Genomic DNA, 144,179 nt, shown 5'->3' with positions numbered 1-144,179 from the left:
GAAAGCTGCAGAGGGGTCCTGCTCATGCACGGGCACCCTCTCACATGAAACTAAGCACTCTGCCTTCAGGATTGATAAGGCCTGCCATGGGAGTGACTGATAGGTTTATATGTGCAGTGATATGGAGAGATATAGGTAACCTATATCTTAGTAAGGGGTGCATGCACCACCTTACCCAGGCTGCAGTAGCAGTCCTGTGGTGTCATTTTGGAAGGCTTCCCAGGGGTGGCACATTACATGCTGCTGCCCCTGGTAGGTCTCTGGAGTAGCTATGACATTGGTACCTAAGGTACCATATACTAGGGACTCATAAGGGTACCCCAGTAACCAAACTGGAGTGTACCTAAAGTTCATGGAATAATTTTAGAAGAGAAAGCAAATAGGTTGGGGTCCTGAATAGCAGGATCCCAGCCAAACTAAGTCAAAAACCATCAAAACACCAGAAAAAAAGTGGGGGCAACCATGTAGTCAGATTCCACCTTCCTACAGAAACCCCCCTAAACTAAAGGAGATGAGGATAACCTTGTCCAGGTGAGCCTTTATTGACTAAGTGGCCATATACGGAATTAACTGCACTAGCATGGTTACCTCCTGTCTTATGGTCCACTAAGATATTCCTCACCCTAAGGGAATGAGATGGTCTCCACCATGGGGAATTACTACCTGTGGTGTGTTTTGGTAAAGTAAAAGGCTGGTGAGGTGCCTGAGTGGGGAAGTGAGGCCCTAATAAAGTTGCTCTCAGCTTCCTCAGATCACTGGTCACCATGGATGCCTTTCTTTCCATGACTGAGTTGCACTTTGCTCTAAGGATCAACCTCTGGCTGCATACAGCTGGGGGTTGGGTCCCTTTGGGTGGAACACTGGAGGGACAGGGCAGGTTTGGAACCACTGGGTCCCAGATTTGCCTTTGCCCAACAGAGTCGGGCAAAGGCAAATCTGGGGGTGGTCCCTATTCAATGTCAAAAGGGATCCCTCAGGAGGGGGAGGAATGTTCACCTGGCTAGGGCTACCAGACTGGCTGCCCCTAATCTGCTGATGGGGGGTTCCTCTGGACAGGGGGCCCTGTAGGGTCCACTGGCCTCCCTGCCCTCTGCAGTCCTGGGCTGACTGAGGGAGGGTAGAGAGGGGCAGGTTACCTGCTCCAGACTGGGTACCACATTAGAAGGGTCCCCTGCCTTCAGAGGTGTTGCCAGGAAAGGCCTGACTACCTCTGGGGCAGTTCCTTCACTAGGGGTAGGATCAGTTCCCTGAGGAGTCTGGCCCCTACCTATAGTCTGGGGAAAGAAGACTGTTCTTCATCCCTTGTGATCTCTTGTGGAGGAGAGTGGGCCATTCTTTCAGGCTCCATCACTCCAAACTTTCTCTGGGGTTGGGCTGTGGCCCTCAAAGCCCCAGTAACTCTCTCAGGGATGCCCAGCATTCGCAGATGGGCTTGGTGTTCAACTTCAACCCAGGCTGACATTTACAGATCATTGCCCATCAGGCAATCTACAGGCAAGTTTGGGGACACAGCCACTCTTTTTGGGCCTATGACCCCTCCCCAACTGAGATTGACAATGGCCATGGGGTGATCTGTTCTGACACCATCAATGTTGGTTACCTGGTATTTAAACTCAGGTAAGAGCTGGTGAGGGGGGTTAGTTTCCCTGCCACCATGGAGACACTAGCCCCTGTGTCCCTGAATGCCTCAGCTTTCTGACCATTGATTATGGGCTCCTGTCTGTACCTGCCCAAAGGGTTGGGACCCATGGTAAAAGTGGCAAATCCCATGCCACCATCACAGACTAAGGAGGCTTGTGAGGGGGACCTGTCTAAACTAGGGCCCACCTCTGTTCCCCATGAGAATGCACTTAACTGTTTGGGTGCAACACTACCGCTTGGGGATTACTACTAGTAGTACCAGGAGGAGTGGTAGTGTTAGTTGGAGGAACATTTTCTTTATAGCCAATCCTGGGGCAACTGGGATCAGTTTTCCAGTGGCCAGGCTTTTTGCAAATATGGTAATATGGTTTCTTTTCAGGAGAGGAATGAGTTTGGGACCCACCCCCAGAAGTGGACTTTTGGGGCCCTGTAGTGGACTTGTCTTTCGATTTATCCCCACCTTTCTCTTGGGACTTGATAGCATCTTTCTTCTGGTCACCACCTTGATTCTTAGGCCTTACCCTTGTTCTGACCCATTTGTCTGCCTTCTTTCCCAATTCTTGAGGAGAGGTCAGATCAGAGTCCACCAGGTACTGGTGTAAAAGCTGGTTTTGACAGATACTAAGGATCTGATCTCTCATAATTAAGTTGTACAATCCTTTGAAATCACACACCTTACTGCCATGTATCCAACCTTCCAGGGCCGTGGTAGCACAATCTACAAAGTCCACCCAGTCCTCAGTCTGTGCCTTTTGGGTATCTCTGAACTTAATCCTGTATTGCTAAGTGGTTAAGCCAAACCCTTCAATCAGAGCACTCTTCAGGACTTTATAGTCATCTGCATCCTCTTCTCTGACAGTGAGGAGCTTGTCTCTTCCTTTGTCTGCAAAGGAGAGCCACAAGATTGCTGCCCACTGCTCCTGGGGGACCCTCTGAACACTACAGGCCTTTCCAGTGCAGTAATCCATTTGTGGATGTCATCCCCACTCTGGTAGGAAGGGACAATCTTGCTTAGGTTCCTATGGTCATGAGATCTCTCTCTACCACTAGGGAAGTTGCTGCCACCATGGAGCTCTAGCCCCAGCTTCTTTCTAGTTCTCTGACGCTCTAGGGACTCCCTTTCTAAGGCTACCTGCTGTCTTCTAATCCTCAGATGGACTTCCTCATACTTGATCTGCCTTTCCCTCTTCTCCTGGGAAGATTCCCTCCTGTAAGAAGAAACAGGGGTCCCTATAGATGTGTCAGAATGGATAGACTCCTGTGAAGGGGATATTGATCTTCTAGGCACACCTCCAACTCTTCCTGAGGGGACAAAGAGAGGACCATCTTGGCCTTCTTCCTCATATCCAGGAGGAGCTGCTTCTTCCAGGTCAAAGTCATTGTCACTTTTCTGGTCAGCTTCAGAGGGCTGGTCCTGGACATTTTCATCCCTGGGCCTTTCCTCTTCTGCTGCCCCACCCACACTGCCTACTCCTCCAGGCCCTGAAGCCTTTCTGAGATCATCCAACAGCAGTACCTCTATGAGGCGTTGGGTGATTGCACTTTTGCCTGTCTTCAATCTCCTAGTAGTACACAATGCTCTCAATTCTAAGAATGGGAATGTGTCATTCTTGGATGCCAGTACTTTACTGACATCTGGCAGGGACCCACTGGTTCCTGGCCTTGAAGACATCACTAGTGTGGTGGGGTGTATGCACCTACCTACTCTAGGGTGGCCTACTAAACTTTCTTGAGTTGTAGAAAGGGTGTGCTAAGCCCTTGACACACAACTCTAAGTTCAGGAGAACTTACTGTAATTTAAGCTTGAAATATGTACCTCAGGTACCTTTAGTGGTTTTCAGTTAGTCACTCACTTGAGATTATCTGGTAAAACAATGGCAAGCTTGAATCCCAACCGCTGCACACCAATGCGAGAAGTTGGCCTGGCATATGCTGTCCACTAGTTATAGTGGGTACCTTGCACCAGTCCAAACAACCCCTTAGCGGTGATAGGTTAAAGGCAGCCTTATTTGAAAGCTATCCTAGTGGTAGCTATGGAGAGCAGCCTTCAGGCTTAGTCTTGAAGGAATGTAAAGCAGCTTGTTTTACCAGTCTATAATCTCTTGAGTGACCAAATGAAAGGAGAACCACACCAGGTATATATATAAAATATATGTATTTATTCTATGAGGCTAGAGGTCAAAGCACATACGTTACACTTAATATCACACAGTAAATTAGCACAATCTACGTTGAGCCCTAGGGGCGTACCAAACCATATATTAAGAAAGTGGTATAAGAACCACGACTTGACTAGACACAAGGCCTAGAGCCTGTACAAGTGCTGGGGCCACAAGGAACCACCCAAGGTAGTGACACAGGGGACCCACGGGGGACGCGTGCAGTGTGAGAACACAGCCTTGAATCGCTGTTAACTTCAATGGGGTTAAACGCGGTTGGAAATGTAAAGATTAAGGACACTTAGGAGAGGACTTTGAAAAAACCCCTTTAGACTTAAGGGGTTCTAGGGCCAACACCCATGGGAGCACCAGAGTACTCGAGTTACCTCACCCAGGGAAGCCGGGTGCATAGGTGTCATTTGGTGTCAGGAATCGTCGTTGATTTCACTGGTGATCTGCTGCGAAGAGGAAAGTGTCCGGGTGGATCCAAGCCTGGATCAAAGATGAGAAGAATCTGAAAGCAGAGGGGACGGAGTCTGGATAACTTGCCGGTGACCAGGGGCACAATAGACGAATGCCCACCGATGTCGGGTGATTTCAGGTTAAAGAGGTGAAGCTTGACTCTGCAGCCACGAGGACCAAGAGGTGTCGACGATGACCAGGAGCTGGATTCGAGCTGTGCCACAAAGGATGTCAAGTGCTGCGGTGTTGGTGCCCAGATTGGACCCAACAAGCCTTGGCAACAGCAACCCACACAGGAAAAGAAAATTTGCTTTGGTGCAGACCAGCAAGGTCTGGGGGACTCACCAAGTGGTGGAGAGTCAGGGCACATCTGGAGCGACCAGGGAAAAACAATGAAAGTCAAAGTTGCCTTCTCAGGGACCCACCAGTCAACGGACCAGGGATTGCAAAGGTACCTCAAGCGAAAACACAAAGGGCCGGCTCACGGAACAATCGTGGAGTGTAGGCCAGCAATCTTCTGTGGAAAAGGTGCTTGGGGTCTGGGCTACAAGTATTCCAATGCACAGCCTCAAGGAACATCGAGAAGCTGATGCACTTGCAAATGTGCATGGCGTCCAGGGGTTCTGGTTCCACGGTACTCACAAGGGCTGCAGGTCTCAGCTTTCCTGGAGACTCTGAACGGCCTTGGAGAAGTCTGGAAATCTACCTCCTGGGCTGCAAATACTTCGGAGTCCGGCGGGAGCTTCAGAGAGGCAGACCGGTCAGATGTGTCTTTGGTGCCTGCCAAGCAGGGGAGTAACTGTTTACTCCAATGGAGATTCTTCAGTCATCTAGTCATGTAGATCATCGAAGTTCCAGGATATCTGTAGCAGAGTTTCATCCAGGTGTAATTTAAAGTCCTGGGGCCCGATTCACAGAACTAACTTAATACCAAATCCTAAACTTACTACCATTTTCGTATTCACAGAAGGCACTTACTCACTTCGGTATTCACAGAAGGATTTTTCTCAGTTTAGGAGTCCTAAAGTTAGGACTCATAACTTTACTACTACTAAACTGAGAAAAATCCTAATTTTAAGGCTTTCGGTATTCACAGAAGGCATTTAGGAGTCCTAAAGTTAGGAGTCCTAACTTTACTACTACTAAATTGAGGAAAATCCTAATTTTAAGACTTTCGGTATTCACAGAAGGCATTTAGGAGTCCTAAAGTTAGGAGTCCTAACTATACTACTAGTAAACTGAGAAAAATCCTAATTTTAAGACTTTCGGTATTCACAGAAGGCATTTAGGAGTCCTAAAGTTAGGAGTCCTAACTTCTGTGAATACCGAAATGAGTAAGTGCCTTCTGTGAATACCAAAACGGTAGTAAGTTTAGGATTTTGTCTTAAGTTAGTTCTGTGAATCGGGCCCCTGTAGTCAGGGGTTCCTTTCTTATACCCAAGGAAGGGGTTGGACTAACTCTGGGGACCTACTTATGGGAGGGTTTGGAAAGAGGGGTGGCTACACCCATTTCCTTTGTCCAGTTTCGCACCAGAGCAGGGGCTGGTAGCCCCTGCAACTCGTTTGAACTGGGTTATGCACAGGGACACCAAATGTGTCCCCAGTGCAGGCTTCAAAGCACTCTTGGAGTGCTCCCGTCCGGCCCCAATACACTAAAGCCTGTCTGGGAGGTGGTTACACCTCCCTGTGACAGGAAACCTATTGTTCAGGCCTTTCCTGCTGGAGTTTCGTCAAGCAGCAGGAGGCCAGACTCATGTCTGTGGCTGCAGCATCCATTTTGTGATGCCAGGGCTCTTTTAAACTGGTACCGGGTATACCGGTGTGGACATGTCTCTCCCTCTAGAAGGGTGGAATCATACCCCCGCCACTGGGATGGGCAGGGGGCATGATTCCAAAGTGTTTGACACCAACATCGACATGTTTCCGTGCAGCCATTCCAAAGTTAGCATTTACAGCGAGGTTATAATGCACATAAGAGTATATGGTCTGGCTGCATCACAGAACAGCCCCAGAGAATAGGTTTCGAAATGCTGCAGAGCAGCCCTGCTCATGCATGGGCACCCTCTCACACAAAACCCAGCACCCTGCCTTCAGGATTGATAAGGCCTGCCATAGGGCTGACTGATAGGTTTACAAGTTTAGTGATTTAAGGCAGATATAGGTAACCTATATCTAAGTAAGGGGTGCATGCACCACCTTACCCAGGCTGCAGTAGCAGTCCTGTGGTGTCATTTTGGAAGGCTTCCCAGGGGTGGCATATTACAGGCTGCAGCCCCTGGTAGGCCTCTGGGGTACCTATGCCCTTGGTACCTAAAGTACAATATACTTGGGACTCATAAGGGTACCCCAGCAACCAAACTGGAGTGTACCTAAAGTACATGGAATCATTTTAGAAGAGGAAGCAGACAGGTTGGGGCCCTGAATAGCAGGATCCCCGCCAAACTAAGTCAAAAACCATCAAAACACCAGAAAGAAAGTGGGGGCAACCATGTCGTCAGATTCCACCTTCCTACATCTTTACCAAAGAAGGACAAGCCTTCAGTGGTGGGGTGCTGTTTGCTTCAGAATCCCATTCAAAGGAGATAGGGGTGGGCTCAGTTGGATTTTGGACAAATAGTTACCGATACTTGTGGATCCGTGTTGTGGACTCCACCCAGGTTTGGAGGAGTTCTTCCTTCCTTTATATCGTGCAACATTTATGCTGTCCATCTCTAGTCCTAAGGAAGACCCTCCGTGATGTCTAACTACTAACACATACTCATGGGGTTGAAACGTCGATGGTAATTGCATTGGTTCATGTTCCTGTCAACCCTCCAAAAAAAGTGCCAATAATGATATTGGGTGTTTCCTGACCTTTGGAAACATGCATTTTTGTAAAACTTTCTTTAAATATATCATGTTATGATCAGTATGCGTTTGTCCTATGTAGTATTAAACTTATTTTCTTTACTTTGTGTCTCTTTATCACCAAGTCACGTCAAGTGAATATTTTGTTCGTGTTTTTGAAAGCTTTATATGAAAAAAGAAAATGTGTGAAGACTTTTTAGATATATTACTTTAAAGGTTCACTGACAGAATATTTACCACACAAAAATAGATGTAAAAAATATCAAGGTAAATCTATAGAATACAAAAATATTGACTCCCTATACTTAAAAGTATTGAAAATAATACCATTTTCAATAATATAGTTGTATTAAATATTGATTTTAAAATATATGTAATTTAAAATATTGAAATAAACATAAATTGAATGCTAACTTTAATTTATAAAAAAAAATAATTAAATGTATATTTTAACATTTACAACAGATAAACGCCCTTTTAAAAATTTTGCGGTACAAAAGGGGGTGGTGATGGACGGAGCATCAGAACCAATCAAACACTCACACCTAGTCAAGAGATCTTGGTTTAATCCATCACCGTTCTTCAGCCCACTCTGCCACTCCAGTTCAGACATGGCCATATGCAAATCAGTCTGACCCTGTGACTCATGGGAACAGTCCAGCCCGAACTGCCAAGCCATGCCTTCCCTGGACCGGAAACAAGCTTCCTGGGACCGGTTTCTGGCATTTCAGCCATCTTCAGCCAGGCTTGCTTAAATCCAGTGGCAAAGTGAACAAGGGACTCACGTCTGAGCATACCCTGCCAACCTATGGCGAACAAAGCGGTACAAAAGGGGGTGGTGATGGACGGAGCATCAGAACCAATCAAACACTCACACCCAGTCAAGAGATCTGGGTTTAATCCATCACCGTTCTTTAGCCCACTCTGCCACCCCAGTTCAGTCATGGCCATATGCAAATCAGTCTGACCCTGTGACTCATGGGAACACTCCAGCCCGAACTGCCAAGCCATGCCTTCCCTGGACCGGAAACAAGCTTCCTGGGACCGGTTTCTGGCATTTCAGCCGTCTTCAGCCAGGCTTGCTTGAATCCAGTGGCAAAGTGAGCAAGGGACTCAACGTCTGAGCATACCCTGCCAACTTATGGCGAACAAAGCGGTACAAAAGGGGGTGGTGATGGACGGAGCGTCAGAACCAATCAAACACTCACACCCAGTCAACAGATCTGGGTTTAATCCATCACCGTTTTTTAGCCCACTCTGCCACCCTAGTTCAGACATGGCCATATGCAAATCAGTCTGACCCTGTGACTCATGGGAACAGTCCAGACCGAACTGCCAAGCCATGCCTTCCCTGGACCGGAAACAAGCTTCCTGGGACCGGTTTCTGGCATTTCAGCCGTCTTTAACCAGGCTTGCTTGAATCCAGTGGCAAAATGAGAAAGGGATTCAACGTCTGAGCATATCCTGCCAACTTATGGCAAACAAAGCGGTACAAAAGGGGGTGGTGATGGACGGAGCATCAGAACCAATCAAACACTCACACCCAGTCAACAGATCTGGGTTTGATCCAATTTAGCCAACTCTGCCACCCCAGTTCAGAAATGGCCATATGCAAATCAGTCTGACCTTGTGACTCATGGGAACAGTCCAGCCCGAACTGCCAAGCCATGCCTTCCCTGAACTGGAAACAAGCTTCCTGGGACCGGTTTCTTGCATTTCAGCCGTCTTCAGCCAGGCTTGCTTGAATCCAGTGGCAAAGTGAGCAAGGGACTCAACGTCTGAGCATACCCTGCCAACTTATGGCAAACAAAGAGGTACAAAAGGGGGTGGTGATGGACGGAGCATCAGAACCAATCAAACACTCACACCCAGTCAACAGATCTGGGTTTGATCCATCACTGTTCTTTAGCCAACTCTGCCACCCCAGTTCAGAAATGGCCATATGCAAATCAGTCTGACCCTGTGCCTCATGGGAACAGTCCAGCCCAAACTGCCAAGCCATGCCTTCCCTGGACCGGAAATAAACTTCCTAGGACCGGTTTCTGGCATTTCAGCCGTCTTCAGCCAGGCTTGCTTGAATCCAGTGGCAAAATGAGCAAGGGACTCACGTCTGAGCATACTCTGCCAACTTATGGCGAACAAAGCGGTACAAAAGGTGGTGGTGATGGACGGAGCATCAGAACCAATCAAACACTCACACCCAGTCAACAGATCTGGGTTTGATCCATCACCGTTCTTTAGCCCACTCTGCCACCCCAGTTCAGACATGGCCATATGCAAATCAGTCTGACCCTGTGCCTCATGGGAACAGTCCAGCCCGAACTGCCAAGCCATGCCTTCCGTGGACCGGAAACAAGCTTCCTAGGACCGGTTTCTGGCATTTCAGCCGTCTTCAGCCAGGCTTGCTTGAATCCAGTGGCAAAGTGAGCAAGAGACTCACGTCTGAGCATACCCTGCCAACTTATGGCGAACAAAGCGGTACAAAAGGGGGTGGTGATGGACGGAGCATCAGAACCAATCAAACACTCACACCCAGTCAACAGATCTGGGTTTGATCCATCACCGTTCTTTAGCCCACTCTGCCACCCCAGTTCAGACATGGCCAAATACAAATCAGTCTGACCCTGTGCCTCATGGGAACAGTCCAGCCCGAAATGCCAAGCCATGCTTTCCCTGGACCGGAAACAGGCTTCCTAGGACCGGTTTCTGGCATTTCAGCCGTCTTCAGCCAGGCTTGCTTGAATACAGTGTCAAAGTGAGCAAGAGACTCACGTCTGAGCATACCCTGCCAACTTATGGCGAACAAAGCGGTACAAAAGGGGGTGGTGATGGCCGGAGCATCAGAACCAATCAAACACTCACACCCAGTCAACAGATCTGGGTTTGATCCATCACCGTTCTTTAGCCCACTCTGCCACCCCAGTTCAGACATGGCCATATGCAAATCAGTCTGACCCTGTGCCTCATGGGAACAGTCCAGCCCGAACTGCCAAGCCATGCCTTCCGTGGACCGGAAACAAGCTTCCTAGGACCGGTTTCTGGCACTTCAGCCGTCTTCAGCCAGGCTTGCTTGAATCCAGTGGCAAAGTGAGCAAGGGACTCACGTCTGAGCATACCCTGCCAACTTATGGCGAACAAAGCGGTACAAAAGGGGGTGGTGATGGACGGAGCATCAGAACCAATCAAACACTCACACCCAGTCAACAGATCTGGGTTTGATCCATCACCGTTCTTTAGCCCACTCTGCCACCCCAGTTCAGACATGGCCATATGCAAATCAGTCTGACCCTGTGCCTCATGGGAACAGTCCAGCCCGAACTGCCAAGACATGTCTTCCCTGGACCAGAAACAAGCTTCCTAGGACCGGTTTCTGGCATTTCAGCCGTCTTCAGCCAGGCTTGCTTGAATCCAGTGGCAAAGTGAGCAAGGGACTCACGTCTGAGCATACCCTTCCAACTTATGGCGAACAAAGCGGTACAAAAGGGGGTGGTGATGGCCGGAGCATCAGAACCAATCAAACACTCACACCCAGTCAACAGATCTGGGTTTGATCCATCACCGTTCTTTAGCCCACTCTGCCACCCCAGTTCAAACATGGCCATATGCAAATCAGTCTGACCCTGTGCCTCATGGGAACAGTCCAGCCCGAACTGCCAAGCCATGCCTTCCGTGGACCGGAAACAAGCTTCCTAGGACCGTTGTCTGGCATTTCAGCCGTCTTCAGCCAGGCTTGCTTGAATCCAGTGGCGTATGTACGCACCGTACATACGCGATGTTGGGGTACGCAATGTTGGGATATGCCATGTTGGGGTATGCGATGTTGTGGTACGCGATGTTGGGGGTACGCACAGTACATACGCGATGTTGGGGTACGCACCGTACATACACAACGCACGGGGGTGTATGCCTGTATGACTCGTACCCCTGGAACAACTTTTCCCGGGATACGAGTCGTACAAAGTTCGCTTCGTAGCGGGTAATGGCATTCCCCGTGTACGGGACGTTTTCCGTACAAATCGGAAATCGGAAAGCCGGTCCGGATCGTACTAGTACGGTTGGACTGCATTTTTACAATTTGTACGGAAAAGTGTCCGTGTCCGTCTGGTACAACTTTTCCCGATCCGATTTGTAAGCATCGGGCCGATCAATGACAACATTTAGGGGCCGATTCTGATCCTAGATGTTTATTTTCCATACAAATCGGATCCGTATTTTTTTCCATACAAATCGTACAAGTCCCTTACAACCTGTGTAGTACGATTTGTACGGGAAAAATACATACAGATTGGCCCGATCCTTTCAAATCGGATCGGGAAAAGCTGTCCGACACGGAATTGTAAAAAAGACCATACAATTTGTAAAAAGGCTGTCCAACCCGTCAAGTACGATTCGTACCGGGTTGTCAGCATACGATTTGTATGGAAAATGGCCTGTATACGGGGAACGACTCGTACCGGGCAATGAAGTGAACCCCTATACGCCTCGTACCGGGGTACGGGTCGTATAGGGGTATGAGGCGTACAGGGGTCCCCCCACATGCGAGTCGTGTGTATGGTGCGTACCCCAACATCACGCAAGTATGCACCGTACATACGCGATTTTGGGGTACGCACCGTACATACGCGACTTTGGGGTACGGTGCGTACACAAGCGATTGTGGGGTACGGTGCTTGTATGGTGCGTACACGACCAGTACCCCTACAGCACGTATATACGCACCATACCCCACTTTCCGTGTCATCTGTACACACCGTACATACGCACCGTACCCCTGTATTCATGGGGTCTACGACGTGTACATGGGGGGTCCGTCTCGTACTGTTATCGGGGCGTACAATGTTTTCCCGGCACTTTTTGGCTCCTGTAAAAAAGAGCCGTACGGAGTGCCGTTTGTACGAATCATACTTGACGGGTTGTAAACAGCTGCCGGGAATACATGTGAACGTCGCGTACAGGGCAATCCGAATCGGAATCACTTGTATATACGAGTTGTATGGTCTTTTTTACAATTTGTATGGAGAGCGTCTATTTGTACGGATCGTACTTCCTAGGTTGTAGGGGGTTCCTTACAAGTACGAGTTGTATGGGGAAAACGCTCCATACCACAATTTGTACAGCGTTTTTCCAGGATCGGAATCGGCCCCAAAATACATTATTAATTATTAAAATAAATACATATACATTTCCAAACACATTAAAAAGAAAACAATTTTCTACTAAATAAATATAAAAATAATTACTCTCACCTAACACAACACAACAGGAACAAAGTATTTTACACCATACAAAAAAAATGTACTATTCTAACTACAATAAATACAAAATCACATCAAATATAACATTAGAAAATACTACCATTTACTATTCCCACTACACTGAACACAACAATAAAATGTATAATTAACACAAAAACAAGCAATTCTCACTCCAGTCAGTGCAACAGTAGTGAAAATGCTGGATTGCGGAGTGGTAAAATTTACTATTCCTACTACAGTCAGTGCAACAGTAGGGAAAGTGCTGGATTGTGGAGTGGTAATATTTACTATTCCCACCCCGGTAAGTACAACAGTAGGGAAAGTATTGGATTGTGGAAGGGGAAAATTTACTATTCCCATTCCAGTGGGTGCAACAGTAGGGAAAGTGTTGGATTGCAGAGGGGTAAAAACTACTATTCCCACTCCAGCAAGTACACCACTAGGGAATGTGTTGGATTGCGGAGGAGTACAATTTAGTATTCCTTCTCCAGTCAGAACACCAGTAGGGAAAGTATTGGATTGCGGAGGGGTAAAATTACTATTCCCCCTCCAGTAAATGCAAAAGTAGGGAAAGTGTTGGATAGCAGGGGGGTAAAATGTACTATTCTCACTCCAGATAGTGCAACAGTAGGAAAAGAGTTGGATTGCGGAGTAGTTAAATGTGCTATTCCCACTCCAGTCAGTACAACAGTAGGGAAAGTATTGGATTGCAGAGGGATACAAATTACTATTCCCCCTCCAGTAAATGTAACAGTAGGGAAAGTGTTGGATAGCAGAGGGGTACAATTTACATTTCCCACTCCAGTCAGTACACCATTAGGGAAAGTATTGGATTGCGGAGGGGTAAAAATTACTAATCCCACTCCAGTAAATGCAACTGTAGGAAACGTTCTGGATATCGGAGGGATAACATTTATTATTCCCACTCCAGCCAGTAAAACAGTAGGGAAAGTGTTGGATTGCAGAGGGGTAACAATTACTATTCGCCTTCCAGTAAATGCAAATGTAGGGAAAGTGTTGGATAGCAGAGGGAGAAAATATACTATTCTCACTCCAGTCAGTGCAACAGTAGGGAAAGTGTTGGATTGTGGAGTGGAAAAATTTACTATTCCCACTCCAGTCAGTACAACAATAGGGAAAGTGTTGGATTGTGGAGGGGTATAATTTACTATTCCCACTCCAGTCAGTAAAACAGTAGAGAAAGTGTTGGATTGTGGATGGGTAAAAATTACTATTCCCCCTCCAGTAAATGCAACAATATGAAAAGTGTTGGATAGCAGAGGGATAACATTTACTTTTCCCACTCCAGTCAGTCCAACAGTAGGGAAAGTGTTGGATTGCGGAGGGGTAAAACTCACTATTCTCACTCCAGTGAGTGCAACAGTAGGAAAAGTGTTGGATAACAGAGGGAGAAAATGTGCTATTCCCACTCCAGTAAGTACAACAGTAGGGAAAGTGTTGGATTGCGGAGGGGTAAAACTCACTATTCTCACTCCAGTGAGTGCAACAGTAGGAAAAGTGTTGGATAACAGAGGGGGAAAATTTACTATTCCCACTCCAGTCAGTGTAACAGTAGGGAAAGCGTTGGATTACAGAGGGATAAAATGTACTATTCCTACTCCAAGAAGTGCAACTGTTGGGAAAGTGCTGGATTGCAGAGGGGTAAAAATTACTAATCCCAGTCCAGTAAATGCAACAGTAGGGGAAAATGTTGGATGCACAGGGATAAGATTTATTATTCCCATTCCAGTCAGTAAAACCGGAGGGAAAGTGTTGGATCGCGAAGGGGTAAACATTACTATTCCCCCTGCAGTAAATGCAAAAGAAGGGAAAGTGTTGGATAGCAGAGGGATACAATATACTATTCCACTCCAGTCAGTACACCATTAGGGAAAGAAAAAAGAATGGAATCAGCACCCATCAAATCACATACATTATTTTTCAATTAAATTAAACACAAATTGTACTCGACGACAAGTTGTTCTTTACAAAAATACTAGTCGTTTATATCGAAAGATAAGCTTGGAGGTGTTGATCTAAAGCAAAAGGAAAAATATGTACAAAACGTATTAAAAACTGCCAATATGGATGGCTCATGTACAGACTACTTTTCTTGATAAAGAGCTATCAGTGATACCAATAAGACAAATAAAGGTAAACTATAAGACCTTATGTATTGATGATCACAGTGGTAGTTATCAATAGAAAGATATTGAGAATTGTTTATTGATCAAGAAGAGTAGTCTGTACATGAGCCATCCATATTGGCAGTTTTTAATACGTTTTGTACATACTTTTCCTTTAGCTCAAAAATTAATAGCACAGCAATAGTGGGATGATTTGCTTTGGCCGGCAATCAGACATAGAAACTTTGAATAACTATGTGATATTGATGCTATATGTGCTTGGTCTTTCATTGTATTTTAAATTATATTTAAGTATGTCCTTGTTTTATCCCCGAAGAAGTCTCCTTGGAGACGAAACGCGTTGGCTAAATGGTGTAATAGATTTTATGAAAATTGGATTCAAATGATTTCGTCTATCTTTCAATAAAAACAACTAGTATTTTTGTAAAGAACAACTTGGACCAGACACGTTTCTTTGAAGTCGTTGAGTACAATTTGTGCTTAATTTAATTGAGAAATAATGTATGTAATTTGATGGGTGCTGATTCCATTATTTTTTCATATTATTTGGGATTTTTTCCCAATAGGAAGAGTAGAGGGGTGCACTTTCTGGTTTTGAAGCACCATCACCCAACCACGGAGCCACATTTAGGTGCAGATTCCGATCCGTTAAAAAAAATTACCGTCCGACTCGCATCCGTATTTTTTTACGTATGAATCGTACAAGCCCCGTACAAACGGCGAAGTACGATTCGTACGTGAAAAATCCATACGAATGACTTCAGGAAAAGTCTACGAGACATCCCCGGACATTTTTACATACAAATTGTAAAACTGAAGTCCGAGCGCGCAAGTACGATCCGTACCGGCTGTCCGAAAACAGAAGTGCATGGAAAAGGCTCCGTACGGAGCAAACGCCGTACCACTCGTATCCGGGTAAACTTGTGCCCAGGATACGAGTCGTACAGCCCCCCCTCCCCCTCACATGTCTGCATCGTACCCCCCATGTCCACACTGTACCCCAGCCCCGTACGTGTACGCACCGTACCCCAGCCCCGTACCCCAGCCCCTTACTTATACGCACCGTACCCCAACACCATCCCCCAGCCTCTTACTTGTACGCACCATACCCACCACCGTACCCCAGCCGCATACTTGGACGCACCGTACCCCACCACCGTACCCCACCACCGTACCCCAGCCCCGTACATGTATGCACCGTACCACACCACCGTCCCCCAGCCCCTTACTTGTACGCACCGTAGCCCACCACTGTACCCCAGCCGCGTACTTGGACGCACCGTACCCCACCACCGTACCCCACCACCTTACCCCAGCCACGTACATGTACGCACCGTACCGCACCACGCTACCCCAGCCCCTTACTTGTACGCACCGTACCCCAACACCGTCCCCCAGCCCCTTACTTGTACGCACCGTACCCCACCACCTTACCCCAGCCGAGTACTTGGACACACCGTACCCCACCACCATACCCCAGTATCCCGTATGTACGAACAATACAACAACATTGCATATGTGAGCACTGTACAACAACATCGCGTATGTACGCACGTTACATATGCTAAAACGACTCGTACAGAACCAGGACACTGCAAAACAGCACAAGGAGGGTCAATTCGAAACGCACAACACCACAAAACACATCTACAGTACTAAAAACATCTAAAAGACTGACCTGGCACATCCAAACAGGCAAACAGAGGCAAACAGAGGCCCAAACTCACAACCACCTCTTATAACACAGCCACCAAAATTTCAAACCCAGCCACACCCACAAATGGACCAATAAAAAGGGCCCACACTCACAAACCATGAGCCTTTGCAACAGACCCTCTGCTGACAGACACCACACACAAACAACAGCACCCATACACCTTAACTTACACACCATCACACAACCTCCTTCACACATACCCCCTCTACACATTCACACACACACCTACACATTCACACCCACAAACCCACAACCATCCACACCCACACCCCACACCATGCCCACAGACAAGAATCCAAAGTTCACAAGGGAGGAGCTGGACATCCTTGTCAACAAAGTCATCAGAGTCGAGCCACAGCTCTTTGGAACATTGGTCAGACAGACCAGCATAGCAGAAAAATCACACCTGTGGCAGAGGATCGTCGATCGGGTGAATGCTGTTGCGCCCATCAGAAGGACCAGGAATGAATGCCAAGCCAGGTGGTACGATCTGCGGAGGGCAGTCAAGCGCAAAATGAGCGAGGACTACACCCAGACCAACATCACTGGAGGTGGTCTGCCCCGCAGACCGGTACATTACCATCCCTGGGAGGAGAAGGTGATGGCCCTGCTTCCGCCGGTGGGAGTACACGGAGTCAAAGAAGTTGCCGAGCCTGGTGAGTACACAAACAACTTACGTAACATGGGGGTAATGGCATCCACACCCCAGATACAACAAATGCACTCGCCTACCCCCAAGCCCTCACCGGACACAACCACACTCAAAAAGAACGCTCATGCCACTAACATGTGTATGTCCCATTCACAAAGCAAGGCCATGCCATGTCCCAGTCTACACAAACCACAAACCCAAGACTGGATGTCCGGGATGCTGGGAGGGTGGCGATCACTAATCATATTGTACAACTCAGAAACAGACACCATTGCCCTCAGACCATATGGCCCAGGTACATACCCATGCACCATGCGCAATGCACAGGGACTGGCAAAGTACTGACAAGGTAGCTGACACTTGGCCCTGCTGTAGGCAGCACAAGGCCCTCCTGTGAAATCTAACACAAACACAACCAGCTCAGATATCTAGGACAGGAACTCACACTCACTGACATGGCAGCATGCTCCATGGGGGGACAAATACATTACCTGGGAGACCCACTGCCAAATCACACTACACCCACCAGCAGGCACCGTCAATCAATCAACAATCGATCAGGGTGCTTGTAAGGCGCGCTACTTACCTGTGAGGGTCTCAAGGTGCTGAGGGGGGGGTTCCACTACTGCTCGAAGAGCCAGGTCTTGAGGAGTCATCTGAAGGCAAGTAGGTCTTGGGTCAGTTGTAGGTGGGTTGGGAGGGTGTTCCAGGTCTTGGCGGCGAGGTAGGAGAAGGATCTCCCACAGGCAGTCGTACGTTGGATGGGGGGGATAGCTGCGAGGGCGAGGCTGCCGGAGCGGAGCTGGCGGGTGGGGGTGTAGAAGCTGAGTATGATGTTCAGGTAGGCTTGTCCAGCGTTGTGGAGTGCCTTGTGTGAGTGGGTGAGGAGCTTGAAGGTGATCCTCTTGTCGATGTGGAGCCAGTGCAGGTCACTCAGGAGGGGGGTGATGTGGCTGTGGCGGGGGGCGTTGACGATCAGTCATGCGGAGGCTTTTCGGAAGCGTTGTATCCGCCGTTGGTGTTTGGATGCGAGTCCTGTGTAGAGTGCATTGCCGTAGTCCAGTCAGCTGCTGACGAGGGCCTGTGTCACTGTTCTACTTGTTTTGGTCGGGATCCACCAGTAGATCCGGTTAGAGCGTGTGTAGGGTGTCGTAGCAGGAGGAGGAGACGGCTTTGACCTGCTTGGACATGGAGAGGGAGGATGCGAGGATCAATCCTAGGTTGCGTGCGTGGTGGGTGGGTGTCGGTGCTGTCCCCAGTGCTATCGGCCACCAGGAGTCGTCCCAGGCTGAGGGTGTGTGTCCCAGGATGAGGACCTCCATCTTGTCCGAGTTCTGTTTCAGATGGTCGCTCCACATCCAGTCGGCGATGGACCTCAGCCCTTGTGGATGTTTGTTTTGGTGGTGTGAGGGTCCTTGGTGAGGAAGAGGATGAGCTGGGTGTCGAGGGCGTAGGAGATGGTTTTGAGGTGGTGGGGGCAGGCCACTTGTGTGAGGGGGGCCATGTGGATGTTGAACAGCGTCGGGTTAAGGGATGATCACTCACCCCTTACACAAGCACACACCCCCGGGCAGCCAATGGAGTTACCCACTCTCACAATGGACATGTGACACAACAAGATCAAGCCACAGCCAAAGAATCATCCAAGCCCAAATTCGACATGTCAAACACCCTGGAGAACATTTCAATCAGTCCCCTGCAACATACCCATCCACAAGTGAACATTGATGTGAATGCTAGGCACATACAACTACCTGGAGGAACTGTGGCAAATAGAATATGTGTGAAACATGGATGTCGCATTAAACAACATTAACAGGGCAACGTCATGGATCTCCCCCCAACAATGGGGGAGAAGAACCACAGTCACAGGCTCGGGAGGAACCTGATCCCACCGGCAGCGACACCTCACAACACTCCGCGTATGACCCCAACCCACCTTGCCCCTCTGGTGTCCAAGCCCCTGCAGCACCTGCTTCAGGTACATCTGTGCCAACCACCACCCCCATTCCTGCCACATCCCAGGAGACACCCAGGAGCCCTGCCCACACTGAACAACTGAGCCAGTCTGACCTGGAGGGACAAGGTTTGCCGGGCACCCAGGAGGAGGCAGCCAACACCGACACTGCCATCCCTCAGGGGTCCCCTAGACCCGATGTGCCCACAACGGCAGGCCAGGCTCGTGTGGGCCGGGGTGGTGGGAGTGGAGGCAGGCGGAGGCGAGAACCTGACCAGACAGCTGAAGGGACCGGTATGTCACACGTCCGCAACATCATGGAGGCATACCGGCGTGACACCAGGGCCATCAGTCAGGTAGTGGCGACCCTCACAGACATTAAGAATCAGCAGGCCAAGCAACACGCCAGTCAACAACAACACCAAGGACGGATGGAGGCAAGACTGGCTGAGCTCATGGCGGTGCAAAGGGACATAAGCCATTCACTCCGTCAGATCGCCGACAACATGGGCAACCCTCCCTGTGACACCAGGCACAGACCAGCACCAGCCACAGGGAGGGAGGAGGAGGAGGAGGATTCGTCCGACGGAGCGTCCCAAACATCGTCAAGGCCTGCGTCTGAGGGTCCCCGGAGGAAGGTGGGTCGTCCACGGAAAAGACCGTGAGAGGCAGCGGACCATCCACATCTCCCAGGTCACCTGGCCTGGCACCTGGCCTTCATGCACAACAGCAGCACATCATTCACTGACATTCTCTGCCACATGGACTTGCTGGTCACAGTCTGACCAATGATGACCAACACTGTGGTCTGGACTCTGATGACTTCAAATGCCAAGGATAGCATCTCCCCCTCTGAACTTTGGATTCTATGCACCCGGTAGAGCACCTTATTTTACCTACCAAAACATGCACCCCACCGAGAATAAAACTATTTTTTTGTCATGAGGTGTTGCCGTAATTTTGCATTAGTCCACAACATACGTGTGTGTTAATGTCAAACTATGCCTGAGTGTTGAACTAACTCCAGCCATCCATACCCTGGGATGTGAGTCCGGTACAGGACACACATGGGTCACAATGTATCATCCAATACAGCCTGGGATCCCAATACTCACCCGTGATGGCCTGAAGCTGCTGAGGGGGGCTTGAAATACTGTGCGCACACACCAATCAGGAAGATGGTGATGAAGGCCTAGAGGTCATGGCTCATGTGGAGGTTCCCGGGGAGTGAGTCCCAGGTATGTTTGGCCAGGTGGGAGAACCATCTCCTTCATACTGGAATGTTGTGGATGTGAAGAATGGTGGCCAGGCCAAGCTCGGATGCATTGAGTTGGGCCAACGGGGTCTTGGATGACAGACGTACAAGGTTGGTTTTGGGGTCTGGGGTTGTTGACTGCATCCTGAGTGTGTGTGAGGAGTGTGAAGGTCATCCTGCAGCACACAGTGATCCCTTGCAGCTATCTCAGGTGGATGGTGATGTTTATGGGGTGCGGGATGTTGAAGCTGAGTTGTGCAGATGCACCCTGGATGTGGACAATTTTCCAGTGAGTTAGGATGTACTTGCTCCGTAGAGGGTGGGGCAGTAGTTGACACGGCTGGTGTTGTGGACCTGGGGGATGGTCTGTCTTTCCTTGGAGTGTATCTATCAGAGGATCATGTGCATCATGCGGAGGGTGCTGCAGCATGAGGTACAGATAATGGTGATTTGCATGGCAAATGTGAGTGACAAATCCATGAGGCACAACATCTTGTGTGCGTGGCCACTGGGTGCTTGTGTAGGGCCCCTGCGGGTGGGACACAAGGAGTTGAGCCAGCTGTAAGGGGACAATCCTCAGATGCTTACCTCAGTCCTGTACAAGTCCAGCCTCAGGTGACTGATGTTCAGCCATTCATCCATGGACCTCATGCCTTCTTGAATGTTGGAACCCCTTTGGTGAGGGGGAGGAGCACCTGGCTGTCAATGTCATACGACATGATGATGAGGTTGTGTGCGCATGTGATGGTAGAGAGGGGGGTCCTGGACACATTGAAGATTGACACGCTGAGAGATGATCCCTGGGCCATGTGCCAGATGACGCCACTATACCACATGCTGAAGGCCTGAGTCCCACTCCCATGGCCTTGCTGGTGTACGGAGCCAGTGTGGAGCAGGAGGGACATGATCTGGTTGGTGTAACAGGGCCTGGAAGGCGAGGCAGCGCTGTGTAGGCAGCTGGAGTTGCACACTCAGCATGCAAAGGTGTCATGTGCGCGCTTAGGGTATGGCTGAGAGCAGGCGGTTGAGCTTCGGATAGACATTGCTTGGAGGGTGGCTACAACATCAGACTGTAGTGTGATGTGGGTCATGCAAGGACATGAGGGTCGTGCAATGTGCACGTTGCATGTGCTGACGGTCCTGCCTTTGGCACCGCGTGTACCCAACAGTGGCACAGACAAGATGATGACAGCCAAATGAATGGCTGGAGGTAGGCAGGGAGGAGCATCTTTGAGGCGTGTGTGTTGCTGAATTCCGCCACTTTGTGGGCCCTTGCTGCAGGGGACGCAGCAGCAGGCGGCATGTCCTTGAAACTATGCCAAAAGTAGCACACAAAGACAAGGATGTCAGAAAGGACAAATGCAACAGGCGGAAGTAAAGGAAGGAGTGTCCGGTTACCCATGGAACACCCAGAGAAAATGGATGCACAATTACCAAAGATGACTGACACAGGATCAGGAAACAGAAGGCCGAGCCGCGCACAGGAGACACACCCTCAGCAGGCGTTGACGGCCCGTCGTGGGGACCAACATAACCAAATAAATACACAACCATGGACTTAATGCACAATCGAGATTCTGACCCATGAAGACCTGCATGCATGTAGCCAAACTACACAGAGACTCATATGCACAATCTTTGACAACTATGCCAGAGATGCTGCATGCAAAGTGGCAAGAGACCTGCATTGACAGAGATGAGGCACCTTGGAGGGTGAGGAACCCCTTTATTACTCAGGCTCACACTAAGGGAAAAGCATCAATATGAACAAACACACAGGTCATTTGGCTGAACATGTGGGACCTACACTGGACACCCCCTTCACAACACAGATGTAGTAAATCCTAATGGCCTGGCACACAAGTTAAGGGGATGAGCCAAACACCCCCTTCTGCACACGGAGAGGCTGCAATTCCCCATTGAGCCTGTTATGGGGATGTCCCACACCATGTCCGCCCGTAGCATCCCGTATGTTTCGGAGGGAAGTTATACACACATTGATGCCTTCATCAGAATCCACAAGCCATTACAGATGACTGTCACGAAGGTAGACTATCAATTCATGGGAGTCATGCTACATGTCATGTGCCCCATGGTGAGTCGACATGTATGCATGGTAATTTGGTAACCCAACATGCACAGGAGCAGTACCCACACATTCCAAACACCTAGCAACCCCAAAATGCCTTGCTGCAATCCTCACCCAAAATGACTTTTCCACATGTCCATGCATGGAACGCTGATTCAGCACACGTTGCAATTCTCATGAGGAATAGCAGGAGGCCAACGATGACACGACCAGACAACATGCGCAAGAACCTGGGGATGACAGACACACAAGCAGTCAGCTAAAAGATTGTTATCTGCATACATGGTCATTTACTCTACAGGAATAATGTTGTCACCATGCGATTAGAAAAATTAGGGTCACAGCTAAAATGATTGGAATGACATCATCACTCGAGTGACACATCAGAACACACATCTAAGTAACTTAGCATACAGTCAGCTGGACACACACATTGCAACACATGCCACACAAGGCTCCAAGCATGCACACTCAGACCCAGTGACTCACCATTATGAGAAGAAGTTGAGTATGAGCTGACTCCGGATATCCTCCTCCTCCTCACTTGCCTCATGACCAAGCCCTTCATCCTCCACGGGTGGATGTTCCTGCTCATGCTGCTCCAGGATGAGTGGCACTGCCTTCTCCACTGCCATGTTGTGCAGCATGCAGCACACAAGGAAGATTTTGCAGACCTTCTCCGGGGCATATGGGAGGGACCCGCCTGTCTTGTGAAGGCACCGGAATTGGCTCTTCAGGAGGCCAAACGTCCTCTCAATCACTTGTCAGGTCTGCCCGTGTGCATCGTTGTAACGGTGATCTGCAGCTGATCTTGGGTTGCGGAGAGGCGTCATCAGCCATGGCATGTTGGGATAGCCAGAGTCCCCTACATGGAAACATCATGTAAAAAAGTGGGTCAGGAGATGCCGTAAGATACAAAGATACCGCAAAACACAGGACAAACAGAGTATACCCACCAACAAGACATGCTCGTTCATTGTGCAGCCGCAGCATCATTTCTGGCACCCTGCTACGCCTCATGATGTAGGCATCGTGTGCTGACCCTGGAAAACGTGCACAGACATGGGAAATCAGCATGTTAGCAAGACACACCACAAGGGCATTTATAGAGTGGTAATGTTTTCGGTTGCGATAGGTGACCTCCTGTGCCTGTGGTGGTACAAAAGCCACATGTGTCCCATCAATGGCCCCAATGACATGGGGCATCCTTCCCAGGGCATAGAAATCACCCTTGACACCTGTCAACTCCTCAGGAGTGGGAAAATGGATGCATTCATCCAGGTGCTCCAACATGGCTGCCGAAACATCATGCAGGACACGGCTGAACATCGTCTGGGACATGCCACCAACATCAGCTATGGTGAATTGAAACGTACCAGTGGCAAAAAAATGTAGGGCTGCCATCACCTTCATCTTGGGGGTCAGCGCAGTAGGATAACTGTGTCACGGTTGGAGGTGTGGTGCCAGCCTGTTTGTCAGGTCCTCAATCAACTGTTGGGTGAATCTGTAACGGCGTATGCAGTCACGTTACCTCATGGCACCCAAGTCTGGCATTGGTCTGGGGACAGGCGGTGCCCTGCAGAAATTGGGAATAAATAACGAAGAGTGAGAACATAACAACATCAATGTCAATGAACTGAGCACATGCTCAATTGCTAATACACATCTGCTAAATACAGAGTCTGGTCTGTGCAATACATCCAGGACACGTATGCCAGCCAGGTGATACTCCTACGAAAAGACAGCTACACCAGTTGATTGGCAAGTGTACATGACATGCCCTGAAACGAGCTGTGGGACAGTGTCAGTGAATAGCCAGAGAAATCACAAGAGTGACATACATCCACATTTCAGCATTTTAAGGATGTCATCTCATACAGACAGCTGACGGCAAGCTAGACGCACAGATCACATGGAATGTCAAATGTACAGATCACACACATTGCGATGAAGGGGTACACGTGAAAACAGAAAACACAGACATTGAGACGATGCAGACATGTCCTCATGTCAAAATATCAAGTTCGATGCATACAGACACACGTTACGTGGAAATCCACATGTGGCATGGTGTGCGTAGATGTGTGCCATGCCCATCTACACACAGACACATGTTGGATGCAGCAACAGCACATGCAGTTGATGGGACACCAACAGCAAGCTCATAGGAACACATGACACACACATGACACGCTGGTCGTTAAATGTCAGTTGTTAGTGTCCCTGTCCCTGGCATCAGGGGACAGTTGCGGGTGGTGGTGACTGTGCCATACCAGTGATGCTGTGCTTGACACGTTTGTACTACATGCACACATGTGCAAAGTGTGAAGGGGAAGTGTGCCACATAGTGCCCCATAACACATGACATGTGTACACAGGTCATCACACATCAATTGTGCAAATACATGAGGAGACATGTGCAATATCACTGCTTGACACACCTATGCCCTGCACATGTAGGACAGCAATGACAATGACTTGATGTACATCCTTCTGCGGGTCTGAGACCTCCATTCCTTTCGTGTGCGCATCCTATCAACAGTGTAAGCGTGTGAAACGCACCATACACATGCTCTGAGGGCGTGTGTACGGTCCGTATCTCTAGAGTTGTGTGCCCGTAGGAGCACTCGTGGTACGGACCGTACACACGTACGTGTACTCCCAGTGCCTACATGTACGTGTAGGCACTGGGAGTACTCGTACGGGTACGTGTACTACCATTGCGGACACGTACGTCTAGGCACTGGTTGTACACGTACGGGTACGTGTACTACCATTGCAGACACGTGCGTGTAGGCACTGGTAGTACACGTACGTGTAGACACTGGTAGTACACGTACGGGTACATGTACTACCATTGCGGACACGTACGTGTAGGCACTGGGAGGACACGTACGGGTACATGTACTACCATTGCGGACACGTACGTGTAGGCACTGGGAGTACACGTACGGGTACGTGTACTACCAGTGCGGGCACGTACGTGTAGGCACTGGTAGTACACGTACATGTAGGCACTGGTAGTACACGTACGGGTACGTGTACTACCATTGCGGACACATACGGGTACGTGTACTACCATTGCGGACACGTACGTGTAGGCACTGGTAGTACACGTACGGGTACGTGTACTACCAGTGCCTACATGTACGTGTAGGCACTGGTAGTACACGTGCGTGTAGGCACTGGAAGTACACGTACGGGTACGTGTACTTCCAGTACGTGTACTACCAGTGCCTACACGTACATGTAGGCACTGGTAGTACACGTACGGGTACGTGTACTACCATTGCGGACACATACGTGTAGGCACTGGGAGTACACATACTGGTACATGTACTACCAGTGCGGACACTTACTTGTAGGCACTGGGAGGACACGTACAGGTACGTGTACTACCAGTGCAGACACGTACATATAGGCAGTGGTAGTACACGTACGGGTACGTGTACTACCATTGCGGACACGTACGTGTAGGCACTGGTAGTACACGTACGGGTACGTGTACTACTAGTGCCTACACGTATGTGTAGGCACTGGTAGTACACATACGTGTAGGCACTGGTAGTACACGTACCGGTACGTGTACTACCATTGTGGACACATATGTGTAGGCACTGAGAGTACACGTACGGGTACGTGTACTACCAGTGCGGACACGTACGTGTAGGCACTGGTAGTACATGTACGTGTAGGCACTGGTAGTACACGTACGGGTACGTGTACTACCATTGCGGACACGTACGTGTAGGCACTGGTAGTACACGTACGGGTACGTGTACTACCAGTGCGTACACGTACGTGCCAAAGGCACTGTGCAACTGGTGCCGTAGGGGTACGTGTGAAACGCACCGTACCTGTGTGTGGATTTGAAAATTACATAGGGGACACATAAGGGACAAGTATTAGGCACTAAATGCATGCTGGTTGTCATGGATACAGAGTTTTCAGTTCACATTTTCCATCAGGTGGCCTGGAAAAGTCAGTTGGCCACAAAATACAATGTTTCAAAGTCGTTGTTGACTTGACATGATGCTGAAATTTTGAACGATGCAAATGCTGTCACTGGTGTATGTGGAAAGGGATTGGAGTAAACGTAAGATGCGAATGAATCTGACCAATCACTATGTACTCCTCCAAATGAATGCCCCTCAGCAAGACAGATATAAGTCAGCCAGAACCCATGAGAGGGCACTTGCCTGCACAAGTTTCCTGTCGACAACACTGCTGCTGTCTGTGCTTCCTCTGACACCATGTCAAGGTCTGTGGAGAGGGCCCAGCCATTCACCCAGGAGGAGAATGAGGCATTGCTGGATGTCATCCTCCCACAGTACCCCAGCCTGTATGGGAGACCAGGGGAGCAGGTGAGTGCTGACTCAACTAACTTTGACTGTGCACCTTTTTCGTGACTGTCACTTCTGGCATTGTGTCCAGGTGTGACAGACATGCAATGTTGTTTAGAGTGGGTCCCAGGGGGGGGAATGGCTTATGTCTCCCATACAGAGCATGATGTAGTTCATGTGTGCACTCCTCACTTGCATTGTGCTTATTGTGACATTCACTGCATAGTGCATGACACATTCAGCCTGGCTAATCCTTTGTGGCATTTTTTGTCTATTGTCCTGAGGTGATTCAGTGGCCCCCCCCCGGTGTGACAGGTGACTGTACCCACAGATGTGTCTGAGTTGATTGGAGCTGTGGTGAGAGTGTCCAAGTGATGTGTACGCCCCCTGGACATTGATGTGTGTGAATGTTCCTTGTCATGTGGGTGAGTGTCTAGGTGAAGTGAAGTGAAGTGTTGCACCACAGCTGCATGGAGGAGGCAACAGCTCTACCCATCTGATGTGAGGAGTAAGCTGTGCTGTGTGTCTGATTTGCTGAGCTAGCCCCACACCTGTGACATCCCACAGGCAAGTGGCACATGTGCAGAGTGAGGTTTGTATCCGCTGTTGCCAATGGCATGAGATTGAACTGTGCCTGTGGGTGTCTGTGTACTCTGCTGAGGTTGCGTCAGTGGCCTGGGGCATGTAACTGCTTGGAGGTGCTGTCCATCAGCCTGGTGTCTCTTGTGAGGCACAGTGTGTGCCATGTTCATGGAGTGTGTCACACCCCTCATGCCACCTGTGTACTTTATATGCCATGTAGTGCATTGGGGCTTCCACAGAGGCCAATGTCCATATGACTAAGATGCAATTCCTTGGCAGCATCCTATGCCCTGTTCAACATTTCAAAGATGTTCAAATGTGTGTCTCTCTGACATGGTGCAGGTGTAGTGATGTTGTCTCACTTTGTCATCCTCACAGGTAACTGCCTACACCAAGGGGGAGATATAGAAGCAGGCCGTCAGGGCCGTGAGATCGGTGGAGGGTCGCAGTCGGCGCCTAGCCCAAGTAAGAAAACAGTGGCAGGACATCCGGTGCTGGACCGGGAGGATCGCCCGGGTCCTGCTGGAGGACTCACCTCCACGCCGACGCCTGACCCACCAGATGAAGCGTGTCCTGGCGGTGGTCTTCCCTGACATGGATAGGCGGTTACAGGAGATGCAGCAGCAGCAAGGGGGTAGGTACATGTGTGTTTGTTGTGTGTCAACAGCTTTTGGAAGTGCTCAGTCACCTGGATACACTGCCAGGGTTTATATGTGCAGTGCATATCCTTTTCCCCCAAGTCAACCGGTGCTGTTCTTCCTCTCTTTCCCTCCTTGACATGTGTTCCCTGGTCTGTGTGTAAATACTATTGCACATGGTCATCTAGGCTGCCAGTTAATCCAAGTGCACATTGCTTTCTGCATCATGTGTGGGGGTGGTCTTTGACATGTGTTGGTACCTTGCCTGTGCCCTGTCCTGTTCAGTCATTTGGGGGTCCATATTTGTTGGCACTGATGCTGAGTCTCAACATAGGAGTGTGAGGATTCAAATTAACAGACTTGCAGCATGCATGACCGATGTTGTGGCCTCAGACATGATGTGCATGATTGGGAGATATGCATAGTGCCGGGACGGTTGCTCATGTTACAGTCAGATCATTCCAGGACCATGGAGCAGTGTGCCCACTACAGTCCCCTGAGACACCCTTGCCTCTGAATCATGTGTGTCATCCAACACTGCGCCCATTCTCTGTGTGTTCAGCATAGGTTGGAGTACATTTAGGATTTCTTGATGCACATTTTAGTAAACCCAGATTAAGAGGTGTAACTTCTTGATCTGTCTCAATCACATTGTGTCAGGTATGGGGGGTTTGTGCGGGCAAGGCCTACATGTCCAAACCTTATGTCTCCTTGCCAGGTCTGACCTGTGTGTGATAATTGTCTGGACAGACACTCAACATGCAGTGACCCAGTCATGTTGTGCAGGGTTTAATGTTTGTGTTTTGCAGCATGTGTCAAAAGTTTAAATACATGATTCATGCTCATCCATTTTTGGCACCAGTGTGTGGTCCAGATGCTACGTAGTTTGGTCTTTGTGTGCTGACATCTGTGTGGACATTCTTGGTTCCCATGAGGGTGTCTCCTCAGTGCAGGTGCTCCTTATTCCGACACAATTGCAGGCCCATTATCTTATGCATTGTCCTGTTTTTGGACATGTGTGCCACTCCACATGACAGGCAGTGGGTCAGATGTGTTGCCAACTGTGTAATCATGGTACGGATGGCCATGTGACAGGTGGCATGATTCAAGTTGTTAGTCAAGAAGTCTTGTACCTTGGCACTCACTACACTTGTCAACATGTCTTCATGTTTTCAATGCTTGACTTTGATGTTTTGTTGTGAAGGACAATAATGTGCCTGCATGACAGATGTCTCCCACGGAAGTGCACAAGAAACCACCTTTACACTTTCAGGGGACACACTGGCACATATTAAAGAAAGGCACAGTTCGAATAACACTTTTTTTAAGGTTATACATATCCATGTTCCCACAGTGTGGTGGCATTTGGGTAAGTCCTTGGTTGTTGCTGATACCAACTTACGAGTGTCAAGTTATCTAGACCGCCGTGGTGCCATGTATATGTACTTACTGAAACCCCATTTCTTCCTAACAGTGGCTTCTTTGAATACGGCTGGCAGCTCATACAATGACTGTGTAAATGTAGTTTTGCTGTGCACCTCCTTGTGTGACTTCTTTTATACAGGCACATGTGTGTTCTGTTCACAAGTGGCACATTCACACATTCTAAACATGTAGATTGTGTAAAGTGTTGTGATTCCCAAGGGATCACAATGTATTTCGTTTGGGTTTCCAAAGTACTTACAGGTCTCTGAGTGTGGGGACACCTTCAGCATTGCGGTCTGTTATTTGGCCTTGGGTGCACCAATACTGTTTCGTTCACAGTAAACAAGAGGTGGCATGCCTTCATTGTATTGCTGTGCTCAACTGTTCCCAGACACTAGCTTCTCAGTATAATTCAATATCAAGTTATTTGCTGTTGTGTCCTAATTTTCCTTGTTTCCAAGTGGCATGGTGGGTCAACCAACTGTGGAGTACAGGGCTTACATATGTGCGGAGTAATGTAGATGTTACTCATGATGCATTTCCTGATATGCACTGTGACCTATTTTGTTTGGACTCATGTGTCAGATGTATACAGGTGACTGATTATTTTCTGTATCTTCACCTTGCCCACAGCATCATCGGAGTACACCGAGGGAGACACCTGCACGGACCTTGAGGAGGGATCTAGCACCGGTGCCACCACTGCTGGCGAGTCTGCGGAAGCAAGTGGCACGGAGGGCGAGGGGAGTCAGGCGGAGGACCTGTCTGGTGGCGACACCGACTACGACGCTGACGGGTCCGAGGCTGAACTCCTCGAGGGGGCGGAGGCTGCTTCAACACCTGGCAGCAGCACAACATCTGTTACCGCCTCCTCCATTCCCATCACCACCCTCCCAGTTGCTCCGGTCCCTTCTGTCCGTGCAGGGCACCACCATGTCTCCTTCGTGCCAGGCACCGCACCCCCTGCCCCTGTCACCCCTGCTGCCCTCACTGCAGAGTCTGTGGACATTCAGCGGCAGTTGCAGGTTGGTCAGACATCGAGGCTGAATGTCCTCCATGGCCACACCACACTTCTGACACAGATGGTGTCGTTCATGGAGGGCATGTCAGCAGCGATGTATGACCAATGGATGTTGTTGAGGTCCATGGACTCTTCACTGACGGCAGCAGTGAGTCTCCTGCAGCGCTTCGTCCCCCCCTGCCCCTGCACCATCCACACTTCCCACTCCCATGCCTGTCCCATGCACACCCAGACATTCCCAAGCACGCACCCCACCAGACACAGGCAGCACACAAACACGTAAGGGCAAGCACACACCTCCTGGCACGCACACTCAGGGGGATAAAGACACACCCACTGGGTCTGGGGCACACAGGCATACACGCAGCCACAGTCTGAGTCCGCATGCCTCACTACCCAGTCCCTCCAAAGGCACTCCCCTTGGCTCCCCTGCCACACAGTCAGACAAGGAGAGCTACTTGGCTGTGCTGGGCCTCAGCCCCACTGGGTCACCAGCCCGCAAACGGGCAAGGCGCTCCCCGGGTAGGGGAGTTGATCCCCCCCTTGTCCACCCCCTCCCCCAGTAGCGCTGCACCCCATCCCTCCGACCCCACCCCCTCCTTTGTGCCTGTGGTTTCTTCCGGTGCAGGGGAAACTCTGGACACCCTGGCAGAAGTGTGCAGCGCCGATCTCACCTCCACCTTTGGCGCTGCCCCACCCCCTGTGGTGGAGGCGTTCAGCCCTGCACCCACCACACCTACCCTTACACCTCCTGTCCCTGCGGTGCCTGGTCCTTCCCCACATGATGCCCCCCCCCCAGTCGACGAACCTGAGGGTTCTAATGTGCAGGCAAGCTAGGGGAGACACGTGCCCATGTGTCCCCCCAAGGACTTCTATTCTGGACTGGCCATTGGCCTTTGTATATAGTGTTGTTGCTAAAAATGTTATCTTATGCTGATTAAAGCATTTTCTTTTGACTTTGCACACTATTGCATTTCAGGTATTGATGTTGGTGCTGATGCTCCAGGAGTTGTGGTTGTGGTAATGTGTTATGGTTCGGGCAAAGCTGGCCCATGGGATCTGCGTGCCATCACAAGATCTCTGCAAAGGATCTTTGGTCGTGTGTGTTATTTGTTTTTTGAGACATTGTACCAAGGTGTGTCCCTTCCTCCGTGGCACCTGACATCTTCCCTGCAGAGAGTTGCACAATTGTTGTGCTGACCTGTGTATACATTCCCTTTGTTGGTGACGGATCCCTTCAACTATGGCCATGCCTGCTCAGCAATGTCTCCGGCTGCATCGTCTGTGCCATCCTTGCTAGTCACTGTACTTGTGTATTGAGTATGTTGCCATGCCTTCAGGGAGTAATTCTCCCTTTTCCGCACTATGCATGTGTGTAATCCCAGCCTAGCACACATATGGTACTTGTTCTGCAGGGTATTTGGGCACCTGACTGACAATTGTGGGCATTGTATCTGTGGGAACTCCACCCTATTCCTTCCATGAGAGACAACATCTTGATGGCTGTCCCAGCACCTGTACATTCCTATCAGTCCTGGGATGTGCGTGACAGTGTGTGTTCCCTTTAGCTCTCTTAGTTTAGTAGGCATTGACATGACTATACAGTCTTGTGGCATGATCTCTGTGTGTGTATTGTGCTGCATCCGCCAGGGGTGGGTATGCATGTGTCATTTGTCCTCACACCCACATGCGGTGTGTCATGCAGTGGGGGAAAGACAGCCATCCTCATGGGAGTGGGACATTGCTGTCAGTGACGTGTTGTTATGGCACTATCAACATAGTCGAAAATTAGGGATGCGTAGATTCACCCATGGAGTTGTGGTCATCTGATAATGATGTACACACCCCCATGTCTCTGTCCACTGCTGGGAGTGATAGGCACCCACCCCTCACATGTCTCTATACACTGCTGGGAGTGATAGGCACCCACCCCTCACATGTCTCTGTCCACTGCTGGGAGTCCTCTGCACCCACCCCCATGTCTCTGTCCACTGCTGGGAGTCATCTGCACCCACCCCTCACATGTCTCTGTCCACTGCTGGGAGTGATAGGCACCCACCCTTCACATGTCTCTGTCCACTGCTGGGAGTGATAGGCACCCACCCCCATGTCTCTGTCCACTGCTGGGAGTCCTCTGCACCCACCCCCATGTCTCTGTCCACTGCTGGGAGTCATCTGCACCCACCCCTCACATGTCTCTGTCCACTGCTGGTATTCCTCTGCACCCACCCCTCACATGTCTCTGTGCACTGCTGGTATTCCTCTGCACCCACACCTCACATGTCTTTGTCCACTGCTGGGAATCCTAGGCAGCCAGCCACCCACCCACCCACCCGCACCCTTGGTGCAGTACACTGCTGTCCTGGGCATACACCCCCCAATGTACTGGTTATATGCTGCACCAGACCCTAAGCCAACATTAGTGGCGTGTGTACGGCTTGTCTCACAAATGTACTGGTGCCCTAGGGGTACGGGTGATGCGGTCCGTACCCCCGCATTTATAGGTTGGGTACGGTCCGTACCACGCGTACCCCTACATCACCACTACAATGGTGGTACGGACCGTACCCACGTCCTCAGAGCGTGGGTAAGGTCCATACCACGCGTACCCCTACATCACCACTACAATGGTGGTACGGTCCGTACCCACACTCTGAGGGCGTGGGTACGGTCAGTACCACGTGTACCCCTACATCACCACTACAATGGGGGAACGGACCGTACCCACGCCCTCAGAGCGTGGGTACGGTCTGTCCCACCATTGTAGTGGTGACGGGTACGCCTAGACGTCCACTTCCGTTGTGGCGGTACGCAGGGATTGGTGGACACGCCCACCGAAGTGACCAGACCCTGGAGGTAATGTATGTACAGGATATATTTTTTGTAACTTGGGTTGGGGTTATGTTTCCTGCCCCTCGCCCCCCCCTTTGCCCCTGGGTGTTGTTCTGACCTTCTGCTGCGTGCGCGGCGGTTTCAGTGCACCAGGTCGCAGGCTAGGAGGGCCGGGATGACACGTAGGATGGGGTCCATGGCTGTCCGTCGCTTACCGGTGCTCCTTCTTCGCGTCGTCCTCAATTTCCCAGGAGTTTTTGGCTGCCGTAAAATATTAGCCGTGCGGAGTGACGTAGGCACGAATCGTCCTTGCTGGTCCGTAAAACGCTGCCTGACTATTTTTTCGCCGCACGTAGTTTTTTACGATTCGTACGGAAATGGTATTTCTGTACGAATCGTACTTGCTGCTTTGTAAGGAGGATTTCCCGGGTACGAGTCGTATGGAGAATACCCTCCGTACGACCATTCGTACCTGGGTTTTACAGGATCGGAATCGGCACCTTAGTGTCAGGTGCGGCACTCTTTGCCCCAACCCTCTGTTGTTGCTTCTTTAACAGTAGGGAAAGAGTTGGATGCGGAGGGATAAGATGTATTATTCCCATTCCAGTCAGTAAAACCAGAGGGAAAGTGTTGGATTGAAGAGGAGTACAAATTAGTATTCCCCATCCAGTATCTGCAACAGTAGGGAAAGTCTTGGATAGCCAAGGAATAAAATGTCCTATTCACACTCCAGTCAGTACAACAGTAAGAAAAGTGTTGGATTGCGGACGGATAAAACTTACTATTCTCACTCCAGTGAGTGCAACAGTAAGGAAAGTGCTGTATAAGAGAGGGAGAAAATGTACAATTCCCACTCCAGTCAGTGTAACAGTAGGGAAAGCGTTGGATTGCGGAGGGATAACATTTACTATTCCCACTCCAGTAAGTACAACAGTAGGGAAAGTATTGGATTGCGGAGGGGTAATATTTACTATTCCCACTCCAGTAAGTACAAAAGTAGGGAAAGTGTTGGATTGCGGATGGGTAAAAATTACGAATTCTATTCCAGTAAATGCAACCGTAGGGAAAGTGTTGGATAGCGGAGGGATAACATGTATTATTCCAACTCCAGTCAAATCAAATCAAATCATCTTTATTCAATTCAAATGAAGAATCATAATAGTATACATTACAATACGATAAAAATTGAGTCAGGATTTAAAAACGAGTGCAGTATAAAAGCAACACAATTTAACATACATCAGTTAATATCTTCCTTCTAGTAATAACGCCCTCAAGAATCTTGCTAATACCACACATGGGAACACATTTGGAAGCAGTTGTAAAAATAAATATGCTGGTCTACATTGTCTAGAATTTATGGATTTCAATAGAGGCTTAGAAAAATAATCCTTAAATAGGTATAAAATTTACAAAAAAAACAGTACAAGGATGGTCGATTGACTAGATGTCTTATCACAGGGACAACATGTTAATTGACGGGACCAGTTATTAGTGTTAGGGAAGCTCGGCAGACGGTGAAAGATATCTAGCCTGAAGCGCGTCAGAACAAACCTGTGTTGCGCATTAAGAACACTGGTCAGAACCCTTTGATTATGCTGTACAGTTGCCTTGACCAGTTCCAGCGTCAATCTCACTTCCTCGAGGATATTTAGACATTCTCTCTTTAATGATTTCCTCGTAATATACTACAGGGTTTCAGGATTATCTTAATATTCGGGATGGCAGATAACAGACATAAAATTCTTAACATATTTTAGACATGGGATTGTCAAGGCGTGCTCAGAGCCACAACAGTCCTGTACAATCGCACGATTAAACCCCATACAGTCCGATGTCCATAGCTTATGCCAGAGAAGAACTGGCTGTACGTTTATTAGATCTGTTAGATAAGTTGCTCCCAATTCCACGTGACACACAAAATTTGAACAGCTGTAATGAGTCAACATTTACATGCCCCCACAACTCGGGAGTCTTACATCACAATTGTCCAACATTTGGCATTGTAAATGTTCAATATTTCTTTAGGGTGTTTACGGCCAATTTCCTTGAGAAGTTGTACACACCCATGATTGATCTATAAAACTGCATCCGTCTCGATTTTACTGCACTTCTCCAATTCCCATTACCATCAAATAAAATTCCCTAATACCGAAAGGTGGGTGTTTGAGGTAAAATCGCATTTCCTATTAAAATATTAAGCCCCTTAGATAACTTTCAGCCAGCTTTCATAACATAGCTTTTGCTTAAATTAAATAATAAAACCCAAATTCTCCATAAAATATACAAATTTATATAAGAGATGCTGCAAAGCCATGGGGTGCAGGCCATAAGCACCGTGTCATCCGCATATAGCTGAACTGGTATGTGCCGATGACCGAATTGGGGCAGGTAGGCACATGTGTCCGTAAGGGTGCTACCCAAACTGTTGTATAGATTAAATAAAAATGGGGTGAGTACGCACCCTTGACGTACTCCCTTTTTGATGTCAATCGATCGTGTACATTCACCCCTCATACCAGAGCGGATCTTAGCAGAGCTGGTTGAGTACAGATATGGAAGGAAATTAACGATGGCGCAGTCGATTCCCATTGAGGTCACAATAGACCAAAGTTTGTTGGGAACAACACAATCAAATGCGGAGGTCAAGTCCAAAAACACCAGAAACAAATTGACCCCTTTTATACGCGTATATTTGTTCACCAATAAATTCAGGTTGATGGCCTGCTCCATAGTCCCAATTCCCTGGCGAAAGCCATATTGAAGGTCGGACATAACGTTACAATCTGCCCACTCCTGTAATCTGCCTAAAACTATACGACCCACCACCTTAACTAGAGAATCCAGCAGAGAGATGAGTCTGTAGTGCGCGGGACAGTTTCTATCGCCCTTTTTTAATATTGGCACAATGTGGGATTTGGACCAGGAATTTGGGAATCCCGCATTCCGGCAGGACTTAAAATCCAAAGTCAAAAGACGGCCCCAAAGATCAGTATTATTTTTTTTAAATATCAATCGGGATCCCATCCAGGTCTGGTGCTTTTCCTCCCTTACTTGATCTCAAGGCCCGATTCACCTCCTCCAATGTAAAGTTAAAGTCAAAATATGTCGACAATAATGTGGACCCAGAGGGGGTATCTCCCGACACTGACGCTGAGCTATTTTGACCGTTTTCAGTTGAACCCGTATATAGATTGGCAAAGTGAGCTACCAAGTCCTCTTCCGCAATGGTGACCTCAATTCTGGACTTATCAACATCACTGAAGAAAGGGGAGTTTATGACATGCCAGAATGTTGTGATGTCTTTATTGAGGCTTGTCTCATGCAGATTTTCCAAGCCTCTTCCTTGAGTCTTTTTTACGTTTTTTTAGTGCTAGGCTATAGGCCCGCCTACAGTTCTGTACTACTATGGGGTTCCTAGGTGTCTCTTTCAATGACCCCTTTATTTTTTTGTGGGCCTGGGTACAGGCATGGTCAAACCACCCTTGGGTTTTCCTAACCCCTTCCTTCTGGTTGGTGGTCAGCCCCGTCCTAATTCCCTCGCTAATTTGGTTAAAGGCCTCTATAACTATACTTGCTTCTGCTGACTCATTCAGACAAACCTCAAAAACCCTTTTTTGCTGACTAATTAATTGTTCTAAAAAACTAGGCTGGCCAACCATGGAGCAGCGCAGGGTGTAGCCATTTAAACAGGAGAGTACTATATTCCCTGCAGCTAAGGTATGATACCCTACCTCTTGCCTGATTAGGACGTTAGTATCCAGCGTTAGACTCTGGGTGAAATGGTCACTCATTGCAAGCTTATATAGTGAAACGTTGGTGACTAAGGCAGAATAGTGCTTAGGGAATAGGAGGAAGTTGATAACACCTTTTCCCATGCTGTCATCAAATGTGCAGGATACTTCAACTGGACTGTCTCCAAATGCATTGCTAAAACCTGGGTCATATTATTTAAAAAGTAACTCATTGAGTTTCTCTCCATACCCTGAATGAGAAAAGTGAGTAACATAATAATCCACATTTGTAAAGTGCAAACAATCACCCGTAAGAGTCACATGGTGCTGGGCTAATCTGCCGCCAGTGCCGGGGATCGAACCGTGATCCCCAGATTCCGGAGTCAGTCACCCTGGACGCGGTGCCATACCTCTTCCATCGTCCCCGGTAGGGGAAATCATGCCACAGACTTTGTTAGCTAACAGTTGACAAGGTTGGATGTTAAAATCACCCTGTATCAAAGTTTTGTCATTAAATTCCTTATCCATTATTGATTCCAGCTCCTCATCAAGGCGACATATGGTTTCCTATATATCTGATTTGCAAGCATTTTTATAAAAATTGACTAGAACCAAGGAAAGGGAAGCTGAGATGTCAACTTGAACAATTTGATAAATTTAGAGTTACATTAGTGGAGACTAATTTGTTGGATATATAAATGCAGAGGGCACCCTTCGGTCTTCATGTCTAGATGGAATGGCTAGAGAGTGGAAAGTCTTAAGGCTGTTAAAATGTATGGGTTCGATGGCCCATGTTTCTTGTAGTATCATGATGTTAAAGCCTGCCATAAAACCTAACCATTAAAACACGCGTTTCCTCCACCCCACCCTCGCTACAGGTGATATCTCTCTGTTCCATTACAAACCAAATTGAATTAACCCTTCCGTGCTCGCGTTGGCCAACGGCCAATGCGAGCACTCCCTTCCTGGTACTGCGCACGACCATTGGCCGATGCAGCCCCACCCACCCTTTAGAACGCCCGCACTGCGGCGGAATGTTCACCGCTGTAAACGGCTTAATTTGTTGTATATTAATTTATGTTGGACAAGCCTAACTCGACTGATTTTTGTTATTGGTCAGATTTATAATATTTTGAGTGATGTTTGTTTTTTGATTTCTTTTGGGATCTTTCCCTTTCCTTCTTCCTTATTCACTTCACTTCACAATCAATCAAGCATTTGTATAGCGCGCTACTCACCCGGAGGGTCTCAAGGCGCTTGGGGGAGGGGGGTCCGCTACTGCTCGAACAGCCAGGTCTTGAGTTGCTTCCTGAAGGAGAGGTGGTTTTGGGTCAGGCGGAGGTGGATGGGGAGGGAGTTCCACGTCTTGGCAGCCAGGTAGGAGAAGGATCTTCCTCCTGTTGTGGGTCTTCGGATGCGGGGGACGGCGGCGAGGGCGTGGCTGGTTGATCGAAGCTGGCGGGTGGGAGTGTAGAAGGTCAAGCGGTCGTTGAGGTATCTTGGGCCTTGGTTGTGGAGAGCTTTGTGTGCGTGGGTGAGGAGTCGGAATGTGATTCTCTTGCTGACGGGGAGCCAGTGCAGGTTTCTCAGGTGTACGGAGATGTGGCTGTGTCGGGGAATGTCCAGGATGGGGCGTGCTGTGGCGTTCTGGATGCGCTGGAGTCGTTTCTGGAGTTTGGCTGTGGTTCCGGCGTAGAGGGAGTTGCCGTAGTCCAGTCGGCTGGTGACGAGGGCCTGGGTGACCGTCTTCCTGGTTTCGGTGGGGATCCACCGGAAGATCTTACGTAGCATGCGTAGGATGTTGAAGCATGATGCGGAGATGGCGTTGACTTGTCTGGTCATGGAGAGGGAGGAGTCCAGGACGAAGCCCAGGTTGCGTGCGTGGTCTGTTGGTTTGGGTGCGCTGCCAAGGGCAGGGGGCCACCAGGAGTCGTCCCAGGCAGAGGGTGATGATCCTAGGATGAAGACTTCCGTCTTATCTGAGTTCAGTTTCAGGCGGCTGTTCGTCATCCACTCGGCTACGTCTTTCATCCCTTCGTGTAGGTTGGTTCTGGCGGTGGCGGGGTCGTTGGTGAGGGAGAGGATCAGCTGGGTGTCGTCGGCGTAGGAGATGATGTTGAGGTTGTGTTGGCGTGCGATGGCTGCGAGGGGGCTCATGTAGACGTTGAAGAGGGTGGGGCTGAGTGATGATCCTTGTGGTACGCCGCAGATGACTTCGGTGGCCTCGGATCGGAACGGGGGTAGGCGGACTCTCTGTGTTCTTCCGGCGAGGAAGGAGATGATCCATTCCAGTGCCTTATCCTGGATACCGATGTTGTTGAGGCGCTGCACTAGGGTGCGGTGGCAGACCGTGTCGAACGCCGCGGAGAGGTCCAGGAGGATGAGGGCCGTTGTTTCCCCGTTGTCGAGCAAAGCTCGGATGTCGTCGGTGGCTGCGATGAGGGCGGTCTCGGTGCTGTGGTTGGCCCTGAAGCCGGACTGCGAGTGGTCGAGGGATCCGTTCGTCTCGAGGAAGGCGGCCAGTTGTCTGTTGACGGTTTTCTCGATGACTTTGGCCGGAAAAGGAAGGTGCGAGATGGGGCGGTAGTTTTTGAGGTAGGTGGGGTCCGCTGATGGTTTCTTCAGTAGGGCGCTGAATTCGGCGTGCTTCCAGCTCTCTGGGAAGGTGGCGGTGTCGAAGGAGGCGTTGATGATGTCCCGCAGGTGGGGTGCGATGACGGAGTCGGCCTTGTTGAAGACGTGGTGAGGGCAGGGGTCGGTTGGAGATCCTGAGTGGATGGAGTTCATCGTGCGGATGGTGTCTTCGGTGTTGACTGGGGTCCAGGCACGGAGGGTGGTGGTGGGGGGCGTTGTTCCGGTCGTAGGGTGCGTTGGCTGTGTGCTGAAACTGTTGTGTATGTCTGCGATCTTGCTGTGGAAGAACGAGGCGAGCGAGTTGCAGAGGTCTTGCGAGGGCGTGATGTCGTTGTTTCCGGCGCTGGGGTTCGAGAGCTCTTTGACGATGTTGAAGAGATCCTTGCTGTTGCGGGCGTTGTTGTCCAGTCGTTCCTTGAATGCGGATTTCTTGGTGGCGTGGATCAGCTGGTGATGTCTTCGAGTGGCGAGCTTGAGGGTGGTCATGTTGTCTGTAGTTGGGTCTCTGCGCCAGGCTTTCTCGAGGGCCCGGCAGTTCTTCTTGGAGCTCTTGAGTTCGTCGGTAAACCAAGATGCTTTCTTGGTGCCGGGTCTGGCGGGGGGGTCTTCAGTGGAGCGAGGTCGTCTGCGCAGTTGCTGATCCATTTCGTGAGGTTGTTGGCGGCTTGGTTGGGGTTCGCTGATCTGGTGGGGGGGTTCTGGCTCAGGGATGTGGTGAGCTGGTCGGCAGTGATCTTGTTCCAGCTTCTGCGGGGGACCAGTTGCGGGTGGTGGTGAGTCGTGGTCCTTCTGAAGCTGAAGTGGACGCAGCTGTGGTCTGTCCAGTGGAGTCCGGTGGCGTGGCTGAAGGCAGCAACCACCTGAAGCACCTGAAGTGCATCCTGCTCAACACCCGCTCCGTCCACAGGCACGCAGTGGAACTCTGGTACAAAAAACAAATGGTTCTGGACCTTTCTTTTTACAAGACAAATTATTTCTGGGAGAGGTTATTGCTTATAAGTGAGTTAGTGCATGCATACAGTCAGCACAAGGTTTAATAAATCCAATTAAATAAATCTTCTTTGATGTGCAAACAACCTAAAAACATACTTGACATCTCCTGATTCTTTCAAAACCCATATATTTATTATTCACAAAATCATTTCAACAGATAGGTAGACACTCTACCATACTCATAAGGAGAAGGAGATAGCTCCACAGGAAGGTGCATGGAAAAAGTGTTCTTCGCATGTACGCACCGTACCCCAGCACCGCATGTACGCACCGTACCCCAGCACCGCATGTACGCACGGTACCCCCAGCCCCCCCTCCGCATGTACGCACCGTACCCCAGCACCGCATGTATGCACCGTACACCCCCACCGCATGTACGCACCGTACCCCAGCACCGCATGTACGCACCGTACCCCCAGCCCCCCTCCGCATGTACGCACCGTACCCCAGCACCGCATGTACGCACCGTACCCCAGCACCGCATATACGCACCATACGCCAGCACCGCATGTGCGTACATGCGGTGGGGGTGTACGCTGCGTACATGCGGTGCTGGGGTACGGTGCGTAAATGCGGTGGGGGCTGGGGATACGGTGCGGACATACGCAGGAGGGGTGGGAGGCTGGGGGCAGGTGTACCCGGGGTAGGGGTGGCACATAGTTCGCTCTGTACGGGACGTTTTACATACGAATGTGTCTTCGGAACGACGGTACGGATCGTACTTGTGCGCTCAGACTTCAGTTTTACGAATCGTATGTAAAACTGTCCAGGGACGTGTCGTAGACTTTTCCCGAGGTCATCCGTATGTATTTTAACGGTACGAATTGTACTTGCCCGTTAGTACGGGACTTGTACTATTTGTACGTTACACAATACGGATACGAATCGCACTTGGCCGTTCGTACGGGACTTGTATGATTCGTACGTAAAAATATACGGATACGAGTCGTACGGGAAATTTTTTTAACGGATCGGAATCGACACCAAAATGTACAAAGAAAATTAAATGCACTTTTAACACTATTAAATATCAATTAAATAAATATAATTAAATAAAAAGTAATCATTAATTTATTATAATTAAATTACTTCCCATACTATCTCCCTATAAACCCACAACCCTCTATGGAACAAAAAGTTGCAAAATGTAATTAAATAAAATATAATGACTACTAAAAATGTAACACATATATTAAAAACATAGCAATGCTTATACAAAATAATTACATCACATACATTTAAAATATATACTACAATGCATAAAACTAATAAAAAAATTATATTTTAAACAACTATATTTTTACAAACGATATTAATGACTTCTATATTTTAAAAATTGATATTATTTACCTTAAAATCAATATTCTTGTCTACAGCAGTCTTGCTCACGATACTTCTGTGTCACAATATTTCCTACTCGATAATTGTGTCAGTCAATATTACTGACTCGATGTTTTTGTATGAACACCACTTTGAATATACTAAATAAGCACCATTGTTATGTGTTGTGGATTTTGTTGACTTGCTTTGGGGTTGTAAAACAATGGTCAGCATAGGCCAACACTTTCCCAGTGTTTTGAAGAACATACATTGATCTTCCTATATAGGTGCAACATCCCAACACCTATGTTTCACACAAAGAAATTGTGACATATGTCCCTTTTCTCTGACTCCTACCTGATCTTTAATGCACTTCGCCACTTTGCTATTAACTACTTTTAAAAAATGAACTGCTTTTAATACCGTATACTGTGTTTTTATTTACCTGCCTCTTGATCTCCCCACCTTAACCTGCCATTCAGTCGCACTCCTAGAGCTCCTCCCCGTTCTACTTCGGGTTGTCCCGTTTGAGTGGAGGGAGATCGTGCTGAAGGAAGTGACCCGAGGGCACTTCCGGGGGCTACCGGAAATGGAGGGTGTGGTCTAGTGGCCCGATCCCCTACTTAATCCATGACTGGCTAGACGCGCAGCGGATGCACACATAGCCAGACCTGCATAGCCTACGCTATCTAGACACCCGGTATTGCAGCAACATTGAGCCTGATCTTTAATGCACTTCGTCACTTTGCTATTAACTACTTTTAAAAAGGAACTGCTTTTAATACCGTATACTGTGTTTTTATTTACCTGCCTCTTGATCTCCCCACCTTAACCTGCCGTTCAGTAGCACTCCTAGCGCTCCTCCCCGTTCCACCGTGGGTTGTCCGTTTGAGTGGAGGGAGATCGTACTGAAGGAAGCGACCCGGGGGCACTTCCGGTGGCTACCGGAAATGGAGGGTGTCGTCTATTGGCCCAATCCCCTACTTAATCCATGACTGGCTCGACGCGCAGGAGACGCATGCAGCAGGCGCGCCACTGACGTGCCGAAGGCGCGCCTAAGGCAAGCCCATCTGTGCCGGTCCATGCCTGGACGTCGCCGGGAGCCGGAACCCCTGCCAGTTTTTCTCCAGGTCGTGCACACCATAGGGTCCACTGCTGCTCATATACACGGGACGATTTATTACAGATCAAATACAATCTTACTAACCCCTGTGAGCACTTAATATACCCCACCCCCTCTCTCTCCAAAAATCCAGAAGGGCTTTTCACATGCAGAGACTGTAGGTTTCAGAGCATTGCCCTAGAAGACTCTCTAATGCACTGCGCACCTCCCGAACTGATGAGACCTAGGCACTGCGTGAGTACTCCACAAGGTCGTGCCCAAAATCATAATACAAATTTAAGCTGGAACTGCTTTTTGGCCAATGTAAGATCCTTTCCTAAACACGCTGTTGGTATTTGGGATCTCTTGTCCGAAAACAAACCCCACATTGGGTTTTTGACCGAAACCTCGATCAAACCCTCCTCTAACCCCGCAATCACGGTAGCACTCCCGAATGGCTATAGAATCCAAAAACTCGATAGGCCAGGAAGAGCGGGGGGAGGTATAGATATAATATATAAGGATTCTATCACTATATCCATTTTAGATCAGATGTGCAAGGACACTATAGAGTGCATAGTTTTCAGACTTGACTTGCACCCTCAACACAGTTGGAAAGGTGCCCTCGTATATAGACCACCAGGCCCATTGTCAGATTTTACTAATCTACTGATGGAATTTATCTCCCCACACGCAATCTCAACCCAAAACTTTATACTCTTGGGTGATTTCAACATCCATAGAGAAAATGCTGACAACATCGACGCCTCAGCTTGTCTGGCAGATCTGGCCAACCTTGACCTCTTGAAGATCAACCATGCCCCCACGCACCTAGCAGGTCATACCTTAGACCTAATTTTAACTAATTCCTCCAATATCATCTGTGGGGAAACTCATCCTTGGACAGACCATTCCTTGATAGATTTTCAAATTAGGAATCCTAGAAATCACTCAACCCCCATAACCCGCGCCACACGATGGTATAGACAATGGCACAAACTTAACCCTAAGCAGGTTCAAACTTCTTTTCGCTCCTGAAATAGTGATACAAACACAGGTAGTGTTGAAGTACAGCTAGCCCACTTTAATTCCATCCTACAATCCACTGTTGATCACATAGTGCCCCTAAAACAACAGACCCACCCTCCCAAACACTCTCAAACCAGTTGGTATTCCCCGTTCCTGAGGACAGAAAAGAGCCAATGTAAAAAATTAGAACGCAAATTGCAACACTCACACCATGCACAGGATAAAGAGAACTTCAAGGCTGCTCTATCCTTGTACCATAGAAATGTCATGTCTGCACGCAAGCTACACATCGCCAACCAGTTAGAGCTGGCTGGCAACAACTCAAGGACTCTCTACCAAAGTCTGAAGTCCTTCACACACCATGAGATATTGTAGAGGCCCCTTCTCAAATCCTATGTGACAATGTAGCGACCTATTTCATTCAGAAAATTGACACTATTTACAACAAAATAACCACAGCAAGTGATGTCTATAATAACTCCACTACTTAACACCTATCAACCTCTGCCAACACTGCACAACTGCACTGCTTTTCATCACTTATTCCTGAAGAGGTAGAATCTCTGCTTAATGAGGTTGAATCAGGGTCCCCCTTAGATGTAATCCTGGCTAAACGCACCTCCCGATTTGCTAAACAACTCGCTACCCCTATCTTCTCCATCCTTAACCCCTTCGATGCTGCGCAGATTCCGCCGCTGTGCTGGCGGAATCTTGCGCGGGTGTGGTCATGACGGAATGGTTCCGTCATGAGCACAGCTCAACCGTGGGTCATGACGGAACCATTCCGTCATGAGCACCGAAGGGGTTAACAGCTCCTTGAGGGGTGGCAGACTCCCTCCTGAATGGAAAGCCACACAAGTTGTTCCAATCCGTAAAAATCTCAAAGCTCCCATAGATGATCCGTCCAATTACCGCCCCATTTCTCTGGTCCCCCTGCAAAGTAAGCTACTAGAAAAACACATTAACAGGTATCTATCCGAGTTTGTAGAATCCACGCATTTGCCTAGATGTCTCCCAGTCAGGCTTCCGGGACAAGCACAGTACAGAGTCTGCCTTGATAGAGGTAACGGATAACATCTGAATGGCACTGGACAAGGGCCAGGCAGCACTCCTAGTGCTGCTTGACCTATCGGCGGCATTTGACACCAACTCGCACCAAATCCTACTAGAGAGACTTCAGGAAATCAGGATTCAAGGGGTTGCACTGAAGTGGCTGGCAGACTTCCTAATGGACAGGACTCAAACAGTCACTATGGGCACTTTCAGATCCAAGACCACTAAAGTAACCAAGGGAGTACCACAGGGCTCATGTTTGAGCCCTACCCTTTTTAACATATATGTCACTCCGTTGGCCAAACAAATGAAGACTCTTGGGTTTAGTCCCAACTCCTACGTGGACGACACCGAGCTCTTACTCTCATTCCATAAAACCAGCCACAACACCCAACTCATCTTTTCAGAAGGCTTGAAGGCTGTTGCCGCTTGGATGAGGGTCAACTTCCTCCAATTAAATGCAGAGAAATCAGAGATTATGTTGGTTGGAGGCTCTGCAATTAGCTGGTCAACTAGTTGGTGGCCGGAGGAACTGGGCCCGGAACCCTCCCTGAAAACAGTCGTCAAGAATCTGGGAATTTGCATTCACCAGAAACTTATGCAAGAAGCACACGCCACCACCCCTGCAGGTACTTGCTACCACATACTCAGACTTCTTAGAAGAGTGTTCCCTCTACTACCACCCTCCACACGAAAAACACTGATGCAAGCTCTAGTGCTAAGCCGATTGGACTATTGCAATGCATTGTTGGTCTAGGCCAATGAGGCCTCCCTGGACAAATTGCAAATAGTCCAGAGCACTGTGGCCTGATTAGTAATAAATGCCCCTCCCAGAACAGCCTCAATCCCACTTGTAAACAAACTCCACTCACTTCCAGTGACAAAGCGAGTGAAATTCAAGATCTGTTGCACCGTTTTCAAAGGTCTTAACGGGCTGGGACCTCCATACCTGTCCAACAAATTGTCAAGGTACATTCCCTCTAGGCCTCTTCGGTCAGGATCCAAGTCACTTCTCTGCACCCCGAGAATTAAAAAAGCCCACATGGGTGGCAGAGCGTTTACTTACCATGCCCTTCCCTCTGGAACGAACTTCCCTGCCAATTACGCGAATGTCAAAACCTTCTACATTTCAGGAAACTACTCAAAACCTATCTCTTCTGAGGTGTGTTCATCTGGCTGAAGCATGCTGCCACAGCGCGGAGATACCCCTGTCGGGGTGATTTGGGTGCTATAAAAATTTATAAATATCAAATATGTCTCCTCTGTTACAGCCCTTTCCTCTGACTCCTCCTGTCTATGTCTCCGGTGGCATAGCCCTTTCCTCTGACTCCTGCCTATGTCTCCATTGGCATAGCCCTTTCCTCTGACTCCTGCCTATGTCTCCATTGGTATAGCCCTTTCCTCTGACTCCTAACAGTGTCTCCCTTGTCATAGCCCTTTCCTCTGACTCCTGCCTATGTCTCCATTGGCATAGCCCTTTTCTCTGACTCCTGCCTATGTCTCCTCTGGTATAGCCCTTTTCTCTGACTCCTCCTGTCTATGTCTCCGGTGGCATAGCCCTTTCCTCTGACTCCTGCCAGTGTCTCCCTTGACACAGACCTTTCGTCTGACTCCTGCCTATGTCTTCTCTGTTGTAGCCCTTTCCTCTGACTCCTGCCTATGTGTCCGTTGGCATAGCCCTTTCCTATGACTTCTGCCAGTGTCTCCCTTGTCATAGCCCTTTCCTCAGACTCCTGCCTATGTCTCCTCTGTTATAGCCCTTTCCTCTGAGTCCTCCTGTCTATGTCTCCGGTGGCATAGCCCTTTCCTCTGACTCCTGCCAGTGTCTCCCTTGACACAGACCTTTCGTCTGACTCCTGCCTATGTCTTCTCTGTTGTAGCCCTTTCCTCTGACTCCTGCCTATGTGCCCGTTGGCATAGCCCTTTCCTCTGACTCCTGCCAGTGTCTCCCTTGACACAGACCTTTTGTCTGACTCCTGCTTATGTCTTCTCTGTTGTAGCCCTTTCCTCTGACTCCTGCCTATGTGTCCGTTGGCATAGCCCTTTCCTCTGACTCCTGCCAGTGTCTCCCTTGACACAGACCTTTCCTCTGACTCCTGCCTATGTCTTCTCTGTTTTAGCCCTTTCCTCTGACTCCTGCCTATGTGCCCGTTGGCATAGCCCTTTCCTCTGACTCCTGCCAGTGTCTCCCTTGTCATAGCCCTTTCCTCTGACTCCTCCTGTCATTGACTCCGTTGGCATAGCCCTTTCCTCTGACTCCTGCCTATGTCTCCATTGGCATAGCCCTTTCCTCTGACTCCTGCCTATGTCTCCTCTGTTATAGCCCTTTCCTCTGACTCCTCCTGTCTATGTCTCCGGTGGCATAGCCCTTTCCTCTGACTCCTGCCAGTGTCTCCCTTGACACAGACCTTTCGTCTGACTCCTGCCTATGTCTTCTCTGTTGTAGCCCTTTCCTCTGACTCCTGCCTATGTGTCCGTTGGCATAGCCCTTTCCTCTGACTTCTGCCAGTGTCTCCCTTGTCATAGCCCTTTCCTCAGACTCCTGCCTATGTCTCCTCTGTTATAGCCCTTTCCTCTGACTCCTCCTGTCTATGTCTTCGGTGGCATAGCCCTTTCCTCTGACTCCTGCCAGTGTCTCCCTTGACACAGACCTTTCCTCTGACTCCTGCCTATGTCTTCTCTGTTTTAGCCCTTTCCTCTGACTCCTGCCTATGTGCCCGTTGGCATAGCCCTTTCCTCTGACTCCTGCCAGTGTCTCCCTTGTCATAGCCCTTTCCTCTGACTCCTGCCTATGTCTCCTCTGTTACAGCCCTTTCCTCTGACTCCTCCTGTCTATGTCTCCGGTGGCATAGCCCTTTCTTCTGACTCCTGCCTGTGTCTCCTGTCGCACTACCCTGTTCTCTGCCTTAGAACTTTCCCCACACTCTAACTGATGCAAAGAGATGCATACGTACATTGAAGGAACATTCTCTGCTTGGCAGATGCTCTTTCCAAGCTCTAAGTGAGACTCATAGGCCTAAAATTACAGAGCTATTGCGCTGTCATTCACATGACGCAAAGTAACGCAAACATTTGCACCAAATTACTTTCTGACGCATTATCCTTTTTGCATGAGTAATGCGTAGCACATAACTGAATTAGCTTTGCTGAGCATTGGAACTGAATTTATGCATTCATTGTGGGCATGTTTGGGGAATATTATGCAAATCTTGAAGAGAATCTGCACAAGATGTACTTATAAAGGTCATGCAAATGATGTAAAACTGCACCAAGTAAGGCGCATGAAAATTGAAAAGCACCATGGAGATTGTAATCCTAAACACTGCAAGCATCTACTTGGCCTGGCAAAAAGGCCAAAATAGCAAAAGGAAAGAATCTTCAAGTAAAAGACTTTTCTTTTGGAGCAGCATGAAGAAATAATGGTCAGAAAAATGGTTAGAAAATATTGGCTCGTTAGAGACATGTGCTGTAGTGGCAGGAATCTCCCAGACTACCGTATCCACATTTCTCCCACATGTCTTAGATGATATCATCAAAATATTGCCCCAATATCTGCTACTTCCTAACATTAGACTGGAACAGTGTTAAGTAAAACAAGGTTTTTATAAAATCTCTCAGTTCCCAAATGTCCTGGGTGCCATTGATTGTATGCATGTCAACGTGCTCCACCAGTAGAACATGCCTAGCTTTATCCTAATAGGAAGCATGCATATTTAATTAATGTGCAAGATATTTGTGATGACAAGTACTGCACCACTAATGTTCTTGCCAGATTTCATGGCAGGGCTAAGCTATGTAGAAAATATATTGGGTAAAGTACCCCCTGCTATACAGCTTGAGGAATTCCATGACAAAATAGAGGAACGAGGCTGATGGACAGTTCTTTTATAAGGCCATGGAAAATATGTTTTAAATTGGCTGGGTGATCAGTACAAACCACATCTCATTTGTAAGATCATTCTTGTCTGTTGTATATTGCATTAAGTTATTTGAGATGTCATCAGTGATGTCATCAGTGATGTCACTGATAATGTCATGAGTGATGTAATATGTGATGTCATCAGTAGTGCATTGCGGGGACGCGAGTTATAGTTAGCTCAGCTAACTATAACGGCTGATTTTGTATGAGTGAAATGTCCAACTGACTATAACGTCCCTGAAACCTATGGTTTTTCAGTGAATATACAAGGTTTTTTAAATGTTAATTCCTAACTATAATGTCTGTGAAACAAGTAATTTCTTCAGTGAGTTTCTAAGTTTTTTTAAATGCTAGTTTCTAACTATGCCTACATAGGTACGCAATGTACAGAAAGAGGAAGAAAGGTGCAGAAAGAAGCAAGAGAAGTGCAGAAAGAGGCAAGAGAGGTGCAGAAAGAGGCAAGAGAGGTGCAGAGAGAGGAAGAACGGTGCAGAAAGAAGCAAGGAAAATACAGAAAGAGGAACAAGAAGTTTAGAAAGAGGAAGAAAGGTGGAGAAAGAAGCAAGAGAAGTGCAGAAAGACGCAACAGAGGTACAGAAAGAGGCCTACTTTGACTGTACCTTTCCACAGACTCATATAAAGTAGCCTAATCACTAATCCTTCTCCCAAGTTATCTTAAACCTCACTATTCTCTTGAAGGTTCACGATTCATCAACTGCTCAGAATGTTATGCCTACCAAATGTAAAACAGCAATCCCAACCATACCACTGTTGTAAGTCTGACCTACTTTGTGAAGGTATGCATGTGTGTGTCTCTGCTTTCACCTAATGACATATTACATTAAAATATACATACAAATACTTGAATACCTGTTTTCAAACAGCATACTCTGTACATTTGTGTATAAAAAGGTGTATGTATTTCTTTCTGCTCATAAAACAGGACACATGGGAATTCACAGTATATATGAGGGGCACTTTAATACCTACTGTTGGAAGGCGGACCCCGAGGAGTCAGTACGACCACCAAAGGGGGGGGGGGCCCTCACACTGCACGAAGTAGCCGAGCGCTGCCGAGAAGTCTCCTGAGAGATCCTTCTCCTATCACGTACTAGCACAGTAACACCACCACACAGGACTCAAGGAGGTTGTCTTGTGACAAGCAATTCTTTATCAGCAATAAAAAGGTTACGAGGTCAGTATTTACACGAAGGGATCGAGGGATCCACCAAAAGTCTCAGTGTCTCTTTGGAAGGGTCGGGGTAGCGGGACAGTCTTTGGCAGGAATGCGGTACGAGGGTACCTGGGGCCCAGTTCTTATCCTCAAGCTGGAGGACCTCCGGATCTCGGATGGGTCGAGCCGCGACGGCGTCAGCAGGGCTCTGGCGTACAGTTCGTGGAGAGCCGCGATCAAATCAGCAGGGCTCTCAAGATGGTTTCTGCTCAGCTCGAGCCGCGACGTCGTCAGCAGGGCTCCGAGGGAGGTTTCAGCGAGGTTGGGCCGCGACGGCGTCAGCAGGGCTCCGATGTTCCAGGTGGTTCAGAAAGGGTTCACAAGAAGGAGCCGCGACGCAGTCAGCAGGGCTCGTGATGGTTCCGACAAGAGTTCTTCTCCGTAGGGTCAGCCGCGATTCAATCAGCAGGGCTCTCGACTCCGGGATACAACTGCCGAGCTGTGGTGGGGTCGCCCCAGATATAGGTCTGGAGCCCTTTGATGTCCGGACCTATGCGCCCGAGGGGGCGGAGTGGCCGGGTGGAGGTGGCCAGACGCCCAGCAGGAGAGGCGCCAGGCCCATGGGAGTTGCAGGGCGATCACACCTCGAGAGGGGAGGACAGTTGGGGGTCCCATCGATACTGTCCTCCGCCTGGGGCGATGAATGGTTCCTGCGGCACCCCCTGGCTAGTTCGTGGTGCCTCGATGTCGGGGCTTCGCTGGGGTCGAGGCCGGGTTGAGCGGGGGTGTACGGTGTGACGTGGATGCCAACAAGATGGCGGAGCCACGAGGAGTATGCGACCACGTGCAGCTCCGGGTGAAGGGCCTTGGTGCAGTTCAGACGGGTGGCCCGTGAAGGCCGGGGTGGGGAACGGGCACAATCCAGGGGGTTAAGGACCACGCCACGCGGCCGGGTCCAACAGGCGTCCTCCCCAGCCGAAGGCATGGAGAGTCACCCATCTCCTTGGGGATTCTCCTCGTCAAGGCGGAAGAAGCGGGACAGGCCGTCGGCGTTGGCGTGGTCATTGCCGGGCCGGTGTTCGACGTCAAAGTCCATCCCTTGTAGCGAGATGGACCACCGCAGCAGCTTGGGGTTCTCGCCCCGCATTTGCATTAACCATTGCAAGGGCCGGTGGTCGGTCTGGACCCGGAAGTGGGTGCCAAAGAGGTAGGGCCGGAGCTTCTTGAGGGCCCACACCACAGCGAAGGCCTCACGCTCAATAGTGCTCCAGCGTTGCTCTCGGGGCAGTAGTCGTCGGCTGATGAAGGCCACTGGTCGGTCGAGCCCCTTTTCGTCGGCTTGGGATAGGACGGCCCCGATCCCATACTCAGAGGCGTCCGTCTGTACCACGAACTCCTTCTGGTAGTCCGGGGCCTGCAGCACCGGAGCAGTACACATGGCTGTCTTTAGGGTGTCGAAGGCTGTTTGGCAGCGGGGTGTCCAGTGTACCTTCTTGGGCTGCTTTTTGGACGTTAACTCTGTGAGGGGGCCAACAATGCTCCCATAGTCCCGGATAAACCGCCGGTAGTATCCGGTGAGGCCCAGGAAGGCCCGGACAGCGGTCTGGGTAGTGGGGGGTTCCCAGGTCTGGATGGCATCTATCTTCGCTTGGAGGGGGGCCACCTGCCCGCTCCCCACTTGATGGCCCAGGTAGGTCACGGATCCGTGGCCGATTTGACATTTGCTGGCCTTGATCGTGAGTCCGGCCCGCTGGAGGGCGGCCAGGACGGCCTTCAGGTGGAGGAGGTGCTCGGTCCAGTGGTTGCTGTACACGGCAATGTCATCTAAGTAGGCCGCGCTGAAGGCCTCAAGCCCGGCCAACACCTTGTTCACCAGTCTTTGGAAGGTGGCCGGGGCGTTCTTCATTCCGAAGGGCATCACCCGAAAGTGGTAATGCCCATCCGGGGTCGAAAAGGCGGATCTTTCTTGGGCGCCGGGGGTGAGCTGGATTTGCCAGTACCCGGCGGTGAGGTCCAGCGTGCTCAAGTAGCGAGCGGCCCCTAGGCGGTCGATGAGTTCGTCGGCCCGGGGTATCGGGTGTGCGTCTGTCTTGGTTACTGCATTCAGGGCTCGGTAGTCCACGCAGAATCGCAACTCTGGGGGGTGACCGGGAGCTGCGGCCTTGGGCACCAGGACGACAGGGCTGGCCCACGGGCTGTCGGACGGCTCGATGACCCCCAGGGCCAGCATCTTCGCTACTTCGGCCTGGATGCAGGCCCGCACTCGGTCAGGCACCCGGTAGGCTCTGTGTCGTATGGGGGGGCTCTCCCCGGTGTCGACGTCGTGGACGCACCAGTGGGTCACCCCCGGGGTGAGAGAGAAGAGGGCTGCGTAGTCCCGCAGTAATTGCTGGCAGTCGTTGCGCTGTTCCGGGGTCAGGGACGAGGCGAGTTGGACCCCTTCGATTGATCCATCGTGAATGTCGGATTGCAAGAGGTCGGGCAAGGGCTCGGAATCGTCCTCGCCCCCTTCGTCAGTCGCCAGCAGCAGGCTCAGTTCGGTCCGGGCGAAGTGGGGTTTTAGCCTGTTAGCATGTAGGACCCGGAGGGGGTTCCGGGGGGACTCCAGGTCGACCAGGTAGGTGACGGGACTTTTCTTCTCCACCACCTTGAAGGGCCCGGTCCACTTGTCCTGGAGGGCGCCGGGTTCGACCGGGGCCATGACCCATACTTTCTGACCTGGCTCGAATTCTATAGTAGAGGTGTTGCGATCGTACCACCGCTTCATGTCCTCCTGGCTGGCCTCGAGGTTGGCTTCGGCCATGGCTCGGAACCTGCGGGTCTGGTTTCGGAGGGTCAGGAGGTATCTGTAGACGTCAGGAGGGGCGCCTCGGGGCTTCATCTCCCAGCCCTCCTTGACCAGGCTGAGCGGTCCGCGGACCGGGTGTCCATACAATAGTTCAAACGGGCTGAACCCCAGGGACGTCTGCGGGACCTCCCGATAGGCAAACAGGAGGCAGGGCAGCAGGACATCCCATTTCCGCCTGAGGGGTTCTTCCAGGCCCTGGATCATCCCTTTTAATGTTCGGTTGAACCGCTCAACCAGTCCGTTCCCCTGAGGGTGATAGGGGGTCGTGAACTTGTATGTGACCCCGCACTGTTGCCACAGGGACCGCATGTACCTGGAGATAAAGTTCGTGCCGCGGTCGCTCACCACTTCGCTGGGGAATCCCACTCGGAAGAAGATCCCCATCAAGGCCCGGCCGACCACAGGGGCCGTTATAGTTCTTAGCGGGACCGCCTCCGGGTACCTGGTGGCGTGGTCCACGAGGACCAGGATGAAGCGGTGGCCCAGGGCGGTTTGGGGGTCCAGGGGTCCCACAATATCGATTCCGACCCGTTCGAACGGGGTGCTGACGGCTGGAGAGGGCTGGAGGGGGGCCTTGACCCGACCCCCCGTCTTTCCGCTGGCTTGGCAGGTCTGGCAGGACCGGCAGTGGTTGTCCACATCTCTCCGCATCCGGGGCCAGTAGAAGTGGGTCACCAGACGACTGTACGTTTTGTCTTGCCCCAAGTGTCCGGCGAGGGGCACATCATGGGCCAGGTTGAGAAGGAACTCCCGGAAGCGGAGGGGGACCACCAACACGCGGCTGGCCCCGAGTTCTGCCACTTTCTGTTCACTGTACAACAGGCCCTCGGCCCAGTAGACCCAGTGGGTGCCGGTCTGGTCCCCGTTGGCTTGTGCGGTCGCCTGTTGTCGGACCCCTTCGAGAGAGGGACAGGACTGTTGTTCTTGCGGGAACTGCTCTCGGGTGGGGCCCCCTTCGTGTCGCCATTGTGTCAGCTCTGGGAGGGCGCTCGGAGAAGCCATCTCTTCGGGGGAGGATTCGCTGGGTCCAGGGTCGGTGTCCGCCTCCTCCTCGCTGCTGGTGGGAGGGGGTGTGAGCCCCTCGGGTTGGGCGGTCCCGGAGGTCGAGGATGAGCGGGGGGCCTGGGTGGTCATGGACCGGGTGATGGCGCAGGCCCAATCAGCCAGTCCCAACATTCGGAGGTGCTCTCGTCGCTCTACTTGAGCCCAGGGGGAACTTTCCAAGTCGTTCCCCAGGAGGCAGTCGACCGGGGCGTCGTCGCGCACTGTCACCTTCAGCAGGCCCGTCACCCCTCCCCACTCGAAGGGGACCAGGGCCATCTGGCATAGGCTTTCACTGTTGTCGGCCGTCCGTACGGGGCACAGCACATTCGGTAGAATCTGTTCAGGGGTCACCAGGTGGCAGCGGACAGCGGTGATACTGGCGCCTGTGTCACGAAGGGCTTCGGCCCGTTGTCCATTGACCGTGACCTGCTGCCGGTACTTCTGGGTGTTGGTTGGGATGGGGGTGCAGGGTACCATCTCTCGGCTACCCAGGCAGACCAGGGACATGGCTGCCGGCTCCCACTCAGTGTTCTCTCGGTCGAGGGCCTCCTCTTCCTCTTCTCCTCCCCCCAAGGCGGCGGCTGTCAGCTGCCGGGGCGGGGGCCCGCCGGCCCCGTTTCTTCGGTTCAGGGGGCAGGCCGGATCGCTGGCAAAGTGTCCGGTTTGTTGGCAGCCGTAGCAGGTCACGGGTGGCCGTGGTCCGGGTCGGGCCGGGCCCACCCTTCGGGCTAGGCTCGGGGAGAGATGTGGCTGCGGTGGCCCTCGAGGGGGGCTCCTGGGGGCCCCGGCGGGAGGGTCTCGGTTCCTGTTCGGCCCTCCCCCCCACCGCGCTGGCGGGGGGGTCCGTTGGGGTTCCTCTGGTACTCCCCCATTGAGTTCCGGGGGACCCGGGAGTTGACCCATCGATCGGCCTCGACGGCAAGTTTTCGCGGGTCGGTCATTTTGCTGTCGAGGAGGTGCTGTCTCAGTTCCACGAAGCAATTGTTGGAAAGGTGTTCCCACACGATGAGGTCGACCAGCTGCCCGTAGGTGGTTACTTTGCTCCCTTTGATCCACCCTTCTAGGGCCCGACTGAAAAAGTCCACATATTCCACCCATGTGGTACCCGGGATTTTCTTGCAGTCTCTGAACCGCTGGCGGTACATTTCCGCTGTTAGCCCGTAGCGGGTGAGCAGGGCCTCCTTCATGTGATCGTAGGAGGTCATCACCTCCTCTGGTAGCTGGAGCAGCGTGTCCCGCCCCTCACTCAGGAACCGCCCCCACAGGCCCGCGCCCCAGTCTTTTCGGGGCACCCGATGAGAGGTCATGGCCACCTCGTAGGCCTTGAACCATTGTTGGATGTCGTCATTCTTGTAATACTCCTTGACGACCTCTTTCGGGATATGTACCTTGGCCTCGGAAGGCGGTAGAGTGTCTCTAGTACTGGGGGTGTCGGTCCCTCCGTTCTTGGCCTTGATCTCGAGCTCCTTGAGACTGCGCTCGTGCTCAAGAGTTAGTTTCTTTTCCTCCAACTCCCGGTGTCGTCTCTTCTCCTCTATCTCTTCTTGAAGGCGCAGCTGCTCTAGGGCCAGTTTCTTTTCTGCCAGCTGGAGTTCGCCGTCCAGCCGCAGTCGGGCGAGCTCTAGCTCGTGGCTCCGGACCTTTTCCCGCTCTCGTATTTCTTCTTCGGAGAGGCCGGTTTCTAGGCTCTTTCTTCCTCCGGTTGCCGGAGTCCGTGCGGTTGCTGTGGTCTCAGTCAGGGGCAAGGGCCCTTCTTCCTGGGAGGGGCCTGCCCCGGCCTCCAACCATGCCCTCAGAGCTTTCTGCATCTCCTCTTTGGTACCTAGGCTGGTGGTTGCAATGCCTTTGTCTTTGCAGAACTGTTTTAATTCTTTGTGCGTATATTCTTCCAGCCGTTCGGGCTGGAATTCCATTGTCGCGTTGTTTTCCTGGCTGCTCATGATGCTGTTCGTTTGGATGGGTAGCTAGTGGGTACTGGCTGGTACGTACTGCGTTCGGCTCGGATCCCGTCGCTGGCCACCAAATGTTGGAAGGCGGACCCCGAGGAGTCGGTACGACCACCAAGGGGGGGGGGGGGGCCCTCACACTGCACGAAGTAGCCGAGCGCTGCCGAGAAGTCTCCTGAGAGATCCTTCTCCTATCACGTACTAGCACAGTAACACCACCACACAGGACTCAAGGAGGTTGTCTTGTGACAAGCAATTCTTTATCAGCAATAAAAAGGTTACGAGGTCAGTATTTACACGAAGGGATCGAGGGATCCACCAAAAGTCTCAGTGTCTCTTTGGAAGGGTCGGGGTAGCGGGACAGTCTTTGGCAGGAATGCGGTACGAGGGTACCTGGGGCCCAGTTCTTATCCTCAAGCTGGAGGACCTCCGGATCTCGGATGGGTCGAGCCGCGACGGCGTCAGCAGGGCTCTGGCGTACAGTTCGTGGAGAGCCGCGATCAAATCAGCAGGGCTCTCAAGATGGTTTCTGCTCAGCTCGAGCCGCGACGTCGTCAGCAGGGCTCCGAGGGAGGTTTCAGCGAGGTTGGGCCGCGACGGCGTCAGCAGGGCTCCGATGTTCCAGGTGGTTCAGAAAGGGTTCACAAGAAGGAGCCGCGACGCAGTCAGCAGGGCTCGTGATGGTTCCGACAAGAGTTCTTCTCCGTAGGGTCAGCCGCGATACAATCAGCAGGGCTCTCGACTCCGGGATACAACTGCCGAGCTGTGGTGGGGTCGCCCCAGATATAGGTCTGGAGCCCTTTGATGTCCGGACCTATGCGCCCGAGGGGGCGGAGTGGCCGGGTGGAGGTGGCCAGACGCCCAGCAGGAGAGGCGCCAGGCCCATGGGAGTTGCAGGGCGATCACACCTCGAGAGGGGAGGACAGTTGGGGGTCCCATCGATACTGTCCTCCGCCTGGGGCGATGAATGGTTCCTGCGGCACCCCCTGGCTAGTTCGTGGTGCCTCGATGTCGGGGCTTCGCTGGGGTCGAGGCCGGGTTGAGCGGGGGTGCACGGTGTGACGTGGATGCCAACAAGATGGCGGAGCCACGAGGAGTATGCGACCACGTGCAGCTCCGGGTGAAGGGCCTTGGTGCAGTTCAGACGGGTGGCCCGTGAAGGCCGGGGTGGGGAACGGGCACAATCCAGGGGGTTAAGGACCACGCCACGCGGCCGGGTCCAACACCTACATACATAAGCCATGTCTGCCTGTGCACTTTAATGACAGAGCAAAACTGCTAAAAAATTGACCACCCATAGGAGAAGCTACACGCTTTTTAAGCTACCATCTTCAGATGCATAACACATGTAAGAATACATGTACAAGTAGACATATACCTCACAAGAGCACACAGACCTTTAACTTGACATAGTGCACTTCTCATTTGAATACTGAAAGAGGTGCGAGAAGTACATAAAGAAGCAAGAGAAGTGCAGAAAAAACAAGAGAGGTGCAGAAAAAAGCAAGAGAGGTGAGGAAAGAAACAAGAGAAGTGCAGAAAAAACAAGAGAGGTGCAGAAAGAGTAAGAAATGTGCAAATAGAGGCAAGGGGAGTGCAGAATGAGGCAAGAGAAGTGCAGGAAGATGCAAGAGAAGTATGGAAAGAGGCAAGAAAGGAGCAGAAAGAAGTAAGAAGGGTACAGAAAAAAGTAAGTGAAGTGCAGAAATAAGCAACACATGGGCTGAAAGATGCAAGAAAACTAGAGGAATAGGCAAGAGAGGTCCAGAAAGAGGTAAGAGGGGTACAAAAAGAGGCAAGTGAGGTACAGAAAGAGTCAAGAGAGGTGCAGAAAGAAGGAAGAGGGCTGCAGAAAGAGGCAAGAGGGAGGCACAAAGAAGCAAGAAAGGTGCAGAAAAAAAGCAATAGAAGTGAAGAATGCAGCAAGAGAAGTGCAGAAACAAAAAAAAGAGCTGCGGTAAAAGCAAGAAATGTACAGAAAGAATAAACAGAGGTGCAGAAAGAGGCAAGATAACTGTAGAAGGAGGCAAGAGGCATGCAGAAAGAGGCTAGATGGCCACAGAAAGAGGCAAGAGGGGTGCAGAAAGAGGCAAGAGTAGTACAGAAAGAAGCAACAGAAATGCAGAAAGAAGCAAGAAAAGTGTAGGAAAGAGGCAAGAGAAGTGCAAAAGGAGGCAAGAGAGTTGCAAAAACAGGCAACAGAGGTACAGAAAGAGGGAAGAGGGGTACAGAAAAAGGGAAAAGGGATGCAGAAAGAAGCATGAGAGGTGCAGGAAGAAGCAAGAAAAGTGCTGAAAGAAGCAACAGGGGTATAGAAAGAGGCAGGAAGGGTGCAGAAATTTGCAAGAGAGGTGCAGAAATAGGGAAGACGAGTGCAGAAAGAGGCAAGAGAGGTGCAGAAAAAAGCAAGAGAGGTGAGGAAAGAAACAAGAGAAGTGCAGAAAAAACAAGAGAGTTGCAGAAAGAGTAAGAAATGTGCAAAAAGAGGCAAGGGAAGTGCAGCAGGAGGCAAGAGAAGTGCAGAAAGAGGCAAGAGAAGTACAGAAAGAGGCAAGAGAGCAGCAGAAAGAAGTAAGAAAGGTAAAGAAAAAAGCATGTGAAGTACACAAATGGGCTGGAAGATGCAAGAGAACTGAAGGAATAGGCAAGAGAGGACCAGAAAGAGGTAAGAGGGGTACAAACAGAGGCAAGAGAGGTACAGAAAGAGTCAAGGGAGGTGCAGGAAGAGGGCTGCAAAAAGAAGCAAGAAAGGTGCAGAAATAAGCAAGAGAAGTGCAATAGAAATACAGAAAGACTAAACAGAGGTGCAGAAGGAGGTAAGATAACTGTAGAAGGAGGCAAGAGGTGTGCAGAAAGAGGCAAGAGGGGCGCAAAAAAAAGAAATGGGTATGCAGAAAGATGCAATAGAGGTGCAGAAAGAAGCAACATAGGTGCAGAAAGAGACAATAAAAGTGCAGAAAGATGCAAGAGAAGTGCAGAAGGAGGCAAAAGAGTTGCAAAAACAGGCAACAGAGGTACAGAAAGAGGGAAGAGGGGTACAGAAAAAGGGAAAAGGGTTGCAAAATGAAGCAAGAGAGGTGCAGAAAGAAGCAAGAAAAGTGTTGAAAGAAGCAATAGGGGTGTAGAAAGAGGCAAGAAGGGTGCAGAAATTTGCAAGAGAGGTGCAGAAAGAGGGAAGACGAGTGCAGAAAGAGGCAAGAGAGGTGCAGGAAAAAGCAAGAGAGGTGAGAAAAGAAAGAAGAGAAGTGCAAAAAGAAGCAAGAAGGGTGCATAAAGATGCAAGAGGGGTGCAGAAAGAGGCAAGAGATGTGCAGAAAGAGGGAAGAGAACTACAGAAGGAGGGAAGAGAGTTCCAGAAACAGGCAAGAGAGGTACATAAATAGGGGTGCAGAAAGAGGTAAGAGGAGTGCAGAATGAAGCAATAGAGCTTTGGAAAAAGCAAGAGAAATCAAGAAAGAATAAACAGAGGTGCAGAAAGAGGCAAGATAACTGCATTAAAAGGCAAGAGGGGTGCAGAAAGAGGAAAGAGCAGTACAGCAAGAAGCAAAAGAGGTACAGATAGAGGCAATAGAGGTGCAGAAAGAAGCAACATAGGCACACAGAGAGGCAGAGGGGTGCAGAAAGATGCAAGAGAAGTGCAGAAAGAAGCATCAGAAATTCAGAAAGAAGCAAGAGAAGTACAGAAAGTGGCAAGAGCAGTGCAGACAGAGGCAAGAGAGTTGTAGGAAAAGGCAACAGAATTGCCGAAAGAGGGACAAGGGGTGCAGAAAGAGGGAAGAGGGGTGCAGAAAGAGGCAAGAGTAGTACAGAAAGAAGCAACAGAAATGCAGAAAGAAGCAAGAAAAGTGTAGAAAAGAGGCAAGAGAAGTGCAAAAGGAGGCAAGAGAGTTGAAAAAACAAGCAACAGAGGTACAGAAAGAGGGAAGAGTGATACAGAAAAAAGCAAAAGAAGAGCAGAAAGAAGCAACAGGGGAAAGAAAGAGGCAAGAAAGGTGCAGACACAAGCAAGACAGGTGCAGAAAGAGGCAAGAGAATGTACTGAAGAAGCAACAAGGGTGTAGAAACAATCAAGGGAAGTGCAGAAAGAGGCAAAGGATGCGCAGAAAAAAGCAAGAGAGGTACAGAAAAAGGCAAGAGAGCTGCAGAAAGAGGCAAGAGAAGTGCAGAAAGAGGGAATAGGGGTGCAGAAAGAGGAAGAAAACTGCAGGAAAAAGCAACAGAGGTGTAGAAAGAGGGAAGAATGGTGCAGAAAGAAGCAAGAGAGGTGAAGAAAGAAGCAAGAGAGGTGCACCAAGAAGCAAGAGGGGAGCAGGAATATGCAATAGAGGTACAGAAAGAGGGAAGACGAGTGCAAAAGATGCAAGAAGGGTACAGAAATTTAGAAAAGAGGTATAAAAAGAGGCAAGTGCAGTGCAGAAACAACCAACGGAGGTGCAGAAAGACGCAAAGGGGCAAAGAGTGGCAAGAGAAGTACAGAAAGAAGCTAAAGAGGTACAGAAAGAGGAAAGAGAACTGCAGAAAAAGGCAAGTGAGGTGAATAAAGAGGCAAGATAGGAGCTCAAAATGGTAAGAATGATGAGTAAAGGCAAGATGGGTACAGAAAGAAGCAAGAGAGATGCAAAAAGAATCAAGAGATGTGCAGAAAGAAACAACAGAGGTGCAGACAGAGGTAAGAGAAGTGTAGAAAGAAGCAACAGGGGTGCAGAAAGAAGCAAGAGATGTGCAGAAACAGGCAAGAGGGGAGTAGAAAAAAACAATAGAGGTGCAGAAAGAAGCAACAGAGGTGCAGAAAGAGGTAAGAGAGGTGCAGAAAGAGGGAAGAAGGTTGAAGAAAGAGGAAAGAGAAGTGAAGAAAGAAGCAACAGAGATGCTGGAAGAAGGAAGAAGGGTGCAGAAAGAGCCAAGAGAGGTGCAGAAAGAGGGGAGAAGGTTGAAGAAAGTGAAAGAGAAGTGAAGAAAGAAGCAACAGAGATGCTGAAAGAGGGAAGAAGGGTGCAGAAAGAAGCAGGAGAGGTGAGGAAAGAAGCAAGAGAAGTGCAGAAAGAAACAAGAAAGGTGCAGAAAGAGGGAAGACGAGTGCAGAAATATGTAACATATGTGCAGAAAGAAGCAAGAGAGGTGCAGAAAGAAGAAATAGAAATTCAGAAAGAAGCAGCAGAGGTGTAGAAAGAGGGAAGAGAATTTCAGAAAGAGGTAGAAGAGGTGCAGAAAGAGGCATGAGAGGTGCACAGAGAGGCAGGAGAATTGCACAAAGAAGCAACAGAGGTATAGAAAGAGGGAAGAAGGGTGCAGATAGAAGCAAGAGGGGTGCAGAAACAGGGAAGAGGGGTGCAGAAAGAGGCAAGATGGGTGCAGAAAGAAGCAAGTGAGGTGCAGAATGAGGCAACAGAGGTTCAGAAAGAGAAAATAAATGTGCAGAAACAGGCAAGAGACTTTGCTGAAAGAAGCAACAGAGGGCTAGAAAGAAGCAAGATAACTGCAGAAAGAAGCAAGTGAGGTGTAGAAAGAGGCATGAGAGATCCAGAGAGAGGCAGGAGAACTGTACAAAGAAGCAAGAGGAGGGCAGAAAGAGGACAGAGGGGTGCAGAAAGAGGCAAGAAAGGTGAAGAAAGAAGGAAGACGAATGCAGAAAGAGGCAGCAGCGGTGCTGAAAGTATAGGAGAGTAGGATCTGCTTCACATGGGTATCCCCCACTTTTTGCTGGTGTTTCACTGTTTTTCAACCTTAGTCTGGCTGTGGCCCTGCTAATCAGGACCACAGCCTAGTTGCTTCCTCTCTAAAATGGTTTCCATGTACACTAGGTACATATCTAATTGGATTCTGGAGTGCCTTATAAGCCACTAGTATATAGTATACTATGTACCTAGGGCCTACCAGGGGCTGAAGCATGTATTATGCCACCCCTGGGAAGCCCTCCAAAATGGTACCACAGGTCTGCTACAGCAGCCTGGGTAAGGGTGTGCTTGCACCCCTTACATTGGTATAGGCAACCTATATCACTATCATTGCATACACATATAAAACCTATATGTCACTCCTATGGCAGGCCTTAGCAATCCTCAAGGCAGAGTGCTTGGTTTTTATGTGAGAGGGTGGCCATGCATGAGCAGAGCCCCTCTGCAGTGTCCGGAGTACCTCCTCTGATGCTGTTTGCGGTGCAGCCTGACCATATACTCTTAAGTGCATTATAACCTCGCAGTAAATGCTAACTTTGGGATGGCTGCACGGAAACATGTCGTGTTTGGTGTCAAACGCTTTGGAATTCTACCCCACCGCCAGTTCTGGCAGCGGGGGTAGCATTTCACCCTTCTAGAGGGAGAGACATGTTCACACTGGTCTAACCCGGTAGGACTTTCTAGAGCCCTGGCATCACAAAATGGATGCCTCTGCAACAGACACGGGTCTGGCCTCCTGCTGCTGACCGAAATTCCGGCAGGGGAGGCCTGAATAGCAGGGTCCCAGCCAGACTAAAGTCGAAAAAACTGAAACACCAGCAAAAAGTGGGGGTTAACATGTGAAGCAGATCCTACTCTGCTACACACATACCCCCCAAACGCAGGGACATTAAACTAACCTTGACCAGTTGAGTCTTCATGGTCTACGTTGAAATATCTGGAGAGTCCATTTGCATTGGCATGTTTACTCCCAGGTCTATGTTCCACTGTATAGTCCATCCCCTGTAGGGAAATGGACCACCTGAGAAGTTTGGGGTTTTCACCCTTCATCTGTTTTAGCCATAAGAGGGGCGTATGGTCTGTCTGAACAATGAAGTGAGTACCAAATAAGTATGGCCTCAACTTCTGCACAGCAAAGGCCTCCCTCTCAATGGGTGACCAACGTTTCTCTCTGGGGGTCAACCTTCTGCTTATGAAAGCTACTGGTTGATCCTGACCTTCATCATTCAACTGTGACAGTACAGCCCCTACCCCCAACTCAGATGCATCTGTTTGGACAATGAACTTTTTGGAGTGGTCAGGACATTGCAGAAAGCGAGCAGTGCACATGGCCTGCTTCAGGTCATCAAATGCCTTTTGACAGCCAACTGTCCACTGAACCTTTTTGGGCATTTTCTTAGAGGTTAAGTCATTCAGGGGTGTCACTATTGATCCATACCCCTTGACAAATCTTCTATAGTACCCAGTCAGGCCTAAGAAGGCTCTCACCTGAGTCTGGGTAGTTGGAGCAACCCAGTCCATTATGGTCTGGATTTTGCTCTGCATCTATGGATGTCTATTTCTGCGTTTGTTGGTTGTCTGTGGTCATCTGTAGCGCCGGGACACTCTTTGGAGTAGCCGTGCGCTGTATAAATCACGAATAACATAACATAACATAACAATGGTTGAACCTGGCCTCCACCTACAAGGTGGCCCAGGTACACAACCTGACTCTGCCCTATCTGGCACTTAGTAGCCTTGATAGTTAGGCCTGCTTTTTGCAGGGCCTCCAAAACATTCCTCAGGTGGACCAGTTGATCCTCCCAGGTGGAGCTAAAGACAGCAATATCATCTAGATATGCTGCACTATAGTCTTCCGGGCCTGTAAGAACTTGATTCACCAGCCTTTGGAAAATGGCAGGTGCATTCTTCAAACCAAAGGGCATTACCACAAATTGATAGTGCCCACTGGGGTGGAAAATGCTGTCATTGGCTTTGCATCATCAGCTAGTCGATCTGCAAGTAGCCAGCTGTGAGGTCAAGTGTGCTTAGAAACTTGGCTGAGGTCAAAGTATCTGTAAGCTCATCTGCCCTGGGGATGGGATGGGCATCAGTCCTAGTGACTGCATTGAGACCCCTGTAGTCTACACAAAACCTCATTTGTCTCTTGCCATCTTTGGTGTGAGGTTTAGGTACCAGGGGGCAGATTTATGTTCCCTGGCGCATCCCTGCAAATCAGCATGGATGCGCCAGGGAAGATGCGTCACGCAAGTTTACCCTTGCGCCACAATAGATGCGCCGCATTTACAATGCAGCGGATCGTGGCGCAAGGATAAACAGATGCGTGACGCATCTGATGGCGGAAGGGCGGCGCATTGCTGGAGTTGCGTCGCAAGCGCGACGCAGCTCCAGCAAGGCTCGGGGGTGCCCTATCGGTACAATGCTGCGTCAATCCTTACGCCTGCTTCAAGCAGGCGCAGGGATTTGACGCAGCATGGCCGGAAAAGTGACTGAGTAAAATCTTGTAGATTTCACTCAGCCACTTTTCGGAGGCGTTCCTGCGCCGGAACGCCCCCCCCGGTGAAGGTACGCCCACATGTGGCGCAAGCTTTACAACGTGACGCATCTCCCTAGATGCGTCACGTTGTAAATCTTCCGCAGCATGGCGCTGGCTTTGCGCCGCCGCTGCGTCACAAAAGTGACGCAACGGTGGCGCAAAAGTGACGCACAGGGCTTATAAATCTGCCCCCTGGACTACTGGACTAGCCCAAGGGCTAACTGAGGGATCAATCACACCCAAATCCAAGATCTTTTGGACTTCTGTCCTTATACAGTCCCTGACATGGTCAGGTTGCCTGTAGATCTTATTCTTCACAGGTAGACTGTCCCCAGTGTCCACTTCATGAGTGCACCAGGTGGTCTGACTTGGAGTCAGAGAAAACATATGTCTAAACTGGCTGAGAAGGTTTCTGCAGTCAGTTTGCTGCTGGGCACTGAGGCTGCCTGCCAAGGCTACACCATCAACTGACCCATCATCAAAGTTCTGAGAAAGCAGGTCAGGGAGTGGGTCACTCTCTTCCTCCTGTCCTTCATCAGTAGCCATGAACAAGCCCATGTCTGCCCTGTCAGCATATGGTTTTAATCTGTTGACATGAAGTACCCTGTGGGGACTCCTAGGGGTTCCAAGGTCTACCAAGTAGGTAACCTCCCCTTTCTGTTCAACAATTGTATGGGGGCCACTCCATTTGTCCTGGAGGGCTGCTGGGGCCACAGGTTCCAACACCCACACTTTCTGTCCTGGCTGATAAACAGTCAGTATAGCCTTTTGGTCATGCCAGGCATTTTGCAGTTCCTGGCTAGCCTCAAGGCTTCCTTCCTTCACCAAACACAATGGACCCCTGACAGGGTGTCCAAACAAAAGTTCAAAAGGGCTGTAACCAACCCCCTTTTGAGGCACCTCCCTGTATGCAAATAAAAGGCAAGGCAAGAGTAGGTCTCATTTTCGCCTAAGCTTCTCTGGGAGTCCTTTGATCATGCCCTTTGAGGTTTTGTTGAACCTTTCAACTAAACCATTGCATTGTGGGTGATAGGGTGTGGTGAATTTGTAATTCACTCCACACTCCTTCCACATAGCAGTCAAGTAACTAGACATGTAGTTTGCATCCCTGTCAGATACTACCTCCTTAGGAAAGCCTACTCTTGAGAATACACTCAAGAGAGCTCTTGCCACTACAGGTGCTGTGGTGGTCCTTAGGGGAATTACCTCTGGGTACATGGTGGTATGATCCACCATCACCAGTATAAATCTGTGCCCAGATGCTGTTTAGGGATCCATGGAACCAACAATGTAAATCCCTACCCTTTCAAAGGGCACCCCCACCACAGGTAGTGGTATCAGGGGGGCCTTTGTAGTGCCACCTGCCTTGCCACTGGCTTGGCAGGTTACACAGGAGCGACAAAACTCCTTTATGTCCTCAGACATGTGGGGCCAGTGAAAGTGAGGGACAATTCTGTCCCAAGTCTTGTTCTGGCCCAAGTGTCCTGTTAGGGGAGTATCATGGGCTGGTGTAAATAGGAAGCCCCTAAACTTCAGAGGTATAACCAACCTCCTGGATGCACCAGGCTTGGGGTCTCTACTCTCTGAGTAAAGGAGTCCATCATCCCAATAAACTTTATGGGTGCCACTAGCATTCCCAGTAGCCTCATCAGCAGCTTGCTTTCTGAGGGGTTCAAGAGAGGGGCAGGTTTTCTGTTCCTGGCTCAGATCAGACCTGGAAGGGCCCCCTGTCCCCAAGAACTAAACCTGGTCAGGTTCAAGCTTCTCTGGGACAGTTCCTTCTTCAGGCTCAAGATCATCTCCCTGAGGAGACTGATCAGCATTCTGAGTCAGGTGGGAAGGCTCTGCCTTAACCCTACTGCTCTTCCTCTTGTGAGGCACCTGGTCCATTTTTCCAGAATCCAGGGCCTGTACAGCTTTAGACATTTTGGCCTGTGACTTAGTCACGGCAAAGACATGAGCAGGGGTCCCTAACATTTCTGCATGTGTCCAGAGCTCCACTTCAGCCCAAGCTGAAGTCTCTAGATCATTGCCAAGCAAGCACTGTACTGGTAGGTCTGCACTTACCACAACCTTCTTAAGGCCAGTTACCCCTCCCCAGGAGAAGTTAACAACTGTCAGAGAATGGTCTGTTCTGACATTACTAGCAGTGATCACTTGGTACATTTCACCAAGTATAATCTGCCAAGGATCCACAAGATCTTTTGTCACCTTTGTGACACTTGCTCCTGTGTCCCTGAATGCCCAAGCCTCTATTCCATTTATCAAAGGCTGCTGTCTGTATTTGCCCAGGTTACTGGGACTCACACAGGGGGACATACCCATGCCCCCATCACAGACAAGCACAGCCTGAGTTGGAACTCTGGCTAAGCCAGAGTCCATCCCAGAACCCAGGGTCAACCCTATTACACCCTTATTTTGAACATTGCCATCACCTATTGTAGCTGTACTAGGGGGAACAGTTGCCTTAGGGGCAATGGTGACTGGAGTAGATTAGGTTTCTTTTGACCTTTACCCTTACTTGACTGTGACTCCCCATTAGAAGAAGATTTTTGGGGCCCTTGAGAAGACTTCTCGTCTTTACCCTTGTCAGAGTTCTTAGAATCCTGCTTCTTTGGCTCACCACCTTGGTTCTGTACCTTCTGCCTCACCCTGGTTCTGACCCATTTGTCTGCCTTCTTTCCCAATTCTTGGGGAGAGGTCAGATCAGAGTCTACCAGGTACTGGTGCAACAGCTGATTTTGACAGTTATTAAGAATCTGCTCCCTCATTATCAGATTGTACAATCCTATGAAGTCACACACATTACTGCCCAATAACTAACCTTCCAGAGCCTTAGCAGCACAGTCAACAAAGTCAACCCAGTCTTGATTTGGTGCTTTTTGGGTGTCTCTGAACTTTAACCTTTATTGTTCAGTGGTTAGGCCAAACCCATCTATCAGTGCACGTGACCTAGTAATCATCAGCATCCTCTTCTCTTACAGTGAGGAGCTTATCTCTACCTTTATCTGCAAAGGAGAGCCATAAGATTGCTGCCCACTGACCTTGAGGGACCTTCTGTACTTTACAGGCCCTCTCCAAGGCAGTTATCCATTTGTGGATGTCATCCCTTCTCTGGTAGGGAGGGACAATCTTACTTAGGTTTCTATGGTCATAAGACCTCTCCCTATCTCTAGGGAAATTGCTGCCACCAAGGGACTCTAGTCCCTCCTTTTTACTAGCTCTGTAGAGCTCTAGGGCTTCTCTATCTATGGCCATCTGCTGCTTTCTGAGTTTGAACTTGTCTTGCTCTTACTTCAGCAGTCTCTCTCTCCTCTCCTGGGAAGTTTCCCTCCCTCTGTGAGAAGAGACAGAGAATCCTATAGAGGAGTTAGACTGGACAGATCCCCTTGACAGAGATCTATCCCTTCTAGCCTTGTTGTCAGGCCTACCAGGAGGAATAAAGGGAGTAGCATTATTATCATCCTCCTCATCCTCATCCAGGAGAGCTGGGTTCACCAGATTCGGATCTTGTCATCAGTCTGGTCAGCATTAGAGGTAGGGTCAGGGGAGTTTCCACCCCTAGGCCCACCCTCACCTGCTGCCCCACCCACACTGCCTACCCCATCAGAACCACTAGGTCCTGGGAGATCATCCAGCTTGATTATCTTTATGAGATGCTGGGTGGTTGAGCTTTTGCCTGTCTTCAGCTTCCTAATGGAACATAAGGACCTAAGCTGTGCAAAGGAGAGATCCTCATATCTATAGGGGAGCAGCTAACTGGCTCCTGGCAGGGACCCACTGGTTCCTGGCTGGTTAGACATTACTAATGTGGTGTGGTGTATTGCACTACCTACACTAGTGTGGCCTACTAAACTCTCTTGAGTTGTAGAAAGGGTGTGCTATCCCTTAACACACAACTCTAAGTTCAGTAGAACTTACTGTAGCTAAACTTGATATTATATGTACCTAAGGTACCTTTAATGGTTTTCAGTTGATCAATTCAATTGAGATTATCTGGTAAAACAATAGAAAGCTGGAATCCCACACACTGCACATCAATGTGAGAAGTTGGCCTGATATATGCTGTCCACTAGCTCTAGTGGGCACCCTGTATCAGTCCAAACAACCCCTTATGGTGAATAGGATAAAGAAAACCTTTATTGAAAGCTATCCTAGTGGTATCTATGGAGAGCAGCCTTCAGGCTAAGTCTTGAAGGAATGTAAAGCACCTTGTTTTACCAGTCAATAATCTCTTGAATGATCAAATGAAAGGACAACCACACCAGGTATATATTTAAAATATATGTATTTAAGATAAAACACACCCCTCTAGTCTCTTTATGAGGCTGGAGTTCGAAGTACTTAATTTACAAGTTAGCAATCAACAGTAATAGCACAAATACACGTTTGGGCCCTAGGGGCGTACCTAACCATATACCAATAAAGTGGTATAAGAATCACGACTGAACTAGACACAAGGTTAAACCAGATTGGTCGCACACTGCTAGAGCCTGAAAAATCGATGGGACCCCAAGGAACCACCCAAGGTAGTGACACAGGGGAGCCACGGGGACTGTGTGCAGTGTGTAAACACAACCGCTGGTTCCCATTAGCTTCTATTGGCAATGTCGCAGTTGGAAATGTAAAGATTAGGGACACTTAGAATCGAGTCAGGACCAAACCCTTTTGGACTTAGGAAATGCTAGGGCTAGCACCCATGGGAGCATTGGAGTACTCGTGTTACCTCACCCAGGGAAGCCGGGTGCATAGGTGTCTTTTGGTGCCGGGTCGCGTCGTCGATTACAATGGAAGCTGGTGAAGAACTGTTGCTGCCGTGAAGAGGAGAAGTGTCCGAAGAGATCCAAACCTGGATCTAGGATGGAAGGAACCTGAAAGCAGAGGGGACAGAGTCTGGGTCACTTGCCAGTGACCGAGGGCAGGATGGACCAATGCCCACAGATGTCGGGTGCATCAGGTGAGTTGATGGGTGTCTTGCCTCTTCAGCCACGATGTCCAGGAGGCATCAATGAAGTCCATGAGCCAGATTTGAGCTGTCTCACAAAGACTGTCTAGTGCTGCTGTGTCGGCAACCAGATTGGAGCCAACAAGCCTTGGTAACAGCAAGTCTCATGGAAAGAGAAGAAGGACGTCGGTGCAGACCAGCAAGATCTGAGAGACTCACCCAGTGAGGGTAAGTCAGGGCCCATCTGGAGCAACCAGGGAAGCCCAAGGAGAAGAGGAGTTACCTTCGTGGGGACCCACTAGCCAACGGGCTAGCGATCGCGAAGGAGCCTCGCGTGGTCGCACTGGAACCCGGCCCACGGGTCACTCGTGGAGTGGAGGCCAGAGATCTTCAGTGCAGTCGGTGCTCATGGCGGGGGCTACTAGGAGCCCAAAGTACAACTTCAAGGGATACCAGGAAGATGATGTACCTGCAAAAGTACGCGGTGTCCAGGGGTCATGGTTCCTCATCACCCACGATAGCCACGGGCCTCAGCTTTGCCGTGGACTCAGGGTAGTCTTAAGGAAGTCAGGAAATCCACCTCTGGTAATGCATGGACTTCAGCGTCCAACGGGAGCTTCAGAATTGCAGACCAGATAGTTGCATCTTTGGTGCCTGCCAAGCAGGTGTCACTCCTTGACTCCAAGGGAGATTTCTTCAGTCTTCTAGTCAGGATAGAACATCGAAGGTCCAGGATATATGTTGCAGAGTTTCAGCCAGGGTAATCTAAGGCCGCAAGGACTGGGTTCCCATACTTATACTAAGTTTGTGGGTTGGACATACTCTAGGAACTCACCTATGGGAGGGTTTGGAAAGAGGGGTGGTTACACCCACTTCCTTTGTCCAGTTTTGCACCAGAGCAGGGGCAGGTAGCCCCTGCAACTGGTTTGAACTGGACTATGCACAGGGACACCCAGTGTGCCCCCAGTGCAGGACTTCAAAGCACCAGAGTGTGCTCCCGCCCAGCCCCAATACACATCTGCCTGTCTGGGGAGGTGGTTACACCTCCCTGGGACAGGAAACCTATTGTCCAGGCCTCCCCTGCCAGAGTTTTGGCCAGCAGCAGGAGGCCAGACCCGTGTCTGTGGCAGGGGCATCCATTTTGTGATGCCAGGGCTCTAGAAAGTCCTACCGGGTTAGACGAGTGTGAACATGTCTCTCCCTCTAGAAGGGTGGGATGCTACCCCCACCACCAGAACTGGCGGGGGTAGTATTCCTAAGAGTTTGACACCAACACGACTAGTTTCTGTGCAGCCATCCCAAAGTTAGCATTTACCGCGAGGTAATAATGCACTTAAGAGTATATGGTCAGGCTGCACCACAAACAGCATCAGAGGAGGTACTCTGAATGCTGCAGAGGGGCTCTGCTCATGCAGGGGCACCCTCTCAAATAAAAACCAAGCACTCTGCCTTCAGGATTGTTAAGGCCTGCCATAGGAGTGACTTATAGGTCTTATATGTGTGCAATGGTAGTGATATAGGTAGCCTTTACCACTGTAAGGGGTGCAAGCACACCCTTACCCAGGCTGCAGTAGCAGACCTGTGGTGCCATTTTGGAGGGCTTCCCAGGGGTGGCATAATACCTGCTTCAGCCCCTGGTAGGCCTCTGAGGTACCTATGCCCTAGGTACATAGTATACCATATACTAGGGGCTTATAAGGCACGCCAGAATCCAATTAGATACGTACCTAGTGTACATGGAAACCGTTTTAGAGAGGAAGCAGCTAGGCTGTGGACCTGATTAGCAGGGCCACAGCCAGACTAAGGTCGAAAAACAGTGAAACACCAGCAAAAAGTGGGGGTACCCATGTGAAGCAGATCCTACTCTCCTACAGTAGGTGCTGTTTTCTACAGTATAGTCTGCTCTATACCTTAGAATGAGAGCAGTGGGAATCTCTTTCCGGATCTCAATCCCTAACACCCCGCGAAGGGAGTCAGGACATTGGAAGCTGGAATCTCTGCGAGCAGGATGACAGCGTCTGGTCAATGCGTTAGTCGGGGATTCAAATTCCTTCCAAACATGCCGTGGCGAGCTGTATCGAGCTGTGTAGCCGAGCCTTGGTTTGCCATGGTAAGTGAAGGTATATTTATACCTGGAAGGTGCCTAGGAATGCTAGCATTGACGTAAAGTCGGGCAGAGGAAGACGTCATGAATGAACCCCTAAGGAATAGTAGTACATGCATAATAAATGAGTTCTTGGAGAAATTAATAATCCTAGCTAGGGAAAGTCCCGTTCGGCTTAAGTGTCTGGTTTCTAAGAACTCGTTGTTACGTGGGATGGACGGATGTAGGTGACCATGCCTGTACTGTATTTGGATAGCGTGGCTGATGCCTAAATAAGGACTGGGATTTGATGCCTAAATAAGGGCAATGTGAGTAGTGCCTATATAAGGGCATAATTCGGGAAACCTATGTACGGGTATCTAAATCGAAGCACAACACCCACTCCAGTTTCGAATGATCGACATTACTAAATGCTAAACATACTAAAAATAGAGTTACACATGAGTTGCTAAAAACATGTCTAAAACATATTTTTAAAATGCATTAAAAACTGTTGCCATGCATGAAATGCAATGGTGCTGTACATATTAAAGCAATGTTCCATTCTAAGCATATGCGTACAGTGAATGCTAAATGAATAAACATAAATATATACACATGATAAAATGGCTTGTGATTACAGAAGGAAAAGTTCGAAACCATTTCATGTCAGGTTACATAAATGAAATTGTTTGACAAGGTGACAATTTACCTCTGGAAGTGTTCAAAGAATTCTCTATGAATAGTTCTACTGTAAGCAGATAACTTTGCCAGAAAAAAAAAATACAAATTTGGAAAAAGAAATTAATCATAGAAAAAAGTTCCAAGTTTTGTCTTTTGTTAGCAAAAATAAAGGCCAAATTCAGAGTCTACCCGGTACACTGTGTGCTGAATCAAAAGTCAGTGTATGGGGATGGAGAAAACATGAAATCCTCTTTTCCTGTAGACAAAAAATCATCTACCGTTGTAGGTGATAGTTAGAAAACCTTGTGTAGAAGATTAACCGCACATAGATGCGAAGCATCACCTTCATCATTGGAAGCATCAGCAATATTTGTTTCCGTTGTTACCTGCGTGCCCATTGTTTCCTCTCGTACCTCAGCAGTAGCATTTTGCGTCTGTGAGATCTCAATGAATGCCGATATCAGGATTGGTACCTGCTGGGGACAACACAGAGCATGGGCCGTTATCGGGTCCAGCAGAGTATTGATATCCGTAGGCATGACTGATGGGGATGTTAGACAGATGTCTAGCATGCATTCTTCACCGCAAAGCAGGCTGCGTAGAACAGGTAAGATGCAATCTTGCCAGATTGGTCTGAATGACAGAAACCATGTGGTATTTAATTCTCATAGACGAGGTAAACCCAAAAGTTGTACTATGCGCTCACGACACTTCTTTTCCAGGAGAGCCTTCTCCATGGTGCTGAGAGTGACACCGGTGGATTGGCTTGCCGTAGCGTAGCAGTAGGAACAAAAGCAGGATTCCTACAACGAGTGCTAGAATTAGTGGCCGACCACCAAACACAGAGTGCACGAAGTTTGGAATGATTCCGAGGACTGCTTGAAAAGGTGTTAACAGTCCTGAATATACTGTCTTAAATACATGCACAATACCGCTCGTATCAGACATGTTTAAGATATGTCCCAACATTTCTGTGACATGATTAGGGCAGTTTGTACTTAACAGAGCCTCTATCTCAGCCAAATTCCTTGCAATTTGTAGATCATAGGTTTCTTTGGCCGAGGTCAAAGGCATGGTTTGTAGCAAAAGAATGGCTTTCATTCTACTTAAAGTATCAATTCGTATAGAAGAGATGTTCAGTGAAGGCCATAAAGGCAACTCCCTGACTGTGTCTATTTGGGGGAACAAGACTTGCATACAGCAAATGACCCTGGATGTAACCGTTACTAGATATGAGATACCTGGCAACATGCCACAGCATCTGTGATCATTCAACATAATGTAACTTCCATTTGAAAGTTGTCCAAAAATTAAATTAATCACTGCAGCCGGTGAACCTTGCAGGTGACAGGACAAATTTGCAGTGGAACCGTACAAGCCCCGTGTAAATTGATACTCTGACATAGGAGAGAACTGCTTAGTGCATTTTCACAGAGTGTACCGCTAAGAAACACTTTACGCCACCCACTCCAACATCTGTGTGTGTAAGGTAAATCCCTGGATGTCTTGATGTATTCTTTACCCAATCTTTCATATTTGCCTGCTGGTATATTTTTGAGCCAATACTGAAAAGGGAAAGTTGTAACAGGCAGAGTTATTTTGCCATGAATGATCCACTCAGTAGCTGGTTTTTCTGCCACCGTAAATGGCAATTTTTTTCCAGTTTTTCAGTGCTCAGCACTGTATACTTTGCTCCCCTTTGTGCCAGTTCGATCTGTTTATCAGTTAGATTGAATTCTGAAAACAGAGATGTTGTGTTGATTAAACACCAAGGCACATAGCCTGCATGCAAGTATTGTAGCGTCCAGCCTAATTGCAAAATAGAACGTAATTGAGACTGGCCTTGTCGCAGCATGACCAAATCTTGTTCCATGACTATATCCTAGATGACAGAGTCGTTAACCCATTGTCGACTACAGCTAGAGATTTCTCTAAATTATTAAGATCAATTTCTCTTATTCTTTCTGCAGCGTCTGCGTGGGTAACCTTCCATATTTTATTATAAGCAGCATAGATCCCGGCATGTATGAAATGCTTTTGACCCGGTTTTCTTGGACCTAGCAAGAAATCACTAAGGTCTGTGCCTTCTTTAAGTAAAGATAAGTTTTGTTTCACATCTTCTAGTGTAGATTTCTGTAGCCAATCAAGGCATAGTTTTCCTACACTGTATGTTGTTACTAGCCCTGGATGCTGTCTTTGCACATAGCGTGGGTCTGGCCTATTCATAGTAAAACCCTGTATTCTGTTCAGGAATCTTTCTTGACAGATGTTTGTGTCTCTGGGCCAGAGAAACCATTTTTCCCATTAAGGATCTGATCTGTTGTGATGTAAAATAGTATGTACGTTGACCTCTCCCTGTGTAGTGCTATTACTTGCAGGTGCAGGTATGGACGGAGTGTTCATGTCTTTGCTCTTGGCTAACCCAAGGCAAGACGTTTGTTGGACAGTGTCATTCAAAAACATTATTTGCTGTGGGATGATACAGGCTCCAAACAAAGCTTCTATCCCCTGTATTTGCCAATCTTTTGTATCTCAGACAGATTTTGTGTAAATTGTGTCTTTCCAAAAGTCGAAACCCTGTCTAGACAGTTGGGTAATAAAGGCTGCAGAATAAATCTGTCTTGTATTCATTAACATATATTTCATTCCTGTTTTGTTCAAATTTTTTAAATAAAACGTTTCTGGATTGGATATGTAGAACCCTGAAAAATATAGAAACTTCATTGCAAACGTTTTTGAGCTACCCTTTGGTGGTGTAGGACAATGTTCCCATTGGTTATACATAAATACATTTCTAGGTGATGCAGATTTATGCAAAAAATGATGACCATAGTGGTTGTAACAATAAAGCTGTTCATAGTCTGATAAACCCTCTAAATAATCATGATTAGAGAATGCTGCAGACATTTCTAGATCAGACATCATGTTATTAACAGTCTCGAAGTCCCAATCATCAGAATAGGTACTAGAGGCAATAAAGTCACTTAATGAAATTTTAAATAAGTGTGGAATCTTCAAAAGTTCAGACGGGCCGAATATGTCATATTCAGTTTTATCCCAAACTATACCCTCTTGTATAGGATTGGCTGTGATGCTCACTGCTGACAAGTCTCTTGCTTCACAATGGGATGATTTGTGTGGTTTCAGAAGTAAGTTCACTTTTTTACTTGCTGTGTCCATTTGAATACATCTTCCATTTATCAGCATACTCATAGTCAATTAATCAATCAATCAATCAATCAGGGTACTTGTAAAGCGCGCTACTTACCCGTGAGGGTCTCAAGGTGCTGAGGGGGGGGGGGCGCTACTGCTCGAAGAGCCAGGTCTTGAGGAGTCTTCTGAAGGCGAGTAGGTCTTGGGTCTGTCGTAGGTGGGTTGGGAGGGTGTTCCAGGTCTTGGCGGTGAGGTAGGAGAAGGATCTGTCATTACTAAAGCTAGCCAAAGCAGAAAGAAAAATATTCCAGAAACAGCCCATAGTTCAATCCATGGTGAAACGAGATAAGTCTTTTTCAGGAGATGGAAAAAGTCTGTTGCTTGTTCTTTGAACTTTCTTTGTGCTGGCGTTGTTTCAGGCTCGCTGGGATCCTCAGAAAATGTATCAAAGTTAATGAAATAGTGAGAGGCAGTTCTGTCATGGTTGGAATTGCATCAGGATTTGTTGAAATCACTGGAACCAGTTGATCACGTGTTACGCTGGTGTAGACAGGTGTATCAGGACGAACTGGTTTTTGGGTTTCAAGAGGAATGCGTTCCATAGCATCAATGCTTAGTCCTTTATTTCTCGCTGCAGAATCTTCAAAGGTGATGAGTCTCTCAGTTTGAACCTCTTGGATTGTAGCCAGCGGAGTGCGTCTGCTACTTGGTCGGAGTCCACATGGCCTACTGCTTAGTATCGGCCACATAGTGTGGTTTGATGAGGTCGATGGGCATAAATCTTTTCTCTTTTTTCCAGCAAGGGGCGGCAGAAGTACTGTTCCTAATCCGTGGATGGCTAGGACAGGTACTGGTTGTCTGTAAGAAGGCCCAAATTCCTTCTTATCCACAATCTTCTCTCTGACTAGATCCCCAAGCTTTGGGATCCAGACAGGCCATGCTGGGATGGCTGGATTTTCCCCAGTGGTGGTTGGCTTCAGGAACACGTTGCTTTGTTTCAATCTTAGTTCATTTAAGTCCTGTAAAACAGCCAAACGATTTTTGATGTCAAAAGGTTTATTTTCCACCACTGTGCCTTCGTAATCGAGATCTGGGACCCACATTCTTGTCCCAAACAGGACCTCATATGGAGTGATACCCCCTAGAGAACTTCTTGGCAAATTGTTTAATGAGCGTTGGACCCCATAAAGATGTTTGACCCACCCATCACCTCAACCTAATACCCTAGCTGTTATAGACTGCTTTATGTCCCGGTGTTTCCTTTCCACAACAGAATTTCCCTCAGAAAGGAATGGAGAGGAGTACTTCTTTCAACAACAAGATCCCTTTGGGCTCCTTTGTTCAAAACATACAGGTACTCTCAGTTGTCATACATACACCATTTCAATCATCAGCATTCATACGAAACCAAAAAGATAATATAAAAGAAGGATTTTTATTTTCTTGTATACAGTTCTCTTAGGATACACAATATATCAATAAAAATAAATTCATAAAAAACATACACATCATCAATGTACATCAAATGATCAAAAGTTCAAATTATTTAAAAACCCACAATCTAAAAAGACTGCGACAATTGCTGGAGACATTAAACCCAATCTTAGTAGATTGGCACACCAAGTCTTACAACTGTATTAAACCAAGGTCAACACATTTGTCTGTTTTTCTCTTTCTTAGTGACCCCTGGAGATGCTTGGGTGCACAATGAACACAATGCTAAATAGCTAAATATAGCTTCTTTTATATTATATTTTTGGTTTTGTATGAATGCTGATGTTAGAAACGGTGTATGTATGACAACTGAGAGTACCTGTATGTTTTGAACAAAAGTATAAGTATAAGTATAAAAGAAGTTTATAAAGCGCTCGAATACCAGACGGCGTCTTGGTGCTAGAGTGTGTATAATCAGCAACAGGGACAAATTAGTGATGGATCTGAAATAAACGGTACTTCCTAAAAAGTGCATAGCTTGGTTGAAGTCGCAGCTCCACTGGTTGCTGATTCCATAACTTAGCTGCACAGGTGGCAGAACGGCCGCCCCATCTGGCTAATCTGAATCTGGAAGTACAGATAAGGCCAAGATTAGCCGACCGCAGTGCACAGGGAGGAATATAATGCCTAAACCTGTCTATTCCATCATTAGCACCCCAGCCAAAGCGGGCCCGGTGGACCAGACAGAGTGCCTTGAAATGAAATGAAATGAAAACGATATTTATAAAGCGCATGGCTACCCGGGAGTGTCCCAGCGCTGAAGGATCAAACAAGGACGGAGGCCCGACTATGGGAACAGCCAAGTTTTAAGTAGTTTTCTGAAGGTCAGATGATTGGGAATCAGACGTAGCTGAAGCGGCAGGGAGTTCCAGAGTTTGGAGACATTGTAAGAAAAGAGTCGTCCGCCACTTCTGGCTCTTTTTATTCTCGGCACCTCGGCCAGACGCAGGTCATCTGATCGAAGTTTTCTCTTGGCTTTATAGGGAAGAATCAGGGCTGAGTTGATTGCTGGGCCTGTACCTGACAGTGTTTTATGGGCAATACATAATGACTTGAATTTAATGCGTTCAAGCACGGGAAGCCAGTGGAGGGAGTGTAAGGCAGGTTTGGCTGATTGTCTGTTTGGGGTGCCCGTTAGAATTCTGGCTGCGCTGTTTTGAACTAACTGGAGTTTGGCAATTACTGAGGAGGGTGCGCCTAGGTATAAGGCATTCCCATAGTCTAGCCTGGAGAGTATAAGGGATTGTATTAGTATCTTTTTTGCTGGAGTGGGGAGCAAAGGGAGCACTTTACGGGCCATTCTGAGCATGCCGAAACAGGTGGCTGTTGTCTTCCTGGCCTGTGTTCTAAAGGTCAGGTCTTGGTCTAGCCAAATGCCCAGACTTTTGATTTCGGACTTAAGGGTGGGGGGTGGTCCCATGCTTAGAGGCCACATTGAGTTAGGGTGAAAGCTGCTGTGATTGCCTAAGACCATAAACTCGATTCTCTGCTGAACCGGAAGCCAATGAAGAGATTTTCGGCCCATAGAGGTGGGGCAACCCCTGGGCAGGTTCAGAATCACACGGACCGCGGCATTCTGCAGAGACTGGATCTTACCGACCTGGAATTTATAAATACCCAAAAACATGGCATTACAATAGTCCAGTCTGGACATGAATAAGGCGGCCATCACCGTTTTCTGTAGTGTCCGGGGAATGTATGGGAAGATTTTCCGCAGAGTTTTTAACAAGAGGAAACATGAGGAAGTTAGACTGTTGACCTGAGCTGACATATTCAGCTTGCCGTCAAAGATCACCCCCAGGTTCCTCACCTTAGCGACCGGAAGGAGACATTGCCCGGCCTCCGGTGGCCACCATAGGGTGTTCCAAACTGAGGGTCCTTTTCCAAACTCCATCACTTCAGTTTTATCAGTGTTGATTTTTAGAAAACTCAAGCGCATCCATTCCATCACATCTGTGAGACAGGCATGGAAATTGGCCGCTATTTGATCAGGATTGTCCGCAACTGATATCACTAATTGTGAGTCATCCGCATAGGACACTAACATAAAACCATGTTTCCTGACCAATCTAGCCAGAGGCCTAACATAGATATTGAAAAGAGTCGGGGAGAGAGCAGAACCTTGTGGAACACCACAAGGTAGAGCGAAATTGGCCGAGTGTAAGCCGGCCCAATTTAAGCTTTGCCTTCGATTGTCCAGAAAAGAAGAAAGTAAGGCCAAGGCCCATTCCACAATCCCTACATCCCTTAGGCGCTGTAACAATACCGCATGATTTACGGTATCAAACGCAGCAAATAGATCCAGGAGGACAAGGATTGCCCTCCCTCCTCCATCAACTGCAGCTCGAATACCCTCTGCTGCCGTTATAAGGGCAGATTCTGTGGAATGTTTAGGCCGAAAGCCATACTGAGACCTATCCAGCAGGGCATTCTTATCCAGATACTCCGTCAAGCTCCGGTTTATAGCCTTCTCTGTGACCTTTGCCATCAGAGGTAGGCCAGAGATGGGACGATAATTTTTAAACTCGGATGGCTCCAAAGAGGCTTTCTTAAGAAGGGGTTTGACACTCGCCGTTTTCCAGGTAGCTGGATAGGATCCTGCAGCCAGTACCTGGTTGATCAGGGACGTGAGACTAGGTGTAATCCTATCAACCACCAGGTGCATAATGTACGGGGGGGTCTGAAACTGCACCCGACTATATAGAGCTTAACAGCACCAAAACCTCCTCTGTAGATAAGGGATCAATAGCTGTCAGGCTGCTTGTCGGTATCTCCTGCTTACAGTGCAGAGTATTTGGTCCTGCTGAGATTAGCAACTCATCATAGATAGTGGACACCTTGTTGTGGAAAAAAACAGCCAACTGATCACAGAACGCCTGATCAGGGCTGAACCGATTGGTGTGCTGAGGATTCGCCAGAAAGGACACAGATTAAAAAAGTTCTTTAGTGGAGTTACCTGCCTCCGAAATTTTTTGGGTAAAATAGTCCTTCTTGGTGTTCCGAATAGCCTGCTTATAATTATGCAGGGCCTCATTGTAGGCTAACTTACAGACCCTGTTATAGTCCACTCTCCAGAGCCGCTCACGCCTTCTACACTCAACCTTCAATTGTTTGAGTTCTGGGCCATACCAGGGGGCACCAGGTGGACGTCTGTTGCACGTGGCCGCCTGGAGGGGAGCAACCTGATTAACTGCTTCTATGATCCAATCATTAAACTGAGTGACCGCCATCTCATTTTTACTATTGAGGGTTGGGGGGGAGTTGTCCAACGCCTCGGTTAAAGAGGAGTAGGTAACCTTGTTCCATCGCCTAAACATAATCTTCGTGGGTTTATGAGGGGCGCCCATTGCCCTTATCTTTACCCCTAACCTGAAGAACACAGCACTGTGATCAGTCCACGGGAGGTGTTCTGCCCTAAGGTAAGATAGGTCTGGGTGGCTAGAAAACAAGCCATCTAGAGTGTGGCCCCCACTATGAGTCGGAGCTGAGACCAGTTGTTGCAATCCATATGCCTCCAGACTATCCAAAAGTCTTGTGGTGTCCGGATTATTCTTGGCCTCCAGATGAAAGTTAAAGTCACCAAGGATCGTATACACCTCAAACTTAGTACAAGACTCTAGATGAGATTGAAGAGCCTCCAGAAAAGCGGCCCGAGGTCCTGGCGGTCTGTAGACCAATAGGCCATGAAGAACATTTGTATCGTTTAAGTAGATGCTGAATTGCACCGCTTCTGCATGCAAATTTTCAACAGCCCTGACCTGGACCTTCAGGTTTACCCGGTAAAGGAGCCCAAAGGGATCTTGTTGTTGACAGACGTGTCTAATTTTGGTGCCCTGTCCCTTTGGTGAGAGGGACTCCTCTCTCTCTATTTTGTAGCTTTATGGAGAGGAGTACCGCAATGCTACGCCCAAACTGGCCATGGCTTCTTTGTAAGCCCTAGAGCTAACCACAGGGCCCTGGTCAGAGTGTAGTGTGCCTATTGCATATGTGCCGATAAAGACTCGCAAATCTTTTATAACAGTTTGAACGTCAGCCGAGCGCTGAGGCCACATCCATAGGAAACTTGACTTAGTGCTTGTGGGTATTGCATTTGTCCAAACGGACGCCTGCACGAAGATAGTCTAATGCTGTCTAACAATGGTGTCTGTACTGGGCTGGCTACGTCATAGTCAGGTGTCTGGTGGTGTTCTGTACTGCGATCTCTATTGCAGTCTATGCAGTTATTGATGAAGATGTGAATCAGTGTATTCATCCCTGGCCCCAAGTACATCTCTTTCAATGTTAATATTGTTTTAGAGATCCCCTGATGTGGCAGACCCTCTCCCAGATGAGCTTCATAAATCAAAGCTGCTCTACGTTCCATGTTTGGAATTACCCTATCCCCCACTCCAGGGATTCGAGTAAATGGAACGTTGTTCGCATCAATTATATACGAGTATTTGAGTGGAAACTTTTTAGGTAACGCTGCACCACTGCCTTTGCTTGAAGCATTGACAGCCAATAATATCTGACTCTCTATTCTCGATTTTGAACGAGTGATCGCAGCTACGGAAGCTGTTTGCACAGCTCCCTTTGCAGCTTCGTCAGCCAATGAATTCCCTGCAACGTGAACGCCATCACGTTGATGACTCACCGTGTGTATCACGTGAGTGTTTTGTAGTCCGTCTTGCAACTGAACTACTTTTTCCCAAAGCGTTTTATGATTGATTGTGTCACCTTTTGCATCTTTGAAACCATTTTGAAGCCAATTCTGTAAATATTCATTATATGACTGAACACAGTAAAAAAATCACACACTATGAGTGTGGGCAATTCGCGATCCGTATTTTCAAGTGACAATTTGAATGCTTGTAGTTCAGCTCGCTGAGCTGTACAATCTCCTAGAGATTGTGTTTTTGTGACCATCGGTCGGAATTTGCCATCGCGCATACGACCTTTGACGATTGTGCATGATGCACTATAAGCTTGTTTACTCCCCGTAGCGGGTTGTGCAGATCCATCAGTATAAATTATAAATTCATACTGGTCAAGAGGGAGAATCTCAATAGGCAGAGGACACTCGTGTTCGTATTGCAGGAATGCCTGTGTTTTTAAATAAAGATCAAAAACATATTCAACATCTGTTGCAGCAAGAGAATTAACCAATTGTATCCATCTCGGATGTAAAGCTTTTGCATTCAGAAGGTTTGCTTTTGTAACTGCCTCTAAGGCTGGTACTGGAGTTATGACAATAATGCGTTTCCCGTGAACTAGAACTCTTTCTTTTGCTACAGTGGTTTGAACTGCTGTCAGAATTTGTTCTGTTGAAGTGAAGCGTATTTCCACTTGTGTATACAAATGTGATTTGTATGCAATTGGTACTTTTTCACCTTCATTAAAAGTTAAGTAGGTGAATCCGCATTGACCCGGAATGATTCAGATCACTAAATTGCATACGTTTACGCGTGTTTGTAAGTGATTTGTTGCTAACATGTCAGCTTGAAGTGAACGCAGGATATCTGTGTGTTCCTCTGTCCAATTTTTGATTTTGAAATCGGGTTTGATTAATTCGTAGAGAGGTTTAACCCTTTCTGCGTAATTTAGAATGTAAGTTTTTCCGAAATTCAGGAAACCTATAATCGACTGTAAGTTTTTCAGCATTTTTGGAGGTTGGAGCAGCGCACACTTTTCTAAAAAGTTGGCTGCCAGGCTTTTACCTTCACTTGAAAGCTCATATCCTAGGAAAAGGACCTTGAGGTGGGCAATTATTGATTTTTTGAAGTTGCATTTGTAGCCCTTAGAGGCGAAGCCCAGTATAATGGTATTCGCTCTGTTCAAGTGCCTATGCAGGTCATCGTCTGTCAGATAGATGTCATCGACATATGACAATGCCTCTTCATCATAAATTTGTACTAACTCTGGGGCATATCAGCAAGCGGCAGCGATAATTATCGCTGGCCGCGTTTAGCGTGCATAATTCTAACGCCACCTATCACCGGATTCTATCACCCGGCCAGCGCAATATTTACAACGTGCATCGCCGAGGCAATAGAAATCCCGGCAATAGCTGTGATAAGCAGCAATATCGCAGGATTACCTGCGATAAAAAACAGCGTTAAAAAAACATTGCTGATAGGGAGATGTAGATGTAGCATAACAATCCACCTCCCATGATAAACATGGCTAAGTCAGAAAATTAGCAGGCGTAAGAAACCGGCGATATAGCTGGTTAGCGCTAGATTTAATGTCGCTAAGCCGGTTAGCGATTCCCTTGATGATAGGGAGAACCTTTGTTAGTGATTATTTTTGCTGTTTTTCACACGGGAACGCCTACCTCGCATGTCATTAGTGATGCGAGGCGAGGTGATTAGATAATGGGCGCTAAGGCAAGGATTCATGCGTTAGCGTGTCCATGCTGATAGGGCATTAAAATCATTGCCACTTTTCGCCCGAAAACGGACAAAAAAGCGACAATAATTTTAACGCCGGCCCTTGATGATATGCCCCTCTGTTACTCTTGCTGACATTAAACCCGGGCTGTTCCTGAACCCTTGTGGGAGTCGACAAAAGTGACCCTGGGTCCCCATTATTGAGAAAGCTGTGAAATACCTACTTTCAGGTGCTATGTTTTGACAAAAGAAACCCTTAGAAATGTCTAATGTGGTTTTATACTTTTTACGCACAATGTTATTCATTAAGGCTGTACTATGTGCATTTTGCACTACAAATGTATTTGAACAAGAGTTCAGGTGTCTGTAATCCAAAACTAGACGATATGTATTGTCTGGTTTGGAAACAGGAAACAAAGGATTGTTCATTGATAAGGTGCATGTTTCAATCACCCCTTGGTATTCAAGTTGATCTAAGATCTCCCTGACCTGTTTTTTAGCTTCTTGCTTAATTCGGTACTGCCTTTGTGAAGTAGGTTGATTTTTCAACTGGATCTTGTGGTGAGGTGAGTCCTCATCCCATCCTACATTATTTTTGTATAATGCTGGGGCCTGGGCAACTGCCCATTTCCTGGCATAATTATATTTTAATTGTACTGGAACATGGTTGGAGAAGGCTAGCATAATGATCTCTTCGCCATGTGGGCACTCTCTGACAAATTCTGATGGCCAGTCCTGTTCTGCTAGAAGTATATCATAACCCTTTGAAAGTCTCTCCCAAAAGAGTGCTTTCACTTGTCTTGGTATGTCTCCCTCCATTCGGAGTGTTATTTCATATAACTTTTGTGGAGAACTAACCCTGGTGTCTACAGTCTCTACTTGTATGTACTCATTCAATTCCACTGTCTCCAGAAGTTCCTTCAGGTTCTGGCGAGCTATTGTTACTTCTGCTGCATTGTCCAGCATTGTCTGAGCCCATTCTCCGTTCTTGAGTTGTGTTCTCAGAATTCTCGGCATATCTGATCTTCAGACCTGCTACCTTCTTCTTGGCGAATTGAGGTTTTGGTTTGTTTTTCTGAACCTGTTGATTGTCTTTGGACCTCACGCGTTCTTCTTTTTGATCTGACCGTCCTCTTACCTGTCAAGTTTTTTCAAATTATCCCTATTCCTAAGGTTATACCTCCTTTCAGAGGGCTCCTTTTGAGGAGACCTACCTCGGGATTGAGAACATTTCTCTTTTGAATGTTGTTTGTTATTTTCCCACTTCTTTTTAAAAGATGTAGCATTGTGTTTAACAGAGTCCTTTTCAGGACGTTCAGACAGTTGTGGTTTAACTGGTTTAACCCCCAAACTGTCTCTGCCTAATTCTGCATAAGATTTTTCTATTATTCTGGGTAGTTCATGTTGATGATCTGTTACATCAAATTCCCTTAAGCGTTGGCGGATCGCCACTGATGCTGCCTCCACTTTAATATTATATAATATTATTGTTGAGACCTGGTCGAAGTTTTTCAGTAATTTCATACCTAAGTTCAGAGCAGGCTCTGCCCCCTATTCGTTTTGAATTTGTTTCAGGACATCAGGCATTACTGCAATAGACGGAACACTGTGTTTTGTGTAGATGGCAGCAAAGACTGTGCCCCAAGAGGTGCAGTCTTCCAGATGTGGTGTGATCCCCATCGGTAAACAGATTGTTAGGATTCTGTGTTTCTCATAAGGGCTGGTATTAGGAAATACTGCTTCGATTTGAGTAATTTTTTGACCTATCCAGAATGGAATTTGTTCACGTTTTATGGGCATTTTACCCATGACTGCATGTAAAGTCTGTGGAGTAATTTTTAGTGTATTCCCCTGGTGAGGGGTTTGATTTGGAATGGTTATTGCTGGTTGGACTGTGAAAGTCTGCATTACATATTGGACTAATTGTCTGTAAATTTGTATTAACTCTTTGAGTTGAGTGAGTAATTCATCATTTGACATGTCTTCAATGTCAGTATGAGGTGTGTAGCCGGCTAAAATCGGCCATGTTGCTCCTGGTCTACCTAGTGGACCGAGCCTCGTAATGTGATTGTAATGTTTAAGGGCGCCTTTAAACCAGAGATTATGCTCCTGGTATGTGAGTGGAATTTCAATATCCTCGAAAGGAATATATTCCTCAGGTGGTTCATCTTTGTAGAAGTGAAACACTTTTGTTACTGTATTTGATTCTGGGAATATTATCCATGAATAGAATACCTCTGTTTGGTGAGATTCATGTGCCTCTATCATGAAAACTGCTCTACCACCTCTTGCTGTTAGGCCATGTTTTATAGGTTTTAGAGTGATGGTTCTCCTTAAATTTGGATGGATGTTTATAACACCCTCATCAGTTTCATTAAAACCTGTATGATTAAAAGCTGTTGCGACTTGGTCTGCTGCAGCTCCACCGGTCCCAGTGTTATTGTCTCCGTTATCAGACATTGTTTCATGAAAAATGCAAAGCAAGTTTCAAGGAAACAAAGATAAGGTGCACAATATTTTGGAACACTGTATCCTTCAACGGTGAACAAACCAAACAGCTAATACATAGGATTTTCGTCCTACTCAGCTATGACAGATATTATCCCTACCCACTCCAGAAGTCTTATGTACGTATGTAGTATTATGAGTAGGGGTCTCTGAGAACAGCATGACAGAGTTACTTCAGTATCTAGCGTTAAATTGGTGCCTTACCAAACCATTGGGGGCCATGTAGTGTAGTTCTCATTTCCTTTATAGGCTCTGCGCATTGGAATAATATACACTATATTTTTTGCATAGGACTGAGGTCGGTATGCCTCTATCGAGTATATTAAACTTAATTACTTGTGTGCCAGCTAACTCAGAGGTCACTAGAAACTTCTCGAATAAACAAGAAGGGAGTAGCTCCTGACAACTGCATAAACATGACAACTTTGCTTCCCTTAGAATTGGAACAGTCTCAGAATCGTGGAAACAATAGATAACAGTTTCACTCAGTCAATCGTGCATGCTTCGTTTCTTCAGAGTTACACAGAAATAGATAGACGGGCGTTTCAATAAAAGGATTTATTGAACAGTCTTGTTTCTCGTGTAAGAGGTATGAGCCGTTACAATCGTAAAACATTATGCGAGATATAATACGTACAGCGTGAGCAGTAAGAAGAAATAATACTGCAATAGCATGGTCTTTTAGCTATGACATATATTCATATAAACATACATAAATAAGACAGGCTAAAATGTGAATACTCGTCTGGTGCTTCTAAATAGTTCTACCCCAGTGTATCTAACCTATGTGTAGTACGAGGTAAGAAGTTGGTGCTGTTTTTTATAGTATAGTTAGCTATAGTTTGGTATGCCAAGAGTCCCTCTAGGTTCTAGTCAGCTCCATACCTTAGAATGAGAGAGGTGGGAATCTCTTTCCAGATCTCAATCCCTAACACCCCGCGAAGGGAGTCAGGACACTGGAAGCTGGAGTTTCTGCAAGCAGGATGACAGTGCCTGGTCAGTGCGTCAGGCGGGGACTCGAATTCCTTCCGAACTTGCCATGGCGAGCCGTATTGAGCTGTGTAGCCGAGCCAAGCCGTGGTTCGCCATGGTAAGTGAAGGTATATTTATACCTGGAAGGTGCCTAGGAACGCTAGAATTGACGTAAAGTTGGGCAGAGGAAGACGTCATGAATAAACCCCTAAGGAATAGTTGTTCATGCATAATTAATGAGTTCTTGGAGAAATCAGTAATCCAAGCAGGGAAAGTCCCAATGGCTAAAGGGTCTGGTTTCTAAGAACTCGTTGTGACATTGGATGGATGTAGGTGACCATGCCTGTATTTGGATAGCATGGCTGATGCCTAAATAAGGACTGGGAATATATGCCTAAATAAGGGCAATATGAGTTGTGCCTATATAAGGGCATGATTCGGGAAACTTATGCAAGGGTATCTAAACCGAAACACAACAATATGGCAGACGCAACCGCGCATTTTCTTGGGGGAGTTGACCTCCCCTCTATAATGGATTCGACTGCTAAGGAATTGGCAGCCCTGATTACCTCAGCAGAGATCCGCGCTGCAATAAATGCTGCGGCATGTAATAAGACTCCAGATTCAGACGGTCTACTTGTTGAATTTTTTTCAACCTTTGCAGAGTTGTTGACTCCAAAACCGTTGCAACTTACACCACCTCACTCGCAGAAGGCACACTGCCCCCACTACTAGAGAGGCGATAGTCACGTCCCTATTGAAACCAGATAAGGCCCCTACTGATCTTGCATCATACAGACCTTTATCAATACTCAACACCGAATACAAAATACTTACTAAAATCTTAATGTAGGAGAGTAGTATCTGCTTCACATGTTTACTCCCACTTTTTGATGGTGTTTGACTGTTTTCCGACTTTAGTCTGGCTGGGACCCTGCTAATCAGGGCCCCAGCCTAGCTGTTTCCTCTCTAAAATGATTCCATGTACGTTAGGTACAGTTCAGATTGGAACTGAGGTGCCCTTGTAAGCCCCTAGTATATGGTATAATATGTACACAGGGCATAGGTACCCCAGAGGCCTACCAGGGGCTGAAGCATGTATTATGCCACCCCTGGAAAGCCACCCAAAATGACACCAAAGGTCTGCTACTGCAGCCTGGGTAAGGTGGTGCATGCAGACATAGGTTCACTATATCTCACTATATACTCACATATAAACCTATAAGTCACTCCGATGGCAGGCCTTATCAAACCTGAAGGCAGAGTGATTGGTTCCTATGTGAGAGGGTGCCCCTGCATGAGCAGAGCCCCTCTGCAGTGTTTTGAGACCCTTCTCTGATGCTGTTGGTAGTGCAGCCTGACCATATACTCTTAAGTGCATTATAACCAAACGCTAAATGCTAACTTTGGACTGGCTGCACGGAGACCTGTCGTGTTTTGTGTCACACACCTTGGAATCATACCCCCACACCAGTAGCTGGTGTGGAAGTATGATCCCACCCTTCTAGAGAGAGAGACATGACTGTACTGGTCTACCCGATAGAAAGCTAATAGAGCCCTGGCATCACAAAATGGATGCTGCAGCCACAAACATGGGTCGGTCCTCCTGCTGCTGACCGAAACTCTGGCAGGGGAGGCCTGGACAATAGGTTTCCTGTCACAGGGAGGTGTAACCACCTCCCAGACAGGCTTATGTGTTTTGGGGCTGGGTGGGAGCACTGGGGCATACTTGGTGTCCCTGTGCATAGTCCAGCTCAAACCGGTGCAGGGGCTTCCAGCCCCTGCTCTGGTGCAAAACTGGACAAAGGAAATGGGCGTAGCCACCCCTCTTTCCAAACCATCCCATAGGTGGGTCCCCAGAGTATGTCCAACCCCCTTCCTTAGCATAAGTATGGGACCTCTTTCCTTAGGACTTTAGATTACCCTGGATTAAACTCTGAAGCTAAATCCTGGACCTTTGATGCTCTGCTCAAGACCAGAGGACTGAAGAAATCTCCCTTGGGGTCAAGGAGTGACTCTCCTGCTTGGCAGGCACCAACAAAGCAATTTGCCGGTCTGCATCATCGAAGCTCCTGCCAGACTCCGAAGTATTTGCAGCTCAGGAGGAGGATTTCCAGACATTTCAGAGGTTGACCACCGTCCCCAGCAAAGCTGAGACCAGCAGCCCTCGTGAGTAGCGTGGAACCAGAACTCCTGGTCACCGTGTATTTCTGCAAGTGCATTGACTTTTCGACGTCTCTTGAAGTTGTGATTGGGCTGACATATAGACCCCACCTTGGGCACTGAATCCACTGATGACTGTCAGCCTGGTCATTCCGAATGACCCATAGGCCGCCATTTTGTGTTTCGTCTCGAGGTCAATTTGCGATCCCTGGTCCATTGACTGATGGGTCCCTGAGGGGGTAACTTTGCATTTTTTTGGGCTTTCCTGGTTGCTCCCGATGTTTCCTGACTCTCATGCAAGTGGTGAGTCCCACAGACCTTGCTGGTCTGCACCGAAGCATCTTTCTCGTTTCTGTGTGGGTTGCTGTTGCCAAGGCTTGTTGTGTCCAATCCGGGCATCGTCACTGCAGCACTCAACATCCTTCGTGGGACAGCTCAAATCCAGCTCCTGGCTGTCCTCGATGCCTCCTGGACTTTGTGGCTGAAGAGTCAAGCTTTACCTCCTTCACCTGAAATCACCCGACATCGGTGGGCATCTGCTCATCACCTTCCTGGTCACTGGCAAGTGACCCACACTCTGTCCCTTCTACTTTCAGGTTCTTCTCATCTTCGATCCAGGCTTGGATCTCTTCGGACACTTTGCATCTTCACGGGAGCAGCACTTCTTCTCCAGCTCCCATTGAAATCGACGAAGCGACCGGACACCAAAAGACACCTATGCACCCAGCTTCCCTGGGTGAGGTAACAAAAGTACTCCAGGGCTCCCATGGGTGCTAGCCCTAGAACTTCCTAAGTCCAAAAGGGTTTGGTTCTGACTCATTTCTAAGTGTCCCTAATCTTTAAATATCTAACCGCGACTTTCCCCATAGAAGCTAACGGGAGCTCGCTGCTGTGTTCACATACTGCACACGGCCCCCGTGGGTCCCCTGTGTCACTACCTTGGGTGGTTCATTGAGGTCCCAGCGATTCTACAGGCTCTAGGCCTTGTGTCTAGTTAAGTCGTGGTTCTTATACCACTATTTTAGTACATGGTTTGGCTCGCCCCTAGGGCCTGACATGTATTTGTGCTATTTTACTGTGATTATTGAAGTGTAACTTATGTGTTTTGACCTCTAGTCTCATAAAGAGACTAGGAGGGTGTGTTTAGTAATAAATACATATATTTTTTATATATACCTGGTGTGGATATCTTTCATTTAGTGACTCAAGAGATTATAGACTTTTAAAACAAGCTGCTTTACATTCCTTCAAGACATAGCCTGAAGGCTGCTCTCCATAGCTACCACTAGGATAGCTTTCAATAAAGGTTGTCTTTAACCTATAATCAATAAGGGGTTGTTTGGACTGATACAGGGTGCCCACTAGAACTAGTGGACAGCATATATCAGGACAACTTCTCACATTGGTGTGCAGCGGGTGGGATTCCAGCTTGCTATTGTTTTTCCAGATAATCTCAATTGAGTAACTTACTGAAAACCACTAAAGGTACCCTAGGTACATATAATATAAACTTTAGAATATAGTAAGTTCTACTGAACTTAGAGTTGTGTGTTAAGGGATAGCACACCCTTTCTACAACTCAAGAGAATTTAGTAGGCCACACTAGAGTAGGTAGTGCAATGCACCACACCACACTAGTAACGTCTTCAAGGCCAGGAACCAGTAGGTCCTTGCCAGAAGCCAATGGGATTCAAGATTCCCAGTATGATAGACTCCCATTCATGGAACTGAGAGCATTATGTACAACTAGGAAACTGAAGACAGGCAAAAGTCCAACCACTCAGCATATCATAGAGGTACTCAAGCTGGATGACCTTAGCAGATCTTTAGGATCTGAAGGGCTAGGCAGAGTGGGTGAGACAGCACATGAGGAAAGGCCAGGGGGTGTAATTCCCCATGACCTGACATCTGAGGCTGGCCAGGCAGATGACAATGATCTAGACCTGGAAAATTCAATTCCCCTAGACAGTGATGGAGGGGACCAAAATGGACCCCACTTTGTCCCTCCTGGGAGAGTTGGTGGTGGGCCAAGAAGGTCAAGATCTCCCTCAGTGGAGTCTAACCATTCTAACTCATCTGTAGGGACCTCAATCTCCTCTCATAGGAGGGAAACCTCTCAGGAGAGAAGGGAGAGACTGCTCAAGTATGAGAAAGCTCAACTGGAAATAAGAAGAAAGCAGGTAGCCCTAGATAGGGAGGCACTAGAGCTCCACAGAGCTAGAAAAAATGTGGGACTAGAGTCCCATGGTGGCAGCAACATCCCTAGAGATAGGGAGAGGTCTTATGACCATAGAAACCTGAATAAGATTGTCCCTCCCTACCAGAGTGGGGATGACATCCACAAATGGATAACTGCACTGGAAAGGGCCTGTAAAGTACAAAGGGTCCCCAGGAGCAGTGGGCAGCAATCTTATGGCTCTCCTTTGCAGACAAAGGTAGAGATAAACTCCTAACTGTTAGAGAAGAGGAGCCAGATGATTAGAGCAGTCCGAAGAGTGCCTTAAATGATGGGTTTGGCCTAACCACTGAACAATACAGGTTAAAGTTCAGGGATACCCAAAAGTGTATGACTATCAAGGATTGCACAATTTGATTATGAGGGAGCAGATCCTTAATAATTGTCAGAATCATCTGTTGCACCAGTACCTGGTAGACTCAGATCTGACCTCTCCCCAAGAATTGGGAAAGAAGGCAGATGAGTGGGTCAGAACCAGGGTGAGACAGAAGATACAGAACAAAAGTGGTGAACCCAAAAAGCAAGATCCTAAAATCTCTGATAAGGGTGGGGAAAAGGGTAAAGACCAGAAGTCTTCACAAACCCCCCAAAAATCTTCTTCAAATGGGAATTCACAGTCTAAAGGCCAAAAGAAACCTTGGTGCAAAATCTGTAAACAGAAAACTCACTGGACAAGTCCAAAGAATCTACTCCAGCCACCATTGCCCCTAAGGCAACTGTCCCCCCTAGTTCAGCTACAATAGGTGGGGAAAATGTTCAGAATAAGGGTGTAGTAGGGTTAACCCTGGTTTCTGAGATGGACTCTGGCCTAGTAAGAGTTCCAACTCAGGCTGTGTTCGTCTGTGATGGGGGCATGGATATGCCCCCCTTTGTGAGTCCCAGTAATCTGGGCAAATACAGACAACAGCCTTTAATAAATGGAGTAGAAGCTTGGGCATTCAGGGACACAGGGGCAAGTGTCACAATGGTGACAAAAGATCTTGTGGATCCTGGGCAGATTATAAGTGATCAATGCTAGCAATGTCAGAACAGACCATTATCTGGCAGTTGTTAACTTCTCCTGTGGAGGGGTAACTGGCCTTAAGAAGGTTGTGGTAAGTGCAGACCTACCAGTACAATGCTTGTTTGGCAATGATCTAGAGACTTCAGCTTGGGCTGAAGTGGAGCTCAGGACACATGCAGAAATGTTAGGGATCCCTGCTCATGTCTTTGCTGTGACTAGGTCACAGGCCAAAATGTCTAAAGCTGGACAGGCCCTGGATTCTAGAAAAATGGACCAGGTGCCTCCCAAGAGGAAGAGCAGTAGGGTTAAGGCAGAGCCTTCCCACCTGACTCAGAATGCTGATCGGTCTCCTCAGGGAGATGATTTTGAGCCTGAAGAAGGAACTGTCCCAAAGGAGCTTGAACCTGACCAGGTTGAGTTTTGGGGGACACCTTCCAGGTCTGATCTGAGCCAGGAGCAGAAAACCTGGCTCTCTCTTGAACCCCTCAGAAAGCAAGATGCTGATGAGGCTGCTGGGAATGCTAGTGGCACCCATAATGTTTATTGGGATGATGGACTCCTTTACTCAGAGAGTAGAGACCCCAAGCCTGGTGCATCCAGGAGGTTGGTTATACCTCTGAAGGTTAGGGGCTTCCTATTGACACTAGCCCATGATATTCCCCTAGCAGGACACCTTGTCAAGAACAACCCCCTTCCTTAGTTTAAGTATGGGACCTCTTTCCTTAGGACTTTAGATTACCCTGGATGAAACTCTGAAGCTGAATCCTGGACCTTCGTCGCTCTGCTCAAGATCAGAGGACTGAAGAAATCTCCCTTGGGGTCAAGGAGTGACTCCCCTGCTTGGCAGGCACCAACGAAGCAATTTGCCGGTCTGCATCATCAAAGCTCCCGCCGGACTCCAAAGTATTTGCAGCCCAGGAAGAGGATTTCCAGAAATCTCAGAGGCCGACCCGAGTCCCCAGCAAAGTTGAGACCCGCAGCCCTCGTGAGTTGCGTGGAACCAGAACTCCTGGTCACCATGCATTTCTGCAAGTGCATTGACTTCGGAGGGTGCCGGACTCTGAAAGGGGGTGCAGAGGGAGGGAGTCCTCGCCCCTGACCCCGATGCAACCTGAGGGGTTAAACCCTAGGTTGGGAGACCAGTTCTTGGAAAGAGGTCCTGAGCTGGTGGGTGAATTGTGTTATAAGGGTGCCTCTCAGAGGAAGAGAGGGCGGAACCTAGAAGAAGAGGTAGGGGGAGCAGAGCCTCGTCTGTGACTTTTGGTCAGCTTGAGGGTGCAGACCCTAGGCTGGAGGATCGGTGGCAGTCTAGAACTGCCCTGATGAGGGGTAGAGTGGAGAACGGTTACTATGTGCCAGGGGTTACTACTCCCACTCTGTGGATAGGCAAGGACCAGTGGCATCTGGATGGCCTAGGGCCTGGTCCTGGCCGCGGAGAGCTAAGGAGTACCAGTGGGGTAGCCCAGTTGGTCCGCAGAGCTTTTACAGAGGGAACAACATGGGTTCAGGGTGGCGTAGAACAGGAGGGTGTCCCTGCAGTTGCGGGTCCGCGTTCTATGGCCCAAAGCAGGGAAGCCCATCACGGTGGTGATTGGTCTACCCTGTGTTTTGGCTGGAAGGGGGTTGTGTTGGACTTGGCCCTTTTGGCAGGTTCACCCCTAAACATTTTGCAATTATTCTAGCCTTTTTCCCTATGTTGTGTTAGTGGTTTTAGACCCCTCGGCACTTTAGCACTGTGTCCCAGTGTAAAGTGCATGCGCTCTGTGTTACATTTAGCGAGACTGGCCTGCCCCCCATAGGAATGCATGGGGAATATGTGTGTCCATTGTAATTCCTGGTGTGAGAGGAGTGCAGGGTCGAGTTTAGTATGTGCGAACTCGTGAGAATAAATGCTGCGCAATGGTGTGCGCAGATTTATTGTGACTTGTGGAGAAGTGCCACTTCTAGAAGTTGGCATTTCTGTGTGCTGTGTGTCTGCCTGCCTGATGTGGAGTGCATGACTGGCTTGTGATTGACAGGTGCTGGATGGTGTGGGGAATTCCAGGAGCCAGGATGAGTCTGCCCAGTGGTGAATAGGGAGATCTGCAGGTAGATGGGAGGGAGGAGTTGCAACAGGGATCTGAATAGGGCTGTGCCTTCCCTCCACAATGCTGGCTTCACCCCCTGTGGTGCGTCTGAGCACCTAGCCCCACCTGACAAAAGAGAGAGGAGCTGAGCACAACAAAGTGCTCCAAAGCTCCCCCAAACCAGTTGCATCTGGTTTTCCCCCAGCCGTGTGCTGGGTGAACAAAGGAAAAGTGTGTATAAAAGAACGGGCTGTGACCCCATGAAGATGTTCTCTCTCTGTGTTCCTAACTTGAGAGGGGCCTGCTGCTGCTGTTGGGCGCCAGGAAGTAACCCCACTGGGGGGCCCTGTGAGCTGGCCCCTGGGCCCAGCCTTTGCCCCCCTGTATTCTGAAAGACTTTCTCTGGATTTTGCATTTAAGCACCTGGGAAGCACTTTATTTTTATTCCTAAAGAAGTGCTCTATTTTTCCTGAGGAGCGCTTTGCTTTCCACTGCTGAAGAGGCGCATTGTTTTCCTGAGAAGCGCTTTTATTTTTATTTCTGAAAAACGCTTTACTGTCCTGAGGAGCAGCGCTTCTAATTTCAGTGGCAGCACAGAGCTGCGATCCTTTTCAAAAAGGGAATCCCCGGCGTGGAGATTCCCCCGCAACTCTAATCATTTATGGTGAGGGAGCCCACCCTGATTTGCCTGCCGTTTTGATACCCCTAGCGGTTGCCCACCCCGCCAGGGACCTTGTGGCGTCTTGATACCCCTAGCGGGTACCCACCCCGCCAGGGACCTTTGTGCTTAAGAACGGGAGCCTACCCCGTGTTGCGCCTGAACTCACCGCTGCAGCCCAGACAGGAAGCCAGGCAGTCTCGGAGAGGGCATGGGCGTGGCTTGCGAGTGGCCCGGAAGAGAAGAGCCGCGCCGGTGCTCCTCAACGGCCACTTTGAAAGACCCAGGCAGGAGCCCACCCCGCACTGGGACGTGCTGGCCGGAGTCGGAAAGCAGCCTGTCTCGCGGCGGGGCTCCCGTGACCATGGTGAGAGCCCCGTGTGCTGCCGACGCCGCCAAGCCTGCCAAGGAGATCCCAGACATGGAGGAGCGCTGCAGTGGCTGGTGGGGCTCCCGTGTGGAGAGGAGAGCCCCGCGTGCAGCTGCAGAGGGCCCCAAAGAGAGAGAGGACCCAACCGGAGGAGCAGCCAAGGCAGTCCGGTGAGTAGGGTCAGAAAGGGAGCCTGCACTTGGTGCGAACCCCGTGGGACCCGCACGCACATGGTTGGTGCCCACTTCGGGGCACATTGTCGGTGCTCACAGCTGCCCCGCTTGTCAGAGGGCAGCGGCAACGATGTGGGCAAAGTCTATTTTTAGAGTCCCAGAGTGGGGCTGCAGCGTGGACCATGGTGCCAGTGTCCTTTCATGTTTGGGGGCCAGATCTTCTCTAGAAGTCCCGAAGTGGATCTTGGGGGCATTAGTGGTTCTAGCCTGAAAGGAGCGAGGGGCCCCCCACCGCATTGCGCCCTTTGGTGACTGCTGCATTGGCAGCTGAATTCCTACTGCGCTGGACGTGGGGCATTTGCTTGGGTGACAAGGAGGGGCTCAGGAGGCACGCTGGTGCCAGGGCTCCTTTGCACAGCTGCCCAACAAGTAGTGGGCAGCTGACACGTTTAGGCCCATTTTTGCACACTCTACTGTTGCTACATGCGCAGCCAGCCCGGACAGTCTGGATATCGGGTATTTGAACCGCTGTGAGAGGCCAGTTGGCCTGCGGTCCATTTTTAGTGTGTGTGCCCCCAGATGGGGTGCCCTGTGTTTATGCCTAATGTGATTATTATTGCGTAGTGTGTTCCTAACTTTTACCAGTAGTTACTGGTTGTGCTCTACATTTTATTATTTGTGCTACATTTACAATTGCTGATTTGTGATGATTATGACAGTGGCCCAATTGGCCCTGTCAGGTGTATATAATCCCCTGTAGATACTGCTCAGTGCCAGTTGGCACAGTGTATATTATGTGATTATGATCTAATGTGTTTATTATAATACAAAGGATATTTTTATATATAACCTTGTGTGGAGTTCCTTTTGTGATGTGTCTGGGGTGTTGTTGCTGTGTGCGTGCGCAAACGCTTTACACATTGGCTCCGGGATAAGCCTGACTGCTCGTGCCAAGCTACCAAGGGGGTGAGCAGGGGTTATCTTTGGCGTGTAACTCCCTTGCCCTGACTAGAGTGGTAGTTTCTGCCTGGCTTTGGCGCAAGCCTTAGCCAACCAGAAATCCCATTTCTAACAAAGTTGTGCTTGGGCTGACTTGTAGCCCCCTGCTCGGGCACTGAATCCACTGAAGATTGTTGGCCTGGTCATTCCGAGTGACCCCGTGGTCCGCCATTTTGTGTTTTGGCTTGAGGTCCCTTTGCAATCCATGGTCTGTTGAGTGGTGGGTCCCTGAGGGTGTAACTGTGCATTTCTTTGGGCTTTCCTGGTTGCTCCAGACGTGCCCTGACTCCCATCCAAGTGGTGAGTCCCACAGACCTTGCTGGTCTGCAGCGAAGCATCTATCTCGTTTCTGTGTGGGTTATTGTTGCCAAGGCTTGTTGTGTTCAATCCGGGCATCGTCACTGCAGCAATCAACATACTTTGTGGGACAGCTCAAATCCAGCTCCTGATTGTCCTCGATGCCTCCTGGACCTCGTGGCTGAAGAGTCAAGCTTCACCTCCTTCACCTGAAATCACCCGACATCGGTGGGCATCTGCTCATCGCCTTCCTGGTCACTGGCAAGTGACACACACTCTGTCCCCTCTGCTTTCAGGTTCTTCTCATCTTTGATCCAGGCTTGGATCTCTTCGGACACTTCACATCTTCACGGCAGCAGCACTTCTTCACCAGCTCCCATTGAAATCGACGACGCGACCCGACACCAAAAGACACCTATTCACCCAGCTTCCCTGGGTGAGGTAACACGAGTACTCTGGGGCTTCCATGGGTGCTATCACTAGAACTTCCTAAGTCCAAAAGGGTTTGGTCCTGACTCATTTCTAAGTGTCCCTAATCTAAAAAAATCTAACAGCGACTTTTCCCATAGAAGCTAACGGAAACTCACAGCTGTGTTCACATACTGCACTCCGCCCCCGTGGGTCCCCTGTGTCACTACCTTGGGTGGTTCCTTGGGGTCCCAGCAATTCTACAGGCTCTAGGCCTTGCGTCTATATAAGTTGTGATTCTTATACCACTATTTTAATATATGGTTTGGCTCGCCCCTAGGGCCTGACGTGTATTTGTGCTATTTTACTGTGATTATTGACGTGTAACTTATGTGTTTTGACCTCTAGTCTCATAAAGAGCCTAGGAGGGTGTGGTTAGTAATAAATACATATGTGTTATATATACCTGGTGTGGATATCTTTCATTTAGTGACTCAAGCGATTATAGACTGGTAAAAGAAGATACTTTTCATTCCTGCGAGACTTAGCCTAAAGGCTGCTCTCCATAGCTACCACTAGGATAGCTTTCAATAAAGGTTGTCTTTAACCTATAACCAATAAGGGGTTATTTGGACTGATACAGGGTGCCCATTAGAACTAGTGGACAGCATATATCAGGCCAACTTCTCACACTTAGCATCAAGATGACTTCTTCTACTTTCCAAATTGATACACCCGGACCAGTGTGGATTCATACCCAAACACGGCAATTGGATTAAATTGTTTTATACCAATCCCACAGCCCGTTCTAAGACGGGTGCAACTATCTCTCCTTCATATCATATCTATCGTGGAACTCGTCAGTGATGCCCCTTATGACCCCTGTTGTTTGGGTTGGCGTTAGAACCCCTAGCACAACAATTATGTTGTAAATATAGCCCCATATGGTATCCCAATAAATAAAGCAATCCACGCAGTCTCCCGCTATGCTGACAACATGCTATGCAGAAAGAGGCAAAAGGGGTGCAGGAATTTTTAAGAGAGGTGCAGAAAGAAGCAAGAGCAGTGCAGAAAGAACCAGCAGAGGTGCAGAAAGAGGCAGGAGGGTGCAGAAAGACTCAAGAGTAGAGCAGAAAGAAACAAAAGAGGTACAGAAAGAGGCAAAAGAGATGCAGAAAGAGGGAAGGGGTGCACACAGAGATATGAGGTGTGCAGAAAAAAGCAAGAGAAGTGCAGAAAGAAGCAATAGAGGGGCAGAAAGATACAAGAGCAGTGCAGAAAGAACCAACAGAGGTTCAGAAAGAGACAAGAGAACTGCAGAAAGAGGCAAGAGATGTGCAGAAAGAGGGAACAGGAGTGCAGACAGAGGCATGAGAGGTGCAGGAAGAGGGAAGAGGGGTGCACACAGAGGCAAGAGAGGTGCAGAAAGAAGCAAGAGAAGTGCAGAAAAAAGCAACAGAGGGGGGGGGGCATGAGTCAAGTGGGATACAGAAAGAAGCAACAGATGTGCCAAAAGAGGGAACAAGAGTGCAGAAATTTGCAAGAGAGGCACGGGAAGATGCAAGAGAAGTACAGAAAGAAACAACAGAGGTTCAGAAAGAGGGAAATAAGTTAAGAAAGAGGTAATAGAGGTGCAGAAAGAGTCAAGATAGGTGCAGAAAGAAGGAAGAGGGGTGCAGAAAGAGGTAAGGGGGTGCAGATAAAAGCAAGAGAGATACAGAATGAAGCAAGAGAATTCTAAAAAGAAGCAATGCGGGTGGAGAAAGAGTCAAGAGAAGTGCAGAAAGATGCAAGAGAGGTACTGAAAGATGCAAGAGAGGTACAGAAGGAGGCGAGCCAACTGCAGAAAGAGGGAAGAGATGTGCAGAAAGAGGTAACAGGGGTGCAGGCTTAGGCAAGAGAGGTCGGAAAGAAGGACGATGGGTGCATAAAGAGGCAAAAGGGGTGCAGGAATTTTTCAGAGAGGTGCAGAAAAAAGCAAGAGCAGTGCAGAAAGAACCAACAGAGGTGCAGAAAGAGGCAGGAGGGGTGCAGAAAGACTCGAGTAGAGCAGAAAGAAACAAAAGAGTTACAGAAAGACGCAAAAGAGATGCAGAAAGAGGGAAGGGGTGCACACAGAGGTATGAGGTGTGCAGAAAAAAGCAAGAGAAGTGCAGAAAGAAGCAATAGAGGGGCATACATAGGCAAGAGAGGTACAGCAACAGAAAGAAGAGGTGCAGAAAGAAGGTACAAGAGTGCAGAAAGTAGCATGAGAGGCACAGAAAGATACAAGAGCAGTGCAGAAAGAACCAACAGAGGTTCAGAAAGAGACAAGAGAACAGCAGAAAGAGGCAAGAGATGTGTAGAAAGAGGGAACAGGAGTGCAGACAGAGGCAAGAGAGGTGCAGGAAGAGGGAAGAGGGGTGCGCACAGAGGCAAGAGAGGTACAGAAAGAAGCAAGAGAAGTGCAGAAAAAAGCAACAGAGGGGCGGCATGAGTCAAGTGGGGTATAGAAAGAAGCAACAGATGTGCCAAAAGAGGGAACAAGAGTGCAGACATTTGCAAGAGAGGCACGGGAAGATGCAAGAGAAGTACAGAAAGAAACAACAGAGGTTCAGAAAGAGGGAAATAAGTTAATAAAGAGGTAATAGAGGTGCAGAAAGAGGCAAGATAGGTGCAGAAAGAAGGAAGAGGGGTGCAGAAAGAGGTGAGGGGGTGCAGATAAAAGCAAGAGAGGTACAGAATGAAGCAAGAGAATTCCAGAAAGAAGCAATGCGGGTGGAGAAAGAGTCAAGAGAAGTGCAGAAAGATGCAAGAGAGGTACTGAAAGATGCAAGAGAGGTACAGAAGGAGGCGAGACAACTGCAGAAAGAGGGAAGAGATGTGCAGAAAGAGGTAACAGGAGTGCAGACAGAGGCATGAGAGGTGCAGGAAGAAGGAAGAGGGGTGCACACAGAGGCAAGAGAGGTGCAGAAAGAAGCAAGAGAAGTGCAGAAAAAAGCAACAGAGGGGCGGCATGAGTCAAGTGGGGTACAGAAAGAAGCATGAGAGGTGCAGGAAGAGGGAAGAGGGGTGCACACAGAGGCAAGAGAGTGAAGAACCAGAACCTTTTGGACCTGGCGGCGCAGGGTACGCCCTCTGTCTCCGGGGTTCACCTGCTTCGTTACACAAAGACACGGGACACTCTGTCGGCGTTAGAAGATTGGATTTATTTAGCTGCAGTTAGTACAGTTATCCTAGAAGTACACAAAGTAGATTCTCAGGAGACTGCTACTTCACTCTGTGGCACATCAGATTAAATAGCATACAAGACATGATTATTAACAAGACATACGCCCCAAGCATAGAAGAAAAGAGCCAATAGGGTAAGTGGAAAACAAAGCGGAGCCAGTAGAAAAGGTTTGAAAATAGGAATATCAGATAACTTGAAGAGACCTCTCCTCCAACTGTGTTTGTCATCCCACCCCCGAACTAATTCATTAACAGATTACAACTAACTTGCAGGTGGCGAGATACGTTTGTGTGTATTGGAGGACAGTCATGACACAAGAGAATGCTAGCAGGAGACAGTGAAGGCCAGTCGATAAGATATGATCGGGAAAGAATAGCGAGAGCCTACAGATAGTTGAAACAGGGATTAGGAAAGTCAGACAAGGATTAGTGTACTCGGCTAGTCCAAACACCAGCTTTACAAATAAAGGCCGAAGACGAATTTCGACACCAAGCTACGGGAAAAGCAGAATATACTTCGTTCGCCGTGCTGCCTGAGTGATGGCAACACAAAATGGCGGTGGGTTACAAAACGGCGGGTCTATTCGATCGTGATCGAAAATCGAAGTTCCTCAGACCCTCCTTTTGCCAGAACTCAGGCAAGATAGACTCACGTTAATCTGAGTCCACATCAATAGCCATGAGATCATCAAGCTGTTGCTGTAACATCATCCTTATGTTTTCTGTTACTTGAGGTTTGGGTTTTGGGATGCACATAGTAGCACAAAGATCACAGATAGCGGGGCCACAGTGCATACAAAGGCAACAAGAAAATACAAGAGTATTCCAAGGAATGTCAATGCTTTCCAACCCCATTTGGACAGTAGTCCCCAAAACCATTCCGTTAAAGACCAATCTCCTTCATCCTGATGAATAGACTCGGAGATTATGTGCAACTTGGAGATAGCTTGGTATACTGTTGGAGCGTCATTTGGAATGAAAATACAACAGCTTGACCCGATCAATTTACATACTCCACCACGATCGGCAAGAATAAAGTCTAAGGCAACTCAATTTTGCAAGGTCATAAGACGATCCGCCTGTAGTTCTGCCGTGATATTACTCAAGGCTCCTACAGTGATGTCTATTGTAGTCTCTACGACATGGACCAGTTGCCTTATATTTCTGCTGTTGGCCATTGGACCCCAGAAGGGAAGAAAACCTTTAAGGAAATCTCCTCCCTCTTGTCCCGCGGTGTCTTTTGAGTCAATGATTCCTCGGCTGAGACGGGTTCGGTGATAATTGGCAGAAGCAGTGTAAGTAGGAGGAAGAAGGAAAGCTATGTAGCAGGTACCAGAGAAACCTTTTGGTAACCAGGTATAAGCTCTATCATAGCAAATGAAATAGGTGCCTTGAGACGGTACTAGAGGAGGCGAGTTTTGAGAGGAAGAAATGTACGTGTAGGAGCAATTACTCTTTAGTGCAGTGTCAGAAGAGCGATCGTTTATTTTTAAACAGAAATTACCTTGATGTGGTATAGTCCAGATTGGTGAGGATTTTCCCTTTCCTACTTTATTATTAAGACTCGACATATATTGGGTGACGTTCCAATTGGTGTATGCTTTCCTTTCGTCAATGGAAATCTTGCTGTTCTCCATGATTTTAGCCATAACTACCATACCCTTAATCAAGGAACTATGACTAAAATCCGGATAATCAATTTGTGAAGCAACGGACCGTCTAAATTTGCTTTGATAAGCATTTGAAAAAATGACAAAGAATGACCAAGCAGAACCCTCATAAGAGAAAGGAAGAACTAGATATGGTATTCCTTTCTCAGTAGTATGTGGCATAAGACCACATACCCAACAATCAGTTGTGTTAACCACTAATTGATGCTGGTGTAATAGTTGGACAAAAGAATTGTTGTAATACTCAGTTCTTCTGACAAGTTCATGTGAAGGGAAAGTATGAAAGAGGTGTGGAGAGATAGTAGAAGAAGGCAAAGAGGAAGAAGGGGAGGTATTTCTTGGCTGCAAAACATAAACTATCCAACCAATAGTCGCCAAAGCAATACATAATGATATTAAAACACATAGAGTTACACTGTAACGACTGTACATTATTTTACAAGATGCTTTCTTCATTTCATTTCTTCGCTCTTTATTACTTGGTGTAGTTTCCATTTTCACTAGTGGATGCTCACGGCAATCTTCCTCGATCACTGAAGTCACGATGCTCTACCGTCCTATGACACTAAAAATCCTGCAGACCTATTGTTACTACTCAGGTCGTGACCTAGACTCCTACCGTGACCCTGCAACCTAAACAGAACACTACACAAGGGAGAAGAAAGTTTTAATTGTTCTTTTGTCTGGGCCTGAGGTGATAACGTTCCTTCCCTAGAACACTCTGGTCTCAAAACAATGTTCTTGGTTCAGTCGTATTCAAGCGACGATGCGATGGAATTGCTTCCTGTAAAATGTCGTCGTCCTCTTTCTCAGACAGTGTCCCATTCAGGTGTGCATCGCTAAAGGGTATAAATCGTGGAACTGTTTCGCCTTCACAGTCACCAACCCCTCTACAAACCCACTGACCAAAAGGCAAAGGCAAGGGTACTTTCTTGCAATGCACACCGTGAATCCAATTTTTCTTTCCTTCAACTTTAACTGCTGTCCTTGTCGTTAGTAGGACCATTCGGGGCTCCCGCCATCTGGGTTCCAAATTCTTCTTCTTCTGAAAGTTTCGGGTACAGACCCAGTCACCTGGTCGGATGGAATGACCTGGATCTGTGGAAGCCTCCGGCAAAGCACTCTGAACCTGTCGATGAAGGACATGCAATTTAGTTGTAAGGTCATGCAGATAGTCAATCAACATTGGATAGGGCAAGTCGGAAAACTTTTTGGGACGAGGTATTCCCCATACGTTGGCAGGACGGCCAACCACCACTTCGTAAGGGCTAAGTCCCAGACGAAAGTGCACTGCAGTGCTGGTGGATAGCAGAGCTAACGGTAAAGCATCAGGCCAATTAAGTCCCGTACTTGCTTGAATCTTCGCTAATTTCAACTTCAAGGTACCATTGTAACATTCTACTAAACCCGCTGACTGAGGATGATTTGCCGCGTGGAACTTTTGCTTGATTCCAAGACCTGCACAAACTTTCTGCATGACTTGGCCAACAAATTCGCTCCCATTGTCACTCCAGACAATGCGCGGCAATCCAAACCTGGGAAAGAACTCTTTTAGAAGGATTTTAGCTGTGGATAAAGCTGTATTATCTTTCAAAGGGTATGCTTCTATCCACCTCGAAAAGGCACATACTACCACCAAAACATATTTGAGGTTGTTGCATCGATCCATGTGAATGTAATCGATTTGCAACACTTCAAATGGGTATGTCGGAGGAGCAAAGTGACCTGCTGGAGTGGGGGTTCCCTTTCCTGGATTATACATCAGACAAACAATACAATGCTTTACTACGTTGTCTGCACATTTTGGGAAATACTCATTTTGCCAAACTGGGGCTAAAAGTTTACAAATGCCTTTTGCACTAAGGTGAGCTGGACCATGAGCCATAGTAACCACTGGAAGTACATAAGCATCTGGTAACAACCAACGTTGATGTTCGGATAATTCTACCCAACAACCCATCTCATCTAACATTCCCGTACTTTCTCTCCACTTGCTCAACTCTCTTTCTGAAGCCTCTTTCTGTATCGTTTTCATGCTTTCCACTGTATTCTCACACATTCCTCTCTCCCTGACCCAATTCGCAGGACCTGCCATATACATTCGACTCGTTGAATCCCTTGCTGTTTTCTTTGCTGTTTCATCAGCAAATGCATTTCCTCGTCCAACATCATCCGTAATCTTCTTGTGTGCACTACACTTCACTATCGCTATTTGGACGAGTAAAGCAAGTGACTCGAGGAGATCAGTCACTAACTGACCATGCTGTATCTTAGTGCCATGTGAAGTTAAGAACCCCCTCTCTCTCCAGAGACGCCCAAAATTGAACGCGACACCAAAGGCTTATTGACTGTCAGTGTACACGTTCACTCTTTTCCATTTTGATAATACACAAGTGTCAAGACTGCGGCACCAATATCTTCACGGAGGCAGAATGATGCTAGCTCCCCTTGCCCCTTCTCCGGAACACACTGCGTATGAGCAGCTGCTCCAGATGGGGGGAAAGGGGATTGGGACAGAGAAGAGACACTCGTGCTGGCCTGGACTCCCTCCTCAGTCAGGTGACGATTTCTGGAGGATTCCTAATGCACAGATGGGAACATCATTTCAACTTAATGCCTCAACTTACCCCCTAATCACTACGGTTCCAGTTTATTTCCTTCCCCCCCCTTTGCCTACCAGGTGTCTGCAGGAGTTTTGCTTCTCTTCTTATGATCAGAGGTCCACTTCTGATTAGATTAAGTGGATGACCTAATGCACAGAGGGATAAATACAGGTTAAGTGATCCTATTCTAAATCTCTATGCTCTCTGCTTACAGTATACTTCCTTCTCTTCCCTCTCTCTTACCTATTCTCTGATCTTCCTATCGTTACCTCTTTCTGATAATGCTTGGTGTAGTCCAAAAGATGAAAGTTTAGTTCAGGAGAGCTTTAGCTTTTGAAAGATTATCCCTGCTCCACTGTAGCTCTGCTTCACGGCTTGAAATCGCGCAAAAAGGGACAGGGAAGGAAAACAGTAAGGAAAGAATAGGGAAAACGCAAGGGAGGCAAGGAATTCCGTGCTGCAGGCGTAAGTACTTTCAGTCAAGAACGAGGCATGCGCTGCAACAACAGTCTAGTGCTTACTTGCTTCTTGTGACAACTGGTTGGCTGACAAACTTCGGTCTCCTTCTCTCGACGGTAAGCCTACCGGAGTAAAGGAGACACGAGATATCTTGTTCTCAGTAGCTCGATGATAATCTGTGTATCTGGATTCTGCTACCCTTTCTGACTCGAGAAGGGCTAACAGATTTCTCTGACTGGAAACGCTCTTCTTTTGACGTGCTCATTCACGACCTCCCACTTCGTGAGTGTAGGTCTGGGACAAGAGTTCCTTCCGCGTGGTGACACACGAAGGTACAAGACAGACGCTCTGACTGGAATAACTGAGAGCCTTCCGCAAACACAACCTCTCTCAGACTTAGGCGAATTGAAGTGCGCAGTGGAACGTTCTTCCACGGCGCGCGAAATCTCACTTCCCGCGAGACTTCCAACTCCCTTCAATACTGGGGTAAACTAGGCGGCCATCTTGTAACGGTCGACCTACAAGGAACAGCAGACCAACAGTTGCAAAGAGATGGCTTAACGATGACTCGATGTCTTTTCAGAGAGTGATTACTTAGAGTCATGGCGTTCACATAGTTCCTGACAACAAGCTCTTGTCAGTGCTATCAACTCTGCTGCTTGTGCTGAATTGTGTCTAATGCGTGCAGTTTCCACAATCGTATGTAAGGTAGTTACAGCATAGGCTGAAACCGTATCTCCATTAGGCATCTTGAAACAAGAACCATCTACCTATAGGGTCCCATCCGGATTCTCTAGCGGTGTGTCTCTCAGGTCAATTCTCCCTTTTGTCTCTTCCTCAGTACGGAAGAAACAATCATGCTGATCCTCAACATTCTCCTCAGCACTCTCCTCATTTGGAAGGGGCAACAAAGTAGCTGGATTCAGGGTATTACATCGTTTGATGTGTACGTGACTAGCCAAAAGCGTCAGCTCGTAACCAGTTAAACGTGCACTCGTAAGATGCTGTGTTTTCGTTCTGTTTAGTAAGGTATCCACTGCATGTGGCCCCATGACAATGAGAGTGTTATCTAACACCATTCCAGCAGACTGTCGGATAGAAATTGCTGCGGCTGCTGTGGCTTTGAGACAACTGGGCAATGCTTTAGCTACGGGATCTAATGTAGCCAAAAAATAGGCACATGGCCGCTGTCTATCTCCAAATTGCTGTGTCAAGACTGATAATGCACAACCTTCTCTTTCGTGAACATACAGCGTAAAAGGCTTAGTGTAATCTGGGGTACCTAGTACAGGAGCAGAACAGAGAGCAGTGCGTAAATCAGTGAAACTCTTTTGGCACTCATCAGTCCAAGGAAGGGGCTGAGGCGTATCTTTTAAAGTGAGTGCTAACATAGGTTTGGCGATCAAAGAGAAGTTAGGGATCCACTGTCTACAATAAGAAGTGATACCCAGAAAAGCACGTACAGACATTCGTGCAATCGCTTGAATTCATTCTGGTGTCAATCGTCGTCCCTCCTTTGATAGGAGATGACCCAAGTAGGTAACCTCTCGACAAACATACTGTAGTTTGGAAGGTGAAACCTTGTGATTCAGCTTAAATAAGTGATGTAGCAGTGCAACAGTGACATCTTTGCAGATATCTTCTGAGTCAGCGGCGACTAACAAGTCGTCCATGTATTGGATAAGGGCAGCACCAGACGGCAAGTGAAAAGTATCCAAATGACATTTCAAAGCTTGACTATAAATGGAGGGACTTTCACAGTATCCTTGGGGTGCGCGCTTAAATCGGAAGCTTCGGCCTCCAAGGGAGAAACCAAAAATGTCCCTACTCTCTTCTGCAATGGGAATACTGAAGAAGGCATTCTTTAGATCAATAACAGAAAACCAAGTCGCTGTGGAAGGTATCATAGTCAACAAGGCAGTGATATCTGGAACAACAGGAAATTGTGGAATCACAATTTTGTTTACTTCTCGCAGATCAATCACAAACCGGTACACAGGTGGCTGAGAAGGATCAGTACGTTTAAGAACAGGAAGAATAGGACTATTGCATGTGTTACCTCTCGTTTCTTCAACCACACCCTTCCGAATTAAGTCATGAATGATTTCCAAAAGCGCTTTTTCACCTTCAGCAGAAATTCTATATTGTGGGATACGTGGTAGTTCAACATTGGGCTTGAGAGTAACAACATAAGGTGGTATCTCAAGACAACCTACATCGTTCGGACCCATGGCCCAAAGTGCTGTTAGAAGAGAAAGCAACTCAGAAGGAAACTGATCTCAAGACAGATACATTGGGGAGATCAACTTCTGACCTAGAGTAAGATGTACGCCTGAAGGAGAACAATATATTGTACCATGCATTCTTTTCAATAGGTCTAGACCCAACAGATTCTCGCCACAACCATTCGTCAACAGAAGTGGAGCTTTCAAATCATAAGGACCAACTGAAATAGGCAAAGGACAAGAAACCGGATTGCGAACAGGGGCGCCAGAAAATCCTATAGAAACATTCGTTAAGCCAGACAAAGGTGCCCCAGGGAGTTTAGAATGAATGATAGAACTTCTCATTGCTCCAGTGTCCAAAAGAAATGGCTCTGATACACCCATTGTAGTGACGTTGACATAAGGACCATTTTGATCTACTGGGATTGGCACAGCTCCTCTACTTTGTCCATGGCTGTCCTAGTTAGCATGAAGACTCTCATTCTCGCCTTCAACATAATGGTCTTCATTATAATACTGAGTAGATCTCACATTCTGCTGATCAAAGTAGTTCATAGAATTGGAAGAAGGAAGAGCACGCTGTTCTTGAGTTAACATACCTCGACCTCTACCTCTGTTTGCTGACTGAAGGCCAGCACGACCTCGTGGAGCAGATAACGCTCCATTGCGCTGTAATAAAACCGGACAACTGCTCTTAAAATGACCTTCCTCTTTACAATAGGCACATTGATTAGGACCTAACAAAGGTCGCGGAATGTATGACTCAGGTTTCTGATACAACCTTTGAAACTGCGGTGGTTGCTGAGTCTGGGGCTGAACATAATGTGGAGTATAAGCTTGCTGCAAGATCTTTTGTCTTTTTCTCTTGCTTTTCTTTTTCTTCTTTATCCCTATTCTCGTAATATTGTGCGGTAGCCAATATCTGGGCAGAAGAAGAAACAGCCCAAGAACTTTCTGAATCCTTTAATTTGTGTGACAGATCGGGAAGCAAATTGAATACAAATTTGTCCACGAATAATCGCTGTCCACCCTCGGTAGCCATGTCGAAACGAGTAAAGAAATCAGAGACACTTTCATCTTTCTTTTGTTTGCATGCTGCTAGCTTATCCCAATTCACTCTCAATGCAGGCATCATAGTTTTCATCAACGTAATGATTCTACCAGGAAGCTCTGAGATAAATGCGTCAGGCTTTGCGCCACCCACTTGATCTCTATCTGTATCAGCGATAACATTCCAAGTAGCACCCAGTTCCTGTGCGTGATCCTCTCTACGAATTTTAGCCTATATTGTCTGTGGGACGACATTACCCATTAGCATCTCAATATCTGCTAGATTCATAATACAAGCATCGATTGTCTACGATAATTCTTTGTAATAACCTGCAGGGTTCCTACGAGGATCTGGTAGAGTCTGCTTGAGGGCCAAAACTTCAGATCTCTTCCATGGCACACGTACCCATATGCGTTGAAAGTGAGCAGGAATAGCTGGATTAGCACCTGCTGCCGCAACTTCCTCCTTCCATACTGGAGGAACCTCTATCAAAGGATAATTTTTCTACGTCAGTTTAACCGACGGATCAGAATCAAGAAAAATCTGAGAGAACAATAAGGTTCTATAAGAGATGAGTGTTCTTACAGCTTCCTCGACTTTAGAACCTACAATAAGTCCTTTTTCAAAATCGGCTTGAGCATCTAACAAATCTTGTGAGATCGGACTCGAACTCACATCTTCCCATTCTTTAATGAGAATGTCGCACATTACATTAAAAACATACCTCTGCGTAGGCGCATTCCATTGCAAAAAGGTAGGCAAAATATCAGACACACTATATTGTGGACCCTTCTTGATCCATCTTCGTGCAAGAGAATCTAGCTTCTCTCGTTCCTCAAAATCTGGAAACTGACTGCGAGATTGTCTTCGAGCAAAAGCCGGAGACACATTAAAAGCACCAAAGAAAGGAGATAGAATACTAGTGACAGAATCTGTGAGACGCTTACGCATAGACGGTGAATTGGACATCAGAACTGGAGACAGAGTATTAGGAGAACTAACAGGAGAAGAACTAGAAATTACAGGAGGAGCAGAAGGCAAAGGAGAGCTAAGATCAGGAGATGAAGGCAAAGAAGTTGAGAATAATGGTAAAACCGGCAAGGGCGGTAATAATGGAGGAGGCAAATGCTGAAGAGCCGGAACCGGCGGAGGTACTACCAGCAGCTGGGCAGGCTGTAACGGCTGAGGTACATTGGCATTTTGCGCATAGGGCGGAGGCAACCTCAATAAATGAGACATTAGGGGATCTTCTTCTATATCTTTCTTATTATCAGAGGGAGAAACAGGCAACACCGGATAGCATTTATCTATCGCCATACGATGTTGTCTTTCTGAAATTTCAGTCGCATTGTTAATTTCATCATTTTTGAACTGTTGGGCAGCCTGTATAATCGTCATACCCTGTGCTTTCCTATCTCGTTTTGCTTGTTTAATTTATTTTTGTTTGGCTTCCTTACGCCAAAGGCGGAAAGAGTCAAACATTGCCGGCCGGGCTTTTCTTTTGAATAATACTGCTTCCAAATTATCTAGCACATCAGGGTCAAAACTACTGTTTTCTGGCCATTTGAGAACACCATCTTTCTTCGTGTATCGAGTCCATGTCTCGTTAAAAGCAATGGGGCCGATACCATGTTTCAAATAGAGCTCATATGTGGGAGTTCCAACCGAAGGAATCGGACAAGAGTCCTCAAGTCGGGAGTCCCTATTACAACCAAGACAACAAATTCTTCCAAACTTAGTCAGACCAGGCATTTCGCAATGTCTCTGGACTGTTCACAAACTTCAAGGGAGTAAAACTCAGTTTAAGCAGTACAAATGCACTTACCCTCGGCTTTAGTCTTTGCAATGACTAAATCTAAGTAACCTAAGGACATCAAACAAAGAACCAAAATTGTGGGCGCGACCCACGAAAATACTTAACTTAACTAAGGACGTCTTCTTCCACCAACAGAGGCCCGTCTATCGTCTCGCTTTACCATACATCACCAAAGGAATGGGCCAAAGCCGGGCCGGCAGTCAGGGCAGCGGTCGCCAGTAGTCGTCAGGAAGGAGTAACCGCGCTGCAAAAGACCTTCGGACCACTTTCCACATGCAGGGGTCGCTTAGTGTGGCTCGCGAACCCTCCGGAATTTTCTTGCGGGGTTCCTCACGACCTTCGAGCAGAACCGGTACCACTGAAGCCGCCCCACAGTGGGCGCCAATTGAAGAACCAGAACCTTTTGGACCTTGCGGCGCAGGGTACGCCCTCTGTCTCCGGGGTTCACCTGCTTTGTTACACAGAGACACAGGACACTTTGTCGGCGTTAGAAGATTGGATTTATTTAGCTGCAGCTAGTACAGTTATCCTAGAAGTACACAAAGTAGGTTCTCAGGAGACTGCCACTTCACTCTGTGGCGCATCAGATTAAATAGCATACAAGACATGATTATTAACAAGACATACGCCCCAAGCATAGAAGAAAAGAGCCAATAGGGTAAGTGGAAAACAAAGCGGAGCCAGTAGAAAAGGTTCAAAAATAGGAATATCAGATAACTTGAAGAGACCTCTCCTCCAACTGTGTTTGTCATCCCACCCCCGAACTAATTCATTAACAGATTAAAACTAACTTGCAGGTGGCGAGATACGTTTGTGTGTATTGGAGGACAGTCATGACACAAGAGAATGCTAGCAGGAGACAGTGAAGGCCAGTCGATAAGATATGATCGGGAAAGAATAGTGTGAGCCTGCAGATAGTTGAAACAGGGATTAGGAAAGTCAGACAAGGATTAGTGTACTCGGCTAGTCCAAACACCAGCTTTACAAATAAAGGCCGAGGACGAATTTCGACACCAAGCTACGGGAAAAGCAGAATAGACTTCGTTCGCCGTGCTGCCTGAGTGATGGCAACACAAAATGGCAGCGGGTTACAAAATGGCGGGTCTATTCGATCGTGATCGAAAATCGAAGTTCCTCAAGAGGTGCAGAAAGAAGCAAGAGAAGTGCAGAAAAAAGCAACAGAGGGGCGGCATGAGTCAAGTGGGGTACAGAAAGAAGCAACATATGTGCCAAAAGAGGGAACAAGAGTGCAGAAATTTGCAAGAGAGGCACGGGAAGATGCAAGAGAAGTACAGAAAGAAACAACAGAGGTTCAGAAAGAGGGAAATAAGTTTAGAAAGAGGTAATAGAGGTGCAGAAAGAGGCAAGATAGGTGCAGAAAGAAGGAAGAGGGGTGCAGAAAGAGGTGAGGGGGTGCAGATAAAAGCAAGAGAGGTACAGAATGAAGCAAGAGAATTCCAGAAAGAAGCAATGCGGGTGGAGAAAGAGTCAAGAGAAGTGCAGAAAGATGCAAGAGAGGTACTGAAAGATGCAAGAGAGGTACAGAAGGAGGCGAGACAACTGCAGAAAGAGGGAAGAGATGTGCAAAAAGAGGTAACAGGGGTGCAGGCTTAGGCAAGAGAGGTCAGAAAGAAGGACGACGGGTGCATAAAGAGGTAAAATGGGTGCAGGAATTTTTCAGAGAGGTGCAGAAAAAAGCAAGAGCAGTGCAGAAAGAACCAGCAGAGGTGCAGAAAGAGGCAGGAGGGGTGAAGAAAGACTCAAGATTAGAGCAGAAAGAAACTAAAGAAGTACAGAAAGAGGCAAAAGAGATGCAGAAAGAGGGAAGGGGTGCACACAGAGGTATGAGGTGTGCAGAAAAAAGCAAGAGAAGTGCAGAAAGAAGCAATAGAGGGGCAGAAATAGGCAAGAGAGGAACAGCAACAGAAAGGAGAGGTGCAGAAAGAGGGTACAAGAGTGCAGAAAGTAGCATGAGAGGCACAGAAAGATACAAGAGCAGTGCAGAAAGAACCAACAGAGGTTCAGAAAGAGACAAGAGAACTGCAGAAAGAGGCAAGAGATGTGCAGAAAGAGGGAACAGGAGTGCAGACAGAGGCATGAGAGGTGCAGGAATAGGGAAGAGGGGTGCACACAGAGGCAAGAGAGGTGCAGAAAGAAGCAAGAGAAGTGCAGAAAAAAGCAACAGAGGGGCGGCATGAGTCAAGTGAGGTACAGAAAGAAGCAACAGATGTGCCAAAAGCGGGAACAAGAGTGCAGAAATTTGCAAGAGAGTCACGGGAAGATGCAAGAGAAGTACAGAAAGAAACAACAGAGGTTCAGAAAGAGGGAAATAAGTTAAGAAAGAGGTAATAGAGGTGCAGAAAGAGGCAAGATAGGTGCAGAAAGAAGGAAGAGGGGTGCAGAAAGAGGTGAGGGGGTGCAGATAAAAGCAAGAGAGGTACAGAATGAAGCAAGAGAATTCCAGAAAGAAGCAATGCGGGTGGAGAAAGAGTCAAGAGAAGTGCAGAAAGATGCAAGAGAGGTACTGAAAGATGCAAGAGAGGTACAGAAGGAGGCGAGACAACTGCAGAAAGAGGGAAGAGATGTGCAGAAAGAGGTAACTGGGGTGCAGGCTTAGGCAAGAGAGGTCAGAAAGAGGGACGAGGGGTGCGGAAAGAGGCAAAAGGGGTGCAGGAATTTTTCAGAGAGGTGCAGAAAAAAGCAAGAGCAGTGCAGAAAGAACCAGCAGAGGTGCAGAAAGAGGCAGGAGGGGTGCAGAAAGACTCAAGAGTAGAGCAGAAAGAAACAAAGGAGGTACAGAAAGAGGCAAAAGAGATGCAGAAAGAGGGAAGGGGTGCACACAGAGGTATGAGTTGTGCAGAAAAAAGCAAGAGAAGTGCAGAAAGAAGCAATAGAGGGGCAGAAATAGGCAAGAGAGGTACAGCAACAGAAAGGAGAGGTGCAGAAAGAGGGTACAAGAGTGCAGAAAGTAGCATGAGAGGCACAGAAAGATACAAGAGCAGTGCAGAAAGAACCAACAGAGGTTCAGAAAGAGACAAGAGAACTGCAGAAAGAGGCAAAAGATGTGCAGAAAGAGGGAACAGGAGTGCAGACAGAGGCATGAGAGGTGCATGAATAGGGAAGAGGGGTGCACACAGAGGCAAGAGAGGTGCAGAAAGAAGCAAGAGAAGTGCACAAAAAAGCAACAGAGGGACGGCATGAGTCAAGTGGGGTACAGAAAGAAGCAACAGATCTGCCAAAAGAGGGAACAAGAGTGCAGAAATTTGCAAGAGAGGCACGGGAAGATGCAAGAGAAGTACAGAAAGAAACAACAGAGGTTCAGAAAGAGGGAAATAAGTTAAGAAAGAGGTAATAGAGGTACAGAAAGAGGCAAGATAGGTGCAGAAAGATGGAAGAGGGGTGCAGAAAGAGGTGAGGGGGTGCAGATAAAAGCAAGAGAGGTACAGAATGAAGCAAGGGAATTCCAGAAAGAAGCAATGCGGGTGGAGAAAGAGTCAAGAGAAGTGCAGAAAGATGCAAGAGAGGTGAAGAAAGAGGGAAGAGGGGTTCAGTAAGAGGCAAGGGAAGTGCAGAAAGGAGCAACAGATGTGCAGAAAGAGGGAAGAGAGGAGGGAAGGAGGCGAGACAACTGCAGAAAGAGGGAAGAGATGTGCAGAAAGAGGTAACAGGGGTGCAGGCTTAGGCAAGAGAGGTCAGAAAGAGGGACGAGGGGTGCAGAAAGAGGCAAAAGGGGTGCAGGAATTTTTCTGAGAGGTGCAGAAAAAAGCAAGAGCAGTGCAGAAAGAACTAGCAGAGGTGCAGAAAGAGGCAGGAGGGGTGCAGAAAGACTCAAGAGTAGAGCAGAAAGAAGCAAAAGAGGTACAGAAAGAGGCAAAAGAGATGCAGAAAGAGGGAAGGGGTGCACACAGAGGTATGAGGTGTGCGAAAAAAGCAAGAGAAGTGCAGAAAGAAGCAATAGAGGGGCAGAAATAGGTAAGAGAGGTACAGCAACAGAAAGGAGAGGTGCAGAAAGAGGGTACAAGAGTGCAGAAAGTAGCATGAGAGGCACAGAAAGATACAAGAGAAGTGCAGAAAGAAACAACTGAGGTTCAGAAAGAGGGAAAAAGTTAAGAATGAGGTAAGAGAGGTGCAGAAAGAGGCAAGATAGGTACAGAAAGTGGGAAGAGGGGTGCAGAAAGAGGGAAGAGGGGTGCAGAAAGAAGCAAGAAAGGTACATAATGAAGCAAGAGAACTTCAGTAAGAGGGAAGAGGGATGTAGAAAGAGGCAAGAGGGTTGCAGAAATGTGTAAGAGAGGTGAAGAAAGAAGCAAGAGTAGTGCAGTAAGAACCAACAGAGGGGAGCAGAAAGAGGCAAGAGAAGTGCAGAAAGAAGCAAGAGAGGTACAGAAGGAGGCAAGAGAACTGCAGAAAGAAGCAAAGAAGGTGCAGAAAGAGGCAAGAGAGGTGCCAAAAGAGGGAAGAGGGGTACAGAAAGAGGAAAGAGAGGTGCAGAAAGAAGCAAGAGAGGTGCAGAAAGAAGCAAGAGATGTGCAGAATATGGCAAGAGAGGTTCAGCAACAGACCGAAGAGGTGCAGAGAGAGACAAGAGAACCGCAGAAAGAGGCAAGAGAGGTGAAGAAAGAGGGAAGAGGGGTTCAGTAAGAGGCAAGGGAAGTGCAGAAAGGAGCAACAGATGTGCAGAAAGAGGGAAGAAGGGTACAGAAAGAAGTAAGAGAGGTGAGGAAACAAGCAAGAGAAGTGAGGAAAGAAGCAAGAGACTTGAGGTAAGAAACAAATGGGGTGCAAAAAGAGGCAAGAGAGGTACAGAAAGAGGCAAGAAGAGTACAGAAAGAAGCAAGTGGGATGCTGAAATTGGCAAAAGAGTGTAGGAGCTGGCTCTGTATATACTACACCAAAGTGAGGTATAGTGTGCACAGAGTCCAGTGGAACCACAAAGGTAGGCAGAGGTCAAAGTAGATAGCACCTTACTCTCTATTTGCGGTACTGTGGGTGAGCAGTAAGGCTTTATCAGAGGATAGTAAGCATTTGTTGTACAAACTTAGTCAGCAAATGATTGTCACACGCTTAAAGACTGAACTCAGACCAATTTTGTTTGTATGCAAATATTCTTTCAGTTATTTTATTTTTTAGAACCAAGCAAGCCTGGCAGAGGTAGGTGATTTATACTTTGCAGTAATAATACAGTTTGAATTGCAGTTGTATATATACTTTGGTTTGATTACAGTAGAATCACTGGTAATGGAATGCTGGGGCCAAGTCAGTGGATGTCCTCCTCTTCTTAGCTTCGGAACAGCTGTTCAGTCCTTCTTCTTCTTTTCTTCTTGGTCATTGCTTGTCTGAGGAGGAAAGGTTCAGGGGTGCCTCTAAATACTAGATTTAAGGGTGTTGCAGGTAGGTAAAAGGTTGGGACCAATGGGTCCCTTCCCCGGGGTGGGTAAATCCCCTATTATGCCACCCTCCAGTGGGTGGGGGCATATGCTTCACTCTAGTTGGCTGGGTCCCCCCATCTGCAAGATGGTGGGGACTTAGAGTTGTGCTTCACCTCGCCTCCCCCAACTGAGGGGTGGGGTTGGCAGAGGCGGGCACACCTCTCTACCTCACTTGATTTTCCCGCCAGTTCTCCTGCCCAATTTGGGGGTCAGGACCGGTGGTGACCAGTTGCTTAAAGCAGCAAAACGCCTGGGGAAGCTCACAAAGGTGGCAAGCCTTTGAAGCTTCCCCTTCATGGACCCTGCCAGTCCTAGGGGAGGGGGCTTGGAACCTCTTCCCAGGATGTTCATTGTTTCAGACCCTCGAGTGCAGCAGGCCCAGGGGTCCAGAAACATGTCTGGTGGTGGCAGCTGGAGAGAAGCCACTCAGCCTGAACACTAGTGTTAGGTCAATATCAGGGTGCATTTCTAAGATACCCTCTGTGTGCATTTTTCATTAAGTCCCACACTAGCATCAGTGTGGGTTTAATGTGCTGAGAAGTTTGATACCATTATGGTACTGTGGAGTTCGTAATGACAAACTCCCAGCACCATATACTGTTAATGGCATTACTGCACTTACAATGTCGAAGAATTGTCTTAGATGCTGTAGGGGTACAGGCCTCATGCACCTATACCTTCACCACTGGCATTGAGCTCCCAGCTAGAGGGGTGGCAGAACTATGCCAGGGCAGTGGGTTCAGGCATGGCACACAGGAATGTGTGCCACGTCAACTCTTCACTTTGTTCTGCACCAACAAATGAAGCCTGCAAAGGCAGTGTGTGAGTGTAAAGGTACATTGCCTATAAGGGTGGCACAATAAGTGCTGCAGCCCTTAAAGGCCTTCTCTGGTCACAGTGCCCTGGGTACCTGTGGTACCATTTACCAGGGGGTGACCTGTGGCTAGAGAGTGCCAATTGAGTTTGTACCTGATTGGCAGGAGCCCAGGGCACACTCAGTCACAGTACACCAGCAGTTCAGCAAAAGTGGGGGCAACCATGCAGAAAGAGGGCACTTTCTCACACACACCCCAACCGAAAGATGATGAAACTAACTTTTCTCTAGAGAGTCTTCATTTTATAAGTGGAAGAACCTGGAAAGTCCATCTGCATCAGTATGGGCAGTCCCATGTCTGTGTTCCACTACAAAGTCCATTCCCTGTAGGGAGATGGACCACCTCAACAGTTTAAGATTTTCACCTTTCATCTGCATTAGCCACTTGAGAGGTCTGTGATCAGTTTGACCTAGGAAGTGAGTACCAAACAAGTATAGTCTCAGCTTCTTTAGGGACCAAACCACAGCAAAGGCCTCCCTCTCAATGGCACTTCAATGCTGCTCCCTGGGGAGAAGTCTTCTGCTTATAAAAGCAACAGGTTGGTCCTGGCCTTCATCATTGGTCTGATATAGAACTGTTCCTATCCCTAGATCAGAGGCATCATTCTGCACAATAAAGTGCTTGGTATAGCATGGAGCTTTGAGAATTGGTGCTGAGCACATTGTCTCTTTCAGGGTATCAAAAGCTTTTGACAACTAACTGTCCAGTTTACCTTTTTGGGCATCTTCTTGGAGGTGAGTTCTGTGAGGGGAGTCACAATGGACCCATACCTCTTCACAAACCTCCTGTAGTACCCAGTCAAGCCAAGGATTGCCCTGACCTGGGTCTGGGTTGTTGGAGCTGCCCAATTCAGGATGGCCTGGATTTTGGGCTTTAAGGATTGCACTTTGCCTCCACCAACAAGGTGGCCCAAGTACACCACAGTGCCCTGCCCTATCTGGCATTTGGATGCCTTGATAGTAAGGCCTGCATTTTGCAGGGATTTTAAAACCTTCCCAAGGTGGAGCAGGTGATCCTGACAGGTGGAACTTAAGACAGCAACACCATCTAGACAAGCTGCTCTAAAGGACTCCAATCCAGCAAGGACTTGGTTCACCAACCTGTGGGAAGTAGCAGGGGCATTCTTTAAATCAAAGGGCATAACAGTGAACTGATAATGCCCATTAAGTGTGGAGAATGCTGTCTTTTCTTTTGCTCCTGGGGCCATGTCAATCTGCCAGTACCCTGCATTTAAGTCAAAGGTACTTAGAAATTTGGCTGCACCCAATTTATCTATCAATTCATCTGCTCTTAGGACAGGGTGAGCATCTGTCTTGGTGACAGAGTTGAGCCCTCTATAGTCCACACAGAACATAATTTCTCTCTTTCTACCCTGTTTGAAGAGGTTTCGGGACCAGAACCACTGGTCTGGCCCAGGGGCTCTCAGAGGGTTCAAAAACCCCTAACTCCAGCACTTGCTGATTTCAGTTCTAATGCTCTCCTCGCCTTGATCAGACTGTCGATATATTTTATTTTTGGCAGGTGAACTGTCACCAGTATCATGGGTACACCAGTATGTCTGACCAGGGGTCTAGGAAAAGAGGAGCTTTGCATAATGCTGCAAGACTTGCTTGCAATCAGTCTGCTATTGGGAAGTGAGGGTGTCTGAAAAGACAACGCCATCCACTGACCCATCTTTGGAGCTGTATGAGAGGAGGTCAGGGAGAGGTTCACTCTCTGTCTCCTGATCCTCATCAGTCACCATCAGAATGGTGATGTCAGCCCTATCATGGAAAAGCTTAAGGCGGTTCACATGACTCACCCTTTTGGGTGTCCCGCTTGTGCCCAGGTCAACCAAGTAGGTGACCTCACTTTTCTTTTCTAAGATGGGGTAAGGGCCACTCCATCTGTCCTGGAGAGCCCACGGTGCCACTAGCTCCAAAACCCACACCTTTTGCCCTTTTTAGGTCTCGCTAGAACCAGCGCATGCACTGGTCTAGCGAGACATTTAGTAAGCGGGTTTTTCAAGTGCTACCAAAGGCCACCAGCTTGCTATTACGCGCACAAGCGCGCGCCTCGTTCTGCCTCTTGAAGCGATTACTTTCACTTTCGGACAATGCTTGTTTGCTTTCACTTTCGCGCCGCGCGGCCGTGTCACTTTCACAACCACGCGGCCATTGCTTGTTTTAATTATTATTAAAATCTGCTCCCGCCGCCTGCTTAAAAGCATTGGCCCCGCGGTCCGTTTATATTTAATGTGGCCTTGCGGCTCTTCATTCTGCCGCGGATCGCTCCCTTCTTTTGTTCCCCAGGACCTTGCTTCTTCTTGTTGGTTGAAAGCTGAATTTTTTTGTGCCTTTGAAAATATTTTTGGTAACCTCCTCTCTTTAATGCGTTCTATATTATAAAATAGTTGTACGGTTTATGGCCAGCTTCAGTAAAATAGCTGCCTTGCTGGGAGATAACTCTCACGTTCCATGTTTACATCGGAGCCATGTCCTACTCGACTCCTCCTGTACTCGTTGCCGTTGCGACAGCGATCAGAGGAGGACACGCTGCTTCGAAAGATGTGTGATCAGGTGACCCCTTCTCAGCCTCACCGACTTTGATCTCATGGTGGAATGGCCACTGAGCCTTGTGAGGCAAGCAGCTAGCCACACATTGTGATGATCCCCGAGGTACTTTACCACATCTTACCTGTGTATACTTCAGTCACCGCATGATTATTCCAACCAGTGGACACACATAAGGGGAGCTACCTCACAAAAGAGGCTTTCAGTGGCATTTATTTTCTTGCCTCTAAGTTAATTTTTATTCCCCTCATGGAACCTGTAAACAAATATTTTGCAGTTTATTTAAAAGCATTTACCGTTATTAAAGAAAAGGTATTGGTGATTCCTTAGCATACAAGTTATTGGACCGGATAAGGGCACAAGCAAGTTTGTAAATACCAAGTCATGGTAGCCGAGTGTTTTGAGTGACTTCGAGCACATACAGAAAGGGCTAATTTTCTTTCTTTATTAATGGTACAGCGTCATGGTATACTTGTTCCTCCAGTAAAGCTTTCTTCTCCCTCTTGTTCTTTGCTGCCGTTTCTTTCCCACACAGGCACCTGGAGTTATTGCAGCTGGGGAGAGCAGCAGAGTATGTAACAGTTTAATTCCTTGCAAGTTCCAAGGTGCCACAGCATGCTTCTTTACATGGAAAAGATGGGAGTATTCATGCATACAGGAAAGAAACTCTGCTACGTCACGGATATTTGTGTTTGTGGCAAACACACAAGATGATGGACGGAATGTTGCACATTGGCAAAACCTTCACCCCCAGTCACAGATCTGGGTTTAATCAATCGTTATTTTGCTCACCACGCCACCCCAGTTCAGACATGGCCATATGCAAATCAGTCTTGACCCTGTGCCGCATGGGAACAGTCCAGCCCAAACTGCCTGAATTTGTGTTTGTGGTCATCTGTGTCTTTGTCTTAATGCCATCCACAATATCCACATGAAGCGGAGTTCTTGATCACATATCGCGTCCAGCGTAGGCGGAGGTAGTGGCAATTTCATTTACATGACCCTGCCTAAGAATGAGTCTCCACCAGGAAAACAACTGTCACTTTTTCCACCCCACAGTGTGACATACAGGGTTAGATCACAGAAAGCTGCTTGAAAGAAAAGAACTCATTGAACAGTAATTCTCTGTTAGAGCCAGGAACTCTGCATTCAACCAAGGATTCATTGTCTTTTTAGAAAGTTGACCATACTGGCAGCCAGGAAGAGAGCAGGGGATTCCATCAGACTCAGAGTGGAAAGTACTAATGCTTGTAGTTATTGGACTAAGCAAATCAGATATATAATTTTAAAATCTTTCTTCCAGCTGGGCTTAGCTTTTCAAACTGGACTTTTGCATCTCACGCTGGTTAATGCTGAGGTCTTGTGTCGAAATCAAATCACATTGGAAGACGACCCCTCCGCAATGCAAAGTGGGTTTTTCCAGCTGGATACCAGTGATACAAAATGAAGCATGCATGCAGGTGAGGGAGAATGGTTTTCTTTGGGGTTGGATGCATAATCAACTCACAACACAAAGTACTGCTTCCCTTAAAATAACGTCAGTCCAAATTGGAAGTCTGTCGTTCATAGAACTTTAATACATAGACTCAGAATATCCCTGGGTGTATTGCTATCAAGATTGTTGTGGTCCAGGAAAGGTGACTGCTCCGACTGAACATGGAAGCCCATCTAACATTGGTTCATCAAATTGTAGACAGGGCTCTTCATTCTTTTTTTCATCCAGTACAATATTAACAAATATCAGTACAAGCCAGGTCACTGATGCGTTTCACCCCACATAATAAGGCTTTCTCATAGTGGCTCCTCACCGGGTGGCCCATGTTGTTTCAAATCCATTGCACCATGGAAGATAAATTAAATTCTATGTGCATTCGATTTGTACAGTTGCTATTAAATGTCTCTTTCCCAGGCTAGTTTAAGTACCAGTGAATGTACAAATCACCCCTTAAGATTCTCCTGCTCAACAAACCATATCAGAACTAGAAGCAAATAATGTTTCACCCCAGAAGTTAGAAAAGCAAGAGCACCTTGACGTCGTCAAAAGTCACATGCTTTAAAGATGTATTGGCTGTTTCTCCCATCCTGTCCGGGCTGTAGTCTCATTCCCATTCCTGGGATGTAATATCTTTTCTTCAGTGACAGCTCTGTTGTTGCTTAACTCTCTCTAACCTGATACACGTTACTTTATTGCCCAGAGTGCACTATAATGTAAAATTTCATGGATATCTTATAGGAACGTTCCAGTTCTATTAAGTATACTGAGGTAAGGATTATGCATGAATTTTCTCCACTTTTATTCGCCAGCAGCCGTATAATTCAAGTGTAATTACAATTCCAACAAGCATTGGCATAGCCAATAGGTCTTGCTTTTGGGACCTTATAAGTATTTAGTTATACAGCATAATATCCTTGGTGCAATAACATCAACTGTTGCATGACTAAAAACGTATAAGGTCCCAAAGGCGAGACCTATTGGCTATGCCAATGCTTGTTGAAATTCTACCAGTGCAGCCTTTTGGTCATACCATTGCTTTTGAAGGTCCTGGCTGGCCTCAAGATCCTTGGATCCCTTTGCCATGTACTCAGCCCTTCTGGACCTTAGGCCTAGCACATAGTCCACAATATATTGTTTGGGTTTTTGGAGAGGCTTCTCCCAATCCTCTTTTACAAGACAGAGTAGTCCCGTAACAAGATGGCCAAATAGAAGCTCAAAGGGGGAAAACCCTATTCCTTTCTGAGGCACCTCTCTGTAAGCTAAAAGCAAGCATGATAAGAGGACATCCCACCTCCTTTTGAGATTTTCAGGGTGCCCTATAATCATGCTTTTCAATGTCTTGTTGAATCTCTCAACAAGGCCATTGGTTTGCGGGTGAAAGGTTGTAGTAAACTTGTACTGCACTCCACACTCTTTCCACATGTGTTTGAGGTAAGCAAACATGAAGTTGTAACCTCTGTCTGAAACCGCCTCCTTAGGAAACCCTACCCTGGTGAAGACACAAATGAGGGCCTTGGCTGCTGCAGGAGTTGTAGTAGTCCTAAGGGGAATTGCCTCAGAATACGCATTGGCATGATCCACTACTACTAGTATAAATGTATTTCCTGATGTTGTGGGAGGTTCAAGTGGACTCACTATGTCCACACCTACCTTTTTGAAGGGAACCCCAACCACTGGTAGTGGTATCAAAGGGGGCTTTGGGTGTCCACCTGTTTTGCTACTGGCTTGACAGGTGACACAGGAGCTGACAAACTCCTTTACTTTCTAAGAAATCTGGGGCCAGTAAAAGTGGCTGACTAGCCTTTCCCAAGTTTTGGTTTGGCCTAGATATCTAGCTAGGTGTATGACATGAGCTAAAGTTAGGAGGAACTCCCTGTACTTCTGAGGTACTACCACTCTCCTAGTGGCTCCAGGGTTGGGGTCTCTGGCCTCAGTGTACAGTAATCCCTCCTCCCAATAAACTTTGTGGGTACTACTGACATTTCCCTTTCCTGTGCAGCAGCTTGCTGCCTCAGGCTTTCAAGAGTTGGACAGTCTTGTTGTCCAAGGCATAGCTCTTCCCTAGATTGTCCCCCTAGCCGTAAGAGTTCAACCTGGTAAGGGTCAAGCTCCATGGGCTCAGTTTCACCTATGGGGTATCCAAGTCGTCTCCCTGAGGAGAGGCGTACTGATCCTTTTGCTGTACAGAAGATGGTTTCCCAGTCTCCTCACCTTTCCTCTTGGAAGGTTGGCCCATACTCTCAGGCTCCAACATTTCTTTTTCACTCTGTTTTCTGCTCTGTGCTCTTGTTGTAACACACACCATCTCAGGGATATCCAGCATTGCTGCATGGGTTTTCAATTCTACCTCATCCCATGCTGAGGTTTCCAGGTCATTGCCAAACAGACATGCAGCTGGAAGCTTTGGAGAGACCACTACCTGTATTAGGCCAGTAAACCCCCCCACCAGTCTAATGTCACCGCAGCCATTGCATGGTTAGTGATAACACTGTCAGCATTGGTGACTTGGTAAGTTCTCCCAATCAAGTATTGCTCAGGGGTTGCAGGCGGCAAGGGACAGTTGTCCAATACAAGTGGATAATCCATATTCCCAGACTACACACTGACAGTTCAGCGGAAACACCTTTCATTTATGAAAGTCAAAGCAAGAGTCCGGGTGGCGGGCCTAAAATTTGCACTGCTTTTCCCAGCCAAACTAAAAATTAACTACACCCAGCGTTCATTATTTTTTGATACCCCTGACAGTGCGTGGGATTGGTTAGATTGGCACTTCCCTGATGTATTGTCTGAGAGACGTCCGGAAACAACACAACCAAAATCTCAATGGGTCCCCCGGAGGTGCAGGATGGGCCTCATCACACAAAGCTCTGGATCCAGTCCCCCACCTCACCAACAGGTAATGGAAGGCAGGCAGGAGGCCCTCCGGTCTGCTGAGGCTCTCCGAGTTCCACATCCACCTATCAGCACTAGCCCTTCCAATGAGGCAAACACAGACTGATTTGGGAGGTAGTGTGGCATTAGGTCACTCCCTAAACATGCCACAGAGATCTGGAACATACTAAATTCCGACTCACCCGACGTGGGTTTTCTGACTGAAACCATCTAGTGGCCCCGCAATCGCCATTGCTATCCCAGAAAGGTACAGGATTCAGAGACTCGACAGGCAGACAAAAACCGGGGGAGGGGTCGCTATAATCCACAACGAGCGAGTAAAAATCACTAACTTAGAACAACGCAGCAACGCGCAGATCAAAATTATGATCTTTAGGATGGAAATTACACCTCATGACTCATGGAGAGGAGCCCTGGTATATCGGCCACCGGGCCCCATTGCGGATTTCTACATGCAGTTCATGGAACTGATAGTCCCCCACGTGATCTCCTCCAGTAACGTCTTATTGCTAGGAGACTTCAACATACACAGTGAATGCCCTGACATATTAGAAACATAATCTTTTCTCACTGATCTAGCCACACTGAATCTCACCAAAATCAATGATGGCCCCTCCCACTCAGCAGGCCATACCATTGATATTGTCTTCTCAAATTCATCCCGGCTCACTTGTGAAGCCCCACAACCTGTGTGCTGGTCGGACCATGCACTCATTAACTTTCAAGTGCAGGGACCCCATGAATCCCATATATTGGCCCCCTGTACCCAATTTTCATACAGACAGTGGTATAAAATCAACCCCGAGTCTTTCCCATTAGCCTTTGTACCCCCCAGGTACTCCCCGTTTAGCAACCTTGAAGAAAATCTTACCCCTTCAATAAAACGGCCCTAGCTGCCATTGACGCGATTGCCCCCCTGAAAACCTGCACGAAAGCTCCTAGACGATCTCAGGCCATATGGTTCACCCTGAACTCCGCAAGAATAAAAGCCACTGGAAAAACTTGGAAAGGAGGTGGCCACGAACCCACCTTGAAGTAGACAAAGAGAACTATAGATTTGCCCTATCCCTCTATCATAAAAACATTAAGCAGGCCCGCAGAACCCATATAGCTCAGCAGCTAAGCCAGGCTGGCAACACCCCTAAAATCTTATATCAGATTCTGAAAAACTTCACCTGCCCCAAAGCATGTGAACTAGAAGAAAATCTCTCCCAGTCTCTCTGCAATAAAATTAGCACCTTCTTCATACAGAAAATCGACGCCATCTACAATAAATTCACCAAGACAGGCTGCACCTTGACGCCAGACGATACTTCTGAAACCCTCAGTACTGGGCCTAAAGCAATGCTGGCCTTTCCTCCCCTTTCGCGAGAGGAGACTATAGCACTCATGCGCAAGGTTAAATCTGGCTCACCCCTAGATGTCCTGCCTGCTAAAATCTCGGCCTCCCTTGCCACCCTGCTATCCGACCCTGTCTGCTCCCTATTAAACTCATCTTTGAAGGAAGGCCTCATACCTCCTACCTGGAAAGCGGCCCAGATCATCCTGCTGCGGAAAAACACCAAAGCCCCCATGGAAGATCTCCCCAATCTACGCCCCATCTCCCTCCTACCCTACCTGAGCAAGGTCCTTGAAAAACATGTCAATAAACACCTCTCTGATCATATCGAATCGGCTGGCTACCTGGATCCGTCTCAATCAGGCTTCCGCGCGAATCATAGTACAGAAACTGCTCTGGTGGCCATCACAGATAACATCAGGCTTGCGCTAGATCAGGGCCAACCCACCCTCCTGGTGCTTTTAGACCTTTCCGCCGCATTCGATACGGTCGACCACCGGACCTTGCTCGGTAGAATGAGGGAAGCAGGGTTGAGGGATTGGCACTGAAATGGATACCCAGCTTCCTCTCCAACCGCACTTAAACTATTAATCTGGGTCAATTTCAGTCCACCACTGAAAAACTGACCAAGGGTGTGCCACAGGGCTCATGTTTGAGCCCAACCTTCTTCAACATCTACGTGGCCCCCTTGGCCATGCTACTGAGATACCACGGGTTCGTCCCAATATCCTATGCGGATGACACCCAACTCATCTTTTCCTTCGATAAGTCATCTCAGACAGCCCAAGCCTCCTTTTCCTCTGGCATGCTGGCCATCTCACAGTGGATGAGCAGTAACTTTCTGCAACTGAATGCCATCAAAACGGAAATTTTCCTCTTCGGAGAAGCTCCCCTTCTGTGGGCACCCACTTGGTGGCCTAATGAATTGGGTACTTCTCCCGCCCCAAAAACCACAGCAAAAAACTTAGGGGTGTGTCTCGACCAGGCTCTTACAATGAAAGATCATGTTTCCCACACAGTTAATGCATGTTTCCAGGTGCTGGGCCTCCTGAGAAGAGCCCTCCCCTATCTCCCGGACTCCTTTCGTAAGACTCTCGTACAAGCCCTGATATTGAGCAAACTAGACTATTGCAACGCCCTACTGGTTGCAGCCGATGAAGCCGCCCTAAACCGCTTGCAAGTTGTACAAAACACCGCAGCTCGCTTAGTTGCTAGCGCACCCTACAGGTCAGTCTCGCTCCCACTGTTACAACAACTACACAGACTACCTGTACGGAAACGAGTGAAGTTCAAGCTTTGTTGCCTGACGCATAAGGCACTGTGGGGTAAAGGCCCCCCTTACTTGGCGGAGAGGCTCCACCAATATATCCCTATAAGGGACCTGAGATCGCAACCTAAATCCCTGCTCAAAATCCCTAGGATAAAAAAAACACGAACAGGAGGTAAAGCCTTCTCCTATCAGGCGCCCCTAATATGGAACCAACTCCCCCTGCCCCTAAGACAATGCCCAGATTACCTGAAATTCAGAAAGGCACTGAAAACCGCTCTCTTTTTGGCATAACACGTCACTGCACCTTCTTTGCAATTCCGCAAGCGCCGAGGGACCCCCCTGGGTCATGCGCTATACAAGCCAATTAACATAACATAACATTATTCCCGTCAGGAACTACTCAACACAGTCATGACTCATTGGGCTGAACCAGTAATGTAAAAGGAGGAACAGTGTCTCTATATAACTGGAACACACTCAAGCAGCCATACAGTTAGGCCATAAGTAGCCAAGGTGTCTTTTTAGCCAGCGTATATTGTACAGTGTTTAAGATGCAATGTCTCACACACACAAAGGGAGTAGTACGTAATTTCTTAGGCCTGGTGTGAGAAGTTGGCCTGGTATATGATGCTCACTAGTTAAAGTGATCACCTTGTACCATGCCAAGCAACCCTTATGGTGTGGTTGTAAGTCAACCTTTTCGGACTAGCTGCCCTAGTGGTAGCGTAGGCTAAGCAGTCTTTGAGGCTAAACTCGTGAAGCGTGTTAAGCCAGCTGTTTTACCAAATGCAACCCTCTTTTATACCAATGAAAGGACACCACACAGATATATATTCAAAATATTATTTCTCAAAGTAACCCCTAGTCTCTTTATGAGCACAGGAGCACAAATCGTCAAACAAGATTACAGTAGAATACACAGAAGTTGCACTTTATATGGATAGGCCCTGGTGGCCGCTCGAACCATATACTAAAATAGTGGTATAAGTACCACGAACAGAAAAGGGAAAAGGCCTAGGGCCTCTAGAATCGCTGGGCCTACAAGGAGCTAACGTCAGTTAGTGACCAGGAGGTCCACGGGTGGCGTGTGCAGAGCAAATAGTCACACGCGTGCTCCCATAGGTTTCAATGGGTGCGTAAAAAGTACAAAGTTACTGCAAAGAGGATCTTCCGGATGGACTAGGAACTCAAGATTTGGAACACAGGCACTAGAGATGTAATACTACACTTGGGCACAGGTGTGCCAGCTTTACCTCACCCACAGGAAGCGGGTGCATAGGCCTCGAAGTGCGTCGGGTTTCTTCTATCTGTTCCGTGGAGCCTGAAGACAAAGATGCTGCAGGCGGTCGGTCCGGGAGAGATGCAGTGGATCCAAGAGTGGATCGGAGATGTTGAAGATCTGTAAGCAGAGGGGACAGTGTTCACAGTCACTAGCCAGTGACCAGCGTGGCACCAGGTGGGTACCAGGCAATGTCGGGTGCAAACAGGAAGAAAGGTGTAGCTTGTCTCTGCAGCCACGTGGTCCCTGAAGGTCGACGACGTCCAGGAGTCGGTTCACGAGCTGTCCCACGCAGGCTCTCGCTGTCGGCGGTGTCGGCGACTTGATCGAAGCAAACAAGCCTTGGCAAAAGCAATTGTTGTAGGAGATGAAATAAGCTGATGGTTCTGACCAGCAAGGTCAGAAGGACTGCTCCTTTGGAGGGGAGCAAGGGCCAGTCTGGAGCAACCAGACCAGCGGTGTATTTCGTGAAGTTCGTCGCCAAGATGGCTACTAGCCAGCGGCCAGCAACCGGTTAGGCGCGTCGAGTGGCAAAATGCAGAAGGGCCCCACGCAGGTCGTGGAGATGCTGGAGGGCTCACCTTTGGTGCAGATGCTGCTCGAGGGTTGGGCTTCTCAGATCCCAAAGCACAACTTGGAGGGAGCCTCGGTTGTTGCACTTGTCAGCTTGTCGTGGTCGTTTCAAGATGGCTGGCTCCACGTGTCTCGGTGCCTCCACGGGTCTCCTCTTCTCAGGGACTGTGGATCGGGCGGTGAGAGGTCTGGAGGTCCAGGTCTTGTCAGTCTCTGGGCTTGGGTTCTGGCGGCAAAGCAGACGTTGATTCGCTGGATGGTGCTTGCGTTAGCAAGGTGGTCACTTCCTGACCACAGGGGAGATTTCCTTCAGTCTTCTGTGCAGCAGAATGTCGAAGTTCCCGTCTTCTTCTTAGTTTCAAGTTGATTCCAGGATGTCTGAAGTCTTAGGACACAGCTCCTACCTTTAAGCGGATTCTAGGGGCCGGACTACCTGCTAGGTCCCTCCCTATGGGTGGGACCAGGAAGGGGGGTGGTTACACCCCCAATCCTTTGTCCAGCTCGCCCCAGGCCCGGGACTGGTGTGCCCCAGGACCGGTTTGAACTGGCATATGCACCGAGGCTCCTTGTGAGCCACAGGCATGTCTGGTTTCTTTCAAGCCCTACCTGACCAATACACAAAACCCTGTCTGGGGTGGTGCATGCACCTCCCCTGGCAGGAAACCCTTTGTCCACACCTCCCAAGCTGGAAGGACTCCCAGCAGCAGGAGGGCAGACTTGTGTCTGTGGTGGCAGCATCCATTTTGTGGAGCTGAGGCTATGTCTGATTTTACCCGGGTTTCAGGTACTGTACATGTCGTGTCCCTCTAGAAGGGTGGAATGCTAACCCCGTCGCCAGAATTGGCGAGGGGTTAGTATTCCAATTCGTATGACACCTTACTCGACATGTTTTGATAAAGCCAAACCAAAGATAGCATTTAACCGCGAGGTTCATAATGTACTTAAGAGTATATGGTATGACGATATCTGGAAACAGTAGAAGGAAGTTGTTCCGACCACTGCAGACAGGCTCAGCTCATGCCAGAGCACCATCTCACATGGAACCAAGCACTCTGCCTTCAGGATTGTTAAGGCCTGCCATAGGAGTGACTTATAGGTTACCAGGTGTCCCATTTAAGGTTAGGTATAGGTATACTACACCTAAGTAAGAGGTGATTACACCAACTTACCCCAGCTGAGTGATCAGCCAGTTGTGTCAGATTGTTAGGCCAAGCCTGGGGTGGCATAATACATGCTTCAGCCCCTGGCAGGCCTTGGGTACACCAATGCCCTGGGTACCTAGTGTACACTGGTACAGGGGCTGACAGGGTGATCCACTTCCAATTGGTTATGCACCTAAGGTGCATAGTTTTAATTTAGTAGAGAGAACAGCAGGCTGGGGGTCTGATTGGCAGGCCCACAGCCTCAATATGTCAAAAACCAGTGAAGCAAAAAGCAAAAATTTGGGGTGACCATAGGATAGCAGACCCTACTCTCCTACACAACCCCCCCCCAAACGCTGGGACATTAAACTAGCCTTGACCAGTCTCGTCTTCATGTCCTAAGTGGAAGTACCTGGAGAGACCATCTGCATTCCCATGGTCAGTACCTGGCCGGTGCTCCACTGTAAAGTCCATCCCCTGTAGGGAAATGGACCACCTAAGCAGTTTGGGGTTTTCACCCTTCATCTGATTTAGCCACAAGAGGGGCTTATGGTCGGTCTGAATCTTGAAGTGAGTGCCAAACAAGTATGGCCTCAGCTTCTTCAGGGCCCACACCACAGCAAAGGCCTCCCTCTCAATAGCTGACCAATTCTTCTCTCTGGGGGTCAACCTTCTGCTAATAAAAGCAATGGGTTGGTCTTGACCATCTACATTAAGTTGTGACAGCACAGCTCCCACACCCAACTCAGAAGCATCTGTTTGGACAATAAACTCTTTGGAGTAGTCAGGACTTTTCAGGATAGGTGCAGAGCACATGGCCTCCTTCAGGTCATCAAATGCCTTTTGACAGCTTACTGTCCACTGAACCTTTTTGGGCATCTTCTTGGATGTCAGATCATTAAGAGGAGTCACAATGGACCCATAGTTCTTAACAAACTTCCTGTAGTACCCAGTCAAGCCCAAGAAAGCTCGAACTTGAGTCTGGGTGGTTGGAGGGGACCAGTCCTTGATGGATTGTATCTTACTCTCCAGTGGTTGAACTTGGCCTCCACCTACAAGGTGGCCCAAATATACAACCTTACTCTGCCCTATCTGGCACTTAGTAGCCTTGATAGTGAGGCCTGCCCTTTGCAGAGCCTCAAGAGCCTTCTTCAGGTGGATCAGGTGATCCTCCCAGGTGGAGCTAAAGACAGCAATGTCATCAAGATATGCTGCGCAAAAGTCATCCAACCCAGTAAGGACTTGGTTCACCAGCCTTTGGAAGGTGGCAGGTGCATTCTTCAGACCAAAGGGCATCACCACAAACTGGTAGTGCCCACCTGGGGTTGAGAATGCTGTTTTGGCCTTATACTCCTCAGCTAATCTGATTTGCCAATAGCCAGCTGTTAAGTCAAATGTGCTCAAAAACTTTGCAGAAGCTAGTTTGTCTATGAGCTCATCTGCCCTTGGAATAGGGTGTGCATCTGTCCTGGTGACAGCATTGAGACCCCTGTAGTCCACACAGAACCTCATTTCTCTCTTGCCATCTTTGGTGTGAGGTTTGGGGACCAGAACCACTGGGCTAGGCCAGGGGCTCTCTGAGGGTTCAATGACACCTAATTCCATCATTTTATGTACCTCAGCCTTTATACAGTCCCTGACGTGGTCAGGTTGTCTGTAAAGCTTGTTCTTTACAGGCAGACTGTCACCAGTGTCCACCACATGGGTACACCAGTCAGTTTGACTAGGTATCAAGGAAACATATGTGAAAATGATTGTAGAACCTGTCTACATTCAATCTGCTGATGGGCAGTGAGGTTGCCTCCAAGGGTCACTCCTTCAACTGAGCCATCTTCAGGGTTCTGAGACAACAGGTCTGGGAGAGGGTCACTCTCTTCTTCCTGTCCCTCATCTGTAGCCATGAGCAAGCCCATGTCTGCCCTGTCAACATATGCTTTAAGCCTGTTAACATGGAGTACCCTGTGGGGACTCCTGGGAGTTCCTAGGTCGACCAAGTAGGTGACCTCTCCCTTCTTTTCTAGGATTGTATGGGGTCCAGACCATTTGTCTTGGAGTGCTGCTGGGGCCACTGGCTCCAACACCCATACCTTCTGTCCTGGCTGAAACTCAACCAAGACAGCCTTTTGGTCATGCCAAGCTTTCTGTAAGGCCTGGCTTGCCTCAAGGTTTTTGGATGCCTTCTCCATATACTCAGCCATCCTGGAGCGGAGACCAAGTACATAGTCCACTATGTCTTGCTTAGGCTTTTTGAGAGGTAACTCCCATCCTTCCTTCACTAAACACAGTGGGCCTCTTACAGGGTGCCCAAACAACAATTCAAAGGGGCTGTAGCCAACTCCTTTTTGTGGGACCTCTCTGTAAGCAAACAGAAGGCAGGGTAGAAGGATGTCCTATCTTCGCCTGAGCTTTTCAGGTAATCCTTTGATCATACCCTTTAGGGTCTTGTTGAATCTCTCAACAAGCCCATTGCATTGTGGGTGATAAGGGGTGGTGAACTTGTAGTTGACACCACATTCCTTCCACATAGCTGTCAAGTATCCTGACATAAAGTTGGTACCTCTGTCAGATACTACCTCCTTAGGAAACCCCACTCTGGAGAATACTCCCAGCAGGGCCCTGGCCACAACAGGAGCTGTAGTGGTCCTAAGGGGAATTGCCTCTGGATACCTGGTGGCATGATCCACTACCACCAGTATAAATCTGTGCCCAGATGCAGTGGGAGGATCCATGGGACCCACTATGTCTATTCCCACTCTTTCAAAGGGGACCCCCACCACAGGTAGTGGTATTAGGGGAGCCTTTGTTGTGCCACCTGATTTGCCACTGGCTTGGCAGGTCACACAGGAGCGACAAAACTCCTTTGTATCTTCATTCATATGAGGCCAGTGAAAGTGAGGGACAAGCCTGTCCCAAGTCTTATCCTGGCCTAAGTGTCCTGCTAAAGGAATATCATGGGCCAAGGTAAGAAGGAAGCCCCTAAATTGCAGAGGTATAACCAACCTCCTGGTAGCACCAGGCTTGGGGTCTCTAGCCTCTGAATAAAGGAGCCCTTCATCCCAATACACTTTATGGGTACCTTGAGCATTCCCAGCAGCCTCAGCAGCAGCCAGCTGTCTGAGGGGTTCAAGAGAGGGACAGGATAACTGAGCCTGCCTCAAGTCAGCCCTTGAAGGTCCCCCTGTCCCCAGAAACTCAACCTGATCAGGTTCAAGCTCTTCAGGGACAGTTCCTTCAGGGTCCTCTAGATCAGCTTCCTGGGAAGGCTGATCATCACTCTGAGGCAGGGGGGAAGGCACAGCCTTGACCCTCCTGTTCTTCTTCTTGGTAGGTGCTTGGTCCATTGTTCCAGGATCCAAGACCTGAGGTTCAGTGAGGCACTTTTTGGCCTGTGACCTGGTCACAGCAAGGACATGTGATGATATACCCAACATCTCTGCATGAGTCCTGTACTCCACTTCTGACCATAGAGAACTCTCTAGGTCATTGCCCAACAAACATTCTACTGGGAGGTCTGCACTAACCACAACCCTTTTGAGGCCAGTTACCCCTCCCCATGAGAAGTTAACAACTGCCACACTATGGGAAGTAGTGGCATTGCTGGCATTGGTCACCAGGTAGTTCTCACCTGGTATGTACTGTCCAGGGTCCACAAAGCCTGGTGTCACCATAGTGACACTGGCACATGTGTCCCTGTAGGCTTGAGCCACTTTTTCATGTATTAAAGGAGTCTGTCTGTACTTGCCCAGGTTACTGGGGCTCACAGTCAGGGACAAATCAATGTCCCCATCACAGATCAAGACTGCCTGTGTCAGGGTTCTGTCTAAGTCAGAATCTCCTTCAGTTCCCATAGTGATTCCCACTACACCCTTTGTCTGGGGACCAACACTGCTAACAGTAGTACTGGGAGCAGGTGCCTTAGGGGCAACAGTGTTGGGGGCTCCACCCTTTTTGCAATCACTAGTCCAGTGAGTTGTATTTTTGCAATGATTGCACCAGGGTTTCTTTTGACCTTCTTTCTTCTTTTTGGACTGTTGTTGGGACCCACCCTCCTTAGCAGTAGTTTGGGGCCCTGTTGAAGACTTCTGGTCTTTAGGTTTCTGATCTCCACCCTTTTGGTCTGTTTTCTTCTGATCACCCCCTTGGCCCTGGTTCTGGTTCTTTTGCTTAACCCTGGTTCTGACCCATTTGTCTGCCTTCTTTCCCAATTCTTGGGGAGAGGTCAGATCAGAGTCAACCAAGTGTTGATGCAGTTGCTGGTTTTGACAGTTATTTAAAATCTGTTCTCTCATCATCAAATTATACAATCCTGTAAAATCAGATACCTTACTTCCCAGCAACCAACCCTCCAAAGCCTTAGTGGCACATTCAACATATTCAGACCAGTCCTGAGTCTGTGTCTTTTGGGTGTCTCTGAACATTAACCTGTACTGTTCAGTGGTTAAGCCTAACCCATCTACCAGAACACTCTTCAGGACTCTGTAATTTCTGACATCCTCTTCTCTAACAGTGAGGAGTCTGTCTCTGCCTCTTCCTTCAAAGGAGAGCCAGAGGATTGCTGCCCACTGGTCTTCAGGAACCTGCTGTACTTTGCAGGCTCTCTCAAGAGCAGTTATCCATTTGTGGATGTCATCCCCACTTTTGTAGGGGGGCACAACCTTAGACAGGTTCCTATTATCAAAGACCCTATCTTTGTCCTTAGGGACAATGCTGCCACCAGTGGGTATAGACCCACTCTCTCTAGGTTGCCTAGCCTTGTTCAGTTTTTCTTCCATCAGGCCTACTTCTAGCTCCTGCTTCCTGATCCTCAGCTGGGCTTCCTGCATTCTGGCCTCATGTTCCCTCCTCTGAGGGGTGGTCATCCTTTTTCTGGAGTGACCTTGAGAGCCTCTAGAGCCATGAGAAGCATTGGAGTCACCTGAGCGATTCCTTTGCCTCCCAAGCCCTGTGTTAAGTCCACTGGGGAGATCCAATGGGGTAAACCCATTGTTAGTCCCCAATAGCCTTAGTTTAGCTGGGCCAAGTATAACACTTGGCACTGGGCTAGTTCTCCCTTCATCATCACTACTTTCTGTATCAGCACCTTTATCACTCTCATCCTCTGTGGTATTATTGCCATCTAAGGGGTGACTATTGGAACTGGGTACCTCTGTAGCATCTTCAGAAGGGGTGCCTCCTGTTCCTGACCCTAAGGGGGCTAACTGGGAAGCTTTCCTGAGCTCTCTCTGATTTTCATCATTTTGCAAGAGTTCTCTGAGCTCAGCAGAGGTAGGGTTCTTGGGCTGTTTAAGGCCTCTAAGAGTTGCCAAATGCCTGAGCTCATTCTGGTTAAGGGTAGCAAAGCTGGATGGTGCCCTCTGGGGGTCACTCTCAACAGAGATGGGTACAGTGGACCCCTCTGCCCCGGCCATTGCTCTTAAGTGTGGGTGGATGTGTTGCAATCTACCTACACTTGGGTTTACCTACTAAACCTATCTAGTAGTTGTAGTCAGGGTGTGCTACTCCCTTTGCTCTACAACAACTAAGTTCAGTAGAACTTATGTATATCTAATCTTGTTTTATATGTACCTACAGGTACCTATGTGATCTTTCAATTGGTAACCAAGAGATTACAATGGTAAAACACAGCAAGCTCAAATCCAACCGCTGCTCACCAATGTGAGAAGTTGGCCTGGTATATGATGCTCACTAGTTAAAGTGATCACCTTGTACCATGCCAAGCAACCCTTATGGTGTGGTTGTAAGTCAACCTTTTCGGACTAGCTGCCCTAGTGGTAGCGTAGGCTAAGCAGTCTTTGAGGCTAAACTCGTGAAGCGTGTTAAGCCAGCTGTTTTACCAAATGCAACCCCCTTTTATACCAATGAAAGGACACCACACAGATATATATTCAAAATATATATGTATTTATTTATCAAAGTAACCCCTAGTCTCTTTATGAGCACAGGAGCACAAATCGTCAAACAAGATTACAGTAGAATACACAGAAGTTGCACTTTATATGGATAGGCCCTGGTGGCCGCTCGAACCATATACTAAAATAGTGGTATAAGTACCACGAACAGAAAAGGGAAAAGGCCTAGGGCCTCTAGAATCGCTGGGCCTACAAGGAGCTAACGTCAGTTAGTGACCAGGAGGTCCACGGGTGGCGTGTGCAGAGCAAATAGTCACACGCGTGCTCCCATAGGTTTCAATGGGTGCGTAAAAAGTACAAAGTTACTGCAAAGAGGATCTTCCGGATGGACTAGGAACTCAAGATTTGGAACACAGGCACTAGAGATGTAATACTACACTTGGGCACAGGTGTGCCAGCTTTACCTCACCCACAGGAAGCGGGTGCATAGGCCTCGAAGTGCGTCGGGTTTCTTCTATCTGTTCCGTGGAGCCTGAAGACAAAGATGCTGCAGGCGGTCGGTCCGGGAGAGATGCAGTGGATCCAAGAGTGGATCGGAGATGTTGAAGACCTGTAAGCAGAGGGGACAGTGTTCACAGTCACTAGCCAGTGACCAGCGTGGCACCAGGTGGGTACCAGGCAATGTCGGGTGCAAACAGGAAGAAAGGTGTAGCTTGTCTCTGCAGCCACGTGGTCCCTGAAGGTCGACGACGTCCAGGAGTCGGTTCACGAGCTGTCCCACGCAGGCTCTCGCTGTCGGCGGTGTCGGCGACTTGATCGAAGCAAACAAGCCTTGGCAAAAGCAATTGTTGTAGGAGATGAAATAAGCTGATGGTTCTGACCAGCAAGGTCAGAAGGACTGCTCCTTTGGAGGGGAGCAAGGGCCAGTCTGGAGCAACCAGACCAGTGGTGTATTTCGTGAAGTTCATCGCCAAGATGGCTACTAGCCAGCGGCCAGCAACCGGTTAGGCGCGTCGAGTGGCAAAATGCAGAAGGGCCCCACGCAGATCGTGGAGTTGCTGGAGGGCTCACCTTTGGTGCAGATGCTGCTCGAGGGTTGGGCTTCTCAGATCCCAAAGCACAACTTGGAGGGAGCCTCGGTTGTTGCACTTGTCAGCTTGTCGTGGTCGTTTCAAGATGGCTGGCTCCACGTGTCTCGGTGCCTCCACGGGTCTCCTCTTCTCAGGGACTGTGGATCGGGCGGTGAGAGGTCTGGAGGTCCAGGTCTTGTCAGTCTCTGGGCTCGGGCTCCGGCGGGAGGCGGCGGCAAAGCAGACGTTGATTCGCTGGATGGTGCTTGCGTTAGCAAGGTGGTCACTCCCTGACCACAGGGGAGATTTCCTTCAGTCTTCTGTGCAGCAGAATGTCGAAGTTCCCGTCTTCTTCTTAGTTTCAAGTTGATTCCAGGATGTCTGAAGTCTTAGGACACAGCTCCTACCTTTAAGCGGATTCTAGGGGCCGGACTACCTGCTAGGTCCCTCCCTATGGGTGGGACCAGGAAGGGGGGTGGTTACACCCCCAATCCTTTGTCCAGCTCGCCCCAGGCCCGGGACTGGTGTGCCCCAGGACCGGTTTGAACTGGCATATGCATCGAGGCTCCTTGTGAGCCACAGGCATGTCTGGTTTCTTTCAAGCCCTACCTGACCAATACACAAAACCCTGTCTGGGGTGGTGCATGCACCTCCCCTGGCAGGAAACCCTTTGTCCACACCTCCCAAGCTGGAAGGACTCCCAGCAGCAGGAGGGCAGACTTGTGTCTGTGGTGGCAGCATCCATTTTGTGGAGCTGAGGCTATGTCTGATTTTACCCGGGTTTCAGGTACTGTACATGTCGTGTCCCTCTAGAAGGGTGGAATGCTAACCCCGTCGCCAGAATTGGCGAGGGGTTAGTATTCCAATTCGTATGACACCTTACTCGACATGTTTTGATAAAGCCAAACCAAAGATAGCATTTAACCGCGAGGTTCATAATGCACTTAAGAGTATATGGTATGACGATATCTGGAAACAGTAGAAGGAAGTTGTTCCGACCACTGCAGACAGGCTCAGCTCATGCCAGAGCACCATCTCACATGGAACCAAGCACTCTGCCTTCAGGATTGTTAAGGCCTGCCATAGGAGTGACTTATAGGTTACCAGGTGTCCCATTTAAGGTTAGGTATAGGTATACTACACCTAAGTAAGAGGTGATTACACCAACTTACCCCAGCTGAGTGATCAGCCAGTTGTGTCAGATTGTTAGGCCAAGCCTGGGGTGGCATAATACATGCTTCAGCCCCTGGTAGGCCTTGGGTACACCAATGCCCTGGGTACCTAGTGTACACTGGTACAGGGGCTGACAGGGTGATCCACTTCCAATTGGTTATGCACCTAGGGTGCATAGTTTTAACTTAGTAGAGAGAACAGCAGGCTGGGGGTCTGATTGGCAGGCCCACAGCCTCAATATGTCAAAAACCAGTGAAGCAAAAAGCAAAAATTTGGGGTGACCATAGGATAGCAGACCCTACTCTCCTACACCTGGCCTGTCTTGGGCACGTACACTTATTGTATATTAGTATTCTTGTGAATTGAGCACGCGCTTACCTCACAGGCGAAAGCAAGAGTTAAAAGTGTATTATGTTGACTTTCTTTTTGCACAGTTTGGTCGGGCAAAGTTAAATCGTTAGACCCAGTATTGGGATTTACTTATATTGTTTTTATTGTTACCGTACATTCTGATGGAGGACTGGAGGGGGGGGGGGGGCGGTTTTGGGGTGCCTTTTCACATAATAGCTGATGATGTTGGTTACCAAATAATATACTCTCATATCCTGGAATGTTCAGGGATGGGTTTGGTCCAGAAGCAGCATAGAATAGCTGCTCAACTCTACAGTCGCAGGGCTCAAATAGTATATATCCAAGAGACACATTTAATACCATCAGAAACTAGCAAATTGCAGAAAAGATAGAGAGGCCAACTGTTTACAAAAGAGTATTCTGCCTTTTTTAGAGGGTCTGCAATATGGATACGGGTGGGAGTTCCCTTTTTCCACAGTGACAGTAGAATAGATGACCAAGGCAGGTATGTTTTAATTCGGGGGACCCTAGATGGTAAGCAAGTAGTATTAGGCTCCATTTATGGTCCAAATGTGGACCAAGACACATTCCTATCACGGCTAACTCAGGGACTCTCAGACTGGACTCAGTACCCATGGATCCTGGGTGGGGACTTCAATGCGGTGTTTGACGTACATTTGGACCGATCCCATCCCCCATTATCTAACCCTAATGCTATGACGCACGCTACTGCCCTGAACAGATGGGCACAGGGATGGAACCTTTTTGATGTTTGGAGGTCACAACACGTGAATATGTGGGAATATTCCTTCTACTCCCATCCACATCATTTGCGTACCCGATTGGACCACTTTCTTTGTACCCCGGATTTATCCCCAGCCATTTACCAGAGTACTTATTTGGGCACAACCATTTCTAACCAGAGTAGAGTCCCCACGCCTATACCAACGTGGTGGCTGCAGCCATTGTACTTAGAGGATCAAGTGTTTCGCACCACATTAGCTGAGGCCATTACCACGTATTTTGCGGAAAATGAAGGTACAGCCACGACTAAGTCGGTAGACTGGGAGGCTTTTAACGTAACAATATGGGGGGTTTCTACGGGAACCTTAGTGGGAGCTAGAAGGGAGGTGGTTAGAGATCTCACAACATTATCAGATATGTTGCAAGCACTAGAAGTGGCAGCCCAAGCAGACGGGACGGGAGCAGAAAGACTGCAAGATGCTAGAATAAGATACGCTGAATTGTTGGAGCGGCTGAGGATGATTGACTTAAATGCTTATATGCTATACACACATGCTGAAGCGGACAGGGCTAGCATGTTACTAGCGCAACTGATAGCACCCCAAATGACTCCCACTCTAGTGATATACAATTCACAGCACACACTGGTTACTTCACAAACCGACATAAACAAGACATTTCAGCAACATTATATAAACCTCTATACTGCTCCTCCCCTAGATATGACAGACACAACCACGCATTTTGTTGGGGGAATTGACCTCCCCTCAATAATGGATTTGACCGCTAAGGAATTGGCAACCCTGTTGACCTCAGCAGAGATCCACGCTGCAATAAAGGCTTTGGCATGTAATAAGACTCTGGGTTCAGACGGTCTACCTGTTGAATTTTTTTCAACCTTTGCAGAGTTGTTGACTCCAAAACTGTTGCAACTTTACACCACCTCACTCGCAGAAGGCACACTGCCCCCCACTACTAGAGAAGCGATAGTCACGTCCCTATTGAAACCAAATAAGGCCCCTACTGCTCTTGCATCATACAGACCTTTATCAATACTCAACAGCGAATACAAAATACTTAGTAAAATCTTAGCATCAAGATTACTTCCTCTACTTCCCGAATTGACATACCCGGACCAGTGTGGATTCATACCCAAACGCAGCACTTAACTCAATATTCGCCGTTTACATGCCCTGATACATGCAGTGGCTGGGACAGTGCCACTAGCGGGATGCTTGTCAATAGATGTACAACAGGCGTTGGATACATTGAGTTGGCCATATATGCTTGGTGTACTGGCAAAGTTTGGACTACCCCACGAATATCGCAATTGGATTAAATTGCTTTATACCAATCCCACAGCCCGTGCTAAGACGGGTGCAACTATCTCACCTGCATATCATATCTATCGTGGAACTCGTCAGGAATGCCCCTTATCACCCCTATTATTTGTGTTGGTGTTAGAACCCGTAGCACAACAATTACGTTGCCCCATATGGTATCCCAATAAATACAGCAATCCACTCAGTCTCACTCTACGCTGACAACATGCTATTATATTTTAAGGACCTGAACATGGACATGCAGGCCATAGCAGCCGTGTTCCTCGCAATTCGGGGACATCTCTGGTCTCTATCTCAATGCCTCAAAGTCAGTGGCGTAATCCTTTTATGACACCTACGATGGACCCCATATGCAATTTGGCCAATTGCAGTTCAAGGTAGAACCCACGACCTTCAAGTACCTTGGGATACAAAAGTATAGGTCCACTGCAGACACTATACACGGGAATGTGGAAAGGGCTATTAATTCTCTTTGGTCCGAGTGGCATTTTGGACTACCTTATCATTGGCAGGCCGATTAGCTATGTCAAAAATGGTCATGTTGCCCAGACTCCTATATCACTTTGTGAACCTTCCTGTTGTCATACTAACATGGATTTTTGAAACATTGGACACCCTGTTGACATCCTCATCATGGGGCAAGGGGAGATACAGATGAGCCCTGCCCAAAATGCAACTTCCAAGCTCCGCGGGCAGTATGGGGGCTCCTGATTTCAAGACATATTGCATTGTTGGACAGTTGCAGTGGCTGGCATACTGGTTAGCTGGCCATAATTTGTTTGAAATTGGTTATTCCCCTGCACGATTACAGCGTGGAACACTACAGGCATTGCTGTGCCCTGGAGCCGACAGGAGGCGAAAGCCTCCCTTTCTCTTGCATATTGCACTACACTATTGGAAACAAGCATTAAAAGGTGTCAAGGTGCCTACTCCATATGCCCCTAATATTCCTCTTTGTGGCTTACCCACCCAACGTGGAATTTTGACAATGCTCGGGTGTGGGGCTGAACAAAAAAATAAAAGTATTGCTCAGGGGAAACCAATGTATCTCCCACCATAGTGACACTGGCACCTGTACCCCTCAGAGCTTCTATCCTAGTTCCATTAATCCAAGGGTATTACAAATATTTATTTAAGTTGGGTGGCCCCACAGCTAAAATGGCTAACTCAACTTCCCCATCTGAAACTAGAACTGCTTCAGTGTGTAAGCTGATTTGCTCTTGGCACACTGTTGACCCCATCTGGAGACTTGATACACCAGGAGTAGCTGTAGTAGGACTAGGGGGCTTTTTGTTAGGACAAGTAGCATCTCCAGTTAACAGTTAAGTGTCCTAACTTCCTACAGTTGATACATGTGAGAAAGTGCCATCTTTCTTGCATGGTATGCCCCCACTTTTGCTGAATTGCTGAATGTACTTTGACTGAGTGTGCCCTGGACTCCTGCCAATCAGGTGCCCAGGGCCTATGTTCCTTCCCTAAACAAAAACCTCAAAAACAAATTGGCAAACCCTGGCCACATGTCAGCCTCTGGTAAGTGGTACCCTAGGTACCCAGGGCCTTGTGACCAGGGAAGGCCTCTAAGGGCTGCAGCACTCATTGTGCCACCCTTAGAGGCCCTGTACCCTAACACACACACACTTCCCTGGCAGGCTGAGTGTCTGGGTACAAGACAAAACAGAGAGTCGACATGGCACACATCCCTGTATGCCATGCCCACAACCTACACTGCCCTGGCATACATCAGCCACCCCTCTAGCTGGGTGCCCTATACCAGTGGTGTGGGGACAGAGGCAGGAGCCCTGTGCCCCTACAGTACCCAGGTCCATTCCTGGGCCCTGTAAGTGCAGTGCTGCCATTTAAGAGTACATGGTGCTGGGAGCTTGTCAAACACAAACTCCACAGCACCATAATGGCAGCACTGAAGACTGAGAAGTTTGGTATCAAACTGCTCAGCACATTAAACCCACACTGATGCCAGTGTGGGATTTAATGTACCAAGCACCACAGAGGGTATCTTAGAGAGGCCCACTGAAACCTAACCTACAATCCACGTCTGTTCTGAGGCTTCCTAAACTGCCACACAGCGGACATGTTGCTGGACCCCTGGGTAGGAGAGCCCCTGCTCTCCTGGGTCTGCAACAATGCACATCCTGGGCGAGGTGCTAAATCTCCTCCCCCAGGATGGGCAGGGGGAAGCTTCAAAGGCATGCCATCTCTGTGAGCTTCCCCAGGCCACTGCAACCCCCCACTCTGGCGGGAAGCTTGGCCGGAAACCCCAAATAAGGACAGGGGATGTGCCAGCCTGCCAACCCCACCCCTCAGGTGGGGGAGGCGAGGTGAAGCACATCTCCGGGCTCTTGCCATCTTGAAGATGGGAAGCCCTGCCCAATCAGGATTAGGCTACTGCCCCCCTCCCACAGGAGAGAGGCAGGATAGGGGGTGTACCCACCCCAGGACAGGGACCCATTGGTCCCTGCCCTTCACCTACCTGTAACGCCGCTAAATCTAGTATTTAAGGGCACCCTGAACCTTCCTTCCCCAGATTCCAGATTCCAAAATCCGAAGAAGAGCTAGAAGAAAGAAGACCTGCCCTGCAGCTGCTAAGAGGAGGAAGACACCAACTGCTTTGGCCCCAGGCCTACCGGCCTGTCGACCCTCGAACCTGCTCCTGCTCCAACCCGGCATCTCTTGTGGCCAGCAACCTCACAAACCCCGGAGGACCTGGCTACCTTTTGACTCTAAGCCCCTGGGACTCCCATGAGTAGAGTCTCTACTCAAAACCTATTCTAATCCCTAGCATCAGCCCGGAACCGCGAACCCTTCACACTCTGCACCCACCAAGCCTGGCCTGTGCCGGAGTGAGCAAAGACCACGAGGATGACTCCACGGCGACTGTGACCCCGTGTCCGGCACCCAAGGACCTCCCTCGACACTCCTGAAGAAGCCTGCAGCCTCAGAACCAGGTGCCTCCCCAACCGGGATCAACAGAGGGTAAGATTTCCCGACACCAAAAGGCACCCCTGCACCTGGCGCCCGCGGCCCCCTGTGCCCAATCCCGGGGTACCTACCTATCCTCCAACTTACCACTCAAAGTGGTGGTGGCACCTGAAGAATCTTCGTCCCCGAGCTTGCAGTCTTTTTCTAAACTGGAGCTTGTCCATTGAAACCAACTGAGCGCCCGAAGGCCCAAAAGCACCCTGCACACAGCCGCCCGAGTGGCCCTGGCAGTGCAACCTCTACACCTATCTACTTCCCCACTTGCCCTTAGTAAGTGACCAGGAGCCCAGCTCCCACAGCCGCGTGGCCTGCTAGTCAGCAGCCACCAACCAAGGCCCCCCTACCTCTCATAGGATAACATTGGGCCAAACTCTCTCTGCACCCGGCCGCCCTTGTGCCGCTGAGGGTGAACCAACTGTACCTACCTGACCCTGGGAGACCCCTGAGTCTATGCCCAGAACCTTAACTCTGCCAGTAGAGTACTTACCTTTAAACCGATAACTACATTTTCTCCATAGGGTAACATTAACTGGCTTTTACTGAAATTTCTTCTAAGTGTGGACTTTTCAAAACTTAAATATTCACCAAAAATCAGCCGAGTAACGAAAACGAAAATACTCACCTGCTATTAGGTGAGCTCCCAGTGCTGGATCCTGGTGCCCAGCACTGACTCTGAAAAATACTTACAACTGTACTTACCAGTAACCCAATTTTCTTCCATAGGAAATCATTGACTGTTTTTTCTGTGAAATTTCTTCTGTTTCAATTTCCGCAAACTTTAAATATTCTTTAAAAATCGTATAATTTTTGAAAACGTAATTACTTAGCTGTTTTGGATAAAGGTCCCAGTACTGAGTCTAGGCACCCAGTACTGGATTACAAAAGTAACGAGAACCTACTATACCTGCAACTTGAATTTTCTGCCATAGGGAATCATTGACTGTTTTCTATGAAATATTTTCTGTGTCAACTTTTAAAATAGCAAAATATTGTCTAAAAATCATCACAGTAATTAAGTCGACTTTTATCACTTGATTCCAAGTACTGACCCAGGACTGAATCTAGGATCCAGTTATGGAATTCCAAAAGTAATCCTAAAAGTAATCTGTTGCAAATAACTTAAAACTTCCACTGAACTCAATGCATTGTTGTGTTTAAAATTGTGTTGCCTATTGCAACCACTTGTAGCTTTCTACAAAAGTCAATTGCATATTGCAAAAGTATTTATAAAGCATCTCATTCTGAGAAAGTATATTTTAATACCTATTGTTGGTTCTAAAATGAAACAAGCATATATTTTTTTATATATAAACCATTGGCCTAGAGTTCAGTTATTGAGTGTGTGAGACCATTTGCTGACTGAGTGTGTACAACAAATGCTTTACACTGTCCTCTGATACTGCCTTACCACTCGACCAAGCTACCACTTTAGAGAGTAAGGTTCTATCTAACTTTAGCCTCTGCCAAACCTCTGGGTACTGTGGACTCTGTACACCCGTACCTATTTGGGAACAGTATATACAGAGCCACTTTCTCACAATACACCAGGCCTTTGCAGGATCAAAGTTCTTTCCCCGGTACTTATTAGTAAATTGGGAAGAGTTTTGGGACCCACTCCCCTGTGCAGGTTTTTAGGGCCCTTTTGAAGACTATTTTTTTTTCTTGGGTATTCTCATCATTTTTCCCCTGGGGAGATTTTGTAAACCCTTTCTTTTGGTCACCCCCAGTGGTTGTTTTGTCACCCTTGTCTTGACCCAATGTTCTGCCTTCTTTCCCAATTCTTAGGTAGAAATTATACCTAGGTCTACCAAATGCTGATGTAACTTTTCATTTTTGCAATATCTTAAAGAATGGTCTTTCATAAACAAATTGTAAAGTCCATTGAAATCATGCACATTGTGTCCAGTTAACCAACCATCTAGCGTTTTAACTGAGTTGTCTACGAAGTCGATCCAGGATTGTTTTTGGGAGCCCCCTGAATCTAATTCTATATTCCTCAGTTGTGAGTCCAAATCCCTCAATCAGAGTTCTTTTTATGAGGTCATTAGACCCAGCATCTGCCCCTGAAAGGGTCAGGAGTCTGTATCTGCAGTTACCAGAGAACAGTTCCCAAAGGAGTGCTCCCCAATGTGACTTCTTCACTTTTCTCATTTCACAGTCCCT

Source organism: Triturus cristatus, chromosome 6, assembly GCF_964204655.1.
Source record: "Triturus cristatus chromosome 6, aTriCri1.1, whole genome shotgun sequence".
NCBI lineage: Eukaryota > Metazoa > Chordata > Amphibia > Caudata > Salamandridae > Triturus > Triturus cristatus.
The sequence above is the reverse complement of the archived record's forward strand: the minus strand, read 5'-3'. Positions refer to the sequence as shown.